At 42.6% G+C, this 122,826-nt stretch overlaps 3 protein-coding genes across 10 annotated transcripts; 2 read left to right on the top strand and 1 right to left on the bottom strand.

Annotated features, from left to right (window-relative positions):
• Window positions 1-3,973: 3,973 nt before the first annotated feature.
• On the top strand, window positions 3,974-46,689 carry NADK2 (NAD kinase 2, mitochondrial). 4 transcript variants are annotated; one of them, XM_037063183.1, is made up of 13 exons: window positions 3,974-4,546; window positions 14,475-14,563; window positions 15,699-15,787; window positions 17,725-17,806; window positions 23,740-23,823; window positions 25,116-25,252; window positions 30,143-30,221; window positions 32,889-32,954; window positions 34,251-34,346; window positions 43,103-43,209; window positions 43,336-43,389; window positions 44,134-44,257; window positions 44,762-46,689. In XM_037063183.1, the coding sequence occupies exons 1-13, from the start codon at window positions 4,247-4,249 to the stop codon at window positions 44,898-44,900; spliced, it is 1,446 nt and encodes a 481-aa protein (XP_036919078.1). In that variant the 5' UTR covers window positions 3,974-4,246; the 3' UTR covers window positions 44,901-46,689. The 4 variants fall into 4 exon arrangements, with proteins under 4 accessions (XP_036919078.1, XP_036919081.1, XP_036919079.1 ...); XM_037063184.1 differs by having other exon boundaries at window positions 3,976-4,546; window positions 43,154-43,209; XM_037063186.1 differs by lacking the exon at window positions 32,889-32,954 and having other exon boundaries at window positions 3,975-4,546.
• Window positions 46,690-50,985: 4,296 nt separating this feature from the next.
• SKP2 (S-phase kinase associated protein 2) lies at window positions 50,986-80,102 on the bottom strand. 2 transcript variants are annotated; one of them, XM_037063181.1, is made up of 10 exons: window positions 79,886-80,102; window positions 79,115-79,389; window positions 68,823-68,934; window positions 66,792-66,938; window positions 65,444-65,578; window positions 63,796-63,894; window positions 62,260-62,390; window positions 56,807-56,858; window positions 56,507-56,614; window positions 50,986-51,797 (listed from the first exon to the last, which is right to left on the bottom strand). In XM_037063181.1, exons 1-10 carry the CDS (start codon window positions 79,927-79,929, stop codon window positions 51,584-51,586), a joined length of 1,317 nt encoding a protein of 438 aa, XP_036919076.1. In that variant the 5' UTR covers window positions 79,930-80,102; the 3' UTR covers window positions 50,986-51,583. The 2 variants fall into 2 exon arrangements, with proteins under 2 accessions (XP_036919076.1, XP_036919077.1); XM_037063182.1 differs by lacking the exons at window positions 68,823-68,934; window positions 79,115-79,389; window positions 79,886-80,102 and adding an exon at window positions 67,059-68,361.
• Window positions 80,103-80,264: 162 nt separating this feature from the next.
• LMBRD2 (LMBR1 domain containing 2) lies at window positions 80,265-116,306 on the top strand. 4 transcript variants are annotated; one of them, XM_037063179.1, is made up of 18 exons: window positions 80,265-80,442; window positions 89,738-89,967; window positions 90,224-90,321; window positions 91,669-91,764; window positions 93,962-94,129; window positions 94,544-94,754; window positions 99,665-99,739; window positions 100,809-100,922; window positions 101,238-101,421; window positions 104,950-105,131; window positions 105,919-106,052; window positions 106,590-106,695; window positions 107,515-107,612; window positions 109,869-109,972; window positions 111,139-111,185; window positions 112,749-112,854; window positions 114,490-114,616; window positions 115,533-116,306. In XM_037063179.1, the coding sequence occupies exons 2-18, from the start codon at window positions 89,794-89,796 to the stop codon at window positions 115,591-115,593; spliced, it is 2,085 nt and encodes a 694-aa protein (XP_036919074.1). In that variant the 5' UTR covers window positions 80,265-80,442; window positions 89,738-89,793; the 3' UTR covers window positions 115,594-116,306. The 4 variants fall into 4 exon arrangements, with proteins under 4 accessions (XP_036919074.1, XP_036919073.1, XP_036919072.1 ...); XM_037063178.1 differs by having other exon boundaries at window positions 80,266-80,442; window positions 114,487-114,616; XM_037063177.1 differs by having other exon boundaries at window positions 80,266-80,442; window positions 114,484-114,616.
• Window positions 116,307-122,826: the final 6,520 nt, after the last annotated feature.

Below are 122,826 nucleotides of genomic sequence, written 5' to 3'. Positions count from 1 at the left end.
TGATTGGTTACTTCTTGTAGGTGCTCCTCCCAGGGAGGAACCTGCAACCCAGGTATGTGCCCCAACTGGAAGTCAAACCGGTGACCTTTCTCTTTGAGGAACACAAGGCCCAACCAACTGAGCCACAGAGGTCAGGGTGGCTTCAAAATGACTTCTGATTGTGACCCCTGAACAATTTCCCTGTTAGAGGCATCTTAGTCTGCTAGGGCCACCGAACAAAATATCACAGACTGGGTGGCTTAAAGAACAGAACTTTATTTCTCACAGTCTGAAGGCTGGCAAGGTAGGTTTTTTCCTGAGGCCTATGACAGAGAGAGAGAAAGAGAGAGAGAGTGAGAGCAAGCGCGCGAGCGAGAGCAAGAGTGCTCTCTGGTGTCCCTCCCTATTATCCTGTCAGATCAGGCTGCCCCCTCAGACCCTCATCTCACCCTAATTGGTGAACTCCCAAAGCCCCATCTCCCAGTACCATCATGTCATGAAGAGTAAAGCTTCAACATATACATGCTGCAAGAACATAAACATTCAGTCTATCACAAGGGGTAAGATTCACAATTCCAAAGTGACTTCTAAACGTTTTGATATTTGAAAACCATGGCATGGGAGGAATTATTGAAATAACTAGCACATATTTAGCCTGAAAAATACTTGATATATAATAATTTTCAAAAATTAGAGGTTAGCAGAGCTTCTTAATTTCTGCTAATCTAGTGGACATAAAAGGCTATTTCACTATTACCTCGATTTGTTTTTTTTCTGATTTCTAATAAGGTTCAGTATGTTTCAGATATTTATTCCCTGCTTGTGTTTCTTCCAAGAAATTCCTGTTCATGATCTTTGCAAAGCTATGCATGTCATTTTCTCCTTTTAGTGGCTTTCCAGCATAGATGGGATAAAAGCCACGTTCCTAAGCATGGATATAATACTTTCCATGTCCTTTTCCCTGTCTACCTCTCTAGCCTCACCTCTCACTGCTGCTCTTCCTACCTCTGAATTCTTTAGGGACCCAGGAGTGCTATTTCATACCTTTGTGGAATTCCTTTCTCATCTTGCTAATTCTAGCTAGTATCTACTCATTCTTTAAGGCTTGGCTTATCACATTTCCCAAAAGCTCTCCCTAAAGGTGAGTTAAGATCTGTTCCTCCAGATTCCTGAAGCATTCTGTGTATAAACTTTATGCGTCTTAAGGAAGGAAACAACTTTTTATTTATCATTTAATCTCCAGCACTTAGCATGGTCCCTGGCCCATAGCAGGCAATCAAATATAAGTTTGATCTCCATTGACAAGTGTTGTATGTATAAAGCTCAACAGAAAGATAGAAATAAGGATTTGAAGCTCAGAAGACAGTCTAGGCCAGGGGAGTCAAACTCATTTTCATTGGGGGCCACATCAGCCTGGCGGTTGCTTTCAAAGGGCTGAATGTAATTTTAGGACTGTATAAATGTAACTACTCCTTATCTAGGGGCAAGGAGCTCAGCGCTGCTGCTGGGTAGAAACAGGGTGCCAGGCTGGATAAAACAAGGTGGAGGGCCAGATCCAGCCCGTGGGCCTTGTGTTTGTCACCTGTGGTCTAGGCTAAAGATACTGGCAGTAGCTAAAGTCATGGAAGGGAAAGGGGGCTAATATTTGCCAAGTGTATACTTTGTGATGGGCACATGTTGAGGCTTTTGTACATATATTTACAACTTCATAAGGTAGCTATTACATTGTATAAACAAAGAAGTAAGAAAGGTCAAGGAACCAGTCCTAGGTTGACAATGATAATAAATGATGAAGCAAGGGTTTGAACCAAGGTCTTTTAAAGTTGCAAGTCCAAGCTCTTTCCATTACACAATACTGGATGAACTCATGCAGAAGAGTGGAGAGAGAAAAGGACAGGGAAAGGAAGGGGAGGGAAAAGAAGGGAAGGCTAGATCCTGAAGATGGGCTTAGGAAGAACCGAAAACGGGGACAGAGAGATGGGAGGAACACCATCAGAGACCAGTTTGTTGAAAGCCAAAGTAAAAAATTCCAAGATAAATTAACCATTTTAAATGTTGCATAAAGATCGAGTCATTTAAGAGATGAAAATTTTTTTTAATATGTCAGAGATATGAGCATGTTTAAATATGAAGAGGAAAATCCAGTAGAGAGAATTAAAATTCCATTAAAGGGGATAACTTGCTGGAACAGCCTATCTGAGGACATGGAAAGGAGGGGATCCAAAAATAACAATGGACAAAGGGATATCCAAATGAGAAGATGTCAAAGTCGGGAAGTTTGTAGCTGGAAATGGGGGAGAACCACAATTTGAGTTCTTATCTGTGAAATGGGAAGACAGGAGGTCTGAAATTTGACCCCATACAAGGTCAAACCCATAGACTTTGATCCCAAGCCAGTTTTCTAGATTCATTTTTTTTTCTGTGGAATGGATCATTGATGGAACACTGTACAGTTAAGCTTCAAACCTCCTGCGTCATCTGTGACTTCTTCCTTTTCTTCCTTCCCAATACCTAATGAATTACAAAGTGGTAGAACAGTAACAAAATAGAAGGAACCTTGAGAATGTTCAAGTTATGACACTGCACAGAAATTAAGAGGTATGGTTAAGTTTCCATTATAAGTCACTATTAGCAGCTGCATTAAGGCAAAGTTCCTGGTCAGAAGGGCTCAGTGACCTACTAAAAGGAGGTATCTACCAGCGTCTATGGTGTATTTGCCAATTTAATATACTACTCGGAACACAGCAGGGAATCAGTAACTATTCAGTGAATCCATGAATGAGTGTTGGTGGTAGGAACCAAGAGTCACAGATTCATAATCAATTTAGGCTTGACGGCACCCTGGTATCCCGTAGTTCAGCTCCCCCATTTACAGACAAGGAATCTGAGGCCCAGACAGATGAAGTAAAGCCAAGACCAAAGTCCAAAGCTAGTTACTCTCGGAGAAGCGCAAAGTGTGCCAGAGTGAGTGGATCTAAGGGGCACAGGGTATAAACACGAGGGTGTGCCCTGCCATTGGAATCAACTCTTACAATGGAAGCATCTTCTTCTGTTTCCATTACTACCTCCCTAGCTCAGGTCCATGAGTAACTTCCAACAGCACCCCAGTCTCCCTTCTCTTGCCTCCAATGTGCTCAACATCCCAAAGCCACATCAATAACTGTCAAACATTGCTTTCAGGACTCACTTCTTTCCAGTTAAAAGTTTTCAAAAGCTAACTATTACTTATATACAGGATAAAGTACAAATCACTGACATTCTTAACCCTTAAACTTCCCAAGTATTGGCAGAGATGCTGCACTTGGCCAGACTCTATCCATTAACCTCCAACTTCCTCAAGGGTTACCCCTGTCTTTCTTCCTCCAGGCTCTTTTTTTTGGGCGGTCAGCAGAGGCTGCATCCAGTGCATTCCCACAAGGCCCCATGCCTGGATGGGCTCAGTACTCAGCTTACTTGCTCTCTTGCAGTTTCTAATCATTTCTGAACAAGGGGCTTCACATTTTCATTTTGCCCTCAAATTGAGCAGCTGGTCCTGGGAAGGTCTGCTCAGCCCCTAGCCCAGCTTTGTAAATATCAGCCATCCAACATGCATTGGTTGAACGAACGAACAAAGGGTTTAGACTCATGTGGACCAGGATTAAGTGCAACTATGAGAAAGGTCGGAACCTTGGCTTGGAGGTGCGTGGCTCAACTCTTCCCGCCCAACTCTCAAAATCCCATCCGCTGCCCCCTCGTGGCCTCAGACCGGTTCCAGCTGGATTCCTTAGGGCAGCTCGACCGCCAAATAGAATCCTAGTCCTTCCCCCGGCTGCAGCCAATCGCCGCAGCTGCTCCGGCTCCGAAATCGCAGCGAGTTCCGATTGGCTGAAGAGTTAGAAGGGGGCTGATTGGCTGACAGAGTTGGCTCGCTGGCAGGAAAGGGGGTGGAGCGGGAAGTTGGCTTTCTAGTGGCGAGGCAGCCTCTGCGCAGGCGTGGATGGAAATGCACGTACAAACAAACAAAACCCACCATCCTGAGGCCTCGGGCTCTTCCCCGCCTACCTTTACCTCCCGTCGGCTCTCTCTCCTTCCAATCGGCCGCCTTTCTCCTCCCCCCGTCTACGTCTGGGCATGTGCCCCTCGCAGCGCTGGCTACGCAGGGGCCTGCATTTAACCTTTGGCCGCCCGGCGCGAAGTTAGAGGCTGGGTTGGCGCGGGCAGCTCGCACACCTGGGGCGGGAGCAGAGGCGGGAGCCCGGGTCTGCCAGTAACCTCCGCTGGGCGCACGATGACTTGCTACCGAGGCTTCTTGCTGGGCGGCTGTCGTCGCGTAGCGGGCGGCAGGGCGGCGGCGCTGAGAGCCCCGGGCGCGGGAGGCCCCGCCGCGAGACCGCGGCTCGGCGGTGACGGGGACGGCTGGCGGCACCTGGGGCACGGGCAGCCACGCGAGCTGGCGGGCTGTGGCAGTCGTCCCGACGGGGGCTTCCGCCCGTCCCGGGTGGTGGTGGTGGCCAAAACGACCCGGTACGAGTTCGAGCAGCAGCGCTACCGTTACGCAGAGCTCTCAGAGGAGGACCTGAAGCAGCTGGTAGGTCCCGGCAGCCCTCGCCCTGTGTCTGGGCCAAAACCTTTTCCCCGAGGCGCTCTAGATGCTTTACCAGCCCTGCTCGCGGCCCCACTCTGGGCTTTGCTCGTGGATCTCTCCCATCTGTCGCGCGCGCGCGCGCGCGCGTGTGTGTGTGTGTGAGAGAGAGCGAGAGAGCGCGCGCTAGAGAAAAGAGGGTCACTGTTCGTGCAGACACCCTTAAAGTGGGGGCTTTTGGAGGAAGCCGTGGTAGGGGTACTAGGAGCTCCCACATTTGGAGGGGTTCGGATTCATTTATACTCTGGCTACCCCACCCCCTTATCGGGAAGAGCAACAACAGCCCCAAGAAAGGTTGGCCCGTGACTGACGTGTGGACGCTCTGGAAGGAGCTCCCCAGGCCGCCCGGAGAAAGCCGGACCCCGGGCGCCGTTGCCTGGGCGGAGGTACCGCGGACACACCCCCTTTTACTTGGCCGCACTGCTCTGGGACACTCCGTAAAGCCGGTCGGGGCGAGCCTTTTCCGTGCTGGAACGTAGTGGTCGGACAAGGGTGCGGCAGTGGGTTTTAAAAGCGCACGTGTCTTTGGTGTTGGGAAGAAGCAAGGGAAAAAATTTGACTTTGAATGTTATTAAGTAGAAGGGTTATTAAGTAGAAGGGTCAAGACAAAGGGTAGCCAAACCTTGTAATTATGAAATAAAGAGCCGACGTCTATAATGTAGCAGTACCTCCACAAAAGAATATATTTTATGTAGACACTTACTAATATTTTTTACAAGTTACATAAATCCACCCAAAGAAGAAACTCTGAATATTCCCTTTTTCTCTTTTTTTTGAAACTGTTGATCCCATGTCCTCATCCACCAGCCTTAGGGAAAGGAGAATGAGGATGCTTCCATGAACACTATGTCTACACAGATCTCTATTGGAAATTTCTAATTGTTGACACTGCAACAAAAGGCTTTGGAATTAATCGCCTATATCCTAATCTTGGTAGAATTCTGTAGAAGAGTAGACGGCCTGTTTGAAACTGCTGGTTTGTAATCTTCAGCATATTTTTGGTAATATTTTGTAGCGGAATCCAAAAAAATTTAACTCATCTTTGCTTAATTACTTTTAGGCATTAAACTTCTTAATTTTTTAATGGGTTAATTGAAGAGGGACCCTGCATTCATCTGATGAAGTGCTGGGTGCAAAATTGTTTCCTCTTCTTAAGTGTTTGGATGTAGCAGTTGATAGAAAATAGTCTCCTCCTTTAAAAGAGGCAACCAGCAAACGGGTTGAACAGGAGGTTGGAGTAGCTGAGTTTGTGTTGTGTGGAAGTGGGGGAGAGGTGGAGAGTGACAATATCAGAAGCAGGTGTTTCTGTTTTGGGGGGAAAAAGGTACACCCCTGGGACTGTCCTCCTAATTTTACAAGATCTACTTTTTAGAAGTTGTCAAATGCTGTATTCCCATAGATGTGTTCTTCATACACCTTTATGGAAGCCACCCACTGCAGTGGGTACGCTTGATTGGGGTGTTAAAGAGGTAGGGTTGGGGGTTAGGAGGTTGTAGTATGAGGCCCAGATTCTGTGTGGTTAATTTCCTGAGTATTTTTAATTTATCTGGGACTCATGGGTGAGAAAATTTTTTTTGTGTGTGTAGTATTGCCGGTGCTCAACTCACTTTTACCTACCTAGTTCAGTATGCGAAGTACCAGGGTCAAACTAGATAATCCTCCAAGGCCCTGGAAAGGCTAGTATTTTGAACTTGGTGAACTTTTTCAAGGCCTCAGGAAAAGGGGTGGCATCCGAATTAGATTAAGTCTTGGACCTGTGAAATGGATTGCCACTAATCAAAGCTTTTACAATTCCTTAAAAATCGAACTGCTTACTCAGTATCTGAAGAGACATCTCTAATGGGTAAATATTTGTCTGTTGCTAGGTAATGCTGTTCAGGATAAGAGAAGTTTGAGGTAAAACTTCTGGACTCTAGAACACACTGTTTTGAAATAGTTCTTACTTCAATTAAGTTTTACTGGGTCAGTTTTGTCATTTATATTAAGGTTTTTATTCAGAATGGAAGAGCATTAGGTGGATTCCCAGACCAGGGATCAGGAACAGGTGAAAGAGTACTACCAGGCTGTGTGAAGTTGTTCTAAAATGGGATTCTGTGTTAGGCGTGGAAAGGTGATGAATATCATTTGCTGCTTTGTTGAGGGTAAAAGACACTAAAGGATAGGAGTCGCATGAATTGGGTATAAAAGAAATCGGCCCAGTGCTCATTTGAGTTTTTGGGCCTGGTGGTTTCTTTGTCTGTAGCGTCATGGTAACCTGAAGTTTGTAGCAAGGGTTCTCTTTTTTTGGGTAGTGACTGTGGTTGTTTTGTTGCTAATACATCTCAGTTAAGTTACTCACATTAGGTGTTAAAATGCAAAGGGAAGATGAGGGATGGAATGCCAGTATCATTTTCTATCCTGGAGCCTTATTTTTTTTTCACATTGTAGAAGTGCAGCCAATTAAAGGAAGTACTTTTTGGTTGATAAACAATGTACGAAAGGTTTACATCCTTTGAATTTCATCAGAGTTTGAATTTCCGTTTTCCTTTCATATTTGTTACATTGCTTAATTTTTAAGTGTTGGCTTTTGCCTTCCCCTAATGGATCAATGACTTTTCTTATGGATTGAGGATTTCTAGTCAAGAATTTTATCTCTACTGGCTCATGACCTTGCAAGGATTTATTAAACCATCCTACGAGATGTAGCTGTTGGCAAATGTGGAACTGTCATTAACAGTCTAAGAGACTCACAAATTAGACCTTTAGATGAATCGAAGCTGACTGGGGAGGGTTTTGAGATCATAAACATGCCTTATTGGCCAAAAAGTTTTAATAAAAATATTTTGATATATACTAAATAAAAAATGAGCAGTGTCCACCCTCTACTCCTCCAGCTGCAAAGTCCTTTTAATGGTTCTCATTTATAGTGTTTTAAAAATTATTTTCAAAAAAGGATAGAATAATTTCATCTAGCAGCCCCTCTATTACAGGATTAAACTATTCCTAGCTATTGCCTTGTTAACAGGTGTGGGAGATGTAGCGCCTTGGATTTAGTTTCCCTTACTCTGTTTTCTGCAAACAGTAGTGTAGCTTAGGTTATATAGTTCTCGGGCAGAGAATACTTTTGCCCTGTGGTGTGCAGTGGATGTAGTGTGTGCAGCTTGAGTGTTTATCAAGTTAAAGAACGTGATCTGGGATACTGCCAGAGCCCTCTAACGGAAACCTCACTTCTCAAATCTTGGAGACACAGGCACCGGTGTGGTGTATCTGCAGTGAACATCTGGCCACTTGACTCTCCTGAGAACTCCTCAAAAGCTCCCCATAACCTGTAGAGTCTCCTAGGAAACTTGTTAAAGTGAGGATGCCTGAACCTAAGTGTACCAACTCCCCCCCCCCAAGATTGTGATCCCCTTTGTGGAGAACTCTCAGATTCCGCCTTTCTGAACCATGCCCTTAAAGGTTGCTGGCTCGGCATTTTAAAAATAGGCTCTCCAGGTTTGCAACTGGTCCCTAGGTCACACTTTGAGAACATGTTCCTGTAGGTGAACCTACGTGATCTTTAGCTGCCAAACCAGTCCCTTTGTGAACTGGCTCCTGTCTATCGATTGAACTTCATTTCTGGTCAATTCTTTCTTTCCAGAAATAATCTGCACATACAAATCAACACAGTGAAATATGTCCTTTGTCTCATCCTGTTTTGCTCAATAATACTTACTTAAACTATTCTATACCTTTTTTTTAGTATGTGTGGTATTTCATTGTGTGCAGATGCCTTAATTTATAAAAATATATCCTATAATGTATAACGTGTGTTAATTCCTACACGTGTTAATTCCTATCAGTTCCTAAGATAGAGACCTAAACGTGGAATTGCTGAATCAAAAGTCATGTGCATTTGAAAAAATGTTTAAATTCATTAATTAATTTTATCCACACCTGAGGACATGCTCACTGATTTTAGAGAGAGGGGAAGAGTAGGAGCGTGAGGTAGAAGGAACCATTGATGCTTGCCTCTCGAACCTGTAACCTAGGCATGTGCCCTGATTGGGAATCGAACCTGCATCCTTTTGGTTTACGGGTCGAAGCTTCAACCAACTGAGCCACATTGGCCAGGGTTGAAATTTTAATAAGTATGGCCAAATTGCTTCCCCAAGAGGCTGTACCAGTGTACACCTTCACCAGCAGTGAAGGTGCTTGTTAATCTAAGCCGTTTATTGTATTTTGGGGTCTTTGCCAACCTGGTAGGTGAAAATGGTATTTCGGGGTGGTTGTATTGACATCACTCAGCGTCTTTACTTTTGCAGGCCCCTTTACTTTCAGCAGCCATACTTAGTAATTTTGCTGTGCCTTTCTGGTCACTAAGGTTGCGTTAGGTGTTCTTTACTGGGTCTTCATAATGCTTATGGTTTTGTGCTTTCCACTTTAGAGTGTAATCTGTAATTCTCTCTTTAGACTTGAGGGCAGGGACTGCATCTTATCAAATCGTATTATAACTGTAGGTGGTCCATGGGACTACAGAGAAGGGAGAGAATAATTCGGGGAAGGGCAGGAATGAAGGGGAGCCTAAAAGAAGACCTTTGAATTTTAACTTTTAAGTAAACTTTTTAGTGATCTTTTGAAAGTTTAGATTTTCAGTTATGAGATATTTCTACCATATAGAAAACTTCCAAAAATAACTAGACATCTGTGTATAGAACTGTGCAGACTTAAAAGATATATATTTTGCCATACTGAAGTCAGCTGTTTTTAAAGGGTATATTGGAGTTACAGCTAACGCCCTATCCTTCCCATTTTTTGCTTCTTGTCTCCTAGAGGTTCCCACTAACCTAAAGTTGTTACATGTACTTTTCACATGCATAGGTTATATATTTACGAGTATGACTGTGTCTGTAAAAAGTATAATATTGCTTTGTTTTTAAAAAGTTACATCGATAATATCATTCGTTAGAGTATGTGCCTATTTAGAAATTTGCTTTTCTTAAGTATTGGTTTTGAAGCTTGTCTGTGTTGATATATACTAGTTTATTTTAACTGTTTATAGTATTCCACGGATTGGATAATTAAGTTTCACGTTTTTCTACTATTTAAAAAATGCTTCAATCAGAAGTACAAATACATTTTCCATAAGCATTGAACGCCTCTGATTCCCTGCACTGTTATCAGCACTTCGTAGACTTATATTTTTGGCAATGTGATGAAAGTGAAATGAAATCTTTTCATTTTAGGATATTTGAATTAAATATTGAAGAATAAGGAAGAATGCATATGTGATGGGGAGAGAACAATACTAGCAAGATAGTGGGGAAATTCATTTTTTATGCCAGCGAAAAAAACTCAAATGTTTTTTACTGTAATCCACAGCCAAGAAAATTTACATCACGACTTAGATGTATTTCATTTAGTCATATTTAAAATAAAAGATAACATACAATTTAGTCTTGTTACATGCAGGGCAGTTTATCTTCTCTTTGATAATGCTGGCTGTGATCATTAGGTGGCCCTGGCGACCACTGTAAGGGTGATTTGGCAGTCGTTGTTGGAGAGGAAGTGTACTAAGGCTCAGCAGGCAGGCCGGCCCTTGTAGAGGTGTTCTGTGTCCTGTGAAGGGGCTGGGTTCACCTTGCAGTGGTTTTCCACTTTATAGTGATGGAATACAGCCCCTGCTCTCCCCTACTCTCTCTTCCCACGGGAGGGGAGTAATGAGGGTCAGTGTTTCTGAGAGAGTGTTCTGGGACTGGTTGGAAAGCAGGTTTCTGGTGGTGGTAGTTAGGTTGAGATAATGGGAAATAACACTTTGAAAGACGGAACTAGTTGAGAAACTCTAGAAGCAGGCTGTTGCATGAGACTAGATAAGAGCTGATGTCCAGAACTCAAGCAGTGGCTTCATCAATGTAAAGGACAGATTGGAGAAACAGTTTTAACAGTTTTCACACATCTTAATTATTGGCCTTCCGTGACTGGCTGTGTAGATTGAGTGTAACGGGAGAATTAAAGGGGCTAAATGGATTTATTCTGTTGGCTAGGTCAAGGGAGGTATTACGAACTGATATGGGCTCAGAAGAGCAAATTTGAAGGAGGGATGTGTGATCAGATTTAGATGGTTTGGGGGAGACATATTTGATTTGTCTCTGGGCAAGAGAAAGCCTTAAACAAAGTATAGATTTCATAGTTACTGGTGTGTGCTTGGTAGATCAAGTCTCTGGAGTGGGGAGATAAGGGAAGTGGAGCAGGAGCAGATAAGAAAGCCAAGGAACCCAGGTATGAAGGACCCACGGACAAAGACGACAGTGAGGGAAGGAGGATCGAGTGTGGGAGGTGGGGGGTGGGTAGGGAGAGGAGAGCACTAGGGGAGATGGGGACAACTGTAATTGAACAACTGTAAAAGAATTTTTAAAAAGGAAAGCCAAAGACAGAAACTCGAACAATACCAACATATCGGGAAATAGGGAGATAGAATTCAGAAGGTGAATGTGGAGGTAGGAGGATAACGATGGGAAAAGTAGAAGTGGAGCCTGGGAGAAAGAGTAAGTGGAATAGAAGTCATCCAAGAGGAATGCCAAGTGTGTCTGAAGAAACACTTTGGGTTCCTTGCACTGGGCCTGATCGTGCCAGGTGAGCATAGTTCACTTTCTAGCTGCTAATTTCCATGTCATTGATCCTTTTAAGGCTGTTTGGAGTAACAATCCACCACTTAGTTAAGTGCGTCAGGTATTAAGAGTAATGAAGTTATGACCAGTGAGTTTATATGTCAAACTCTTTGTCTCAAAAGCTTGTGCATTTCTCGTATGTTTCCTTCCCTTGCCAAGCTTTTGTCGAAGTTACATGGCCTATGTAGTAATGCTCAACTGAGGTAAAACAAGTTTTTGAAGTTTGTATTTGCAATAAATTCAGTTTTGGTCAAGTATAATTAAAGTAAGTGTTTGGGTCACTTAGAAAATAGCATAACTATCACATCTGACCTTAGGGTGGGGTAACTTTCTTTGCATTCTGAATCCTTTTATCCGCTCATGTTGCTGTGCTTCTACGTCTGAGCCGTGTGGGGAGAGATGATGTTGGCTTTTGGAGGTTTCGTAGGAGACACTATTGCTTATTCCAAAGTGTGTCTGTAGATCTTTCAGATTCATACTGCTTTTTCTGGTATCCTGGTGAATCATTTAAAAATGTTTTTAAATGCAGATAAGTACTAAAATAAGTTTTTGGAAAAAATAGACTTTGTTACAGATACCTAAGGTACAGTAGTACAGAACCGAGACTGTTACAAATTTTGGTAATTTGTCTAACCTCTTAATTATAACACATTTTGCAAAGAATTCAATTCTTTTTTTTTGTCTGATTAAAGTATGTTTTTAAGTCTTTGACTTAAAAGTCTCTCTTTTTTAGAAGACTTTTTAGGAGTCTTTTTTTCTGTAGTTAGAAGTTCTTACCTGACTTTGAAACATTTTTAAAAATATGAGAGCAAGTTGAATAGATTTAAGACTTTCCAATGGATGCTTAAGTGATTTTTAAAAATGCCTTACTTCTTACCTGCCTAGTTTAGCCAGGCAATGTGAATGAAGTATACTACTCAGATCAGTTAGAGCTTTAAAGAAAACAATATAATAACTTGTATTCTCTAAATTAATTGACACATAAGTTATTAGAGAGTTAGTTTACAAGAAGAAATTTGAGTGGAAACAAGAACTTATGAAATGAGATTTGTGCTCCAATATTAGATATTCTGATGCTAAATGAACTTTGTATTTAGATTTGGGATTTTAGCATTGCTTGGAAAACTTATTAAAATCATGGAAAAGCTTGAAGTTTTTTGTTAGTTTTCCAAAATTATTTTCCCCACAAATTCAGTCCCCCTTCCCAGTCGAAAATCTAAGTTTTCAACATTCAGCTGCTGAATAACCTTGATTTTCTGGATTTTTTCTGAGAGCCTGGAAGTAAGCACTAAAGCTTCTGAACCACCAGAGTAGGATTTGTATCCTTTCTTCCTGGGTGCATGTTCTATCCGGTCCAAGCCCAAAATTGGAACAAAAGAGAGAAATCCAGACCTGGAATTGAAGTCCGCAGGCAGCTACCCTTAATTTTATTTATAGTGGATCAGAAGCAGTAAATTTGACTTACTGTACATTTGAATTAGTCCTCATTATCCTTAGTTTTTAGTGCTCCATTTAATACATTCGATTGAGCTCAATTAATGTTCAAGTGAACACTCAAATATCTAAATGAATAAATTTAATTTTTAGAGCTCAGTTTCTAGCTGTATAAAGTGTTCTCTCTGGAGATGGGCTTATGAAAGACAATTATTGTGACATAATAGCATGGTAACTAATCTGCTAGAAAGTCATGGATTGACCATGGTAGGTTGAGATGCCTGTTAGATATGCAGAGAAAGATGTTACCACATTGTTGGGTGCATTCCTATGGAGTCCTAAAGGTAGGCCAGCAAGTTAGATAGCAATTGGGAGTCGTCAGCATCTGCATGCAGCTTGTATTAAAGAAAGCCTTAACTGAGAGAGTCCCCAGGGAGAGAGTAGAGAAGACGCAGCGTTGTGATCCGTATTCACTGAGAGGGAGGTAGTGTAGTTTTAGTTAATCTGTAGTTAGTGATGATAATCTGAATGTTAATGCAATATGCCTTCATATTCGGCAGTCCTACTCTTAGAGTTGTTTTCCACACCTGGTTCATGTTGATTTGTTAATTAAATGAGCAAATGAAAGCTTATGTAATTATTACCTTGGTCACTGCTTTTCTGTAAAGAAAAATTTGTTACTGGTTTGCCCTGTCTAAATATGAGATTCAGGTCTAGGCATTAAGGTGTTGCACAGGCTGTTGGGTCGAGTGTATCTTTGTGACTTCAGCACACATATCCAAATGGGTCCTGTGCTCCTTTTTCGAAACGCTTAACTCAGTACTTATAAACAAAAAATTGGGAAGGTATGTGTCAAATATAATTAATACAGAGTATCTTGGGGTAACAAGATTCTATTGAATGAAAATTTTCTTTATATGTGCATTTTTCATGTGTTATTTTATAACCACTTTAAAAAGTAAAATACATATTACTAAAAATTCTATCTAAAATTGGTTTTACTTTGTAATCATGAGTAATGATTTAAAACAAAATATATTTAAGATTGCATTTTAGACAGGTACTTAAAAAGGAATCTGTGTCTTTATGACACAGGCAAGGTATAAGGGAATTTGGAGACGAAAAGAAGGTAACATGGTTTTAATTCTGGCATGTATTCTAGTGGATAAATTTCCTATTTGATGATTTAAGTGGGCATTCATTGAGGATATTTCTAAATTTTTCTCCTAACATTTTACTTTATGGATTACTTAGAAGATATACTTTAAAAAGGAGGGTATTAAAAGTAAGATAGTAACATTATAAAATGTCATTCCAATAGACTGGGAGAGATAATTCTTGAAAGATAACATGTCTTTATATCTAAAAGTTACCCATTCAGGGAGCTAACCCGCCCTTTATTTGGCTTGAGTAGTGTAAACAAACAGAGTTCATGAATCTAAACACAAGAGGGCTGCACATCCAAGTGGAGCAAAAGTCACCTGCCTTCTAAAATATTAGTTTATCTTTGATCTTCAAGTAGCCATATGCGATATGTTAAAAATCCACTTAAACTGGAGTGTTAACACTCCAGTTTTAAAACATGCAGATTATGAGAGCCTGTTGACTATATGATTCAGAAAACTTAATGTATTTGGCATTGTGATTTTTCCGAAATCAGACTTTGTAGTGCAGTTTAAACTTCAGTTTCACAGTCATTAAAATGTGCTTTCAAAACCTCATTCTGTTTCATGCAGGACTTTTTAAGGAGATAAGTTATAATATATGTACTATATATCATCTAATAAGACAAAACTTTTTTTATTTTGATGTAGCTTGCATTGAAAGGCTCTAGCTACAGTGGACTGCTTGAACGACATCGTATTCACACCAAAAATGTTGAGCATATTCTAGATAGTTTACGGTAAGTCTGTCGGCTTGGGTTTTGGGTGGGTTTGTATTCAGGAATTCCAGTTTTTCCCTAAGTAGAAGCTAATCATTTTTTTTCCAGTTTTTTAAATGTTTTATTTTTTAGAGAGAGGGAAGGGAGGGAGAAAGAGAGGGAGAGAGGCATCCATGTGAGAGAGACGTGATTGATTGTTTTCTGTGTGTGCCTCCACATCCTCCTCTAAACCAGCGTCCCCCCCAAACCAGGGGCAGGTGGGAGGTGGGAGGTGGCAGGAGTGGAAGCACTGAACCTGCAGCCTGGTACGGGCTCTGATCGGGAATCGAACTGAACCCTGACCGTTAACTTTGGGACGATGCCCAGCCAACTGAGCCGGACCGGCCAGGCAATCATTAGGATTTCAGGAGAGATTGCCATTATTTAATCACTTTCAGAAAATGATATTGTGGTAAATGGGCCTGATAGAGTGTTTCTAAGGAAATTTTTGTTGTGCTCTGAAAATTTCACAGATTTTCAGTTATTTGACCTGCCCCAGAAGTGGTTTTTCTACAAAGGGCTATTTTTGTACAGAGCAGGCTTCAACTCTATGTGTAATGTTTTATTTATTAAACCATACTGAATTATAGGGGTGTTCTTTATAGTATTATTTGAATGTCTAAAAATTATCATTATAGAAACTTTGGTTAATTTGGGGCTCAGTGTGGTTAGTGAATATATTTATGTGTATGCAGGAGAATCAGTGTGAGAACATGCAAATTAGAAATTATTTTAGTTACTGTTTCAGTGTCTGGCACTCAGTGAATATTTATTGGATTTAAAATAATGGCTATTCAGTTTTGTAACTTAAAAATTATGTCTCAAGGTGTTAGTCTTCTGGGTCGTTTTTGTATTAAGAATTTTAACATCAGTAGAGAAAATAGAGAAAGTAGAAAAAGCATAAACTTTCAGTTCATATGCTTCCTGACTTATAGTTAATCAGCTGCTGCAATTAAAATAAAATGAAGCTTACTTTACAAAGCCAAACATAAATTTGTTTATAAAACAAAATTGTTCATTTTATATTTCCATTGTAATGATCTGCCTCTCTGAAAACATACTCCTTTATGTTATTAGTGGAACTTCTGTATGACCTATACTTCGTGTTTTATCTCAGGAATGAGGGAATCGAGGTTCGTCTAGTGAAGAGGAGAGAATATGATGAAGAAACGGTTCGATGGGCAGATGCTGTCATAGCTGCTGGAGGTAATAGTTGTACTGAGATAAAGAAGCGGGACTACAGGCCCTGGCTGGTGTAGCTCAGTGGATTGAGCGCGGGCCTGCGACTCAGACGATCGCGGTTCGATTCCCAGTCAGGGCACATGCCTGGATTGCAGGCCAGTTCCCTGCAGGCCAGTTCCCAGCAGGGGACGCACAAAAGGCAACCACACATTGTTGTTTCTCTCCCTCTCTCCTTCTCTTCCCCTCTAAAGATAAATAAATAAAATCTTTAAAAAAAAAAAAAAGAAGCGGGACTACAGAAATGCGCCTTAATATCACACTCTGGGCACCCCGTGGTGTAGCCGTGGAGTTTTGGATTTCTAGAATCAAGTTTAAAAAGGGCTGTTATATGTAACATTTCCCTTTTTAAGTGAATGATGTTACCGTGAGGTTCCGTGTGTCTATTTCCGTGTGTCTATTCAAGCTGTGCATTTAACTTCAAGTATGATTCAAAGGGTTGGGTTTTAAAAAATATTTATTTTATTGATTATGCTATTACAGTTGTCCCATTTCCCCCCTTTATTCCCCTCCACCCTGCACACCCCCTCCCACCCGCATTCCCCCCCTTTAGTTCATGTCCATGGGTCATATGTATAAGCTCCTTGGCTTCTATATTTCCTGCACTATTCTTAACCTCCCCTTGTCTATCTTCTACCTACCATTTATTGACTTCTTATTCTCTGTCCCTTTTTCCCTGCTCTCCCTACCCACCCCACCACTGATAACCCTCCTTGTGATCTCCATTTCTGTTATTCTGTTCCTGTTCTAGTTGTTTGCTTAGTTTGTTTTAAAGATTTTATTTATTTATCTTTAGAGGGGAAGGGAAGGAGAGAAGGAGAGAAATATCAATGTATAGTTGCCTCTTGTGTGTCCCCTGCTGGAAACTGGCCTGCGACCCAGGCATGTGCCCTGACTGGGAATCGAACCTCGATTGTGTGGTTCGCAGGCCTGAGCTCAATCCACTGAGCTATACTATTCATATTATTTTTTATCTTCTTTTTCTTAGATAAGTCCATTTAACATTTAATATAATAAGGGCTTGGTGATGAGGAACTCCTTGAATTTGATCTTATCTGAGAAGCACTTTATCTGCCCTTCCATTCTAAGTGATAGCTTTGCTGGATAGAGCAATCTTGGATGTAATTGTGGATGCCTTTCATGACTTTGAACACTTCTTTCCAGCCCCTTCTTGCCTGCAAGATCTCTTTTGAGAAATCAGCTGACAGTCTCATGAGCATTCCTTTGTAGCTAAATGTCTCCTTTTCTCTTGCTGCTTCTAAGATTCTCTCCTTATCTTTGATCTTGGCTAATGTAATTATGATATACCTTGGTGTGTTCCTCCTTGGGTCCAACTTCTTTCGGACTCTCTGAGCTTCCTGGAAGTCTATTTCCTTTGCCAGATTGGGGAAGTTCTCCTTCCCCAATCACAACTTGTTCAAAGAAGTTTTCAGTTTGTTGCTCTTCCTATTCTCCTTTTGGTATCCCTATAATTTGGGTGTTGGAACATTTAAAGATGTCCTGGAGGTTCCTAAGTCTCTCCTCGTTTTTTTTGAATTCTTGTTTCTTTATTCTGTTCTTGTTGATTGTTTCTTTCTTCCTCTGGTCCACAAGGTTGGTTTGAGTCCCTGTTTCTTTCCTGTCACTGTTGGTTCCCTGTACATTTTCCTTTATTTCACTTAGTATAGCTTTCATTTTTTCATCTAATTTATGACCAAATTTAACCAGTTCTGTGAGCATCCTGATAACCAGTGTTTTGAACTGTGCATCTGATAGGTTGGCTATCTCTTCTTCCAAATGTTGTATTTTTCCTGGAGCTTTGATGTGTTCTTTCATTTGGGCCATTTTTTTTTGTTCAAACAGAAGTGTTAGTGTTCAAATGATGTAGTTTTATAATAAGTCTGGTTGTGTTGTCTGTCCTTCAGGTGATGGCACAATGCTTCTGGCAGCAAGTAAAGTGTTGGACAGACTTAAACCAGTTATTGGAGTGAACACTGATCCGGAACGGTAAGGAAAAGCATGTTTTGTTGTGTTTTCACTCGTTTGTTTGGCTTTTTTTTTAGTGTGATACATACAGACATTTATGATTTGCTCTTCATAGTATCTGTTTATGGTAAATCTTAATATTCTCAATTGTCTGTGCAGTGGTCGTTGCTGGGTTCGTTGCTCCAAGGAGTTGACTGTGGTGCATGATGTTTGACTGGAAGCATTGTTGCTCTCCTGGCTATTGTGAACATGAGAACCATGTTCCAAAAACATTTAGTGACAAAATTTAGGCATATAAAATCGGTCTCTTCCTCTAATGGAATTTTCTTCTATGTAGTTGTTTTCAGGAACGTAGCTCTTGTTTTTAGCTCAGGCGTGAGAAAGGTGTGTTTAACCGGCCTTGCTGGTGGAAAATTTTGATGTGGGACAGATGCGTGCCACATCTGAATTCCCAGGTAGGTCAGGAGTGTACTACCTGAGACAGAGTAGACCTGACCCCTCACCCGGGTGAGTGTTCGTGACCTTTGGTGTTGCTGGAGGGGGATGAGTTAATAGTGTGTTCCATCTTCTGTTCTTTCTTACAACTCTCATCTGCATTCCTGGTTATGCCTCCACTGATTTCTGGTGACTGCACTGACTTAATGAAGAGGCCAGATTTTATCATCGTTTTTTCCTTCTTTCCTTAGCTTCACTGACATTTACTTTAATTCTGTTCCGCGGCTGTGTTGTGGCCATGACTGTCCCTGGGCGTGATGGTCATCTGGGGTTTTCCCATCTCTCCAGTCTTGATTCCACTCTGACCACAGCCTCCTGCCGTAACAGCACCCGTACTCCCTCAACCCTACTAAATCTACTCCGCGATTTCTACCAAGTTCATCCCCTCTATTTTCTTCACTCAATTCTTCCTTACTTTCTTGATAGATTTCTTAAATATTTTGTATTGTTATCATTCTGCCTAATCCTAGATCAGTTGATCGTCCTTTCCATTCCTACCTCAGCACTGCTGAGACCATGTGGGGAGAAAAAAACCATAAACACTGGGGCTTGGTGGCCCAGTTTGGTGGCGCAAATTTACTTGCCATATTTAGTTTCTAACACTTAGGACTGCACTCCCAGACTTGCTCAGAAAACTTCCCTCTTGGCCCGAGTCATTTCTCTTTCCCGTTTCCTGTGACAGCTCCTTCGGGGGTTGTTCTTCCGCCTGTGTTTCTTCCTCGCTTTTCTTACCCTTCTTCCTTCAACCCACCCTTCTCCCACAAAGGAAGTGAAAGTCGCTGGATTAGAACTGCAGCTTTTCTCACACTTAGAAACAACCTTATTCTGTCATTTGTTTCCTTTCCTCCTCTCTCCCTTCACACGTGATTTCCTGTAGGCTAAAAACTTAAGACTTACATCTTTCAAGAAAATTCAGTAAGTCCTTTATCCTGTGTCACTGTCTTGGTTATTTTCTTTTCCTTCCCTTTCCTCCCAAAGGTTGGTATCTCCACTTTGTTACTTGACAGGTTTTTCTGTACGTCTGCAGTCTTCTCTGGACCTGCCCCCAGCCAGCTCGTTGACTCTGCCTGTGCCTGCCACACTGGTGTCGCTCTGGTTACTGAGCCCACTGGACATTTTAGGCCTCGTCCTACTTGATTTCTGGGAAGTTTCTGGTGCTAACTGCCCCCTTGTCGCATCTGCACCTCTGTGGCATTTAGAATGCTCCTTTCTTCTACCTGTATGGCTACTTCTTTGTGGCTGTCTCTTTCAGAGGATCTTATTTTCTCGCCACTGCTTACCTGATGGTGTTTTCACATATTATCTCCTGGGTCTTTTCTCCCCTTTGTACTGTCTTTAGAACAACTGATTAATATCTGTGGTTTTAACTTAGATCCTGGTGAGTCCAAAATCTTTGTATCCATCATTGATTCTGCTTCCTTCCTTATTTATAGTCTCTCCTCCCCACTGTAGCCGAAGTGATCATTTTATGAAAGTTTGATACTGTTGTGTGACTTCTCTGCTCAGTATCTTAGGGTGGTTCTTCATCTAAACTCAGAAGGAAATCTAATGCTTTACTATGGCTGAGATGACCATCTCATCTTGTTTTGTCAGGGACTTTCCTGGTTTTCACTAAAACTCCTACGTCCGTGGCAAAGTGTGACAGTTGGTTACCTCAGCTGTGACATATATAAGACTATATTACCTGGTCCTTGACTATTCTGTGTCCTTACCTCCTTTTTTTCTTTTTCCTTAGCTATTTTAGCTATGTTGTTCCTACTTAAATATATCCAGTGGCATTACCCATGTAATACATCTACGAAGGAACCCATCTCCTTCCCCTCCCCTCTACACTGGATGAACGGAGCCATGACCTGTGCTGAAGCTGTGGTTGCCCAACCCTCACCTCTCATCAAATTGGTCTAAGGAGCTGAGACTGAGTTCTCGGGACCCTGCCTTTGAACCTGCCTCTTGCCATCCTCCCTGTTCTCACTGCTCCTAATCATAGCTCAGGCGTTTGTAGTTAGCTTTTATTGTAATAGCTTCCAGCCTCACCCTTTTCAACTCATCCTTTACACTGTGCCTTCCTGTTCTTTCCAAAGTATAGGGCTGATTGTGTCCACTCCTCAAGTAAAACCTTTTTTTAAAAAATATTTTATTTCTTTTTAGAGAGAGGGGAAGGGAGGGAGACAGATGGGGAGAGGACCATCACTATGTGGTTGGTTGCCTCTCATGTGCCCCCTGCTGGGGACCCAGCCTGCACCCCAGGCATGTGCCTTGACCAGGAACTGAACCAGTGACCCTTTAGTTCACAGACTGGTGCTCAGTCTACTGAGCCACACCAGCCAGGGCTCAGGTAAAATCTTATAACAAATCCACGACCTTCTGGGTACATGGCAGATTTCTTAGTGTAGTACATATGCTCTTTCTCCATCTGCTTTTACCTTTATGCTTTGTAGTTTCAGCTAACCTCATTTCCTCATACTGTACCGTCTTCAGTTAAAAGAGAGCACTGACGCTCCTGTGGGAACAGCCTGCAGTCCTTTCTAAAGGCTGTTCTTTCTTTTGAATTGTATTTTTCCCAGTTTTATTGAGCTATGATCAACATACATCACTGTATATGTTTAAGGTATACAGCATAATGGCTTAACTTATGTTGTGAAATGGATACCACAATAAGTTTAGTTAGAATCTGTCATCTCTTAGATATAGAAAAAAAAGTAAAAAAAGTTTTTTTCCTCTCATTAGAAGAACTCTTAGGATTTGCTCTCCTGGTAGCTTTCAGATATAGCACCAGCAGTGTGAACTGTAGTCATGATGTCGTACATTGTGTCCCCAGTGCTTAGCACTGGGAGTTTGTACTTTGGACCACCTTCGTCTCCTTCCCCCACCCTCTGCCCCAAAGGCCGCTCTTAAGTGCAAATGTAGTGTGTGAGCGTGTGCTGACGCCACGGCTGGAGGCCCACGTGTGGAGGGTTTTGCTGGTGAGGAGCTTTGCTGGTTCTGAAGATAGCAGGACTGGAAAGAGTAAGTCCTCCACGGGCCATGATCTTTTCATGCCTTTGCATGTGCTTTTGCCCGAGTGCCCTAATACCACTTCTCACTTCAGTAGTTATTACTCATTCCAGACTGGCGCCTCGGCTGGGCTCTGACTGTAAGTCCCTGTGCAGAGAGTTCTTGTCCCCTCATGTTGTACCCTGCTTGATTTCTTTCCTCCATGTGACTGAATTTCGTGAGTCAGGACTTTATGTTTTAAGTTCTCTGTCACCGTTGCAGTATCCTGTATAGTCAGTAGGAAACAAGAATTTGAAGTGATTAATTAAATGATGTTAGGGAGCAGGGTACGCACCCCCAACCAGCTGCGTTAAGCTTCCCTAAGCATAAGAAATTGAGATAATCGGTTCAGGTATTACTTTTTGAGTGCCCTCATTGTTGATGCATATGCATTTTGGAACTCCTTAATGGCATATTTTTATATCTTTAAGAGATTCTAGAGATTTCACGTGGTTTACTAAAATATTTTTTCCTTTAAAAAGGTGACTTAATACTCATAAGCTGTGGGGATTTTGAAATGCCAAATTGACTGTGTTGCCTCTCTAATTTTTTCCAAGAATAATAGCTTTCACAAGTCCTTCGGTTTCTGTTCTTGCATTCAGGTAGAAATGAGTTAAGCCTGCTAACTTGTTGAGTAACTCAGCTTGCCTGATTTCTTTTCTTAAGCACTGTGGTCTTTCACAATCCTTAAATAAGCCCGGAAGTTAATGCTCAACTTAGATTTCTTCTCTTGTGTATTATAAAGTATCAAATGCTGCATAACAAATCACACCGAAACTTAGAGGCTTAGAACAGTAATCATCACCGATTACCTCTCACAGTTTCTCTGTGTCAGGAATTCAGGAGCAGCTCGGCTGGGCGGCGTTGGTTTGGCGTCTCCCATGAGTGTAGTCAGATGCCATCTTGGACTTCATGCATCTGGAGGCTTGACTTGGGCTGGAGGGTCTGCTTCTTAGTAGATCCTTATGTGGGCTCATCTAAATTAAGTGTGTAATTTTCTGTTTGTCTCGTCTGCAATCTGCACTCATCCTACTGAGCCTGGTAAATGTGACATTCGAATGCTTAATAATCAGAATGAGAGAGAGCATGTGGTAGGCAGCCTGCAAGGTAGGCGCTTCCTAGTATTTGCACCTATTTGGGTGGTTCCCCTTCTATATTCAACAGGGCTGGTCTGTGTGACCAATAGAATATGGGGTGTCAGTGTGTGGATTCCAAGGCTAGGTGTTAAATGATATTGCAGCTTCATATGGCAGTTTCTTGGATTACTCAGTGTGGGCTAAGTCAGCCACCATGGTGTGAGATACCGAAGCAGCCCCGTGGAGAGGCTCACTGGAGAGGAATGGGGGCCTCTTGCCAACAGCGCGCACTGGTTTGCCAGCCCTGTGAGTGAGTCACGCTGAAAGTGCACCCTCCAGGCCAGGTCAGGCTTTCAGATGCTGATAGCCCTAACTGTCCACTCTCCGGGGGGCTTTAGACCTGCGGTTGACCTCAGGGCCCGTCTGTCCAGTGACTAAGATACCTTTTATTTGCTTAGCACTAGGTAAGGCATCGCAGAGGAGACGCCATAAAGTTTTAGGCCTCAGTGGTGACCCTCTCAGGTGAAGATACTGGCTAGTCACAGCTTTGTGAAGACCCCTTTTCCCGCTCTTCACACTTACAAGTTAACTTATGGGCATGACCAAGAGTGTTTTTGCGAAGGGTATTCTCAGCCTTTCCTTCAAGACTGATGCTCCTTGAGCTTCCCGGACACCTTTCCTTAAGCTAGGTGCCACATTCTCTCATCTTCCTGTAGCAATTGCCCATAGGCAATCCTGGCACTTTGTAATTTGCAATGAAAAAAAAAATCTGTCTTCTATCTACATCATGCTGTTAACTCCTTGAAGAAGTTTATCCTGGTAAGTTTTGAGTAAATGAAGCATTACATTGGGCTAAACTTCCTGAGTTTTCTTTGGATGACTTGTAATATTTTACATGACATTTAAAAGAGATTTATAGTTCAAAACACTTTCACATAAAAATAGCTTGATTCCTCAGAGTAACCCTTTGAGGTTGGTGGACTTTTTTATGGCGTGGAGTTGGAGCAGCCGATGTTGAAGTGGCTGCCCAAAGTTGGTCGTTCGGTAATTTAAAGGTGAGATGCACACAGCACTGTACTGTTAGATGGCTTTGCAGGGCAGTCAGTCAATGCCACGTTACGTTCCTTTCAGTCCACTGTGATGTGGAAACTAAGTAGTACTGTGTGTTATGGTGGTAAACTGGATTTAAACTGTGTATTTGCTCTTTTCCTGTCCTTGTTGAAAATAAGAACACTTTTGTGGCAAAAAATTAAGTATAGAGTAGAAGTTTTGAGAAATTTCATGTGATTTTTGAATTATTTCTTCTTCTTCTTCCCTTTACACCACCCCAAATCCTCCTTTAAAATAAAGGTCCGAGGGTCATTTATGTCTTCCTGTTCGATACACGCATTCCTTCCCAGAGGCCTTACAGAAGTTCTATCGCGGTGAGTTCAGGTAGGAATTACTGTTGTTAATAAATGTGTGCCATTAAAATGCGGTGAAACTGAATTAGATAAGATTTGGTTCAGTCCATAGTTACAACAGTAGTCATGAAAAGCAGTACGTTAGCTGGGCCACAACCACACCTAACTTACCTTCTTCCAGTCCAGTTGAACTGTGTTGAGAAACCCTGACAAATGCCACCTGGCCTATGAAGTAGTTGCAAGTAGACGTTTTTCTCCTTCAGGGAGATAGAGGCCGTGTCTCCACTTTCTTAACCTTGTTACGTGTTCCTGGCAATTTGGTAGAAAGATAGTTAAAACTGTTGACTAAAACTGAGTGTTCAGATTTGCTAAGATTTTCTATTTCTTACCCTTGTCTTCTCCCATCCAGAATGACGGAGGGTTAGATTTACTGCAGCCTGGCTGAGATTCTTGGTAGATCACTGTCTTGCATGTTAAGTGTTTCTTAGGCAGTTGGGATGGATGTTTCCTGTGTTGCTTTCACAGAATCTGTTCAGTGGTCAGACTGCCCCGAGAAGAGAGGGGCGAGGGAGGGGTGAAGGTGGGGTGGCCGATGGTATTAGAGAGAGCCCAGTGGCACCACTTTTGACTCCCTGGCTTGGACTAGAATTTATAGCACGAGAAAGCTTTTTCTCTGGGTATTTGGATAATTGTAGTATATGTTTTTGACTTCTGGAACCATTAATAATGGTTCTCTCTTCTAGTCATTTCAGAAGTTTGGCATCTCTACAAATGACGGTAGCTACCAAGTGGGAGTGTATTTTTATATAAGCACCTGGTAGGCTCTGTCCCATCGGCTTTTTGATACATCAGTTTTTGGTTTTGAAATCAATTAAACCTGATTCTTTTCTTCTTTACTTATACCAGAAATGCCATTTAAGTTTAAGGTGAAGGATTTTTATCTAATCTGACCACCATAACACAATATTATTTCAATTTCAGAATCCCTTTTTTTTTTGGTGTATCTTACACTTTCTGATGAGCACCACACAATTATATCTAGCTCAGCATCTTGGATTTACTGGATCCTTGATGAAGAATATGACTTGAATTCAGATTATCGGGAGATTTTGTAGACTTACATTAAGTATTTCTGTTCTAATTGAACAGAGAAATAAACTTCTAAATCTGTCTCTAAGCAGGAACTTGTGCTTTTTAGGTTTCTGGAATAATTTGTTCTAGAATAACTAGGTTTTTGTAAGTGTAGAGAGGGTAAAGTTATAATGTCCAATTTTTAATTTATTCTATCCTAACATAACTTAACTTTTCATTCATTCTCCCAAGGTGGTTATGGAGGCAGAGGATCAGGCTGTACCTCGAAGGGACTGGCATAAACCCCATTCCTGTCGACCTTCACGAACAGCAGCTGAGTTTGAATCAGCATAGCAGAGCCTTCAATATTGAAAGAGTTCATGATGAAAGTAGGTGGATTGGGAGTTAGACGTGTTTGGGGCAATATTGAACTTCATAGTTCTTTTGATGTCTCATTTCTAAAAATAATACTTTGTAATTAACTTACATGGGGACTTTAGTGCCATGGACAGCACTTAAGAAAGGACAGTGACCTACCGCAGGTGTGGAACTTATTATTAGACACTGAAGTAGGAAATGCAGCACATTTCTAGAAGAAATGTTTTCTAGGATGGATTTGAAAGCTAGATGATGAGGGAAGGCTAATAAAATGTCCTAGGGGATAGGTGATATTTAAGAAAAAACTTTTGGCCTTAATCTTTGAAATGTCATAAGGGAAAAAAGAAAGCAGTAGGAGTAAAATTAGTAAGTGGAAGATTTCATAATAATTATAGATTCATTTTCTTCTCCTGTGTTTCATTTCTTGGCTAAACTTATCAGGAAAAACTCCCTTTATATATCTGCTCTCTGTCTCTGAGTCAGAGTTTTCCACGGTGATTTATAGCCTCGGAGGTCAACATGTTCCCGACCTGTGTGTGTGTTCATGGCGTGCTTGGAAGGTGTTCTTTCTCTCCCTGCTGAAAAATTATTAGATTTTAGAAATAGTTTAAGTAATTACATGTATATGAATTCCTGTTACTGATTTTGAAAGACTGCAGTAACTATTCAGTAAGATTTAAAAGTCTTAGAGATTTTATTTTATCCTGCACCAAAAGAAATTCAGCAGGTGTTCAGAATTTGGCCCCTTTTCCAACAGTCATACAGGGAAGATGTGGATTGGCATTCAGAGATTCATTGTTCAGACTTTTATCTTGGATTCACTGTTTTTAGGTTATAAACTAAGTTAATCAAGGGTATATATAGAAACAGAATTACATGTAAATTGAGTAGATACCCAGGTGGTGTTTACACTTGATTTATGGTAGTTTTAGAAAATGAACAGAGAAAATGCTCAACATTAAAAGAAAAATCATACAAGAGCATTTCTGAAAACTTAGGTACCAGTCTTTGAATTGAGGTAACAGGTCTGACACGAGGCACGTTGGAGGGAATGCGAGGGACGAGACACTTGCCTGCAAGTGTCTGGGAGGAATTGAGAGTCGGGGTCGGGTGGCTGTGATCGCAGTAGGGTTTTTAGTGGATAAAGAATCTAGCATCGGGAGAGTTCCCACTTTTGAATATTAATACTGGAAATTGCTGTACTTACTGTTAACAATTATATTTACCATGTCTAGGGACTAGTTTTGACTTTTGTTTTATACCTTTATTTTCTGAGACAAAACTGAGGAAGATTTCAAGGTATATCTCCTACTTCCTATTTAAATTCTTTTCGGGTTGGGAGGGAACATTGCCTACAAAGCTGCCATTGGGATTTTTGAATATACCAGTAGGTTTGAAATTATAAATATATCACCGTGTTTGATCCCCCTTTTTAAAAAAGATTTCATGTATTTATTTTTGTAGAGAGGGGAAGGGGAGGAGAAAGAGCAAGAGAAGCATCAGTGTGTGGTTGCCTCTCATGCGTCCCCAACGGGGGACCTGGCCTGCAACCCAGGCATGTGCCTGACTGGGAATCAAACCACTGACCCTTTGGTTCACAGGCCTGTGCTCAGTCCACTTAGCTACTCCAGTCAGGACTGATCTCTTACTTAGGTTTCTAAATTAGAACAAGACTACAGAGAGAAACTTTTTTTTTTTTCACTTTTCAGTTAAAAAACAGATGATGTAACTTTAAACAAATAAAAATTTGCATTGTATGTAGTGTAATCGATGCTTAGCTAGGTAGTATTTGCATGCAAGTTAACGAAGAATTCATTTTTATTACCTGTGTACTGTCAAAGGAATGTAGGGTTAGTTTATTATTTAAAACAATTTTCTAATCACTTAAACTAGTAACTTTCTTATTTTCAAGGTTGGTTGTATTGATTTGGGTAAGGGAATGGTTTTGATAAACATTCCCCGAATTTTAGTGGCTTAACATAATGGAAGTTCATTTCAGCTTGTCTCACTGTCTAAGAGGTGTCCCAGACGGCGGCTCCTGGTCTTCTAAGGCCTCGCCGTCTTCTGTTGGGTCTTCTCTATCCTGTGGGTGGAGGAGCTCGGTGAAGACGTGGAGAGAACCTTAAGGGAAGTTTAGGAGCCAGGCCTTTTCACTACATTTGCTCCTTTAAAAATGCAAATTTTAGTTAATTTTGTAACCTATTATTTTGCATAGAAAAGTGTTAACTGGTATCAAGTCTGTTTTTTAAATAAAGTTCTTGGGGTGACAGTGGTTAATAAAGTTATGTAGATTTCAAGTGTACATTGTTGTGATACATAATCTGTATATTGGGTTGTGTGCCCACAACCCCAAATCAGATCATCTTCTATCACCCGTATTTGACCCCAAAAGCAGTCAGACAGAGAAAGTTAAGCGTGTGATGTCACTCATACGTGGGTTATAAAACTGAAAGCAGCAAATGAATAATGAAGAAGAACTAACAGAAATGCAGGGACAGACAACACTGCGGGGGTAACCAGAGGGAAGGGGCTTGGGGGCAGCAAAGGGAAACTGAGTCCCTTTTTTTAACGTCCTGTTGAAGCAAGTTACACAGGAACAGTTTTGTGAGTAGGTAATGTTTGGTGCTCAGCAGGAAAGAACATCCGAGCAGAATTAAGATGATTAATGAGACTTGAGATGATTTTACTTATTCTCCTCCTTTGATAGAGGATTTCAGGTGAAAATCAGTGAGTATAGATAAAAATGCAATATGGAAAGGAAAATTAGGATAAGGAAAAATGGTTGTAGAGGGAAGTGATCACCATATAAAAGAAAAACATGGTTACAGTTTGATGGTGAAAACTCAGATTTTTTGGTTAGTAGTTATCTGGTATCTACTGTTAGTTGGACATTTGTAGAAAATCTGTATGGAGATGTAAAACAAATTAGTAATTACCTTATGTAGAAAATAAACAATAAATTTTAGCTTTTTATGTTTATATTTGTCAGGTATGAGAATGTATGTATAACTAGTACCAAACTAAATTTCAAAAGTTAGCAGATTTTGCCATCTTAAGGGCAATCAAATTGGGTTAAACACATCAAACTTCATATACCTCTTTGTGTCAAGTTCTTTCTACTATATTACAAGACTGAGCTGGTACTATTAACTCATTATACTTGTATAATTCATTCACATAACAAGTTCTCAAAGGGAACTTGACATTGTAATAACAAATTGTCATTCAAGTACATTTGAAGAATAGGGATGTTGGGTCCCCCTTAGGCAATTATAAGTCAGAGGAAATAAGATACATGTACTTAGTGTTCAGTAGACGTATAAACAGAAGAAGGTAATGATCAGGCCAGCAGGTCAGGTGAGACCAGCGGTTATATTGGTGCAGTGCTGGCAGGTTTTACTCGTGTATAATATTAAGTGTCTAATGTGTATCAGATATCTATTACCCCCAAGTATAGCTTGTTAGCAATAGTTTAGGGTCTCTCAGGAGGTGACAGGCAAGCTGTGAGCTGGGACAGCAGTATCAGAGAATGACTGGGACTTGAGATCTGTGTCCCAGATCATCACAGGGCTATTAGCAGGAAGTTTCTGTTCCTCACCATGTCGGCCTCTGTCCATTGGACTGCTTGTGAAACATCTTCCCCAGACCAAGTGATCTGAGAGAGCCACTAAGGCAGAAGCCAGGTGTCTTCTCTAAGTGAGTCTCTGAAGCGACATACCATTTTTGCCATCCATTAGTCACACAGACCAGTCCTAGCACGATTAAGTACTGTGAGTACTGGGAGGCGGAGTCCCTGGGCACCGTCTCAGAGGCTGCCTACCACAACTGGGTGGGCTTCAAGCTTTGACTTCGGAGGTGTGGAGGAGACAGAAAAGGGAACTTGTGCCATGGTATTTGCCCAGTGGGAGATTCTTAGGTGCAGTGAGCCTGCTGTTGGTGACATTCAGGAGATGGGGTTGGCATTTCTAGTTGGAGACTGATAAAAGATAAAAAGTAAAAAATCATTTGTGGTGACAATCACAGGTTTGATCCAGAAAGCAGTAAGAATCCTTTGGAGGGTTTTGTGGCACAGAGCAATTTTTTTAAAAAGATTTAATTATTTATTTTTAGAGAGGGGAAGGGAAGGAGAGAGGCAGAGAAACATCAATGTGTGGTTGCCTCTTGAGTGGCCCCACTGGGGACCTGGCCTGCAATTCAGGCATGTGTCCTGACTGGGAATCGAACTGGCAACCTTTTGGTGTGCACGCTGGCGCTCAATCCACTGAGTCGCACCAGCCAGGGCCAGAATGATGTTTAAGTAGTGGCGAAGGAAGATTCATTAACCTGTACATCCAGCTTATAGAGTGAAAGAAAAGGGGACATCTTTTAAGAGTCATGAAAGGAGATGTGGCTGAGTTCCTCCAGCACTGCTGCTGGCCGCTCTTGAGGTTTTCTCCCTAAGAAAACAGATCTGACCTTCAACATAACGGGTGTGGTTTCCCACATGAGCCGTGCAGGCAGTTTGCTGCTGAAATCCAAAATGGCTCGCCTTGGAGGCCCTTCACCATTTCTATCTGAAGCTTCTACAGTAAACCCAAGTTAGGTGTGACAAGAATCTTATGAGATGGATAAGTATTTTTATCACTCTTGAAAAATTGTTTCAAGAAGAATTAAGGATCATTTTGGAGAGTCAGCAGCTTCATGACAGCTATAATGGTAGGTTTATATTATAAATTATATAAGAATATGAATATATTTGAGGTTTATATTATGAATTCTGTAAGAACTACTTACACGTTAATGATAAAGTTTAGATTCTATCACAACAAAAATGTGAATATTTTAATGTTTTGCAAAAATATATCTCATAACACTGCTAAAATTTAAAAGCTGTCTTGGTTTTTTTCCTTTATTACCCACAGGGCCCGAGGTTTCAGGACCCCAGCTTTTGCCAGTGAGAGCACTAAACGAAGTCTTCATTGGGGAGAGTTTGTCATCCAGGTACACTTAAACCTGTGATCCTCAGTTTGGAGTTGAATGTCCTAGTGTTTTTTAGATACTTACTGAATTTTTGCAACCTAAGATTTGTGAATAATCAACACTGTATAACTAATAGAAGTGAAATTTTTAATGAAATGTTTCTGACACCTTCATTCATGTTAGTTCATGTTAAGAGGAAAGAAAGTTCTGTGACCCAAAGAGTGTGTGAGAACCCAGGCTAAATGAAGCTGTCCTGTCTTCACTGCAGTGGTTCCCAGGACTTGTAACCTGTCGCTCAGGTGCATTTCCGTTGATCACATCCTTGTCGAAGGGAGTGATACACTTGGTGTTACAAGTGGTACACTTGCAGTTGTCACACAACCCTCATAGACATTAGAACTTACCTGATTGACTTGACGGTCCTTGAAAGCTGATTTCTTTGTCTGCTCGTTTTGATCCAGGATCCAGTTAGGGATCGTGCATTGTACTTGGCCATTACAGCTCTTCAGAATTCAGAAAGGTCCTTAGCTGCCACCCCGTTTTGTCATTTGTGATAATACTGTTTTCAATGGCCTAAGCCCATTTGCTGAAAAATCCATCCTTTAATTTAGATTTGTGTGATTTTTTTCTATGCATGATTAGATTCAGACTAAACTCTTTTGACAATAATACACCTAACTGATGATTGCATCCTTCTTAGTGTGACATAATAAGGCAAGTGTATTGACAGTTTAAGATTTGCAACCAAGAGTAAAAAGTTAAGGTTAATAAAGTTCTTCATCAAGAATATAAATATACAAGGGACACATGGACAATAACAAGGGGGTGGAAATGGGAGGGAGGTGGCGAGGGCTGGTATGGGGGTAAAAGGCAGAAAACTATTTGAACAACAATTAAAATTAAATTTTAAAAATACATAAATTTATAGCATGTGTTTTATTATGGATGAAATCTGTTTTGTGGGCGTTGACTATAACTTAGGCTTAAATTGCCAGCAGATTTTTTTTTGCAAAGCTTTTTTTGTGTTTGTTACCAGTTATCACATGGTGGCTATAATGTAAGGGTAACTGACAATGGCACTTTGTAACTTGCCTGCTCCGTTTTGTGAGTGTAGGTAAATTTCGGGTTGGAGATTAGAAGTGAGTCGTGTCCCAGTTTCTGCTCCCAGCGACCTGAAGGCCTTGTAGTTGATTTCCTAGTTTACTGGGGACAGTTCTACATATTCTAAAATTCTGTTTGTTGTAAGTCATACCTTTTTCATAAGAACTTTAATGATGGTGAGAAAAATTTGTCTTCATTTCAAAAGATGTCCATATTTTAGCCAATGACTTGACTTAGGTAGTACTGAGAAGAAAAAAGCATGGTTCAATGGGATGACTTGAACTTTTTTTCTGAGTAATTGTAATTATTTTGATTAATGTAATTTAAACTTATTCAATAAAAATATATTATGCAGTGCCATGTGTAATATGGGAGTCACTAGGAATATAAAGATGAATAAGATAAAGGTTGTGTTCCTTTTATTTTTTGGAGGGTAGTGGTAATATGTATAACTTAAAAATTATTAAAAATAAAATTACTCTTCAAAGAAATAAATATATTCTTTAAAGAACTTAATAAAGTATAAATATATTAGTAAGACATGTTGTAACAAAGTTTTTTCTTTTGCTGTATCTCAAGTTTGAAGCAGTATAGAAATGAATAATGGATACATTTATGTGATAGAAGAGAGAGGAAGAAAATGTAACTAATTAGTAATATAATCTAGATTTTATTGCTAAAGACATAAGACAGAGAAGAGAGTAACAACTTTAAATGAGATTGGAGAAAGTCTATTAAAATAAATAGGTACTGTCATCTAAATAGATGACAAAGGTAGAAATGTTTTATGAGTTTATGCTTTTACTCTAGGAGAGCCATTTGATGGCTTATATTATTTTGTTTGTATATTTTAAAGGTTGTAACTTCTGAGAGCTTCTGCTACCATTGCTTTATAATTCGTACTCACCAAGAAATTAAATAACATATAAAAGGAGGGAAAACTGGGATAAATTGATACACTTTGGGCATTCGGTGAAGTCCCAGTAGGAGTTTTTAGATTGAATGCTTTTATTCTCTGTGGCGTAGATACTTGGTTGGTTCATCTCCTGAATAATACCTGACGCTGCTGCTGCTTGCATTCTTGGATGCCTCACCTCACATCTTCACTAAGGAAGGACGGCAGTGGGTTGTCTTCGGTGCTGTGGGAAGAGGTTTCACTGTTGAAGATGCTAGAACTTTTACTTAAAGAGATCCCGCGACACAGACCCGTAGGCAGAAAGGACATGGGGACACTGCTAGATGCCTGCTGCGTGTCGGGCACTGTGCAGAGTGCATGGTCATGGCCATGCTCACAGCAGCTCCGGGAAGGGTAGTTGTGTCAGCTGGCGAAAAAATCGAGGTTGAGACCTGGAGAGTTCAGATAACTTGGCCGAGGTCATAGAATTAGCATCAGAACTGTCACATAAAGCTAGTATTCCTGGTTCCAGATCCTGTGTTAGGTTTCACTAGACCCTGAAAACTTAGGTGCTTTGATTGGAAAATAGCAAGTGCAGCAATATCATTCCTGCCTCATTTATAATGTTCTTAGATTTAAGAACATGTTAAAAGCCCAATTTTTTTCCCTTTCTCCTATTTGTTCTAACCTAGAATGTCTTATTCTTGGGCTGTGGCAGTGGACAATTTAAGAAGAAGTATACCCACTCTAAAGGGACTGTGAGTTTTATTGCTGCCTTAAAAATAATTCCCCAGAAACAAAAATTCTGAGCTGACTAATCTTGATAAACCTGCATGAGACAATGCACTAAATTTGCTCACTGTTTCCGGCTCAGCATCTCTCACCTGACGGTCACCTCTCCTCCTCTCCACCTCTCCTACTTTATCACCACTAACCGCTAATCTCTGTTTTTTTGTGATTCTGGTACAGTAGCAGCCATTCTATTCATTTAACAGGCTCCTAATGTGACTAAAATTCCTAATTTTCTAAGTAGACATGATAAAGCTATGAAATAGATAAAATGTGAATATTAAGCCTGCTACTTTTTGCTTTTATGAAGAATGCTGAGTTTAGAGAAAAAAGGAAAAGAAGTTGTATTGTGTAAAACCTTCACAGAGTCAGAGCTTGGAGAAGAAATTGAAAGGGTTAGAGTAAGAGTTAAATTGTCCATTGAGTGTTAATGTTTGCAAATATGTCTCAACTCATTGTTTTGAAAAGCCATATTTTATTAAGGGCTTATTTTAGCTTTTTTATTTACTAGAGAAAAATAACCCAATATTGAAGAGTGACACCATTATTCTAAGATACAACTTACAAAATTGGCTCTTACAGGTTTAAAACGTTCTTTGAGTAGTTGCAAATCATTTATTCTTTCATGCAATGAAAGTAGTATTATTTTTGCTGGTGTTAGAAAACCCATTTGATTTCATTTTATGAAATACTCTAAGAAACATAAATCCTTAAAGAAATTACCATTTTAGTTTCATCTCTAGTTTTGCCCACTAGTTCAGTACTGGTTGAGATTTTTCTTTAGAACTTATTAGCTTACTACAATTCAAAAGGCACAATAATATGTAACTCACTGAAAATTTAGCAGAAACTCTTGGTAACTTGAAGGATCATATGTAGACTTAAATATATCAAGGACTGGCTACCAAGAAGCTCACTGAAGAATGGTGTTCTCTTTTTGAATTCTGTAAATAAGGCTCTATATATGTTGGAGGCCGTAAAAGCAGCCGCGGCAGTGCTAGGTAAAAATTTAGAAGAAGCCCCGGTTTGAAATGTTAAAGTATTGATAGAAAGGAACATATAGATGAGAGAGGGATGCAGACATGTAGAATTTTTTGTAACTTTTCCACTTAATACTAGAATTAGCATCATATGTGTGCCTACTAAGGTATGTCTAAGTCAGGCTGGCCTACTTGGATTTCATCAGTTCTGAAAAGGACTGTGTTTGTCTTGTTTACTGTGAGCCTTAAGTTCAGCAAATCCAGTTTTATATTCTCAATTCATAGGGCTTCGTACTATGAGATTTCAGTTGATGATGGTCCGTGGGAAAAACAGAAGAGCTCAGGGCTCAATTTGTGTACTGGAACAGGATCAAAGGCCTGGTGAGTAACTTGGGGTGTTGCTTATCAACCTCTGTGAAACATTTTAAGCAACTTGACTTCCTCGTTACCGAATACTGGCCCGTGGAAGGCCACTGGTGCACTGGAGGGAGCTGGGTGTGTGGTGGTTGGCCGAGTTTCTGCTGCACTCTTGCGTTGGGTCCGGAAGCCTTGCCTTGACTTCTTAGACGGAAGCTGCAGCCTAGCTGTGGTCCTCGTTTGGTCATGATTTAGCCTACCTCACTCGATTTGTAAACAGAAAAAAGAAAATGAGAAATGTTTTTTGGTACTACATATTTTCAAAATGGAGGGTATTTTAAATAATAATAAATGAAAACAATGTACAATACAAAACCACCTGATAGAGGTTTGTCTGTTGTTAAAGGTCTAACCAGAGTTAACCCTGTAACCTCTTTCTGGGTATTGCTTCCCAGCACACGTGGGGATGCCTCCCAGGCTTCTGTCTGTAGCAGTCTTCTCTCCTGGATACAAAACATATTCTCAAATTACCTAGTAGTAAAATAGTCATAGCTTTTCAAATTTAGTGCATTTAAAACTGTATGCCCTTGCTGGTGTGGCTCAATGGATTGAGGGTCGGCCTGTGAACCAAAGGGCTGCTGGTTCGATTCCCAGTGTAGGGCACATGCCTGGGTTGCAGACCAAGTCCCTAGTAGGGGGCATGCTAGAGGCAACCACGCATTTATGATTCTCTCCCTCTCTCCCTCCCTTCCTCTCTCTAAAAATAAATAAATAAAATCTTAAAAAAAACAATGTATTGACTTTGGTTTTTCTGCCTGTGTTCCTTGAATTGCTTAATAGTTTCACTGTTTATGCCGAGTTCGTGCTCTAGAGAAAAACATTTTTCTTTCAAACCTTGCTGGTACATTTGAGTCTCCCTGTTCTCCCCTCTCCATGCTCCAGGCTCTAAATCCAGTCAGTGGCATTTCTGAAGTGCTTGCCCCCCCCTTTCAGTTCTTCCTGCTGTTTCTTTGGCCCAGGCCCCTATCTTTTTAGTGAATATTTTTTGTTCTGTGGGCTGTCATCCATACCAGAACAGACTAATATTTCTACAAGGTAGATAAAATATGATTCCACCCCTTCTGTGCTTTAAAACTTTCACTGACTCCTAACTCTGTTCAGATGACTTAGGTCCTTTCACTAGGACCAAGGTACTTTCCAGCCTGTTCTTGCTCCGCCCCTACCCACCAGTCAGCGCTCTGGACACACTGCGGGCTACTTGCAATTCTCAGCACAAGTCATGTTCTCTCTGGGCTTTTTGTTTTTACTCAATGCATCTTCTTTCTGCATTGGGTACTTGGACACACTCCATTTTCTGTCCACTGGCTGAAAAGTCCAGTCTTCCGATGTCCTTCTCTGTAGAAGAACTTTAAAAAAGACCTGGTTCCTTTCATAAGCATAATTAATTCCAGCGCTTTTTCCATGGCACGTCATTACTAGTTATCTAAAAAGCTAATATACAAGTTTGAGCAACTTGAGGCATTTAGGATAGTGACTAGTGGTTGTCTTTTTTTCCTGCTTAAATTTTTGCTTGCATAGCATAATACCATATTCATGCAGATATTCTTTGAATAAACAACTTCACAAATAGAGCTTATCAAATTGTGATCTTAAGTTTGAATAGTTTGAAATGGAATTTTATTTCACACTTTTAGCATTACTTTTTAAAAGTTTTTAGTGTGCAAAATTTTAAATATATACAAGAAGCCTGTGTACTCATTAGCCAGATTCAGTAGTTATCAATGCATGTCCAGTCTTGTTTTTTGTGTTTCCCTATAGCTCCTTTCATCCCATATTACTTTGAAGTAGTTTTCAGACATACCGCTTCATGCATAAGTATTTAGTAACTTAACATCTTTAAAAAACAGTCCTAGCCTTAGCCAAGTAAATGAACCTTTGCAAGAAAATGAGAAGTATCCTTTAAAAAGATTGGTTAATATCTTATTTTCCTGAGGGCCAGTGAGGAGAACTACATTTCTAAAGTGATTTTTCTAATAATTATTTGAAATGATAAATTTAATCATATAGGCTGCTATAAAAGTTTTTTATAACCATCTTATAAATTGAACACATTAAAATTAGCAGCTTTAATTTATCATAACATTGTACTTTCTGCTCAGCATGATGTGTTACTTGTTGGAAACGGGATTGAGAATTAGAAACGGTTGTCCGCACCCTTCCCCTTTTCATCTCCTGGTATTCTCATCCTTCGGAAATGGGCAGAATGGTATCATTGAAAAGAACTGGCCTGGGAGTTAAGGGGCCTGGCTAAAACACTGACTAATCTGTCACCTCGTACAGGTTTTCTTCGGAACAAGGGAAACGGAAGGGATAAGTAAGATTACTTGAGCCTCTGAACTAATGTGGTTCTGTTGTGTTTTGTAGTAATAATGCAAACGCTCAGTTATTTGCCCCTGCCACTTTGAGTACACTGTGCTGGGTACTTTTCATACGTGGACGGTAGTCCTTACAGAAATTCTGCAAGAAAGTGGCAGTACCCCTGTTTTGTAAAGGGAGAAACTGAGGCTTAGGACAAATAATTAGGCTGAGGTCACGCAAGCGTCGTAATCTGGACACAGGCATGGGTGTGCGAGACTGTAAAACCAATGCCTTTTCATTGCCAGCTTTAAACGGAGGTCGCACAGTTGAAAGGTGAGTCACTAGCTTGTGCTGAAGAACTGTGCAGGTAAATCAACCAGTCTTGGAGAAATATGCTTATGTGTGCAGAGGCAGGGGGCTTTGACTTCTGCTTTGTGTGTGTGTATGATTTTGACAGTTTTCGTTTTCAGCCTTTGAGCAGTGAGATGAGCATGAAGAATAAGAGCCATTAAGTTGTAAAGTGCCCCCCACCCTGCCCCCACAAAACCCCGCCCCCGCACACCTGAAAGTCAAGTCCTCTGTTGATGGTGCCTTTGGAGAAGTGTGGCTCAGCTTAGAAGTTTGGTCTTTTCCGTGTGGCTTAGTGAAGTCTCCTGTTGTTTCCTGTGCTCTGGTATAGAACTTCTCTAACGGGAATCTCTCCCTGCCACCTTGGTTACTCAGTGTCTTCACTTCCTCAGCCCTGTGCGTCTAGCTTATTACTTCCACTGTGTTCCACCCTCGCCCTCCCACTGCTGACTGCACTTGGCATTCATCTTTGGTCCTTTTTCTCTTCAGAAAATGGAGGGAGAGAAAAGAATCCTAAGGGCTAAGAGAAAGCTGTACATTTCTATATGCTAATCATTTTATTGCCTCACTCCACCATTTCTGAGCATTTTCTTTGTCCTGAGCTAAGTATATTATTTAAACTCCCAAATACTCTGGAACTAGGAGACTAGATTAGTAAAGAGTCTCAGAAGTTAACTGACTGCCCCACGTCATGTGGCTGATAAACGGTGAAGGCAGGATTTAAATTCTAGGTTTAACTAAACTGGATACCACTGAGAAATCACTGGGAAAAAATAATAGGATAGCCTGTTTCCTTTACTGTTCTTCTTTTCATTCTTGATGCAGATAGATAAAAGTTTGTTTTGCTGTGTGACCTTCTCAGCCCTTGCTTTGAATATTAAATGTGGAAATGTATAATAACTTACGGTAAGCTAGTTGTGACCTCCACTCTCAGTGGCTTAACACAGCAGAAGTTTATTACTTGTAAAGTCTGAGTGGGCGTTCCTAATGGGCAGGTGGCTGTCCTCCAAGTCGTGAGTCGGGGAGCCAGACTCCTTCCATCCTGCAGCTCTGCCATCTTTTAACTGTAGCTCCTGAGGTCGCTGTGCTCATTCACATCAAGTCACAGGGGCCGGGGAGGCAGGCAGGTCATGGCGGGAGGTGTGGGAGCAGGCTGAGGAGTGCTGTCCACGTCTCCCATCTGTGCATTTCCAAAACTTCTTCCCCAGGACACAGGGTTAGGGGTGGTGGTGTAGAGCAGCTGTCTCTGAATCGCCGTGGCGTCATCTCGGTCCCCTTGCCACTGTGGACCCTGATTTGCTGCGTACACTGGGAGGTCACAGATGTTTCCGTGTCTGTTTCTGTTCTCAAGACTGTCCCCAGTCCTCCTCTGTACATCTTTTTTCTTTTCAATTTTAATTGTTGTTCAAGTACAGTTTTCTGCCTTTTACTCTTATCCCAGCCCACCCCCCAAGACCTCCTTCATACATTCTCTCCTGGCAGACTTAAATAAGGGTGAGGAGGTGTTTTTAAGTGAACAAAGTTTTACCAGCTGATGATGGTGTGGACTCAGTTTGTTTTTCACTTTGGTTGTCTTTAGCACAAGGTACATATGATTTCACATGGGAACTCCTAGAATGGTGAAGGTTATGGAAAAAAATGTTCTATGTTACTCACACAGTCTGTCCTTGATGTGAAGTGGCTGAGACCCAAGTTCTAACCACAGGACATTCGTCTTGATTTAATTACCATTCAGAGGACTTGGTTTGGGTCGGTTTGTGATATTCCTAATAAATGTAGGAATGTTACAGCAAGTCTCCTCAGCCCTTTGTTTTCTTAAGTTAAATCTTGACCACATTAATAGTTCCTAAAATCTTTTGTCCTTTATGTATTTTAATTGTAGTGAACATACTTCATGCTTATGTGACTTTTAGATTTAAAATAGAATTTTAAAACAGTATCTTCCAATAAGGTAGATATTCACAGGAATTAGAATATGACCTACACATTTCCCTCACATTTGACATTTTCATTTTGTGTTGCATTTTTGCCATGAGCCGGGTAGTGACCAAAGTGCTTTATGTCTCATAGTGTGTGACATTGAAAACTTTATACTAAACAATAAGAAACTCAGGACACTTAAACTATTTGGCTTTCTTACCAAATAGTAAGAGAAAAGGTACGTAGGCCAGAATGAGCTTGGCGTGATCAGAATGTGAAATTAGGGGGCAGAATGGTGAACAATACGAGTAAGAAGGGCCAGATTTTAGATTTTTGTAGCGGAGAGATTTGGTTTGTGAATAACTCCACGTTCTTAATGTAAAAATTTGGTAATGTAAAAAAATCTGCATTTTTCTGAAGAGAATGTTCACAGTATTTTCACATTTCTCCAAATGTGAAGAACATAGGGTTGTAAAGGTATATGAAGTGTTTATTACCCACCCCGCTTCCTAGAAAGAGGCAAGAGTCACTGAATGAGGGTCGAGCTGTGGGACTCAGCGGGTTGCTCCTTTTCATCAGCACTGACTGCGGATGCCGGGTGAGAGGGGCGTGGGGCAGCAGAATAGTTCTGTTTCCTAGAAGATTAACAAAACCCCACCTTTCCTTAAGCATCTTCATAGACTCTGGGATGGAGCAACTGTTAAAAGTTATTCATGTTTGTGTTAACGTATTTTTTAAGTGGCTAAGTAAGGCATTATACTGGCAAAGTATTTCTCACCTTTAAGAAAGCTATTTTATGATTTAAAGAAATACACATGTTAAAATATGTTAAATAGTACAAAAGGTTATACAGTGAAAAGCTAGTCTCTCTTTAATCTCATATCTCTGGTACTGATTTCCAGACATAGTCACTATATATATGTATAATTGTTTTTTTTGTATAAATAAAACAAGTAACATATACACCATATAATATCTTTGTTTTTTTAATCTAAGATCTTGGTTGTCTCTGTAAATCAGTACATGTAGTTAGTTCTATTTTATTTTCTTTAATATATATGTAGTACTCTGCTGAGTTGCCATAATCTACTTAACCAGCTTCCTGTTGCTACATATATTTGAGTTTTGCTATTATAAACAATACTTCAGTAAATATCCTTGTGTATATCTTTGTGTATTATATATGCAAGTATATTTTAGGATAAATTACTAGATTGAAGAATATGTTCATTTTTGAAATTATATTTTATTGATTATGCTCTTACAGTTGTCCTGATTTTTCCCCCTTTACTCCACCTCTGCCCATTCCTCCCCACTCCCCTAGGCAATCCCCACACCATTGTTCATGTCCATGGGTCATACTTAGAAGTCTTTGGCTACTCCATTTCCTATACTGTACTTTATATCCCATTGCTGTTCTGTAACTACCTATTCGTATGTCTTTGTCCCCTCACCTTTTCAGCCATTCCTCCACACCCCTCCTATCTCAGTGCTCTCTGTAGCCATGATTCTGTCTCTGTTCTTGTTTGGTTAGTTTTTTATATTCAGTTGATGATATATAAGGATTTATTGCCATTTTATTGTTCATAGTTTTGATCTCCTTTTTCTTAAATAAGTCCCTTTAAAATTTCATATAATAATGGTTTGGTGATCATGAACTCCTTTAGTAGTTTTTTCTTACGTAGGAAGCTCTTTCTCTGCCCTTCGGTTCTAAATGAAAGCTTTGCTGGTAGAGCAGTCTTGGCTATAGGTCCCTGCTTTTCATGACTTTGAATATTTCTTGCCAATCCCTTCTACCTTGCAAAGTTTCTTTTGAGAAATCAGCTGATGGCCTTATGGGAATTCTCCTGTAAGTAACTTGCTGCTTTTCTCTGCTGCTTTTAAGATTGTCTATCTTTAACCTTTGGCATTTTGATTATGTGTTTGGAGTGGGCCTCTTTGCAAATCCATCTGGTTTGAGCCTCCCTGTGCTTCCTGGGTTTGCATGTCTATTTCCTTCACCAAATTAGGGAGGTTCTCTTTCATTATTTTTTCAAATAGATTTCCAATTCATTGCTCTTTCTCTTCTTTTGGTACCCCTATGATGTGAATGTTGGAATCCTTAAAGTTGTCCCACAGGCTGCTTACACTGTCTTCATTTCTTTGGATTCTTTTTTCTTCTTCTTGTTCTGATTGGTTGATTTTTGCTTCACTGTGTTTCAAATAATTGATTCCATTCTCAGCTTTATTCACTCTACTGTTGTTTCCCTGTAAATGGTACTTTATTTTAATTAATGTATCCTTTGTTTCTGCCTAGATCTTTTTTATGCTATTGAGGTCCTCAGTAAGTTCCTTGAGCATCCTTATAACTAGTGTTTTGAACTCTGCATCTGATAGATTGCTTATCTCCATTTCATTTAGCTCTTTTTCTGGAGTTTGTTCTCTGTTCTATCATTTGGGCTATGTTTCTTTGTTCCTTGTTTTGGCAACTTCTCTGTGTTTGTTTCTATGTATTAGGTAGAGCTGCTTTGACTCCATTATCTTGGTAGTGTGGCCTAATGTAGTAGGTGTCCTGTACGGTCAAGTGGCACAGCCTCCCCTATCACCCAAGCTGGGTACTTGAGGTGCACCCTTCATGTGGGCTGAGTACACCCTCCTCTTGTAGTTGAGCTTTGGTTTCTGGTTTCTGTTGGCAGATCAATGGGAGGGATTTACCCAGGTGGGTCAGCTGCAAGGACTGGCTGTGACCACTCACCACCAACCTCTGCCCTCTGTGGAGGATCAGCTGTGCAGGGGCAGGGTGGTGGTGGTGCTCCGATGTGGTTTGTAGCTCTCCCCTGGGGGCACAGGCATTGGGATTTCCTAGGTGGTGCAGACGGCCACCCTGCCTGAGCTATAAGGCAATCTGAGATGGCTGCTACGTGTGGTAGGCTTGGAGATTCCCCTGTGAAGCCAAGCTGTGAATCTAGGCTTGCTGTTCCTAGTGCTTGCCCTGGGGCCACTTAACAAGGGGTATAGGGGCTAAGGGCTCACTGAGGCTGGCTGTTGCTTGTTTGAGAGGATTGGGGAAGTTGTGAAGCATGACCCAAGACTGTCCATTTGTATGGAAAAGTCACTGTCAGCAGCTTGGGTGGGCCTGTAAGTTTGGGTGGGTTGGAGTCTTGGGATCTTAAGGGTGGGGCAAACAGTGTTAGCTGTGTTGATGGGGTCTCAGGTATAGCAACTGCTTGCTGGCTCTGTGGGTCTGTGGGGAGAGGGCTCTGAAAAGGGACAGTGGCCTCTGCCTGCCTTTCTGTCTGGGGGAAAGCTGTCCCGCAGCTCCTGCCTTGCTGCCAGGCAGGAACTGAAGTTCCTCCCCGTACGCCACTGAGTGCTGCCCTGGTGCTGGAGCTCAGAGGGAGTGCTTCTGAGCACGTCCACGTGTGGGTTTCTAAGGGGCGCCCTGCTTGGGGCTCCATGAGTTTCCTCCACCTCCTCAGTCCCTGTTGGTTTTTGCAGCCAGAAGTTTTGGGGACTTACGTTCCTGGCACTGGAACCCTGGGCTGGGGGGCCTGGTGTGGGTCTGGGGATCCTCACTCCCAAGTTCTCTCTCCTGAATTTTTATCCACCACACATGGATGTGAGACCGGCCTGTTCTGTGTCTCTGCCCCTCCTACCAGTCTGCATGGATGTGGTTTCTTTAATTTTATAGTTGTTAGACTTCTATTCAACTTGATTTCTAATGGTTCTGAGTAATGGTTATGTTCTAGCTTAGTTGTAATTTTGATGTGGTTGTGTGAGGAGGCGAGCCGTGTGTACACATTCAGAAAACAGGGTTTCTGGACTCAGAAATCCCGTTTTCTGAATATGTACACTTTATATCTTAATAGTGCAGAAATTAGAATTACTTGTTGCGACTTTATAATCCCATCAGCGTATGAAAATACTTCTCTCCCCACACCTGTGTCAGTACACTATTTATCAGTTTATAATCCTTGTACATCTGAGAAAGCTCGTTTTAGTTTGTATTGCTTTAAAGTGTAAGACTGAACCTTTTTTCATCAAGGCCCATGAACTGTCCACATACTTTGCCTACTTTTTAAACTGGGTGAGGTGGCTGTTGTCTTTTGGTTGTTTTTCTTGTTAGTTTCTGAGTTCTTTGTATGATAATTAGATTACTCCTTTTTCATTTTTAGTATGTTTTTAGAATTAAAACAAGAAAGAATTTATGTGGTGTTTGTTTCTAGGTCATTCAATATTAACAGGGTTGCCACTCAGGCTGTGGAAGATGTTTTAAATATTGGTGAGTACCAAAATAGCTATTATAATTATAATTATAAAATGCTATATAGTGTATATGCTTTGTGATATTAGCTACTATACGATACGAAACATTTTAACCAAAATATTTTCCCCCTTTTTTCAATAGCAAAACGACAAGGGAACTTAAGTCTTCCACTGAACAGAGAACTGGTGGAGAAAGGTCAGTGGCCAACCATCCAAATTGCTGACGGTTTCATTTAAGTTCTGTATCGATTTTAGGATGTTACTGTGACATGTTCTTGTCTGAGGAGCAAAGCACAGTGCCTTTTTTTGACTCAAACACGCTTTTAATATCGCTTTAAATATATTTAAGCAATAAAAACTTTACGACTGGACGTTCATGTTAATGACCCTTGAACCAGTTTGTGCCTCGCCTGCCAAGTCTCATGTGCCTCTGGGTTAGGGAGATGGCAGGTGCCAGTGATTGCGAAAAGTGCCTCGAATCACGGCCTTTACACGGTGAAAGCACGTTGCCTGCCATTGTTTGAGATCGCGCGTTACACAAGACTGCTAAGTTATAATTACACTTAGGAACTCTTCGACGTGGCTTTTTGGAAAAGCACTTGGCAGGAGGCCATGGCAACTCAGATTCCATTTTCAAGTGCCATAAACTAATTCCTCTGTTCTCGTTTAATTATTAGCTTAGACGTTTTTCTTTTTTCCCAAAACACACCTATTCCTTCTATATTGTGAGTGATGTAGGCTTCTGTGGATTAATCTTGGAACCTAATCCTGATTTATACGTTTGTTTTTTTTTTAAATGGAGGTGAATGCCAAGGTACTTGATGCCCAGTGGACCTTCGGAACAGACTGCTGTTGAGTTGGGGACAGCATCCACTTTTCACTTCGCACTTGTCAAGGGCTGTTATTAAATGTGCTGACATTTGTTTTCCTTTCCTCACAGTAACAAATGAATATAATGAATCGTTGCTCTACAGTCCAGAGGAACCAAAAATACTTTTCAGTATTCGAGAACCAATAGCAAACAGAGTTTTCTCCAGCAGCCGGCAACGTTGTTTCACCTCAAAGTAAGCTTCCCAGGCCCAACGGGACTGTCCGCGTCCCTCGTGATTACATAGCCCACTTGGTTTTAAATGATTCCGTTTCACTGACACTGAATCTGGTGGGAGAAGTAGACCCTGTGGGACTACTGAGGTGTCGTGCTGACCTGGCTAACGATGTTTTCTTTCAAACCTAAGGTGCCATTTTTAGAAGCTAAAATTTAAATAAATAGAAGGGGCATAGTTCCTTAATAGGGTGGTGTGGAGTTTTTCTGTAATGCATTTAGACTGCAGTAAGATGGAGTTGCCATTTTAAAAGAAACTGCCTGAAAAGCAACTTCGTTCACATGCCTGCGGAATAAAAGGATAAACATTCCTGCTACCCTAAATTGGGGAGCAGAAAACCTTTTAGAGTAGGATTCACCTCTTTTCCCTTCCACATCTGACACTTTAGGTAAAAACTAGGGGTTTTAAAGAAATTGTTATTTCAGGTTACAAAATCTCACTTTATGAGCTGTTTTTTCTGCTCAGGGTTTGTGTTCGTTCTCGCTGTTGGGACGCCTGTATGGTTGTGGACGGAGGGACTTCTTTTGAGTTTAATGATGGAGCAATTGCTTCGATGATGATCAATAAAGAAGATGAGCTTCGAACTGTGCTTCTAGAACAGTGAAGGATAGCAAATTTGATTATCAGAAAAAGACTTTAACTGCAGAAACAGACTACCGGTCATAAAGCTGCCTTTTTTGGTTACTGTCGAGACTGGTTGGCCCTGGGCTCAAAGGTGACTAAGAAACTGAGATTCGTATTCTTCTCTTGGATTCTGATGGAAGAGATGTTCACTGGGCAAGAAAGTGGACGGACTACGCCTTTAGGATCGATACCAGTGAAATTCCTGTATTGTTACTGGTATCCAAGAGTGCTGATACCTTTTTAGATTAAGAGAGAGAAGTTCAAATAAAGGGTTAAATGTTTAGGATTTATAATTTAACTATACAACCTTTCCTTCCCTTTCCTCCTAACTTTGTGGAATTGGCCAGAACAAACACAGCTCATTTGACTAGTGTATATTTTTTATAGCACCTAAAAATCAAGATTTAAAAAAATTGGATGGAGAATTTTGATTAAATCCTGACATTGACCTCACTGAAGTAGGTAAATGGGTTTTTATATGTGCTATGAATTTTCTAGTTTCAGAACACACTGATACTGGTATGACTGTCGATTTAAGAAGTTCAAGCGATCGTTTTTGAAAGTTACAGTTTTATCTGACTGGCAGGTTAATTTTGACAATGCTGAGTTAATTGAAGCATGTATAGCTGGGCAAAACGGGGTGCTTTCACAAATGCGATGCTGTCCAACATGGATTCGAAGACAAAGGATGGACTGATGAGACATACTCCACTAGTTTGGTCAGACCTTCCGAAAGTATTTTCGTCTACTTGTAACATCATGGTAGTCTTCAGCTAGCCTGTATTCCAGTTTCACACATTAGCTTTAGAAGACACATGTTACGTACGGCTTTTCTCTGCCTGCCTGCGAGAGTTTCTTTATTTTTGGAAGACATTATTCTTGTCTAATTCTTGATCTACTTAAATCCTAGAATTTTCACAGAAGGCACCTGTCGGCCCATCATGAGACCGTTGGTAGTCTTGTGCCATTTATTCAAAGTTATGTCTTTTCACTTGCTGTTAAAAATTTTTACCCAGTCATTGAGATATTTATTAAGTATCCATTCTGTGCTGTGCACTGAATCGATTGCCGGATATACACTGATGAGTAAAACAGACTCTATCCTGGCGGCCCTTGAGCTGAGTGAGCGCAGGAGTACATTCTGTAGATGGACGCTAGGACGTGTCATCAGATTGGGTGCTCTCGGTGCTGCCAACACTCAGCAGGTTCCTGTCACTACGATGTCACTACACAGAAGCAAGCTGGGGGTTGTTGTATATCCGGGACAAGAACGTTTGTCTTCAGTTCAGCGTGTCTGTGTAGACACTCATTAACAAAGAGTTCGCATGATGCACACAGGAAAAATCAGTGTTTTTCCGGAGCTGGTTCTAGTTTCTGGTTTGGTTTAAAAATAATATACTTAAGGTCTACTTTATAACGTAAAATTCCACACCATAGAACTACCTTAGTAGGTTTAAGATGCCTTCTTGACAAAAATGCCAACTTCATTTTCAATATCAAGGAAATCAGATTGTCCATATGGTATTGTAGATCTGTTAATATGTAACATATTAATAGGTAACTTCTGTGTAAAATTGTTCATAAGCCATATTTTAAAGGTTTAAAAATGCTTAGTGTGTTCCATTTGCAATATAACTTCTAATATTTCTGCTATGTGGTGAGGATTTGTCGGAGATGTGAGAGGCAAAGAATGTTGGAATAGCAAAAATGTTTTTATGAAGTAACCTTTAATGGCATCGACATGTGAATAAAATTAAACTGGTACTGTCTCTTCTTTGTTGTCATTTATTAACTCTTACGGGGTCATTACTTGAAAACCTGGTTTTCCCAACGTGTTAGGTTTCCAGAGTTCTGTTCCCTACTGCGGGGTATCACTCTTTCCCTGTTGACTTCACTCACTGCTCATCTCCAACACAGAACCGTGGTGTGTTACCTGGTCAGAGGATGAAGTGCTTCGCTTGTAGCTGTAGAGACTCTTTAGATAGTTTTGACTTAATATTTTTGATGCCCTGTATGTATTTATAGTTCTGGTCCCAGTAAATCAAATCGTGGGAGAGCAGTGGTAATAAACGAGGGGGCTGCCTTCTGCTTGTTCAGGATTAGGGCATCCAGTGGAAAGGGGTTCTAGCTCCCACGTGCCCCGAACTGGTACCGGTCCTTAAGTGCACTGTACCTTCCCCCGTGCGACTGTTCGAAGACAGCATCCTCCACACTGTGGCTCTTCAGTAAATGTGGGACTGAGACTGGGTTCACCGGTGTAGAAGGTGCTGTCACTTTATGCAGAAATAAAAACTCTGCACTTGGCCCGAGTGTCCCTCAAACCCCTGCAACTTGTGGCTAGGGTTTAGCAGAGGGAGGGATCAAGGGCCAGAGACAGATGTTCTGTCTCCTGATGGACGAACATAATACGACCCATCAAGTATCTCCTCCTTAAAAAACAAACAGGCTTGATGACATAAGCCTTGTAGATCAGGGTCTGTCAGTGCCGCACTGTTCACCTTTTGGATCAGATACTTCTTCATGGTAGGAAAGTTTCCTGTTTATTGGAGGGCGGTTACCAGCATCCTTATTAGCCCCTACCTTCTAGGTGTCAATAACACCTCTCCACTTTTGACAACCAAAAGTGTCTTTAGATACTACCAAGTGTCTCCTGGGGTACAAAGTCACCCTTGATGTAGACCTGTTTGCTGCTAGCCCTAATTAACCAATTTATGGAAATAGGATACAGATTAACCGGTTAAGTGTCACTTAAGGAATTACGTCAGCAAAATCCAGGACCTAGAACACAGAACAAAGAACCTAGTTTCTTTAAATAATAAATTGCAAGAAAAAAAGAAAGGGAGGGGAACCCAAAAATTAAGAGTGGAGAATGTCAATCAATCCTAGTTAGAGCAATTAGGCAAGAAAAAGAAAAGGCATTTAAATTGGAAAGGACGAAGTAAAACTCACTATTTGCAGATGACATTGAGAAAGACCCAAAGACCTCACTAAAAAAATTGTTAGAATAAATGAGTTTAGTAAAATTGCAGGAAACAAAATCAGTACATAGAAATCTTGCATTTCTGAGCTATCAGGAATTAAAAACAATCCCATTTGTTTTTAAAAGTGTATAAAAGAAAAATAAAATACCTAAAAATAAATAGGGGGGTAAAAGTCCTATACACTGTAAACGATACAAGACATTGTCGAGAGAAATTAAAGACGACGAATGGATTTTTCTTTTGTGTTCATGGACTGGAGGAATTAATACTGTTAATGTCCACACCACCCAAAGCAATCTATAGGTTCCATGCAATCCTACCAAAACGTCAGTGGCATTTTTTTCACAAAAATGGAAGTCAATTCTATAATCTCCATGGAACCACAAAAGACCCTGAACGGCCAAAGCAATCCTGAGAAAGAACAGAGCTGGAGACAACATGCTCCCTGATTTTAAACTATATTGCAGTCACCTCTGATAGGAGTTCATATGCACGATATGTGAAGAACTCATACAATTCATAGCAAAAATACCTGATTAAAAGGATGTTTTCTACCGGATGGGTAGAAGATACTAATAGATACCACCTTTGGTTTATCCATCTGTCCATCAATGGACATTTACCGTAAGCTGTTGCCATATCTTGGCTACTGTAAATGATGCTACAGTGAACACTGTGTGTGTATCTTCGAGTCAGTGTTTCTGCTTGAGCATACACACACACACACACGGGAATATTGTTCTGCCATAAAAAAATAAAATCTTACCATTGCAACAACATGGATGGACCTTGAGGGCATTATGCTAGTGAAATAGTCAAAGAAAAGCCCAATGTGACGTCATGATGCCACTTACACAGTATACAACAGGTGGGTGGTTGACAGAGGCTTGGGGGTGGGTGGGTGGACAAAATGGATAAAGTGAGTCAAAAGCTACAAACTTCCAGTCCAGATGTCACGTACAATAGAGCTACTATGGTTCGTAACACTACTGCATACTTGAAAGTTGCTAAGAGCAGATTTTAAAAGTTCTCATCAAAAAATTCTGTAAGGGATGACAATGTTAACTGGACTCACCACGATCATTTTGCAATACTTAAAAGTCCTGAATCATGATGCTGTACAGCTGAAACTAATGTAATTCATTGGCTGGCCAGTTGAACCTTCCCCCAACAAAAGAATGTCAATCAACGCAGTATGTAGACCATGTCTGCAACCTGCTCAAAACAAACCTATGGAAGAAAACACCTGAAATGACTTGGTATTTAATGTTTCAGGATTAACCCAGGAGAATCTTTATTTTTGGAGGTATGTTCCTAAATACTTAGGAAGTCGTATCTGGGTTTTGTTTCAAAATAATCGGTTGTCTGGGCGCTTGAGGGAGATTGATTCACCCCGAGTTAACGATGGTTGAACATGGATGCTCAGGTTCACCATATTCTCTGCTTTTTGCATTCGTTTAATGTTTTCATAATTAAAAACAGAAAAGGAAGCATAGTAGTGACAATGAGAACGACAAAAAACTCGGTAAAATTCAAGAGCCCCCCTCCACTATTTGAAGGAGTAGGCGCCAAAGAAACTGAATTCCTGGAAGACTTCTGGGAGTAGGGCGAACAATTCAAAGTTTCCTACTGAGAATAAAATACACCGCAGAAGCTGTTCGGGTCCAGTCTGTGATTTAAAAAGTGCTAGCAGCTGACTTCTGGATAGCACTTCACTAATCTCAATCATTTAAATTTCCAAAGTTTTATAAATGCTATTTTTAAAGCACTTTAAAGATAAATACGCCTGTATTTAGCACCTTGGTAGGAAGTATTACAAACTATCATTTCAATTTGACAAGAAGCATATGACACGGGTGGGGCAGAGAGGACCACTCTGGCGCTCACTTTGCAGAGCCTTCCTTACTAGGGGCCAGGGCACGCAGCACCCCCCCAAATGCCCTGTACCTTGCCCACAGTGCTTAAGGGAAAGAGAGAAAAAAGAAATACAATTTAGCAGAAGCACTCATTTTCCTACAAATGTGTTTTATTTTAAAACAAGTTTATAAAAGTAGAAACCACATACAAAAATACAGATTACTCTGAAATGTTAGCAAAATAGCTTTTGGCTGGACTTGAGTTTGGAAGTACATGTTTGAGGACACCCGGAGCCAGAGTCCAACTGGATCCTGTCCCCAGCCCTGGTCACTAATCTGTAAACAATAATCTCAAGTAGTATTTAGCACCTTTGAACTACTACAAAATCGAAACATAATCATTTCCGGGATAACTACTTTAAAATGTTCCTCCTTAGGTTTAGGCAGATGCCATTGTTTCTAACATTTGAAAAATCTGATTTAAAAATCCAATGTTAATAGAAATGATGGGTTTTGGCTCTTCTGTTCCATTTTGAACATGCGGGGAGATCATCAATTTAAATAAGAAAAACATGTTTTGGTAAGTAGAATTTAATCCGTTTGCTTCTATGGGTCATTAAAAAAAGCACCGATGCTATCGAAAGGTTCAGCACCTGAGTTCACTTTCCCGCAGGTGCACACTGGTCTGGGACCACGGGACACACCTGCGTCTAGTGGGCGTGTCCCTGGCTGAGAGGGGCAGGCGGTTCTTCTCGGGGAACGTCAGGTCCAGAAACCTGACAAGGTGGGTAGTGTAAAACAGCGATTGTGGGAAACGCTAAAGAAATAAAAAAGGGAAAAAGACAGTTTAAAAAGACTTGATTCCAGAGTGATAGAAAAAATAACTTCAAGAACCTCAGCGATAAAGACAAATGGCAGGCAACTTCAGTTCAGCATTCCCTCCAACACTGCAAACGAACTGGCGACTACCACCTTATAAAACAAATCCAGGTATTTTAAAAGCTAAAGAGCTCACGCTAACGTCATGCAGTTACACAGTTAGAAGAACACAGTCATTATCTCCTCAGTTACTTAATTCTGGGAGCACGGCACATCAGAGGGCACTTCATTAATGTGCATTAGAGCACACATCAGCTTACCCTGTCATAAAAAACAGCCTCCTGGCCCTTCAAATTCTGTATCTCCCGTGGGTGGTTTTTAAAATTTAGGTTTTAGGGTGAATTACCCAGGACTATTTGTTTTCTTGAACCTAATGGCAAAAATCCAAAGGCAAGGCTGAAATGTGTATTTCTCTTTTTCTATCCCCAGAATGACTGCCTCAAATAGACTATCCTATGATTCTTTCTGTTCATCTCCCAATATGAATAGCTTATCATTTTTCCAGCCTATGTCTTATAAAGCGACACTGAAGAATTAAATAGAGGAAAGTTAAGGTATCATAGAGATCAAGAAAATGACTTGCTTACTGGTGATTTTTAAGCTTGTTTCAAAACAGACTTGATAAGAAGGGCACTTGGAAGAGATGACTCAGATCTGGCTCTTGAAGGATTTTGAAATTGCAGGCTCATCCTGAAATTTCCTAAGGCCCACGACTAGACCCTTAGGAGCATGGCAGTGATGGAAGTTTTTATAGTCATTAAAAAAAAACAAACAAACAAACCAAAAAACCACTTAGTTTTCTCTATCAAATGCTTCTCTAATATACTTGTAGGATGAAGGCAAAGGGAAAACCAAGAATAAAAAGAGCTGAGTGCTCCCCCAATCGGGCTTCTACCTATTTTCCCTGATCCAAAGACAAAAGGAGACAGCATCTCGCAACGCGTACTTCATAGACAGCTGGGCTTTTGCAGGGTCAGTCGGCATCGGATGCCCCATATCTCCGGGTGGCTTTTGGTGCCCATAGTAGGCCTGGCAATGGTGGTAAAATGGGAGCAATTAATCTGGAGATGGGGAAGGGCTTCTTTTAACAGCTGAAGGGTGTTGTCTGGCACGATTCCAAATACTTGCAGTGTTTTTAGCGTGGGAATTTCTCCAAGTTCACTGGAAAGGAAGAGAGAGACTTTCAGAGTAGCGTTATCTACGGAAACCGTTCCACTAGAGTCATGTGACCCAATGTTGATAATGTGTATCATACTCTATACAATACAAACTGAAAACTTAAATTGCAATAGATGATTTAAGAAGATACAACAGCAAAGCATGAGCTACACCTGGGGCAACATGGCCTTAGGAAATGAGGCTCAATTTTGCTCAGGTTCTCGGTTTTGCTCAATTTCTAACAGCCAAAGAACTCCAGGGTTTATCTGAAATCCAAGCCTATTGCTTCCTTTCCTCATTCTTGATTTGTGCTGGACGGTGTTACTGTGTTGTGAGGACAAGCTAGCAAGCTGGCGATTGTGGAAGTGAAGTGTTTTACCGTGGCGTCAACTGGAAATCACCAAAGGTTAGGTGCAATTTAAGGATACAGACTCGATCCTAGGCTTCTCGTCTCAAAAGATGTCAGCGAGGTCGGCAACTTCTTACTAATGGCTAACAGTCCGTCACACACCCTTTACATGTGATGGAACTTACGAGTGACTTCACCAAGACGGTGATTCTCAGACAGGGTCATGTGGTTGGGTACACAGGTGAAGAAACAGGGTGATCAGGCCCCCCTTCCAGGGACCTGCAGCTACCCTACCTCTCCCAGGCGAGCTGGTCCTCTTTGGTGTTTCGCTGACACAGAACTCTGTCAACAGTGAAATTCTGGCTCATAAAAAAAGGGGAGCGCTTTTATGCAAAGTAAATACTTTTTGGTAATGATTCTTTCTTCTTAATCCAGATCTGCGTGCTTAGAAATCTCATTTCTCTGATCTGTATTTGCTCCAGGTTGGGACACACAGTACAAAGTCTCCAAGAGGGAATGTTTGGTTTGGAATTTCAACAAAGTCCCGCTGCAACTCCATGGACACATCAGTGACCTCGAGTTGGAAGCACCTGTTATGTGTTCACATTGCTGGTAGTTACTTCCACAGCAAACTCGTCTCATAACAACTGTCACCTTGCCTCCGATTTTCCTTCCTTCCAGCCCAGTCTAGACATCGAAGTCCAAGGCATCTTCCGAGAGCCCAGCTCAGACTAGTTACCCCCTGCTCCAGAACCTTTGGTACTTCCCTCGCAGTTAGGAACTCAAACTTTCCGGCTTGTCCGAAGACCCTCTCTGCCAAACCTGCTTGTCCGGTCCTCCTGCCACTCCTCTGAGGGCAATTATTCTACGTTCAACAAAGGGTCTTAGACACCAAAGATACACAATACGTGTTAGCTAATGTAACAGGAAAGGTGAGTTAGAAACCAGAAGTGCTATCCAAATAGAATAAATATGCCTGGTGTTCCCGAGGGGACAATAAGACATGGAGGTCACAATAGGCCTAAACGAAAAGGAACAAATCACTGTTCCTAAACTCTCTGGAGCACAGAAACGGGACTACGAAGAAAGGCCATCATGCCCCGACGGGTATGATTGTCACTTGAGAACGTGGCAATCCTGCCCCATGCCTGGCACGTGAAATTTGAGTGTGTAAGGACTTTGTGATACCCACGAGAAGTGTGGTTCTGGGATATCCAGGTCAGCCAACTGTGAGTCATTCTGCAGTGGACAGTGTGGAAAAGAAGAAACTGTGGGCGGGATGAGAGGAGATGTAGCAGATGGCAGAAGAGGAAGTGTGCTCGGGGCCGCATCGACAAGGAGCCCTGGTGAGGGAGGAAACTGACCAGGCTCTTAGAAGACACCAGGTGTCCTGGGTGAGGGGGAGCGAGCTGGGTGAGATGAGATCGAGGACGAAGGGCCATTCCCAACCGAAAAACCAGAAAGTCTTTCAACCAGGGGTGTCCAACTTTTACTCGTCTCTGGGCTGCACTGGAAGAAGCAGCGTTTTCTTGGGCCACACATTACATGCACAAACACTAATGAAAACTGATGAGTACAAAAAGGTTTTAAGTAAACGTATGATTTTGTGTTGGGCCGAATTCCTAGCCATCCTGGGCCACATGCAGCCTGTGGGCAGGACACTTAATGAGACAAAAAAAAAAAAGCGCCTCAGTATGTATATCACTCACATTTATAAGCATCTCTTTAAAAATATAGTAGAAGAGACTGAAAAGCAAACTAAGGAATAGTAAATAGAAATGAATAGTATAAGAGCCATTATGTCTAATTTAAGTAGAAAATGACATTAAGAACGTCTCAGGAATCTTTGGTTAGTTTTAGTAAACAGAAGGTACTTGTAAACCTTTCACAAGTCCTTACTTCGGCTACACGACCCTGTTTACCTTATAAAACCTGAAATTCCTCAACCCCAAATTCTCCCACCGCAGGAATTCTTATTTAGCCCCGTGTAATGTGTAATGCCAGACCAGTTCACTGCTTCCAGCTAGTTTCTCACTTGAGTGAGAAATACAGGATGATTAGAAGAAAGTTTAGACATAGGAAATAAGACCAATTAAAGAGTAAGGGAATAAATACAGAAAAAACACATCCTGAGAAAAAAATCTACAGTTTTCCAAGTATTTTAATGCATTATCATCGTAGAAGAAAAACACTCAAAGTTTACCTCCCATCTTCTGTGATCAGAAATAAAAATCCTTCAGCATACAATAGCTCTCTGGGAATTATTGCTGAGGGTACTTGAATTCTCCCTACGCATTCAAACCCTGCAGCTGCCAGAAAGACAGGCTGGAGGCAAAGACTTTTTCTCTTGAGAAACTTGAGGGCGTAGAGCACTGGCAAACCCTTCTTACTGGACTCACAAGGTAAGCCTGTGTGCCTGAAGAAACATACTCTCCACCTTCGAGATCAAGGACAGCATCTTTCTTTCTTCTTTCTTTTCTCACTGTGTCTGGGTGGTCTGACTTAAAACTAAACTGATGCCTCCATTTCTCTTATTTCCATGTAAGATTTAGATAAATAAGTCCTAACAATGCAGTGGGGGTTCATGCCCAGGTGTGACTTCAGACCCCCGCCCTTGACCACCCATCACGTGGCCAGCAGGTATCGCCAAGCAAGTGTCAGCATCCCACTGGATAAAACAGTGAAATGGGAGGGCTCACAGCCTCCCTTAGCCTCTGCCCCAGAAGCAGCATTTGGGGATTACCTGCTTAGCTTCTTTCTCTCTGCAGAGAAGGAACAAAAGTAATACTCGTGGATGGATTATCTCGAGAAAAGCAACCAAAAAAACCCCACAAACAACCAACCAACCAAACAAACAAAAAAACCGACCTCTGCACTCCCTAGGGGGCTGTGCAGGCGATGACGCTGGGGCCGGGGTGGTGGCAAGCACTGGAGAGAACTGAGGACCACGAAACCTGGGGAGATGCAAGACGCTCCAGGGTTTCTGAGTGCTAGAAGGGGCAGGGGATTCTAGGAAGAGCCCCAGCGTACATGAATTGAGACCCTAACATCTAAGAGCTGTGGAAGCAAACACCAGCTTCCCGAACAGGCAGTGCTTTTCCAAATGAGATGCCAGCTCAGACCCTGAGCCCCTAGACTGATTGAATAAGCAGTTAAAAATATGATCCCTGGACTCCCCAATTCTACTAGTTAACCCTGGATAGATGAAGTATCTGATTTATTCATTGACTCTTGAAATTAACCTACAAGGTCCAAACCAGTAATTTGAGGACCATACAAATTCTTGGTTCAAATTCACCACCGTCTTCGGTAGAGACCAGGAGCTCGAATTACCTTCCTTTGGACAGTGAGCTACACCAGGTCGGCAGCCTCAGGCACCCTGGCTGCAGTGAGAGGGCACCCGGCCAAGTCCAAGATACTGGCTTCTTGGGGTTTTTCACTAAATCTGCTGTGTGTTTACATTTGATATGAGAAAGAATTTTCCAGCCCTTTGGGATGAAAGGATATCTTTTTAAAAACCAATGTCATCCGGTGAGGATAAAAAAGAGCAATACAAGAAAAAGCCAGAGATATTATTCCCAGCATGATTTGGGTACAGCACTTCCAAAACCAAAGCTGGACCAGGTTCCTTTTTCCTCTGTACTCCCTGACTCTGTGGAAGGGGCTGAGCCGGCACAGAATAAGCCCTTGTAAAGCCACCAGACTGGACGGTCTACTTGGCCTCTGCCCTGGAGACCTGGGCTGTAGACCCAGCTTAGCCATTCACTCATCACACAGCTTTGGGTTCAGTTACTTCCCTCTTTAGGACCTCAACCTCCCCTGTTTGCAAAGAGAGCATCAGACTCTTACAATATTAACCACTTAGACATTTCTCTTCTTCCCACTCTTGGACCATCCAGGACAGACATCACTAGAGGATTATGGAATTTTTCCTCTAGCTCAGATGAAGGCTTTGGAAATCAGGAGTGGATTCGAAAACTTTGGGGGGAAAAAAAGAACAAAAGCCACCCCACTTGGTCTGCTCTCCAGTCACACCCTGAGCACCCTGGACATGAAATCCACCCTCCTCTGTGGCAAGCCCACCAGACGCTAGCACAGCATGCTAATTCTTCAATCCGCTCACAGCGAAATGAAAAATGGGAGCTAATTTATTTCAGTGAACTCGCCGTCACCAGGCATCTTAAGTGAAACATGTTGCCTTGGTTCTTCTATTTTGCTGGTCTTTCCTAACCAGTCTGGGGCACACTGATACCGATGTCTACGTTTTAAACATCTGCCATTTGTAACAATGGATTTAACCCTTGGTGGCATCTCTTGTGACCCCTGCGTCCCGCTACTAGCTTTGACAGTCACAGATACTTACAGTAGAGTTTCAGGGATGATGTCATAGCAGCGGCTGAGCGACAGGTGCTGGAGGTAGTTGAGCTGGTGAAACTCAGGAAAGCAGTCGTGGTTCAGCATGATGCTGTCACTGCAACAGAGCGAGGAGAGGGTCAGCGCCCGCGCGCCCGCCAGCCCGCGCGCCCGCCCTCCCGGGCCAGAGGGGGCAGGGAGCAGCCTGCTGCCGAGGTCCTTCACTGCAACACATGCGATTCCTCTCCCCGCTCAAGGAGTTACCACAATTTTTCACTTTTTTTTCTAAAATAAATGAATGAGAACATACCTTAAGTCTAGGTGGACAAGATTGGGGCATCTTCTAATTAAGGTAGAGAGATCTAGAAAAAAAAATGGCGGTCACTCTACAGGAACAAGACAAGGGCATCCGCTATCAACGCCAGCATTTACCGCTGTGCCAGAAATTCCGACAGTGCAGTCAATCACACACCGTCAGGAAGAAACAAAATTGTCATCTTGGCATGTAAGATTTTTCTCCCCTAAACACCCAAGCGAGCTACTCGAAAGCCACTGGAAACAGTAAGCGAACTGTGGGAAACGAATGGCTAACAACAAGCCATAGCTATGGATCTGCGTATCAGCAAAGCCTGGAAGAAGGCCATTCGGAACAGCAAAGGCAAACCCAAACACCGCCATACCCAGTCCCGTGCCGCACAATGTTTCAAAGGCGGACCATGTCCACAATGAAGGTCCCACGGAGTATAAGGGAGGTGACAATGTCCCAGCAGTGACACAGTCATCGTGATCGCGGACGCGAAAGGCCCTGCTCCCGAGTCTGTGGCGGTGCTGGCGCAAACAGACCGGCGCGCCACCAACCGAGGGGAAGTACAGCGCGCGCACTTACGCACAGTACGCAATACTGATGATGACGTGGCTCACGTAGTCACGATTCTACACTTTGTATTATTTCACACTGTGCTGTTTCTACTTTGAAGACGAAGTCTGCAATAGAACAGCACGTCGTGTGACGCAGGCGTCAGCCTTATACACTGCGTGTTTGCTGTGCCTTGGGACTGCGTCACTTCTCTCGTTCCTGCTTTAGTCTCAAGTTGTTTTGTGCAGTGACTGCCGCGCTGGCTTGCAGCCCAGGAGCAACGAATAGGCTGCACCAGGCAGCCCAGGCACGCAGCGGGCTGCACCACCCACCACTGGGATGCTCGCCCGAGGGTGAATCACCTAACGGTGCCTAACTGTGTGGCTGAACACCACACTGTGAAGGCAGTAGGCCAGTCCAATGAGGGAGGTTCATAGATTTTTAAAAAAATGCTGCTACCACAACCAGAAAAAAATTCATTTCTGCAACTTAATATAACCAAATAAATTCCACACATTAAAAAGTTTTAAATGCAAAAATTTGGGTAATTACCCATTGGATTTTAGAATAGATAAGGAGTTTCTAAACATTAAAAACACACACACACCGATAAAAAGGAATATTGCTAATTTACTACAGAAAAATTTTAAAACCATACCATCTTAAAGCAAAATAAAAACAGGATTAATGAAGTGTCAGAAAACTGGAAATACATGTTTGCAACATACATGAAACAAAACGGAAACAGACTCATAGACACAGCAAGAGACCTGGGAGCTGCCAGAGGAGAGGGGCTGGGGGCCGGGGCGAAAGAGCTGGAGACTAAGAAGCACAAATTGGCAGGTACAGAACAGTCACAGGGATGTGAAGTACAGCACAGGAGACACAGCCAATATAGTACTATAACTATGTATGGCTTGGGGAACTGGAAATATCGAGGGGGACACTATGCAAGGTGTATAACTATCTAACCACTAAGCTGTGCACCCCAAACCAATACAGAGTAAAACAAAACAAACAAAAAACTTCATTAATGTTTGAGGGTTTTTCTCTTTTCACAGCTCTCTCTTCAGCCCCCTCACCTCCCCTAAACCCTAGGCTTGAATTGTTAACAACCTCCTAAATACACCCCAGCATACCCACTGGGACAGGTAATAGGCACCTTAAATCTATGCCCCAAACCAAATACCTGACTTCTCGATCTGCTCCTTCCTAAAGTTTTTCCCATCTCAGTAAGTGGTAACTGCACTGATCCAGTTCCTCAGTTCAAAACCCTGGGAGTCATACGACCGTTTTTCTCACATCAAGTATCAAATCTATTCCTAAATCTTGTTTTGTTCGCTTTCAAAATGTGCCCCAAATCTGATTTCTTTGTTTTAAAAATCCTTACCTAATGACGTTTTTCCATTGGTTTTAGAGAGAGAGAAACCTGCATGCAAGAGAGAAGCATGGATTGGCTGTGTTGGTACAGGCCCTGACCAAGGATCATAAATGCCCAGATAGGGGACAGGGAATTGAACCTATGACGTTCTGGTTACTGGATGACACTCCAACTCAGTGTGGCCAACTGAGCCACACTGAGCCACACTGACCTGGGCCAAAATACTATTCATTTCCTTTTTTTAAAAAAAAGGTTTATTTATTTTTTTAAAAAGGTTTATTTATTTATTTTTAGAGAAAGAGGAAGGGACAAAGAGAGGGAGAGAAACTTTGATGTGAGAAACATTAATCAGTTGTCTCTTGTGGGAGCCTCGATTGAGGACTGAACCCACAGCCCAGGCCTGTGCCCCGACTAGATATCAAACCAGCGATCTTTCAGTTTCCAGAATGAAACCCGACTAATTGGGCCACACGGGTCAGGGTTCTGAGCATTTCTTAGCACCCTGAATGTTACCACTCTATTGATCACAGCAGCAGAACATGACATTTAGAATGTGAGTCAGATCACATTCCCTGCTCAACATACTCCACTGGTTTCCTACTTCACTCAGAAAAAAATCCGAACAAAGCTTTTCCTTGGTTTGTACAGCCCTCGGTTTCCTCATCTCCTATCACTGCCTTCCTTCCTCCTCATTACACACTGGCTCCCACAGCAAGGGCCTACACTTGCTGGTCCTTAGTTCTAGAATGTTCTTCCCTCACTCCCTCACACCCCTATGCAGCTCATTCCTTCAGGTCTCTGCTCTCGAGGGTCGCCAACAGAGCGCTCCTCACGTTGATTGTCCCATCTAAAAAGAGCCCCTTCCCCTGTATCTGCCTGGTTACTCAGCTGCATTTCCCGCCTTAATTTTCACCTTCTTTCACAGTGTTCAGTTCTTTGTCGATCGTCTGGCTCTCCCACTAGAAGGTACTCTTGCAAGAATGACTTCATTTGTTGAGTTCAAGGCCACATCTCCCAAGCCTGGAAGAGGCTCTGTATGTGCTCAATAAACACTAGTTTAATGAATGACTAAAAAATGAAGAAACTGCACAATACAGTTTTGAGTGACTCATCACTGAGCTGGTCAACCAGCCACCAATAAAACCCCAAATCAGATGCTATCTTATTTTGGCACCACCTAGGAAAGAAGGAAACCTTGGGCGATGGAACCGGTTAGTCTCCAACTCCAGCCCTGATTGAAGCCCCATCCTCCCTTGGTGGTGGCGGTGGTGGCGGCGGGGAGGGGGGTGGTTACTAAACCGCAGTCACTGCTGAGACCCCTCCCTCACTGCACCACAAACTGGACATCCACCTGAGGGGAAGGGACCTGAGAAGCCACCGAATCTGATCTGTCATTTTACAGAAAGACAATTTCAGTCAAGGTCAAGTACAAGACCCAAAGCCAGGTCCACCCAAGCCTCCTCCAGCACTTTCGTATTGTCCCCAAAAGGGTTGGGGGGGCAGGGATAAAAAAAATTTTTTCAGAAAAAAATCCAGGGTGGGGGTGGCGATGATTACTGAGTGCCCACTGTGTACCAGGGACAGTTCAGTACACCTCACGTGACTCCAAGAGGGGGATTCCGCTGTTACCTCCGTTTTACCGATCACGAAACAGAGGTCAACTGAGTACCCTGTTATCGAGCCAACACAAATGACCCCACGTCTGTCGGGTGGAATATCACGCAGCCACTGAAAATGATGTGGTCCAGCCCCTGAAAAGAGGGTTATCTGGAAAAAGAACGTATGACCAAGTATCCAATACACTGCGTCCCATTCTAAAAAAATACTCTCGTCCCAACTGATGCAGCTCAGGTGGTTGGGTGTCCTCCTGCAAAGCGAAATGTCACCGGTTCGACTCCTGGTCAGGGCACATGCCTGGGTTGCGGGTTTGGTCCCCGGTTGGGGTGCAACTGATAGTCGTTTGTCTCTCACATCGATGTCTCTTCCCCTCTCTTCCCCCCCTTCCTGCCCCTCTCTAAAAATAAATAAATAAACAACTCTTCTATGGAAAAATATGTTGGTGGGATTCCTGATGGTTTGTTTTTGTGTTTATCCACATTTTAAGAATGACTATATACATACTGTAATCGGATTGAAAACAGTGTTTAAAGTAGAACAGAAGCACGGTTTGTGCAGGGGAGCAGTGAGAAAGATGTCCCTGCTGCTGCCACAAATCTCTAAGGACAACGTTCTGCTGTCTGAAAACGCAGGCACCTACAAAGGGACTCACATCCGGGCCACTCAGGGGAACCCACCTCTGACTGTCTGCGCCCTGATGTATCTTACCGGAACACATATCACGTCCTGGGATGAGAGTTTTCAAATACTGATCTGTCATTTTACAGAAAGACAATTTCATGCTTAATCTCTAGACAAACTTATTCTGCAAATCGGGGACTCACATCTTTAAAGTATAATGAGAACTGTAAGAACAGAATGCTTAGATGAGCAGACAGCAACATCAGCACCATGACAGGGTTGAAGCAAGGTAGCTCCACTGGGTTCTGTGTGGCTCACAGCCTGAGGTCGCCAGGTGAAGCTGTTAAAGAAAATCTTGCCATCTGCAAACACTTACCTTTGCAAATCAAGATTTTCTCTGTATTTAGACAAGCAAACCGTGGCTGGAAGTTGAGGCTCATGAAGACTGTAACCGTCATGCAATGGCCCTGATTTCAAATGCCTGTGTCCATCCAAACGACCTCCCGTATGTACTTAGACTGAACTCACAAGTGAAAGTTCTAAGTGTGGACTTATGAACAACTTGTAACAGTGTTTTCCAACCCTGGCGCCATCTGGACCAGATTATTCCTTGTGCGTCGTTCTGCTGCTCTGTACACACCTGACTTCTGTTCACTGGCTTTCAGGAGCACCCCCACGGCCATGACCAACGAAAATGTCTCCAGACCTGGCCAGAGGTCCCCTGGCAGGATAAATGATCCCTGGTCGAAACCACTGCTTAATACTAATCAAAGACTGCATTTATCTATTTTTATGTTGGAGTCTGACCTAAAAAATCTAGTCAATTAAAAGAATTCTTCTGTTTAAAAAGTAAATTGTTCGGCCCTGGCCAGGTGGCTCAGTTGGTTGGAGCATGGTCCTGCCCACCAAAGAGGTGGTGGGTTCCACCACTGGTCAGGGCGTGTTTGGGAGGCAAGAAATCGGTATTTCTCTCTCACATCAATGTTTCTCTCCCCCTCTCTCAAGTCAATAAACACATCTTCGGGTGAGAATTAAAATAGTAAATTAATAAATAAGTAAGTAAGTAAATAGTGTGAAAGTATAAAAGATTTCTGCCTCTAGACTCTGGATTTAAGTCTCGATGCTAGCTGTCTGCCTTTGCCGAACCCTTCTGATCCGCTGCTGCCTCCTCGGAAAATGGGAACAAATGCAGGCACCGGATGGAGAGATGGCTTAGGCAGGGCTGTCCCTAGGGGAGGCCCCCTGAAGCAAGCCCACTGCTGTCCGGGGCCCAGCGGCTGCGTCTTACCTGCTCTCTGGAGGTTCTTCCGGTAGCCGCTGAGGTTCAGCTGGGTGACAGTCTCCGACACATGCGCGACAGCCACTTGCACGTGCTTTTCAGTGAAGTCAAAGCACCAGGAGAGGTTGAGCTCATCCAGTCTGAGCACCAGAGGGGCAACAACAAGAAAAGCACGAGACCGTCACACAGGATTGAGTCTCCAGGCAGCCCTGCCTCTGGCTGCAAAGCTCGTACAGAGCCAGGTACTCCTTACCATTTCATGCACAGAACTTCTGCTCCTCTCAGAAGCCACCTTTGCTCACCAGCAAGGGTGCCCCTCTTTCCAGCTTCCCCTTGACATCCTCCCCTGCTCCAGCTGGCTTCAGAAAGTGGCCAGGGGATCTGAGCCAAGGCCTGAGTGAATGCTGCCCCCTTGTGGAAACAAAGGGGAGCACTCTCCTCCCTTCCTGCCAGCTCAAACCTTATTCCAGACCTGGAAGTATAGAAATTCCAGCCTGTTTTCTTTCTCAACCAACAGGTTGTTAAAAAAAACGACTACACGGATTGAACAACCACCTGAGATGTTTTCCACAGGTGGCAAACACAAGGCCCAGGGGCTCAATCCTGCCCTTCACCTTGTTTTATCTGTCCAATACCACCTTGTTTCTCCCTGGCAGCAGCGCCAAGCTCCCTGCCCCTAGTTAAAAAGTAGTTACATGTACACAGCCCTAAAATTACATCCAGCCCTTTGAAGGCCCCCGCAGGCTGATGTGGCCTCCAGTGAAAATGAGTTTGACCCCCCGTTCCCTGATCACGAGACAACTGCCTTGTCCTATTTGGACTCTTAGCAACTGAGGCATTCAGAGAAAAGATCCCACCATGCAACCACACACCCCATTCCTGGCATTCCTGAGGAAATGCAGGGCTGATAGTTTATCTCATCGATAGCATTCCTACCCAAGGCAATAGACTTTCAACAGGTCTTAAGGAGACAGAGGTGCAACGCGGTGGGACATATGCAGAGGCCCAGGGATCACACACACACGCACACACACGCACACGCACGCACACAGCACTGTGTGTTCTGTGACCCATTTCCCCCCTCAGCAATCTCTGCACCCTCTGTTCACACCCTGACATTAACACAATGTAAATGATGTTTTTAATGGAAGCACCCAACTTCCTGTTGTAGATTTCAAGTGTACAACATTTATCAAAAACTGTTAAGTAATGTCTACAGATATTAAAGGGGAAAAAACCCTGACTGTCTGGTCAGGTAAAAACAGATTCCTTTCAACCATACTGTGGATAAACATACTACATCTTCCCTTTTGAAACAGAAACAAGAAAAAAGGGCTTATTACACAATCATCCTCTGCAAGCTCTTTGGATTTGGCTCCTGAGGGCTGACTGACAGTTTAGGGGGCAAAGGGTATACACTGCATTATCCAAATCAAGAGCCTGGAGCTAGGAATAGCTCAGAAAGTTTCCCAGTTCTATTCGGACATGAGTTCAACTGTACCATTGAAAAGACAGTTCTGTAATCAAGTCTCAAACCTTTCCCACCTGGAACAGCTACTCAGCAAAGTCTTCAGGGCCGATTCGGAGAAGCCAGAACACCCAGAAAGGTTTAGTCGGACTAAATTTGAGTTCTGTGCAAGATTACTGGGAAAAGAGAAAAATGCCAAAAGAGTATCAGTAAGAGACTTGTATTTGATCCACAAGCATTATGAGGAAAGCAGGCTAGTGAGGCAGGTGAGCAACAACAGGCCTCCGGGTCAGAAGTGAGTTCAGGTTCACATCTCAGAGGAGATCTGACTCTGGGCGGTGAATGCACAATGCAATACACAGACACTGTATTCATGTCACCCCAATAATTTTAATTGAAGACTTAAAATAAAACAAATAAATTCACATCTCACTGTGTGCACGACACCAAGCAGGATGCTCTCTCTGCCTTAGTTTACTCATCTGTGAAATGGCAGGATCAGTGCCTTCTTGGTATGGTTGTTAAAATTAAATGATATAATGTAATAAAGGGTTTCACACAGCGCCTGCACAGAGTAAATGCACAAGAAACACTCTTCAACGTACCTTTTAAATTTTTTTTAAAAGAGCAATAGCATACCCACATTTCCATTTCACACATAATTGGAATTAACGTGTAGGCAAACTTCTACTTATAGTTAGAGTGTTCTCCCGGTTAAATGTTTCTCCACTCGCCCTCTGCTCCACATTCTCAAATGCCTCACAATAGTGAAACTTAGTGATTAAGTGCAAGAGTTCTGGAATCATCCTTGCCAAGTTCAAACCTTGGTTCTGCCACCTGCACACTGTGTGACCTTGGACAAGATGTTCAGCCCGTGCCTCAGATTCCACATCTGTAAAATGGTAACCATAAGAACCTATTCTGTCCGACTGCTGTGCGAATTAAATGAGACGGCCTTTAAAGAACTTAGTATTTGGCATGGAGTAAGTGCTCAATGAACGTCAGCTGCTATCTTTGTTATTATTACTCTCCTACTTTTTACGTCGGGCGGGTCTCCTCATTTCCCACCTGCATGGACACAACCAAGTCCCACCATGTCTCTCCTCCCGCGTCTGGTTGACTCCCTGAGGTGCTCAGTGAGTTGACTTTCTAATCTCAACTTCCTTGTGTTCTCAGCAGCTCACCCTTCACCACACTTGCCCTACAGCCTGTGGTGGGGCCCACTGTGATCGGATCCCTGAGGTCCACACCTGCTGCCTGCCCCTCCCACCTGCCGGCCGCCCCCCAGCCCTGTGCTCCTGCAATTCCCACTTCCTTACCAGTTTAGGGCCACAGGGAGCTTTACCTAGATCGCGAGCCCGAGTCACTCCCTCCAGGAAGGTGACCCTCCCTACATTTGATTAGGTTTGCTGTGTGCTGCCACACAGTCACCGATGAAATGGACAAGCACGCTGCACTGTAACCACCCGTTTCTCCCAGCACCGGGCAGGGACCATGCTTTTATTCAGCGAGCGGCTCTAGCACCTAGCATCAGGCCGCACACAGCTCGCGCGCACGCTCGGGTTGCCTAGACGAGTCCCGGAAAGTTTCGGAAGCTGATGCACTGCCCTGGCTATTTTCTGAGTCCACCTGGACAGGGGCAGCAGGGAACCCCAGTTATGCTCAGGAAGTGAAATGAACACACATCCGGCCTCCACCACTCGCTCCTGGTTGCCACTCACTCACTTGACAATGGGATCCGAAAGCTGTAGGCCTTCCAGGCTTAGGTTCTGCAGCTTGGAGCACGGGGACAGGATGCTGTGCAGGGTGAACACACCGATGACGGAGTTCGACAGGTCCAGGTGCTGCACACGGAAAGGGCTGGACCCAGGAGAGAAGAGAGGCTCTGCAAGGCGGCCTGTCCATCAAGGTCAAGCCCGCCCCGCCTCCTCCCCAGACAAGCAGCCAATCACCAGCTAGACACTCAATGCACATTTCAGGAAGTCCCGATAGTTTCTATAGCCACAAATCAAACTGCTCCTAGCTAATTCCCATCCTCATTCACTTTAAAACCCCAGAGTATTTTTGCCAAGTCAAACAGCCAACAGAGTCCCCCTTAGAAATGAATCAGTGGGCACGGCGAGAAGGAGCCGGATGTGCATGAGGAGCTCATGCCGGTGACCACTGCTGTTGAGGGCGGAGGTCGCTGGCCGTGGCACTTTACTCAAACAGGGAAGATGACGATGAGCAAGTTGTAAGGAGGGATGAGTTCGTGTCAGATATGCTGACCTCGAGGGGCCTGGAGGAAATCCAGGTGTCGCAGTCTCTGGGTCACTGGCAATGGGGTCTGTTTGAAGGAGAGAGCGGAGCTGCTGATGAGGACCGGAGGGTCCCAGCACAGTGTGGGCGCCCAGGACACAGCTCGTCCGGGCCACTGTGTGGATCGAGAGAAGGCAGCTAGGGACAGACCCTGGAGTGACCAAAGGAAACGTGAAGGAGGCGAGAAGCAGCCACAGCAGAAGGACAGAAACCAGCCCCCGACCACGGAGAAAGGCGGGAAAGTGCTAGAATCAGGACACACGCTTCATCCTTCCTTCTTCTGTCTGCAGCTTATTCCTCTGTTCAGTGTCTAGGGAGTCTAGTCAAGTACTGCACGAGAAAGCACTAAGCCCCATTACAGCTCCCAGCAACAGGGGAACGGTTTCTCCAACTATTCACAAAGCAAACAAAAAGAGGACACGTCTTCAGGTGGCACATTTGTCACCTGAAGAAGTGTCAGGTGACGGGACCAGAAAGCCAGAGGTCCCCAAGCGGAGACTCCTCACACGCTCTTTTCCTCCTCTGACACGGGCGCTGGGAGGGAGTGGGGTGCACCTCTGGGCCGGGCGGGAGCCCACTGGCCACCCTAAGTTAGATGAATGGGGATCTCTGAGACCCTGGGACCACAGAGCAAAGATGCAGTTCCCACCCCTACTGCACAGACGCCCTGTCTGTCACAGGCTGTGTCAGGCTGGGCAAAAGGGGAAAACAGTTTGGATCTGTTTCCACTGCAAGATTTAGAAACAGTTTTTTTCCCAGAATTTTTCTTTTTTACCTGAAATGTTCAACTACCGGTTGTTGGTCCACAAATGACCGTGGGCAGCAGAAGGCGACCACCCCTCGAGACAGCAGCCGCCCAATCACATCTGGGTGCAGGTTTTTCCCTGTGAGGTCCAAGGTCTGCCAGAGGGACTCGTCAAACCTGGAAAAGAGGGGGGCTCCACTCGGTAAGCCGGGGGGACCGGACACTGGAGGCCCTCAACACCGTCACTGACAAGGCGGACGTGGCCCCCGAATCCCCGGAAGCACGTTCTGAAGACACCTTTGTTTCTCAGGTGACGGTGAATCAGCTGTGACAGCTTGAAGGCACCACGGAACATTCCCTGGCTCTATCATGCAGAAGCTTCCGGGTTCCTCTCTCACAGATCTCTAATGTAGGTGGTTCAAGGCCGTCATCAGCAAGGCCAGCATGTGGACTCGGAGACTAAAATCCCAGTGCTCAATTCCATTTGGCAACTTTAAAAATGATTGCTCTAATCACTCAATGGATTCCTGACGAGGTGGGTAGGTTCAAATGGCCCCAGTGACCCCACTCGCCATTTCTGTTGAGCATAAGCAGGTTACCATGATTACCCTAAATAACCTGCAAATATAACTAAAAGTAGGAAAGTTGGCACTGCTTTATTATAAGATATGCCTCCTGGAGATCTTCTAGGAAAAAGAAGTTACAGTTCCACTCTGTTTGGTAACACCCTTCAAGCTTGAACACACCCACCCACACATGCATAGAAATACATGTACACATATGAACCACCGTGAAAGGACAAGGGGAAAATATCACTTAGGTTTTGGACAGTGTTTCTAAAGCCAAAAGGAGCAACCAGTACTGAAGACGCAACGAGGAAGCTTTAACCACCAGATTAATTCAATTCAAGGAATTGAGGAAGGAAGGAGACAGAGGCCTAGAAAGAAAACACAGGCCTAGCACATGAGGGAACAGCTTGAATGCCTACCAGAATTTTATTCTTTGAACACGGCTTTAAGGAAGCAGACCCCTGGTGCGGGCTGTGAAGTAATTCTGCATAGATAAACTGCCAGCGTGCTCCTTGGCCTCTGTTGCCAGAAGGCAGGACTGCGGTGCCGGGCACTTAATCTGAACACCCGTCCGCTATTACTTTATGACAACCGAGATAAAGAGCAATGGACTCTGCACGGCGACGGCAGCTGGTGGAAGAAGAAAACTGAGACGGGGTCACTGGGGTGGGATGAGCGAAACCGTAGATACCAAGGGCGTCTCACTTCCGGCACGCCCCTGAATGAAAAGGAAGGGGTCCCCCTGTCTCCCAGCGAGAGTCCCTGAAATGTGGAAGGAGAGGGTGGATGGCCAGGGCCTGGGTGGGGATGAGAAGGGAAGGAGATGGAAAAAATGTTCCAACTGAAAAAACAGTCCTTTCACGGCTTCTGGCCTGATACTGCCTTTCTATACACAGGCTGCCCACACCTGGAAGGTGTTGTTGTCCCCCAAACCAATGACACACCAACAGCGGTTGGCTGCCACGGGCCGAACACCCGCAGAGCCAGGCACTGCACAGGTGGCGTCCCCGTCGTGCACCCTCACAACCGTCCTGCCCGGAGGTGCCATTACTGCCATTCTGTCGACTGGAGGTGGGGGGGGGGGAAGGGCAGGGCCAAGGCTCGGAAGTGTCCAGGACCTCCCTAGGGTCACACAGAGCTGCAGTGGCAGGGGCTGGGTCCGCACTCCTTCCAACGCCAGGGCCCCAGGGCCCCAGGTCCTCGCCCCCTGCACAGAGGACCAGCTGGGCCTCCCGTGTGACTCCCTTCACAGACCTGGGCCTGGTAAAGCGTGTGCTGAACCAAACCAGAAAAAAGAGCTTCTCAGAGGCAGGTGACTTTTCACCCCCCTGGAGACTTCTCTGGTGGAATAAGATGCTAAGAGAAATACGAAGATTCTTACTTTGCTTTCTGCTACTGTATTTTTCTTGGTTTTTAGTTTCATCAGACCCAAATGAATAAATAAATGACCCTCCCTCCCCCCCCATATGCCAAAGGGGTGAGGAATACTTACGCCAGGTGATACCACCTCTTAGACACGCTGGAGACTTTGAGGAGGTCGGGGAGGCAGAGACAGGAGAAGATGCCTAAGAGAAGCTCGTCTGGAAGGGAGTCCCAGGAAACACCTTTGAGGACAGAAAGAAGTGTTTCCCAGTCACCGTTCTTGTGCCGTCAGGTCTACTGACTCTTCATGCCTGCAGGGGACCCTCATATTTGGCTGCAAACAGAAACTGAACGCTGACCAAATGACTCACCCTCACAGTTGCTTTTCTGTCCCCCACTGCGCAGNCAGGAGAAGATGCCTAAGAGAAGCTCGTCTGGAAGGGAGTCCCAGGAAACACCTTTGAGGACAGAAAGAAGTGTTTCCCAGTCACCGTTTTTGTGCCGTCAGGTCTACTGACTCTTCATGCCTGCAGGGGACCCTCATATTTGGCTGCAAACAGAAACTGAACGCTGACCAAATGACTCACCCTCACAGTTGCTTTTCTGTCCCCCACTGCGCAGGTGCCCTGGAGCACGGCCCACATGTCAGCAAAGAAGAGGGAAAACCACAAACACTCTTCGCTGCACGTCCTTCGGCGTGGCCATGGCTACACCAATGACGCTGGGTCCACACGCCTAGGCGACGTCACACACACGGGCCCTGGCGACACGCTGCCCCTGGTTGCAGAGGGCGCTAAGGACTCAGTGGAGCGTTGACCCAGTAGCGACCTCATGTAAAAGGCAAATAACTTTCCTCCCTCTTCTTTTAAGTCAACAGAAAGCACTCAGAAGTCAATTTTACCTGGAAGTGTAACATCAAAGGGTGCTCTCTGCTATTAACCAACAAGTATATACTGGGCTGGGGTCGTTTTAGGGGGAAAGCAGCAGACAAGCTACCTTACCCCACGGGGCGTGCCTTACTGTGGGAGGAAATGGACAGTCACACATAAAAAAAAGGAAATGACAGGACCTGTGAAAATTGATGAGTGCTATGCAGAAGAATTAGGCAGGGCACAGGAGAGGACGGGCAGCCCGGGCTGGGTGCTGAAAGTCCGTACACAGTGGTCAGGGAGGGCCCTACAGGGAAGGCGACCCCTGGGCAGAGACTGGAACGAAGTAGGGAGTCGCCCCTTGAGGGTCTGGGTGTGTCCTGGGTATCAGGGACAGCACATCTGTTGTGAGGACAGCAAGGCTGTACAGCGCAGAAAATCAGTGTGAGGAAGGGAGTAAAAGATGAGGTCACCCAGGGCTTCCTAAGTCACAACGAGGTCTTTGGCTTTGACTCTGAACGTGCTGAGGAGTCCGGCAGGGTTCTGACCGTAGGAGTAACAAAGTCTCAACTTAAGTTTATAAAAATTCCTCTAACTGCTGTGTTCAGATAAAAATGGAGGGAGAAGGTAGCTACAGGAAGACCAGTTTTCTTAGTCTCGTGAAGGCAATCTCCAACAGCTGTCCAGCAAGCAGTCGACGCTAACACGTGAGCATACTGATGGAGTGATGTGACAATGGCCGAGGAGAAGTACTAAGAGGGGTCAGCACTGTCCAGTCACTGGCCTCCCCAGTCTCTTCCCACCTTCCGCTGATCCACTCCAGTTCTACAGCTATGCTCTCCTCTCTGTGGTGGGTCATTTTGTGTCAACTAGGCTGGGTCCAGGGAGGTCCAGACAGCGGGGGGAAGCACTAGTCTGGGTGTTCTGGGTGTGTATGTGAGGGTGTTTCAGGATTAGATTAACATCTGAGTCGCAGACTTGAGGAAAGACTGCCTTCCCCAGTGTGGGCAGGTCACACCCAATCCAGGGCCTGATTAGAAAAGGCTAATTGAGGGAGAACTGGCTGTCTCACCGGGGCCTGGGTCTCCTCCTGCCTGCAGACCTGGGACTGGAACCTTCGCCTTGGGCTGCCCTGGTTCTCAGGCCCCTGGACTGCAGAGCTCAGGAGGACTTTTGGGCCTCCTACCTCCTGTGTGAGACAGTGCCTTATGCTAGATCCCCGTCCGTCTCCTGCTTGTTCTGTGTCTCTGGAGAAGCCTAATGTAACCCCAGCCCCAATGAAGAGGTGAGAGTATTTCTAAACAAGTACAGCGATGGCCTCAGGCTCTGCAAGGGCAGAGGGAGAGGGGGACCTGCAGGGCAGGTGCTGCCTTCCAGGTGCTGCTGGGCAGTCTTCTGGATCTTTTCCTCAATTAGAACCCTTCACTGGTAGCCCCTAACATTTAGCCTAAAGTCTATACCGAATAGCACGAAGTTCAAAGCTTTCGTGTCAGGGCCCAGTGCATTTTTCTAGGTTCATTATCTAGAAGGATGTGCCAGCCATTTAGAGTCCTTCTGTGGTTCTCAGAAGGGGTCATCCCATGTTACATCTCATGTCTCTACAGGTGGTGCCCACCCCGGGCTGCCACTGACTTAAAACTGAGTTGCTGTGAAAGCTCCACTCTTAGGGAGGGCCTCCACGGCAGCACCAAAAACAGGCCACTTTTCCACAACTGAGTATTTCTTTACTCATCTCTCTAGTCCCTCACTAGACCACAGGTTCTTGAGAATAAGAAGTCATTAAAAAAAAAAAAGACCTCCGTATTCCTAAGAACAAGCACAATGTCTGAAACATTCATCCATTCACACATTTATTAAACATATACATTTTGGGATCTGTTCTGGGATAGAAAGATGAACAAGGCCCGGCCTGCTCCGAGTCTGAGACACATAGACGAGGGAGGAAATTTCCGGGAAGCATCATGACAGGCTGCAGTGGGTAGGGTTCAGTGCTGTGCAGCATATGAGCTGCAGCAGTGGTCAGGGAAGCCTTCCTGGAGGAAGGGGCTTTTATTGAAGAATGAGCAGGAGGTGTGCAGTTGCTCAGTTAATGCCTGCTCCTCTCTCTCTAGAGCACAAAATTAAAGGCTCTAAGTCCTCGGGGGCGAGGGATGAAGGCAGATCACCAATGCTGACCCTTGACCGTGATCCAGGGAGGCAGCTGGAGGCAGCTGGAGACCGCACTGTACGGCAGCCACCCTCGTCAGTTCCTCGTCAGTTCCTCCAAGGACAAACCAGGTTTCTGCTCTGTTCCCCTAACTGGAAAAAAGTTGATGGACTGGTTTTTCCTAAGTTTTTCTTCCATTAATGCTGTCAAACTTCCTGACCTTGCTGTCTCTTATACCCGTATATCAGATGCTAGCATTTGATTCGACCAAAAATTACATACTTAGTTGTTTCTAACCTAATGTCGAGATCTTACTGTGATCTGCAAAGACCCTCCTGGCACCAGGTGCCTGACCCCTGCCCAGCAGCTGGCGTGAGAGCTACTGCACGGAGGAAGAAGCCTGGATAGGGATTAGGCTGCGCTGCCGCCAGACTGTGAACTCTGGGCAGGTTACTTAATCCCTCTGGGCTCCATTTCTTCAGCTGTAGGAACGGGGGTGGAGAGATGATCTCACCAAGTCGTTCACTGTGAAGACTAAGATACGGGGGCACTGGGCAGCAGTCTAACTCCTGTCTCTCTCCTGTCTCCATGGCTTTCCTTTCCCCATCCCACCCGCACACTTCTTTTCAGTGCTGCTTGGAATTTTCACTCTGAGGTGAGAAGGGAGGCATGAGGTGGTTTACCAAGACCCCCAAACCACCCTCTATCTAAGTTTGGGGTCCCCAGAAGCAGGTCCCGAGGATCTGAATTCAAGTAGTTTATTTGGGAAGTGACCTCGGGAAGCCCTGGAAGGAGTGGAGGGAGGTACGGAAGGGAAGGAGGTCAATTTGGGGTGTGTGAATAAGGAGGTTACTGCGATGGGCACCTGGGGCTCAAATCTGCTGGGGCCCACAGGAGACCACCCCAGAGCTGGCCCGGCTGAGGGCAGGTTAGTCACTGACTGGGGGCTTCTAGGAGCGAGGCAGGAATGTGAAGCCCCCCAGCATGTTGTACAGGGCAAGGCCTCAGAGTCACACGTGTGCATGTGAAAAAGAGCTTCGGGAACGGCCAGCTCCCAGGGGCTGTGGGTGGGGCACTGAGGCCTCCACTGAAGATGGGGGTGGGGGGAAAATGAGAGCAGCTCACCGTGAAGTTCAGGGAAGGAGAAACGAACAAACTCGGTGCTTCCTATTTTGTTGGGAAGACATAAGAAGTCAGGAACAGTATAAAGAGAGTTCATTAAAATGCCAGGAGGAAAATGGGGCCTAGCAACGAATGCAGAGGTTTGCAGGAAAGAGCAAAGCTGGGCCATGAAGCCAGGCAGGTAAGAGCAGTCTAGAAGTAGGTGGGGGACAGGGCCTCAAAGGAAGGTGCCACGTGCCCACTTCTGTCTTCACTGCCCAGTTCCCTCTCCTTCCAGCCCCCCTTAAGGCGCTTCCTCAGAGCAGCACTCCCAGCTCACCCCCATCACAGCCCCCGTGCCCAGATTTGCACACCCAGCACCTAGCACAATGCTTGGCACGTTACAGGCATTCACTAAACCTTTGCTAAATGCATTATTCCTTCTACTCCGCCTTCATGCAAACTGCTAAGGATCTAAATCCGTACCCTCTGCTGACCAGTTCACTGCTACAGACCAGTGCCTAGGACAGAGCCTGGCAATGGAGGCTGGAACACCCTCCACTGCTATTTCCCAAAGGAATGACTAAGAGCCAAGAGAAGACAACTGGCTGCATTTTATACGCCGACAACACTGTTGGCCTATTAAAACCGGTTTCCTCATTTGTAGAAGGACAAGGCTGGCCTATGGCTCCACTTCGAGAAACATTCCCAGGCGCCTAATTAACGCTCTAGTGCTGGGAGCTGGGTGTAAGGCACCGTCCCCACCCGATGGCCTCATTGGGAGATGAACAAATTGTAAACAAACACGTCGCCTACCATTTAAAGCTGCCACTTCCGGAAAGCCCTAAAAGTCAGCCTCCCATCAGTCAGCCTGCGCTATTAAAGTGCAGACTCTAGCCTTCGCGGCAACCCCGTGAGCCTCGTGGCATTGACACGCTCGATAGAGGAGGAAACCTGTCTCAGCGAGGCTAATGAACCCCACCAGCACCCATTAGGTGGCAGAGCCAGAGCTGGAATGTGCTTCTGTCTGTACCAAACCCCAAGCCGCAAAGAGGAGGCGTAGAGCCCAAAGGAGGTGGGTGTGGGAAGGCCAGCCGGGTGGCGCGGGACACTGCAGGTGGGGACACAGTGCCTGTAGAGGACCCGTGTGGCACTGTCGGCGGCGTTTGGAGGGATGAGGCCAAAGACAACTCGGGGCACAAAGGAGATGTCCTCCGTGAGAACACGAGCAGCTTTTGAGGTGGGGGACAGGGCCTCAAAGGAAGGTGCCAAGATGACAAGAAGGATGAAGTCGCACAGCTGGCTGGGGCACAGTGGGAATTCCAACCCGGTGTGGTTCCAGCTCACGCCCTTTCTATGCTAGGATGAGCTCCGATCCGTGGTCTCCCTGTTCTCAGCACTTGTTGTTCCACAAGCGTAGGAGAGGAGGGAATTAAACCTGACTTTCTATGGAGAAAAAAAGACACCAACCAGGGCTGGGAGGGAGAGGCGGAGGGGAGAGGACATAAAACAAAGATGCTGAAAGCTATCAAGGGCATGGCTACCAGATGGAGGAACCGCGGGGAAAATGCACCAGTAGCCAAGCACCCAGGGCCCCACGGGGTTGACCACAGGATGACGGTGACTCTCAGGCCCGGAGGCGGTGTGTGTGTGTGGGGGGGGAGGGGGCGGCGGTCTCCCAACCTGAACCTGGCTGCTGTCCAAGCAGATGGGGCAGCGTCTGTCTTCATAGAGCTGCTCTAGCGGCTGGTATCCAGGCCTATGATATGCTTAACCTAATTTTACTTGCCATATTTAGTTCTCAAAACATCAGCCATCTGTTTCCTGGATTCCTGACTACGCGGAGGCCTGGTCTGTTTGCCCAGAGCGGATGAGAAAGCCCAGAACAGGTCTTTCCTTCGCTGGCCCCCTCTACCCGCCAGGGCTGCACAGCAGCCTTGCACAGAAAGGGAAGTAATTATTCAGCCCAAGGCCCGAAATCTTCAATGACATGGAAGCAGTAGACCAGGTTTATGAACCTGCTAGTCATCACCCACGGTCACCACCATTTCCATCTATTCCTGAGGGGCAAACCCAGCTGCCCACACCTGTGGCCTCATCGCTGCCCACGCCTCTCAAACTCCTCTGGACAGAGCGACTCCCTGAAGAGTTTTCTATGTGTGAGATCTTGGCAGGATAAGAAGCTCCTCTCACTTGGCACATTTCTTTCTTGGAACATCACCTATGCCCAAAGTCAACTTAAAGCACTGAAGTCATCTCAGTCACAAACAAAACTGTGCCTCTGAAAACTGTGCCTCTTTCAGCAGAGGTAAGTTTTACCTTCAGGAGAAGCAGGCCCCACTGTTCGGATCTACTGTGTGTGTGTGTGTGTGTGTGTGTGTGTGTGCATTTTTAAGGTGGGGGCTCACCTCATGTTTGCTTTTGCTTGCTCATTATAAGTAACTAGTAATACCCCATGCTTCCTTTTGGGGGCGCTACAGACAGAGATTCTGCCCTCTGTGATGAGTTTTCCTTCCTCTTCCCACAAAGAGAATACACTAGACTGCGCTAGCTCTATTTTTTGTCTTTAGGGGAGTAGTTAGGCAACACTGAAAAAAAGCAACACAAAACCGGGGTCTTCAATGATCCCCTCTGCCCCACAATCCTAGATTTCTGTGGGGCTTGCTCACCTCTGGAGTAGAAGAAGACCAACAAACCATGGAGACCGGGACTGGAGAATAAGGCACACAGTACACAGGCCCTGTGAGAGCCAGGTCTTCGGCCTGCTCTGTTCACTGCTATATTCTTAATCTCCAGAGTGATACTCAATAAGTTTTTGCTGAATGAATGAACGGAAGCTACAGAGCAAGGAAAGTACATGGGAGGGTCCCATCAAGGCTCTACCAGAGCTGAGTTTTGAGAGCTGCAGGCCGAGTGAGATTCATTGGTGAGTTACAAAATCAGCCTGGTTGACCAGCGCTGTTTCTGAAAGAATGGAACAGACCAGGATGGGACACGCCTCAGTAAGGAGGATACATACAGTTCCGTGAAATTTCTGTTTCAGATACCCACCCAGGATTGCAATGTAAAATATATTTCTTACTAGGAAAAAAAAAGAAACAAAGAAAGAACTATGTTTGCCTGGGGCTATTAAAGCAGATTCCCAAATTCAAGGCGGGACTTCTTGGGTCGGTATCTCAGGAATTTTGCACTTTGAACAAGTTCCCTGGGGGATATCAGTGTACTCTAAACTTCGGAGTCTCCAGTCTGGGAACCAGCGTAGGGTCTGGAATTTCAAGCAGTTTAATAGCCATGAAAGAGCTGATGAACGAATCACTTCGACCCTGTTCCCATGGCTATCCTCTGTTGAGAAGGGGAAGTGGGGACGATGGGACCAGGACAGGCACTCGGCGCCCACAAATACAATGCAGCCGTCCCCTGTCTGCCTATTAATGACCTCCCAACTGGCCATTTCTCCCAAACGCCTTCCACACACTCACCCCGAGGGCCAATCAGACCTGTCTCGGCTCAGGGTGGTCATATAGTTTCTACCTTCCAAGGTAGACAGATAGAAGATTCAGTTACCAGATGTGAGCCTGGCCCACAGGGAGAGACTGAGGAGGGAAGACCCAAGAAAAATCCACAGTCCGGGGCCGCTGTCATCAGATCTCTACACAAAGCAGGTGCGGCCTGGGCTGCCCTGGCCCTGGCAGAGCTGCTGGCCACCTGTCCTGACAACAGCACTGAAAACTCCCTGGAATGCGGATCCAGTACCCTGGCGGCCCAGGCCCCCAGAGGCCCACTGGGGATCCTCGGCACCAGCTGCCCTCCTCCTCCATCACTGGCTTCCCTCTCCGCCCAGCCCCCGCACCAACGAACCAGTCTATCCTGTGTGCCAGTCCACACATGCACAACGCGTCCTCTTCCTTCCTTCCCTGCCTCTCCCTTCTCACTTCAGACCTATACCCGAGGTCAGATTTAACGACCCAGTCCTTCTCCAGCCTCCTACACATTGGGCTGCCATCTTCTGCTGTGAGCTCCTCTTACTGTGTCTTGTCTTTGCTCCTCAGCTTGACTTTTAACTGCCTGGAAGCCAGCAGCAACTGTCCCTTAATCTTGTTCAGTTTCCAGAGGGCCTTGCTTCAAAAATGTCTTTAATTTACACCTGTGAGTGAATGTGGAAGCACACGCCACAGCCACTCTGCATGAAAAGTCATCGTCACTGCTCCTGGAGCACAAAGTGTCTCTCACTGATTCCTGTGGCTGGGCACCAGTCAGTGCTGCATTCCACACACTAAACGGAGCAGTGCCATCCAACTCTGAAGCAAAAAATCTCCGACACTAACAGGGTCAGATTAACAGTATTAAGGACAAAAGAAAAAGGGAAGTAGCCTCCCAAATGGATGTCAGAAATGTCACTGAACAAGGTAATTGGGTTTACCTACTACTGAGTGTTATGTGCAGGGTGCACGCTTATAGTTTCATGGGCATTCTTAAATGTAATCTCTTTTTTTAGAAGATTTACTTATTTTTACGGAGAGGGGAAGGAAGGCAGAACAAGAGAGAGAGAAACATCAATCAGCTGCCTCTCACACTGGGGACCTGGCCCACAACCCAGGCATGTGCCCTGACTGGGAATCGAACCAGCGACCTTTCAGTTCACTGGATGATGCCCAACCCACTGAACCACACCTCTCAGGGCTCATTTAGTCTTCACAGCAACCTATGAAGTAGATACTATTAGTCCATCTCACAAAGACATGAAGGCACAGAGAGCCAAACAACTAGTAAACAGCAAGACAGAGATTCAAGCCCAGATTTGTCTGACTCCACCACACTCCTTCACTGCCTTTCATTCAACTCCTGATGTAGATTCCAGACCATCACTTAAAGATTCTCCTTCCTAAAAACAGGTCCAAAATCCAAAACTCCCCAGATTTTTTAAGAAAGAAAAACAAGCAAGCAAGCAAGCACCTCTAGCCTGACCTACTCTCCCTGCTGCTCATTCTACTCTTACGACATGGCTTTCTGGTTGTTCCTTCAACAAACAAGACTCGCTTCTGCCCCAGGGTCTTTGCACTGGTTGCTCCCTCTCCTTAAGGCTCTCTTCTTCAGGATGTTTGCATGGTGCATTCCTTTCCCTCTTCTATGCCTTTCCTTAAAGCTCACTGTCCAAGTGAGGCTTTCCATCAGTACCCTGTTTAAAATTTTCATCCATCTTCCCAGTCCAGGATTTCCAATCCCTCTTGGCTTGTACAAAGTTTGTTGTTAGCTGTAGCACTTAGCACATTTTCACATACTGCATACTATATTTATTATGTTTATTGTGTCCTCTCTCTAGCGGAAATGTTTCTGTTTTGCTCACTGCTGTTTCCCCAGCACCTAGAGCAATGTCAAGCACATAGTATGTGCTTAGCAAATACTTGCTGAATTAATATCTCAGATCTCACTAGCAAGAAAAACTGACGAACCCAGGTCAACGCCCTATGTTTACCCTATGGCTTCGAGTTCTCTTGTGGTTCTGACCCTCTCTGGGAGGCGTCTATTCACCTGCCTGAGAACAGGAATGGAAAGCTATTCAAAAGGTAATGATACAGTGAGTTCTACATTTCAATCGGTCCCTTCTAGCTCAGGGGAATGGGTCTGGGGAGGATAAGGCTGGAATGATGAGTCCATTCCAGCATCCAGGTAAGAGATGATGAGAGCCTGAAAAATATTTAGGAGACAGAAAGGAACAACTCAGTCATTGGTTGGATGTTAGGGAATGGTGAGACTATGACTGACCTTCAGGTTTTTGGGTCGGGCAACCAAACAGATAATCCTAGCAGTAATGGAGACTGAGCATAACAGAAGAACCCCATTTGGGAGTGGACCTGGTTAACTCTCCTACACTTAAAGCTGATCATCCACTTTAGCAGTCCTTTGACAAGTAACTAACAAGATCACGGCAAAAAGCTCAACCAGGGGTGTAAAACAGCAGAATATAAATAGAGTCCTATGAGATGATCCCTTGTGTTCCCATTCATCAAAGGCACTGAGCTGGCCTTTGCGCAGGCAGATTCATTTCCTACGCCAAAAGTCAGGAATGCCTTCTCGTGGGTTGAAATTTCACATGGGTTACAAATCAATTGTGCACTAGGAGATATATACCTACCAAGATGCTGATAGACTTCATTGACAATGAGTTGTTCCGTTTCTTTAGAAAACAACTTCAGGATTTGGCGTTTTTTAAGGGGCCCCACCCCTAAAGATCCACAAACAAAGGTTTACCAACAAAATAGTTCAACTCAGCTCTTGGTGACTGACAGTGTTACCCTCATACCTTACCTGGAAAGCTCTCTCGATTTAACTTGGGTCTGCGGATGATCACGAAGTCCTTGTCATTCCCTTTGCTCTTCAGCCGTTTTCGTGGGGGGCTGCTCTGCGGAAGGCCCAGGTTTGAGAGCAGTTCCTGGGGAATGTTCTCACTGTCCACCTCCTCCTTCTCAAGGGCAGAGACCCCCATTCCTGAGAGCAGTTCAGAAGTCTTGCTAGAATCCCATCCCCAAGTGAAGCTGGTGGTAACGTTGCTAGTCTGGTCCGGTATCTCCTGGAGGTGTTTCCTGCAAAAATGCACAATAGCCCCTTTCCTTTGAGGAACACACCCATAGATAATTGGTAGGCCTAAAGGAAACTGCAAGTTATGCAATGTAGAAAACTTTCACAGCAGCTAACAGAACTGCATTTTTTACATGCCTGCTGCGAGTTCCCAAGAATGAAAGGGAAAATATCCGAACAAATCCAAAAGGCTTATTGATTTACGGTCCTGATTATGCAGAAGGCCTCAAGGATTTCTTAAGGTGGAGGGAACAGGCAAGGAAAGACTGAGAGAAAGCACACAGCGATTCCCAACAGTAGCAGGAAAGCCCACTACAGAAAGATAAAACCACACTCTGATTACCGAACTAAAGCATCCATCCATCCACGCTTTCCCAAAAAGGGGCTAAGAAACCATTCACATTACAGCATTAGCAATAATTTCAGCAAGTAGCAATATTCGTGGCCTAAATGAATTAAGACGGTTCATTCATCTTCTGCCCCTTTTTGTAATAGGTTTACCGGTGCATGGCGTCCAGTGATTCTGGAATTTTAAATGCGTGCATTAATTGCAGGATTGCCCGCCAGCCAGATTCCCGCTTTGGCGCGCGGCGGTCCAAGGGTTTGAGGCTCAGGCCCCCAGCAACCAGCCCCGCCAACTCCAGCAACGTTCCATCCCCACCGCGCGCGCGGGGCTCTCCTACTTGATCTCCGCGGCTGCCGCCTGAGGCCCCGCTACCTGCTGGGAAATGTAGTTCCCGCCCTGCCTCGTAGTTCGCTTGGCGCTCCACTACTTCCTTTCCTGGCAGCTCAGCCAGCCTTCGAGATACCCACAACCCTCAGCGGGTGCGGGCCTGGCCCGCCCACCGGTAGGCGGGGAAGCGGAAGCAGGCGGTGCTTCAGCTGACTTGGACATGTCAGCGGTAGGACGGGAGTAGGGCTTTCCTTTCCCAGGAGCCCGAAGGCCTTCTGGTGACCGTCACCATCGTCACCTCGGAGCGTGGATCCCAGACCCTGGACCACCGTGGTGGAGGCGGAGTTTCCCGGTCCATCCAGACGGTGTCTGGCGAGATCGGAAGGTGAGCTTGTGGGGAGGCGCGTGAAACACTTTAGGGTCTGGGGTCCGGGGCCCATCGCCGGTGGCAAAAAAGAGGACCCCGAGAACCTCCAGCGGCTGCTGCCCCCGCCGCAAAGCCCAAGTCCTCAACCCCCGAGTGGAGGCAGTGATCCGGCTCGCCCTCCAGGTGAAAGGCTGCGAGCCGCGGGCGTCGCACCTGTTCTTCCCCGTGCCCGGAAGCTGCGGCCCTTGTAGGACCGAGTCTGTGGACTAGATTGTTTCGTCGCCTGTGAAAGAGGCACTACGCTCATCTCACAGGCTTGGAGGGAGGGTCGAATCATGTGACGCGAGCGATAGCGTTTTGTAAATTAAAGCGGAGTTTGAACGGGAGGCGGTGGTTTAATTGCGGGGGGGGGGGCAGGAAACCGCAGTGGTTCCTGCTGGGTGTAGTGGGAAAGCGGCGCATCCCCTTGCAGCCTAGTCAAGCCTCATAAATGCCAGCGCCGGTACAGATAAGGTGACTGTGCTTGCAAAGGGCTTTACAGCGTGCAACGCTAGGGCCACCAGCGCAGCCATTCTGTTGCTTTCGTTCTACCCGCTGCGTCTGGTTGCCTCGCCTCTTGTAAGGGGGCTGCTTTTAGTCTGTCTACCCGGAGAGGAGTTTGGAGGCGGTTAGAGTGCGAGGGTGCCGTATTCCAGATAGGATGACCACGCGAAATCCACTGCGCGAACTACACTATAACCGTGACCCGGCAAAACCGTGGAAGAGAGGGGGAATAAATTGCAACCCTGTTAAAAATGGAGAGGATTTATTAACAAGTAAGCAGACCAGTGTCATCACAACAATTGCATCAGTACACTGTATGACACACCTTATTTTAATGATTCACTTTATACAGAAACAAAAACTCCCTTGCCCAAGTATGAGATATTTTTCATGCTTGGTGCTTAGCTTGAAAAGTAAATGCCACCTCTTGACAGAGAAGTGTGTTCACGCACCTGTAGTTTGTTCTTAAAAGTAGGTGAAGTTGGCTTAAAGGGATCGGTTCACAAGTTGATTTGGATTGAAATGAGGCTGAGAATAACTAGGTGGAATGCCAATGCTCAATTTATTAAACTGATGTTTATGGAAAATATTTTAGATGCAATATTTTGATTTTCCTACATAAACTTACCTTTATGTTACTTTGATTAAGAGGAAAGTAATTGCCTTAGTTTGAAATTACATCCTCTCCCTTAACATTGCAAGTCATTAAAGAGAATATTTTTAACAGAAAAAAGTTGTGGTCTCCTTGAAGAAAGTGAGCAAGATGGAACTCACAAGCTCATGGAGGCGAAAGTGTGCAGCTGAAAAACTTTAAAATACTGTGGCGAGGATACCGTTTTGACCTATAAAGTAATTAGGAGAGGCCACTTAGATATAGGTCTTAAAGGTAGGAAGGTGTAAATTAAAAGATGAGATATTTTTTTTGGTAGAGTTTAGCTGTGTGTGCCTGAGAGCTAGGGAGCATTTCCAGTTCTCAGAGAACTCACAAATTGGTGAATGTGAGGTCCTGACAAGGACTTCAGAGAGAGCCTGTGGCTTGGAAAATCAGTCTTCAAAATTCTGGAATAGATATTTCACTAATGATTTGCCCTGGTAGCAGAATACATTTACTTGCTAAAATGGGAATATGTTTTTTCTGCATTCCTTCTAATCATGGCTTTTCTCGCTTGCTCTCTCTATATATAGTAAACAAAAGTTTAAATTAGTACATGTGATTTTGTTTGATACAGGGAATTCTATCCAATGAAGACTTGAAATTACTAGCTACTTGGAGATGGATGTCTCATGTTTCTAAGAACTGCATTGCGATTGCAACTGATGTGGATTATTTTATTTTCCTGATTAATTTTATTTTATTTATTATTTTAAAATTTTATTTATTTTTAGACAGAGGGAAAGGGAGGGGGAGAGAGATACATCAATGTCTGGTTGCCTCTCAAGCACCCCTTATGGGGGACCTGGCTTGAAACCCAGGTCTGTGCCCTGACTGGGAATTGAACTGGCAACCCTTTGGTTCACAGGCTGGTGCTCATTCCGCTGAGCCATACCAGCCAGGGCTGATTAATTTTATTCATTTAATCTTACTCAGCACACTTGATGACCCATTTCAGTTAGAAGGGTATACCATATTTCTACAAGTAGAATTACTAGCTCGTTATCTAGGATAGGTGATCTCTCTTTCTCTCTCTCTCTCTCTCTCTCTCTCTCTCTCTCTATATATATATATATATATATATATACATATATATTTTAAATTTATCTTTAGAGGGGAAGGAAGGAAGAGAGGGAGAGAAAAATCAATGTATGGTTGCCTCTTGTGCGTCCCCTGCTGGGAACTGGACTGCAACCCAGGCATGTGCCCTGACTGGGAATCGAACCATGATCCTTTAGTTCGCAGGCCTGTGCACAATCCACTGAGCTACACCAGCCAGGGCTTGAACTACATATATATTTTTATATCTACAAAAGACATTAGTAATTTCTGGTACTCTTTGGAAGCTTCAGGTGGAATACAAAATGACTTTGTAAATTGGGAAGTGTTTATCATACAAGGGGGAAGAACATAGTTACGAGATCGGTGCACAAGAGGGACCAAAAAGGACCGGAAATTACATTTGACTATAAGCTATATCTATATTCAGTAGCATGTTAGTGTGCTTGAATATTAAATATGAAAAACGATTCTATTGAAATAAAAGGGGGGTGTGTTTTTCCTTAGCTCCATCACAGCATGGTAAATCTTAAGATTCCTGTAGTGTTTTAAATGTTATTTAGCTTAAGGGAACAAAAAACTAAGAAGGGTTCTTTTCCAATTCTAATTTTCTCTATGTTTTCTTTTCTACTTTTCCCATGTAGGCTAGAGTCATATATTATCTAAGTAATGGCAGTCTTACCTGCAAGGTAAAAAGGCTTATTTAAATTCTGTATTAAGCATGACTTTCTTAGCATTCTACCTGAGGGAATAATCAATAGCAGAATGTTTGTCATTTGTTCACTATGAAAACGGGACAAAAGAAATTACTTAAACATTTGAATTCCATTAAGAAGATGTGTCTGGACCGGAGACTGTGCAGGATCCTAACTGTGAGCCGGGCTCAGGAGTCAGGGTGTCCGGGTTTCAATCTCTGCTCTGAACCTCTGCGGTTTTCCCCCTTATTAAACAAGGATACTAGCGTCCTTTCTTGCTGGGCTATGAAGTTTGATTCAGTAAAGCATGCTTGGAATCTAGTAAACCCCCACAAACTGTTAGCTCCTCCTTTGTTTAAAAAAAGATTTTGTTATTAGGGAGGATTCTAAGGATCATTCTCTAATTATCAAAATAAGTCTTACATTCTCTTTACCTAAAGTCTTTAAGAATCCATTACAGTTCCACTTGTTTTCTTCCTACATGGTTACATGTTTGCTACCTGTCCCTCTTTTGCCTTGCCAAAGGTGAAACAGGTTTTTTTTTAAGATTTTATTTATTTATCTTTAGAGGGGAAGGGAAGGAGAGAGGGAGAGAAATATCAATGTATGGTTGCCTCTTGTGTGTCCCCTGCTGGGAACTGGCCTGCAACCCAGGCATGTGCCGTGACTGGGAATCGAACCGTGATCCTCTGGTTCAGAGGCCCTCGCTCAACCCACTGAGCTACACCAGCCAGGGCTAAGGTGAAACAGTTTTTATGTGTCCATCTTTCTTCAGAATGCCTTGTCATACCTTAGAATTCAGTTCACCTGGTTGGTTTGCCAACTCCGTTAGTACTGTAGCATTTTGAAGTGGGGATGACATTCTCTTGTGGTAGTCTTACCTGTATTCTAAGGTGAATTCTTCCTGTACCTGAAATCTTTAAACATGAGAATAACAATTATCTTTGGAAATGTAAATTTTGATTGGGGGGTAGAGAATTGTTGATTTTTATCACTACATCTAATTTTGATTCTTTTTCATTATTAGAATTTTGAGATGGCTCCTACTTATTATTTCACACAGCTGAGTAGAGAGAGAGACATATTTAAGTTAACACCGTCTGATTCTAATGAATCATTGGGTTCTATTTAGAAACTTCATTCAATTTCAGTATCTTCGGTAACAGAACACAAAAGTTTTTGTGTTCTACCACCCCTCTCTCCCTCAGTCCCTCCTTTCCTTCTTCCCTCTTTTATTTTCTTCCTTCCTTCTTTTCCTTATCTCTTCCTCTGTCTTTGAACATATTTGGAGTGCCTCAAATTTTAAAATGGCCTTAACCTCTACATTTTCCACTTAAAGTGTGTTTAGCCTGGAAAATCATTATCAACCATAAAGTACTTAGGAAACAGTACTCCAAGTCAGTAACATTAACATGTAATTATGAAAGAGATTTGAAAGTAATATTGTATGATATCTTGATGATTGGTAAAAGATGAGTTGGATTTTAAATGTTTAAGACTTCGGAATCGGTATTTTGAGAGTAGACTGTGCATAACAGGCACTCGAATCCCATCGAATGAGTGAATTAGCATTTTGGTGTTGAGTAGAGTCTCCTTTTACTGCCGTGGCGTTAATGCCCACTTGTGGTAGCTTTACATCTCTTTTTCCTTTCTGATCACAGGACAGTTTCAATTTGCCTCCAAATTTTGTCATTTAGCCTAAGCACGTTTATATTTGAAGAATATTATTAGAAGGACCATTGTCGTGGTCAGAGGCCTATTTCGTCTTTTGCCTTTGAATAGATTTTTGCACAGCTGACCATGTGTCCAGTTCAGCAGATGTTCCATTTTGGTCCACCTCTGTTTTGTGCATATTCCTGGGAGAATGGCATTGTCTTTCTGTATGTCAAGTGCGCCTCCTTGACATGGCTCTGAGAGGTGTTGTGTCTCTTCACAAGGGTCTGGGGGAAAGGAGGGTTGTTGGGCTGCCTTGCAGACCTTGGGACATAATCCCAATTTGTCAAGTGAGACAAGGGGAGCAATATCTGTGACTGGACATCAGTTTTTGTTTTATATGCATGAGAGTGGACCCAGGATGTGGAAACCACAGAATATGTGAAGCAGAAAGCCTGTCTTATGTGGTGGAGAGGAGAGAAAGCACATAAGGTAAAGGGGAACATAAGGGTCGCTATGCTTCGAGACCACTGAGGCAACTAGTTCTTTTCTAGAAGCACAACATGTGAAGGAGATGGCGATTAGCAACAAGGGTTTGCTGAAGACCTGCTTTGTGTCCAGAGCTCCCACTTGGTATTTTACTTTTATGTCTCGATTGATCTTCATAGCAACCTGTCAGATAATTATCCTCATTTAAGTTTCAATTGCATAAAGTCACACAGTTATTAATTAGAGAGTTGGGATTTGGAACCAGTGTTTACCATGGTAAAATAAAACATTTGTATTTCATTTTATTTAAGATTTTATTTACTTATTTTTAGAGAAAGGGGAAGGGAGGGAGAGAGTTAGAGAAATGTCAGTGTGTGGTTGCTTCTCACGTAGCCCTTACTGGGAACGTGGCCCACAACCCAGGCATGTGCCCTGACTGGGAATTGAACTGGTGACGCTTTGGTACGTAGCCTGCGCTCAATCCACTGAGCTACACCAGCCAGGATTGTATTTTAATTTTAGACACTTAATAATACCATAGCAAAAATTTTCATTTTCTAGTTGCTATGTATTCTATCTTCATATTACTATGTTGATTTTTAAATAATTTCATAATGAAAAAATAAGGTATGTTCATTGTTTAAAAACAACATAAGAAAGCGCAAAGAATAAAGTAGAAGTCATCTCTTTACTACTGTGTGACAAGCATTTTAGCATTTTGTGTGTGTTTCTTATACATCCTCCCTCAGAGCCCACCGTGCCCCTTTGACTCCTCTGAAGCCTTCTCCTGGATCTCACTTTCCCCTGGAAGGGTGGGGTCAGTGGGCTCCTCCGACCACTCTCTGCAATGGGGGGTTTCTGTGAGGCAGTCTTGGCTGGGGCACAGATCCCAGCTCCCCCGTCAACCTTGGCCAGGTCCGCAGGAGTCGTGATTCAAGAGGCAATGGACCCCGATGAGACTAGTGGATAGTTTTGACTTCCTGGTCCATTTAGTGCAGACATTTAAGTTGTCTCTATGTTTTCATGCTTAAATAACAGTGCTGTAAAAAGTGACATTGTAGATAAATTTTTGTTCCCTTTTTGGTTTTTCTTTTAATCGGGTGTCAGACTCATTTTGATCAGGGGCACATCAGCCTCGCCGTTGTAAATTCAACTGAATGTAAATTCAACTCCTTAACAGTTCGGGAGTAGTTCCATTTATACAGTCCTAAAATGATTTCAAATGGCTGAAATCATTTTAGGACTGTATGAATGGAACTACTCCCGAACTGTTAAGGAGTTGAATTTACATTTAGCTTTTTGAAGGCAACCACGAGGCTGATGTGGCCCCTGGTGAAAATGACTTGGACACCCCCACTTTAAGTTACTTTCAGAGGAATTGCTAGGACCAAAGTTACAGTACGTGCCCTTTTAAAGGTCTTCATGTCACCAAATTGCTGCCAACTCTGGCAATGAGTTCTTTTTTTTTTAATAAGCCAAATGAGTTGATCGATCTTTGTTTATTTTATTAGATTTTAATTGGCAGTTGTTTTATGAATTTAATATACAAATAACTAAATCAGATGGAGAATAAGGTATCCCTAGCTTTGAGCAGAAAGTTATTCAGCTGAAATAACAAAAACAGGCTCTAGAAGTTCATAAGGAACCTTGGAATGTGTTACTCTTCTAGACTGTAAAAAAAAAAAAAAAACAAAACAATTCCTCACTTGAATTTAGATGCAAAGTCAAGATATGGATTTTGAAACTATTATTATTCTCATCTCAGGATAGAGAAACCCCAATTTTCATCTCAATTCCGTGGGACCACGAGACCTAACCTTGTGTCATAACAAGGCAACAGGAGTTCAACCTGAACAGAAACAGGTACTCTGGTAAACAGAATTATAGACCCCTAAGGGTATCTCGATACCTAAATCCTTGGAACCAGTAAATATGATTCAGTCATCTAGGTGGGCCCAGGGAGACCATGAGCCCTTAAAAGCAGAGCTTCCTCTCAGCTGAGGGCGGAAGAGGAAGTCAGACTTCTGGAACGAGAAAGATTTGGCAAGCATTTGTTGCTGGCTCAGAGAAAAAGAGGGCCACTTGCGAACACCAGAGAAAGGCCTCTAGGGTTAAGGGCAAAGGCCAGCTGACAGCCCACAAGGATCTCAGTCCTGTAACCGTAACAAACTGAATTTTGCCAGCAGCCTGAATGAATTTAGATTCTTTCCCAGAGTCTCCAGAAAGGGATACAAGCCTGCTGATGCCTGAATTTCAATGTTGAGAACTCAGTTCAGCCATATTGGACCTGGCTATCTGACTCACATAAACTATGAAATACGGGTGTTATTTTAAGCCACTACGTTGCAGTAGCTGCTTACGACAGCAGTAGGAGACTAATGAGTATGGGAGGAGATGGAACGATTTGTGTCTTTATCACCAGAATAAAGGATCCCTAGTTCTGTTCACTCATCTATAGCATTTTAAAGTACTGGTAATGAAACAGATGAAACATTGTAAAAGAACCCGTGTATTATTAGCTAGTTGCAAGTTTATGACTGTGATTTTGTTGTTTGCTTATCCCATAATCTTACCACCTATTATTGATATCTTGATATGTGTGATTATTGTCTTATTCATTTTAGATATGTTATATAAAAATGTGTGAATCTATTTTTCAGTTAGTGTTGTGGTAATATAGTAATGTTATTAAATATTCTTAATAAACACCATTTCTTGTACTTCAGTAATATTCTATCACTCGATTCTGCCCTACTTCATTTAGCATCTCCTTGGCACTCTCTGATAGTCTTTTTTTAGTGATCGTCACCTTCCTTGCACGGGACAATTTCAGACAAATTCCTAAAGTACCTTTCAAGTATTAATCATGTTAATTCATATTGAGTAACAGTTTCCTAAGAGCTAGATCTCGAAGGTGGTTATGGTTTTCCTCCGCGTCCTGCATCAAGCTACTTCCTCACCGCTTAATCTGGTCTTCAGAATAAGATCTGACTCGTTCTTTTTGTGGTAATAGAAGTGTTTTCATAGATTATGAAATTTGAAATTTTGAGTAGTAGTAAGGAACATGTTTTTAAGCCTTTTGAGTTGTAGTAAGTATTTATAAAATTAGTTTTGGAGATTATAGCAAGTTTTATGCTACCTTTGAAGCCAGCAGTAATTAAAAATATTATACAAGTATACAGTAATATTTTCTATTCATTCATTTATTCAACACATATTTTTAATATCTACTCTATGCCAGACACTATATTAGAGACTTGAGATACAGTACTGAATAAAATCGACTAGTTGATGTTTCACTCTCATGCTGATGCTTCTCTCCCACTTTCTCCTCCCTTCCCCTCTCTATAAATAAATAAATAAATAAGTAAATAACGTTTTTAAAAAATATCCAACATTGATTTTTACAAAGGTGAAAATTGCATATTGTCTTCAGTTAGCAAAGGCCAATTATTTTATGAGTAGAGATATAGAAGATAAAGCATTTGCTTATGTCTGTATTACCGGCATTTATAATAAAAATATTTTCAATGTATAACTTTACTCAATAATCATTGATACGTTTTTATACGTATAAAATAGGTAAGGTAACTTTGTTTAAAGAAAATAAGATTTATACAGACAAATGGAAAGTGCTAAGTGTATGTTGTGAAGCAGTAACGAATTAGGGGTTTCAGGTTCTGAAAGCTGTTAGACAAGATTAGCAGTGAAGAAAAGTGCTGTCTCACAGTGGTCTCTCCCCATCTCTCTTGCCATCATCTCTGCCCCCATCTGTCGTAGAGAATTTTAAGTAATGGGTCGTGGGTGACTTAGAGACTTTATTTTATGAAATCTCTGTTTTCCTAGGGTCTAGTCAGCAGCCTGTTTGGGTAAAATGCTTAGTTGCGACGTATAACGTTAAGGGTCAAGCTCCAAATGACTCTGTACTGAAACTGTTCATATCTAGTGTTCTTATTTTGTACTGTTTTTAAAAGTGATGTAACTTTTGTTAAAATACCTTTTTTCATGGAGATACAATTTATGTAAAATTTCAAGATATGCTTTAAAAGTAAGATATTAAGAACTTGAGGGTAGGAATTAATCCTTTTCATCTTATTTGTAGTTCATTGTAAAGCCTGACAGTTTTCCAAAGAATTTATTCACACATTAGTAAACAATATTTAGTACATTTCCAAGTGGTCCTTTTCTGTATTAACACTGCATTATTTGTTTCACTCTGCAGATATGGTCCAGCCCTGTACGTGAATTACTTTGGTTAGTCAGAGTGAACACTCAATAATGAGTGGTGCAGCTTTGGGACTCGAGATTGTGTTTGTTTTTTTTCTGGCATTATTTCTACTTCATCGATATGGAGACTTTAAGAAACAGCATAGACTTGTAATCGTTGGAACCCTGCTAGCTTGGTATCTCTGCTTCCTTATCGTCTTCATACTGCCATTGGATGTTAGTACGGTAAGAGGTGAAACTGATTTTCACAATTTAAAAGACAATTGTAATCAGCATGCTTGAGATATGTTAGGTCCCAAGACAGCTAAATTATGTAAGGTTATACTTATATTGTGAATTTAAATGTTACTACGTTAATTTGGTCACTAGAAAGCTTAACCAGGAAGGTGATTTGGGATAGATAGGTTGATACCCTCCAGTCTCCCTTAAGTACTTGGTGACCTTTCGATTTTCATTGTAAACCGCGTGTTCATTGCTTTAGACGATATACAACCGGTGCAAACATGCTGCTGCCAACTCAAGCCCTCCGGAGAGCAGCAACGGCTCAGGACTGTACGCAACCGCCACCCCAGCTCCAAGGTATCCTTTCTCTCTCGGTTTTCCTCCCTCCCTCCCTCCCTCCCTGCTTCCTTCCTTCCTCCCTCCCTCCCTCCCTTCTACCCTCCTCCCCTCCCCTCCCCTCCCCTCCCCTCCCTTCCCCTTCCATATTGTAGAAGCCAAATTGTTTAAAAAGGGTCAGTTTTTAGCCATCTGGATTTTATATTTATAAAAGTTTACGTTCATTCTTTACTCACCCCTCCATCCTTTGCTAGTAGACTTTTAGTTACATTTAGTCTGTTTAAATTTAAATCTTAAATCAGTTTGAAATATTTATTGGTGCACAAGGCCTTCAGTAGATGCCAATGAGAAGCTTGGAGAAGGCCTGATTCTTTAGTCCTGGTTCTACCCCTTGCAAAGAATGTGACTTCCAAAAACTGTTTTTCCTCTCAGCCATTCTCTGAGCTATAATACGGGGCATGCGTTTTCTCTTTTGCCTAATATGCAAGGCTATGTATTAAAGCACAGGAGGTTATTCTGTATCTGGGAATATTCCTTTCATATTGCACATCCTTTGAAGTTGTTACAGTTTTACAAAGAGAATGAGTAAAATTCAAATGATCAAAAGGTTGTATTGAATTCATATCAAACTTCCAAGTGAAAAAAATACCTAAGAAATGTTTTTTGTGTGTGTGTGTGTGTGTGTTTGTTCACCTTCAATTCAAAAATGAACTTTTTATTTCAAAAAATGTTAAACATGGTTTTATAAGTGGGTCTTAGAAGGAAACAATGTGGGAGGTAGGAGAGAAGTATACATTTATTATTGGAAGCCCTAGGACAGAAGGATGCCCCCACAGTCTGGGAAGGCAATGTTAGTGGAAGAGTCTATGGTCAGACACACGAATCCTCAGGAAATTCAAACAGAACACAATTACATGTAGGTGCTGGCATGTATCTCCAGAGAAGCTGGGCTATGGTGACTGTTAGTTAGCTCTCTGATTTCCAGGAACTAATTACCTAATGTCTTTCTCCCCCCTGCTCCCCTTACCCCGAATAACCCACCCCACCAATGGGGTGAGTGTGTGTTTTAAAGGCAGTCGTCAGTGTTAAGGGTAATAATGTCAGAGGTGTAATTCCCAGCATGTTTGTTTTCAGGTGCAGTCTCGTTATTAGTCTTATGAGGTGAGCATTGCGTCCCCAAACTGCCTTTCTCCCCTGGTGTGTGTTTGACAGTCAGCTTTGGATTTTAAGTTTTACGTGAAATTTTGTGGGTTGGGGTCAGTAATTTAAAATCTGAATATAAATAAACTGCCAGATACCAACCGATTGTGTAATTAATTTAATTCGTCATCACTTATGTTTACCTTTCTTTAAATTGTTATTTGACAGCCAACATCCATGTTTCAAGCCGTGGAGCTACATTCCTGATGGAATCATGCCAGTTTTCTGGAGGGTAGTATATTGGACCTCCCAATTTCTAACATGGTAAGTGGTAGTGGAGAATAAAACTTTTCAAATTCTGGCTGAAGTAAAAGGAGAAGTGATTTTTTTCAGTGAACCTTTGTATTTTAGAATTTACTCATGTCACTTATTGTTTCTCTTTAAGTTTTTATCCTTTGCCTTTCTGCTTCTTCAAGTCTCTACCATCTTAACAGCAATGAAAAGAAAAAACCAAACAAGAAAAAGAAAATAGAATAAATAGTTTTCCCCATCACCGTTCCCTTCCAGTTACTGCTCTCTTTCTCAACCTTCAATCTAACAGTCTTCTTCCAGTCCCGTGAGTGTGGGCAACTGCTCTTGCAAGGGGCATCATTGTTCCTGGGTCCTGGCTTCGTTAGCCCAGCCTTCTGCATTCCTTCTTGGGCTCCGTTTCAGGGGTCCATTTCCTCAGCCTTAACGTTCCCTGGGGTCCCGCGTCTGGTCATCCTGGTACCCGGCTCTCCCTGCGCAGCCTTCCTTATAGCCGTGCTCTCGTCCACCCGTGATGCATTGCAGATGTTTTTTTCTGCCCACTACAGCTTTGTGTTTCTGCTCTGCTCCAGACTCACCCTTGACTGTTGACGGAGCATTTTAGACGCTCTGCAGGCCACTGAGCTCTAAAACTAGAGGTCTTCAACTTTGCGAGAGAAAAGTCACGCAGCAGAGTGGTGCCCCTGTGAACTGGTGTTCGTTGAACTCACCCGGGCCCCTGACGCTGCCAGACCTCGCTCCTTTGTTTCTCTGGTCTGTGTGCTCTTCGTTCTGCACAGCAAGTCTTTCCACGCGCTTCAGACGGCAGTGGTTCCCTTCGTGACTCTCGTGCCCTAGAAACCCTGCCCTCTCTGCTTGAACATCTTTACTTTCCACCTCACAGTAAAAACAGAAGTCATCAGATAGCTTCTCACCAACAAATCTGCCTTCCTGCCTACCCATCGTTCCTTCCTTCCCTGCCAAACGTGGAAGCGTCACTATTAAAATTAATCCCTCTTCCTGAAATAGGCTGCCAGTCATTACCTTCCCCAAAGGTAACCGTGATTCTCAACTTCATCACGTAGATGAATTTGCCTGTTTTTGACCTTTAGAAACATGAAGTTATACAGTATGTACTTTTGCCTCTCTTTTTTGCTTATATACTTGGAAGACTCTTTTGTGTTGTGTTATAGGTATTGGTATTCTTTCATTTCTGTAAAATAATTCCATCTTTTTGATATATCATAGCGTATGCTACCCAGCCAAAGTTCTTAAATAATCGTCTGTGTTTAGTGTGTTCATTTCCTCAACTCACTGAACTCTCTCCTGCCCCCACTTTCCCACTCACACTCCCAGGTTCGTAATTTACTTAGCCTCTTGGCAGCATTTGGTTCTGATTGTGCTCTGTCTCCACTTTAAAACACACGCCTCTCCTGGGTTCTGCCCCATACATCCTGCTGAGTTTTCTTCCAGGCCTCCTTCCTGTTCCGTCAGAGTCTCCTCTGCTGACCTCCCTCCCTCCTGTTTTTCTGCTCTCCTTTAAGAGTAGGTATTTCTCAGGGATCAGCCACAGTTCTTTGCTTCTCATTCTACACATTCGCCCTTCCAGATCGCATGCTGATGTTGTTTCAGTATCATTGATGTGGTCATGACTCTGAGTCTGTGTGGCTTTCTAACCCTGCCTTCTGAACCCTGACCCCGATAGCCAGCGACTTCCTGAGCAGCTCCTTTGGGATGTGCCCCAGGGGCTTCAGAGTCAGCATATTGACCACCACTCTCCTCCCCTCCTGCTCTTTACCACACAGATAGTTCCAGTTTTGTTCCCTTTAAGGCCATGCTTCATGCTGAAGCTTTATCAGTCTTTAGAAAACTAAAATTTGATCATGTCTCCTATCTGTTAAAGAAAATGGTTCCTCTTTATTCTTTGGATATAGTCTGAACTCTTCATAAAGTTTGTAAAACCTTTTTTTAAAGACTTAGAATAAATCACTCACTGTCGTATTCCCAGCTGCTCATTGTGATCTCCTTTGCTCTCATGAATATGCTTTGTTCTACCCCAAATTTAATATTACAAAAATATTCAATTCCTTATTTCAGTTTTTTGGTACTAAAATTACTCAAAATCATTTGTGAAAAGAGCGATACATTATAGTTGAGATTCACATATTTCTGGTATTTTGAGATTAAAAAGACATATCAAGTGTTTTTAATCATATTTTCCCTACCTGTCTAGGATCCTGTTGCCTTTCATGCAGTCCTATGCGAGATCAGGTGGCTTTTCCATCACCGGGAAGATCAAAACTGCACTGATAGAGAATGCAATCTACTATGGTACCTATTTGCTGATTTTTGGAGCATTTTTAATTTATGTAGCTGTAAACCCACATTTGCACTTAGAATGGTAAGAAAATAATTTTCATAACATTGCTTCTTTGTATATTTTCATTTTATAAAATTAATTTTTATCTCACATATGTAGGTAAACACACATTTCATCAAGAAACATAATAAGTTATGTGTTTTATAGATGCCTCAAAAATATATTGGAGTAATTCGTTTTCCTAAGATGGAAAATAGAGAAATATCTGAGTAATCCATATTACTAAGGTGGAAAATGGGGAACAACATCTGCCTAAGAGGGTAGCTGAGGATGTCTAATTTTTTATATTAAAAAAAGTCTAATTTTTTTATATAAAATGTTAGCCATCCTTTAGGGTGGTGGTTTTCTGAAAAACCATTTAACACTCGTTAGTTTGATTTTACCTTTTTGCGGGAGAACTTTTTCTGTCACAGCTGTCTACTTCTGCTCTCTTAGGAACCAGCTCCAGACCATTGGGATAGCTGCTGCGAATACCTGGGGCCTGTTTCTCCTTGTGCTGTTGCTGGGGTACGGCTTGGTGGAAATCCCTCGGTCATACTGGAACGGAGCGAAACGAGGGTACCTCCTTATGAAAACTTACTTCAAGGCAGCCAAGTTGATGACGGAGAAAGCGGATGCGGAGGAGACTTTAGAAGACGTCATGGAGGTGGGCAAGCTTGCCCCTTAGAGTCACCAGCAGGTTGTGTGTATCTGCTTGTGGGTACGTGGGGGTTCATCCTCCTGGCTAACACAGTGAAGGACTTCAGACTGAGTTTCTCGGCGTGTTGCAGTTCTTAAGGTCTCACCCATTAGGATGGCTTCTTATTGGCAGTTGAACTTCACAGAGGTCATCTGCATCTTCTAACCGACAAAGATTCAGGGAAAGCCAGGGCGGGGCCATGCTTGTTGCCTATGGGTAAATTCTAGAGCGCCCTCTTTCACTCTGGAAAGTTTCTCAGGTCAGAGGGTGGTATATGGTTACCCTGACACAGTGGGAGTGAAAATTAGGAATCACAAGATGCCTCCTACCAAAAGTTTAACCCAAAGTGACCCTACCGCATCTGGAAACCTCTTTAGAGAACAGTTTGCATGGGAATTTGTGTCAGTAACTCGTTTCCTCTTAATTACTCTAAGTACTCTTAATAAGGCACTTCTCTTTACTCATTATTACTGTATCATGACATACATAGATTTTCCCAGTATTTCTACAAACTCAATCAGGAGTTCCCCAGATGCATTTATTTTGTAATAAATGCAGATGACTTGAACTAACTTCATCAAGTTGATGAAAGTATACATTTCAATAATATACATGAAAACATATAACAAAGTATGAAACCTTGCTGTTATGCAATTTGATTATTGATTTTAAAAGGGACCGTTGTGCTTTGCTGGGAAACGTGCCGTACCGATGACGCCACCCTCCACCTCGGCCTCGGGCTGGCGGCCTCGCGTTCCCATTGGAGCGAACTCCGGAGCATTTCGCTGTGCCAGCTGAGAAGCCGTGGCCCATGCTTAGCTCTCTGCCCTTAGCTTGAGCCTCTGGCTTCCTCACACTGGTCAAGTGTGGTTCCTCAGACTTAATAATGGTGATGATAATAGCCAGCAACTGGATCGATGTACTTACTAATGACCTTCTGAGAACTTTATATATGCTAATACTTGTAATTCTCACAATGTTGTGAAGGAGAGTTTTTTTAAATTCCCATTTTGTAAGTGAAGAGAGTGAGCTACACTGAGGTTAAGGTTCCCACACTCACAGAGCCAGTGAGTGAGAGAGCCAGGCAGCCTGCCTTCAGCTGATGCCTTGACGGGGACTGGCAGTGGGGAGCCACCGAGACCGTGCAGGTGGGGAAGGGCCGCGATTCTGTGGTGCAGAACCGCCTGTCTGGGAGGCGTGCAGGAGGCGGGGAGCCAGAACATGAGTGATCCGCTTGGAAGGAAACCCACAGTGCGCTGGCTGTGAGTGCCTCTTTTAACGGACCGCAAAGTTCAGTCATCTTTTTTTTTGTGATAGTGATTATATTTTTAGCCGCCTAAATCTTCCAAATGCAGTTTTATGAAAACCACTTTAGTGTTTTTCAGTTTCTCTCTGAAGTGAATGGGTGCTACATCTGTGTGATTATCTGTTACTTTTCTTTGAAGCGTTAATAAAACTCTTAAGTCATATCAAGCGATCCACAGGGCATTTGCCACATGGCCAAAGACGTCGCTTCTACTTTTTGTCATTTTTGTTGTTGTTGTAACATCATCAATAATTTAATCAGATACAATTAACTAGTGTATTGAAGTTTGAAACGTGTGAGGGGAAGGTTCAGTAAACTTATGTCTATGAGATGTGCTCTGTCTCAACACTAAAGACCACGTTCTTTTTTTTTTTTAAAGATTTTATTTATTTATCTTTAGAGAGGAAGGGAAGGAGAGAGGGAGAGAAATATCAGTGTATGGTTGCCTCTCATGAGTCCCCTGCTGGGAACTGGCCTGCAACCCAGGCATGTGCCCTGACTGGGAATCGAACCGCAATCGTGTGGTTCGCAGGCCTGCACTCAATCCACTGAGCTACACCAGCCAGGGCAAGACCACGTTCTTAACACAAGTTAGTTATTTCAGAAAAGCATACCAACTGACTGTAAATCAAGTCAATGTCCTATTAATAATGTCTTGATTACTTTATCATGACATACATAGATGTTGCCAATATTTCTATAAACTCAATCAGGAGTTCCCCAGATGTATTTATTTTATAACTACTGGTGTTAATCATCATTCATTCATTTCCTTCCATTACCTCTCCTGTGCCCTGGATTTTTCTCTTCTCTCCCAATCCTTTCTGTTGAAAGACCCAGTTTAGTTAGATGACTGCCAATTTCCTACAGGTAAACCATAGGATAGGAGCACACAAATATATTAGGAAAATCTCGGGGGACTTCAAGAAAGATGTGGACAGCAACACACTCAAAGTAGGGCTTCCTAGCACCCCACTGTCAACAATGGACAGATCTGCCAAACGAAATAGGAACAAGGACGCTGTGGCATAGAATGACGCACTAGATAACGTGGACGTAACTGATGTGTCTACATAGAACCCTTTGTCATTTTTTAAGGTAGAGGGTTTTGGAGAGAGGGAAATAGCTACTTATTTATGCTGGAATCGCCTGTTCGCCTGACTGCATGGGTGCTGTCTGACCTGCCTAGCGCCTTGACAGGAGCAATGTCTCTTAACACACATTATTCACAGGGTCTGCATATTTGAAGTTTTGATGGATATTGCTAAGTTGGTTTGGCACAGCAATGGCAGACCTCCAGGTTACGTTGTTTTGTAAGATGAAGACAGGCTGATGTTTTAAATACTTTCCCCACTTTATAACAGTTATGAACTTCTGAAAGAAACTTACAATCAATATAGCAAATGTAAATAGTTAACTGTTTCAGTACTGATTTTAATGTGGTTAAAGAATGTAAAGGGAATTCATATGTCATACATAAGTATATAACCAGACCGTGTGGTTTACATTCAAAGTTTTGCTAACAAAAAATAAAAATATTTGAAACTTTAGAACAGCTTTAAGTCAGTGAAACTTTAGGACAGCTTAGTCATGGAGAAGTGTTACATCCTGATGCTTCACGCACCTTCTAAAAACCCACGGCTTGTCGTGTTGCTCCCGTGTTCAGGCCGCACTCGTTGACCTCAGATGCACAGGACGCCTGCCGTGAAGGCAGAAGCCGTTCTTCAGCCTGATCCGGGGCTCTGCAGGCCCTGCCTCTGCCTATTGCCCTGGACTTGCTTCCTTGAGACTCTTGGTTCCTTTCTGCCGAGAGGCCTTCCTACATGCCATCCCTCTCCCCTCTCTCTCGGGAGTGTTCTTGTGCCTTTGAGGGGCTGGCTCCTCGTGCTTTTCACTGCAGTTTAAATTACCAGTTCATCCCAGACTTCCACACTAAATTATAGAGCCGTTCCCTCACCGTTTCTCGTTGAAGAAGGTGTTTTCAAACTCATGAAGCTAAGCGCCTTGACAGGAGCAATGTCTCTTAACACACATTATTCACAGGGTCTGCATATTTGAAGTTTTGATAGATATTGCTAAGTTACCTTCCACATTTCACAGGGTATAGGAGGACCTGTTTCCCCACAATCTTACCTCATTACCTGATATCTTTTTAAAAATAATTTTGTAAGGAAATTGTTCTCACTTTTAAATTTGTAATTGTTTTTAGTGAGCTTGAATATGTTTTCAGACATTTATTGTCCAGTTGTATTTCTTTTGCATCTTTCCATTTTTTTGTTGATTTGCCAGAGTTCTCCGTATGTTAAGGAGGGTGATTTTTTGCCACATAAGTTACAAGTATTTTTTTCATAACTTTGTCAATATGCCAAATGGTTTCCCTGCCTCCAGTTTTGTGTACCTAAGGCCGTTCTCTGCCCTACAATCAGAATGTTCTTTTTAATATTCTAGTCAGTTCTCTTTTGTCTCCTAGCCTTTGAATATGCTATTTATTCTATCTAGTACAGTGGTTTTAAATTCTTTTTTTTTAAAGATTTCATTTATTTCTTTTTAGAGAGACGGGAAGAGATGGAGAAAGGGAGAGAAACATCTGTATGTGGTTGCCTCTCGTGTGCCCCCTGCTGGGGACCTGGCCTGCAACCCAGACTTGTGCCCTGACTGGGAATTGAACCACCGACCCTTGGTTTGCAGGCTGATGCTCAATCCACTGAGCCACACCAGCCAGGGCTGGTTTCAAGTTTTTAAACATTTTATTATTGTTATAGAGTCTTATGATTCTTTTAGAACTATTGGTTCTAAAGATCCCTCCCTGTAACCCGTTTATGCCTTTCATACTCATTAAATTGCTCATTTCATTATTTCATCACTAGACTGTAATCTTAGTCAAACATCTGTGACAACATGTCTTCCCACCCCGCCCTCTACTGGGGGTGGTGGTGACCTTACACGTAGCGCAGTGCTGGCCTGTAGTGTGCTCTTAATAAACACGGCATGAGTCGTTATCGGGGACGTGTGGAGCTGTCTCCCCTTGCGAAGGAGCAGGTGCTCTGTGACGTTGCTGACCTCTGTGAGGGAATCCAGTCTGATGAGCCAGGTGAAGGGGCACAGTCCTATTCTTTCAGGATTGCAAAATTTGATCCTTTGTGACGTTTTTATGTGTATTCATCTTTGTGTACCAAGTAAACAAATGATAAGGGAGTGAATCTACAAAGTGATACAAAGGGTAAGGAGACAGAGTTAGCTGTTCTACAGGGTGAGGCCAGAGTAGGTGTACAGTTGTGAGTATGCAAAAGTACTTCGGTATTGGTACTTATTGCTGTGTTATTTTCTGCACAAACAACTGTAAACCTACTTTTGCTCTACCCTGCACAACTTTGTATAGGAGGTATGTATTTTTCTTGTGTTCTTGAGAACTTTTATTCAGCTAAGGGAACTTCATGTAAATGCTGAGTAATTTGGGTTGAAATCAAACTTGTGAGAATATATATGTTTACACAGTACCTAGAGCAGTCTCATTTGAAATGTTCCAATCTACAGAAATGGAAATATTTTAATTTTTCTTACTGTCATATAGGAGGTTCGTAAAGTGAATGAAAGCATCAAGTATAACCACCCATTGAGAAAATGTGTTGACACAATACTTAAAAAGGTAATTAAATCATATTTACATCTGTTTGAGAAATAAAGTTTCTGTGTCATAAGTATGAAAACAGCCTGTGACTGAAATCTTCCCAACTCCTCTTCATTTTCTGGAAAACGTCGACCGTATCGACCAGTAGTAATGTGTACATAGGATTTGTCTCTTTGTTATTACAAGTCAAACATTGATTATTGGCAGTATTCCACGACACAGCGATGGAGATGGACCCTTACAGCTTATAAAAGTGTCATTGAATGTGGTCACTATAGGCATATTTCACATATTGTAAATGAATGGCACTTTGAGATATTCCACACATATTTAATGAGAAGATACTTGAGATATTTAACATATACCATTAAGATTTGCTGGATTATTATTGAATTAGGAGTATCCATATATTTCCAAAAATTATTCACAACATGAGGTCCCCAGTTATCTTCTCTGCAACCGTGGAACCACTGAGCTCTCTCTCTGCCTGTATTTTAAATTTACTGTACTGGTGATTAGCTGGTGTTCCTTGTGGCTAAGATGATAGTCATGAAAGTCAGTTCTCTAATCCTTTCTCTTATATTTGCTACCTTTTGAGACCTATTCAGGGAATTTAACTAATTTGCCTAAATTCATTAGATAATAAGTGACTAATAACAGGACAGATAACTTCAAATCAAGTATTTGTTTCTCTGTACTGTTCTTTTCAAAAATCCAACATCTTCAGTTTGTTGTGATTCATTAGTTAGCTAGGAAAAGAGCTGACAGCCTCCTTAGGTGCTTACCTAGACTAACCATCTCAGGTCCTGGTTGCTGCATGTGGGTGAGCAGCCCTGCCCCGCACATGCCCAGTTGGTGCAGCTGAGCACAAAGGTTCATGTGAGTACAGGTAAGGAGAAACTCAATGCAGCTGTTAAAACATTTTCAAGAAAGTGTCATCAACTGAAATTCCAACTATTTAGAGATGACAATAAGAAAGATATTTTGGGGAAAATTAGAAATGCCCAAGAATGAAAGACTTTTAATAAAAATAAAATTTTCGTCTTTTTGCAAATAAGGTTTTTCCCAATCTACCTGTTCCTTCTAGTGCCCCACAGAGTATCAAGAGAAAATGGGTAGGAACATGGATGATTATGAAGATTTTGATGAAAAGCATAACACTTATCCTAGTGAAAAGAGTCTGGTGAAGCTACATAAACAGGTAACTTTATTACTGAGAACTGTGTTACTTACCAATATTTTAGATTTATAATTACTGCCCACGAAAAAGGAATTTTGAATGAAATGCTTCCAACTTTGTGTTTCTTGACAGGGGTACTACTGGCCGTTGGGGGAGGGGACTAATCACTGAACACATAGCACTTATATTACAGAATGATAGGGTCCTTGGCCCCACCCAGGAAACGCCCCTGATACTTCCGAGTGTTGGGACAGTGAAAACAGGCTCCTTAGTGGGGCGTTGAACCGCCGTTGGCTCAGAGCACTGGACAGATGTATGCCCTGTTCTCTTTTTTAGGTTATTTATTCAGTTCAGAGGCACCGTCGAACTCAGGTACAATGGCAGATTCTTCTGGAACAAGCATTTTATCTAGAAGATGTAGCAAAAAATGAAACTAGTGCCACTCATCAGTTTGTTCACACCTTTCAATCACCAGAGCCAGAAAATAGATTTACCCAATATTTTTATACTCCTACAGTTGGTATGTAATTTGATATAAATTTCAAAGTTTAATGATGATAATTTTTCTTGAGAAAAGTGTATATATTTTAATCAGTGTGGAGCTGAATTATATTTATATTATTTGACTTATACTGTGTGGTAATACTATGTATCTAATAAACCCCCCCCAAAAAAAACCTCTGTTACTTGTCATATAACATATAATCTATCATTTTGCAGTTACTTCACAGATAACCAAAATTTTACACAGAAATGTATGCAATATATCAAGCATAGTTTGTATATATAATACATACTTAAATAATTAGAATTCTAAGCAATTTTACATCACAAGCTTGGGTTTGTCCTTCCTTCTTTTTTTAAAATGTTTAAAATTTTTTTTTAGTTGTCCCAATTTTGTTATTCCCTTTATCCCCCTCCTCCCTGCACCCCCCACCCACCAGCATCCCCCCACCACTTAGTTCATGTCCATGGGTCCTATATATAAGTTCTTTGGCCTCTCTCCATTTCCTGTACTATTCTTAATCTCCCCCTGTCTGTCTCGTGCTTACCTATGATGTTTCTTACTCCCGGTACCTTTTCCCCCATTTCTCTCCTCCTCCCCACTGATAATCCTCCAGGTGATCTCCATTTCTGTGATTCTGTTCCTGTTCTAGTGTTTGTTTAGTGTTTGTTTTTGTTTCTTAGGTTCAGTTGCTGATAGTTGTGATCCTTCATTCTTGACATACTACTAAAATGTTCCCCTAAGAAGTACTCCTTGATTATTTACACTTATTAGTCTATTTATAAAGCCTACACTCAAGAGTCATAATTATTGCCTTCTCCTTTGTGATTGCATATGACACTTTCTTCACTGTTAATCAAATTTCGTATGAAGGATTTAATGAAAATACCAGTGTTATAGTATGAGAACTTGTGTGTACTTTAGATAGTCAGACAGAGGCTTAGGTTCACTGGATTCTGTTCTGCGTGTTTGGGCTTCAGTGTGAAGACATAATGGTGGTCACTGTAAATGTCTCAGAAATCCTCGGTGGAGAACCTTCCTAATTAAACGAGGAAGTGAAGGGACACTTGCTTTTATTCATTCAACAGATATCTGTGCTCTTGCATGCTGTGTATTGTTGGGTGCTTGGAATATATCAATAAATAGAAAAGACAAACATTTCTGCCCTTGTGCAATGAGAAAAACAATATACAATGCACATAAATATATAAATAAGATGCTCAGTTGGTAGTTGGCTATAGACATGGGAGCTCAGAGGAGAAGTCCAATCTGCAAGTGTAAACTAGGATGTTGTTAAAGGGTAGGTGAGCCATGGGTCTGGACAAAATCAGCAAAGAAGTGATTGGGGTGGAGCAGGAATAATCTGAGGGCTATGCGTGAGATACCCCAGAATTCAGACATCAGGGTGATGAGGAGAAGCCAGCAGAGCAGATGAGAAAAGGACTGGCCAACGAGATAGGGTGACTGGGACAGGGAAGTCTTTTGAGGAAAAGGGTGTGTAAAGTGCCTTTTCAAATACTACAAGTCAGTTGATTGTCGCAAGACTTGCCCACTGGATTTCAGAGAGGTGAGGTGGGGTAAGAGTAAAAGAAAAGCCTGACTGGAATTTGAAAGAAAAAGGAGAGCAGGTGGAAACAGTAGGAACAGAACTCTCAAGATGTTCTTTATAAAAGAGAATAGAAACATGAGGTAGTAGCTGAAGGAGGATGGCGGGGTCGAGAGAATTCGCAGCGTGTCATTTGAGAAGGGTGTCTCAGAGGAGAGTGGATGCAATAGAGAATGGCTGGGACAGTGCTCATGTCCGTGGGAGCTGAAATGGGAACCAGGGAACAATGAAGAGAGAAGCCTCCGCTTAGGAGGTGAAGCGCAGATGAGCCTGAGCGGGTGACAAGCTGTGGTAGCGGAGACGTGGGGAGGTTCTCTTCTGCCGGCTTTTATTGCTCATCAAAATGCTGGGAGTGTCTGTAAGGAAGGATGTTTTGGAGGATTGAGGGAAGAAGAAAAGGTGCCAGATAGTTGCTTAGGAGATGGTACATGGGCGAAAATTGGTGAATTATTGCAGGCTAGCCAGGCACTGCTAAGGGTCCACTTGAAGCCAGTGATTAAGAATTAAAAGTGAGGCGAGTCAGCAGAGTTGTGTCTTATTCGTGCAATGTGCAGCTCCGTGGGTGCACGCTCAGGGTAGCCAAGGAGTTGGCAGCCAGGGTTTGGTTTAGTTTAGCCCGTATAGGGAAGGAAGAGGAAGCAAAAAAATTGGGATTTTGGAGAGTGGTTACCCTCAAAGACGGTGGAATCTGAGCTGAGTGAAGAAAGCAGTGAAGGACAGAAGGGTGTTAGGTGGCAATGGAAAGGTGAAGTAAATGGATAGTTGTTCCGGACTGAGGCAGTCAGTGGCGTTAATATACAGACGAAGGTGCTGTTTGGACACAGGAAACTGCAATGAGATTACAAGGAAGGGCTGGAGTCGGGCAATGAATAGCTGAGATAGAGTGGAGGACAGCGTCGCTGGGGGAGAGGAGTCAGAGGAGTGAAAGACCCGGTTTTCAAAGGCGCATCCCCTGTGCGGACACTCACATCACCAGGGATGGTGCCGAGAGGGGGTTGTGGAGTGGGCGGGAGGCTTAAACTGCAAAAACTGAGGACCCCCCAGCTGGGGTGGCTCAGTGGGCCGAGTGCCCGCCTGCCGGCCAACTCTCCATTGAATGAAGTGAAATACAGCCTTTTCAATTTTGTGAGCTTTCTTCTTTTTTACCTTTTATTTTTACCTAAAATCAGATTTAACAAAAAGTTGCCAAAATAATAACAAAGACTTTCCATATATCCTTCACCCAGACTCTCCTAATGTTAACATGTTACCATACTCATTTTCTTTCTCTCTGTGTATCTGTTTTCCTTTAATCTTTTCAAAATTGAATCCAGACATAATACTTTTAACCCCTAAATGTTTCAGTGTATATTTTCTAAAAATAAAGGCATTTTCTTACATACCCAAGTATTGAATACAGTGGTCAAAAAATTAACATCGAAACAATACTATTACCCACAGACATTATTCAGATTTTGCTAGCTGTCTCAACAATGTGTCTGAAACTTCCCAGGTCATACACTGCATTCACTTGTCATGTCTCCTTAGTCCCCTTTGATCTGGACCAACTGCTAAGTCTGTGGTGTCTTATGACATTGATGTTTTTGGAGACTACAGACCAGTTTGTTTTTTTAGCATCCCTGAATTTGAGTTTGACATTTTCTCATGATTAGGCGCAGGTTCTGTATTTCGGGTAGGAATACCCCAGTAGCGATGCTGTGTTGTCATCGTACGTCACAGCAGAGGGCACGCGAGCTGTTTGCCCCGACGCCGGCGGTCATTTGGTTGGGGTGGTGTCTGCCTGCTGCCTGCACTGGAAGACTGCTGTAATTGTAATTCAGTGGGATTATAACTCCCTTTGTAATTATGCATTTTAGAGGGAGATATTTTGAAACAGTGTCAACACCCTGTTACTCCTTCTTGGTTTTCTTAATCATTTTTTTTCTTTTGTCTTCCAGAATGGTACTGGGAATGTCTCTTGCGACCATGGTTTTACAGAATACTTGCTGTGGTCTTGTCCATCTTCTCTGTGGTTGTCGTGTGGTCAGAGTGCACATTCTTCAGCACAAACCCTGTCTTGTCCCTCTTTGCAGTCTTCATTCAGTTGGCCGAAAAAACATACAATTATATTTATATTGAGGTCAGTTTTTTTTAAACCTGTTATCAGTAAATGTCAGTTCATAGTGCAATCCTTAACATCAGTAGCTTGTCTCCATATATTTCTTCTAGCAATAATGAAAGCAGTGAAGTTTCCCATTGTGTTGTTATTCAGACTTCCAAAAATGACCTTCATTAATTTACCCAGACTATAAAAACCAAGGACTACCCTGGCTGGTGTGGCTCAGTGGATTGAGAGCCGCCTGCCTGCGAGCCAAAAGGTCGTCGCCGGTTCAGTTCCCAGTCAGGGCCCATGCCTGGGCCGTGTCCCCAGTGAGGGCGTGTAAGAGGCAGCTGGCTGATGTGTCCTCACACATCAATGTTTCTCTTCCTCTCTTTCTCCCTCCCTTCTCCTCTCTCTAAAAATAAATAAAATATTTTTTTAAAAAACAAGGACCATATTTGAGGAGAAATGAAAAGATACAGAATAGTGCAAAATACTCTTGAGGATATGTGAATTCTCCTTACGCCAGTGAAGTGACCTAACTTGCAGTCTTCATGTGAACAGTTGCCCAGGGAATGGGAGAGCAGGCTTCCTTCCGGAGGAAGATTCGACACTTAGGGATAGGATGTGAGGTGGTTGAGTTGTGGTTTTTTTCATAATTTCGTTTTCTTCAGTGGTTAAAACATCCATTACTGATATATCTCAATTTTAGAATGCCAGCACCTGTTAGCTGGAAATAAAGGCTAATACTATGACAGTTTGTAAAGTACTGAAGCCCATTAGCCTCAATCTGGGCTTTTTCGTCTGTTTGTTTTTGTTTTTTCAGATTGCTTGCTTCCTTTCCATCTTCTTCCTAAGTATCTGTGTGTATTCTACTGTGTTCAGGATCCGTGTGTTCAACTACTATTACTTGGCTTCACACCACCAGACTGACGCGTACAGCCTCCTTTTCAGTGGCATGTGAGTAGACTGCGTTTGGAAACGGGGAGTACCTCCGCTGCATGTGCCCTTATGGGTCTCTCTCTTACTTCTTCCTGCTTTGGGGTCTTCCACTAACCCCTGCATTTCTCGGAACTAACCGATTAGGTTTAAATATTAATTCCACTAACACTTGTATTTCTCTGAACTAACTGATTAGATTTAAATATTAATTAGTTAGTTGATTGCTAGCTAAATAACACGAAGTTCAAAGTTAAAGTAGGTATGTGAGATTAGGATGGAAAAGAAAGACATAGTGAACCTGGATATACCAATTAGAGATTTGGTAAATGAGTTAGTAAAAAAAATGGAAACATTTGAGAGGGGTGTCTAACCCTCGGCCAGAATGTCTCCCAAGTAAGTATGGGAGAGTCACATTAATAATTCAAAATATATAAAATACAGATAGATGAAAATAACAGTTACAATGATCTGAAATGTTGTTACTACAGTTTAATGTAATATAAAATAATTTTGCTGCTTTATTTTTATACGTGCTGTTCATAAATGCTATTGCAGGTTATTTTGCCGCTTGACTCCTCCCTTATGTCTTAATTTCTTGGGTTTGACGCATATGGACTCCTCCATCTCTCACCAGAACACGCAGCCAACAGCTTACACATCTGTACGTACGGTCGGGAAGTAGCGTTCTTTGGGTTCGCTGTCCACATGGGGTGTTATTGTTCTGGGGTTTTTGGTGCAGAAGGTTCTGTAGCACAACCTGGACCTTTTTTAAATAACTGAAACTTTCTTTTAAAGGTTGCGTATATAATTACTAAAGACTGGATAAAAGTGATTTTGCTTTTTTAATTTTATTTTTATTTCTTAAGACTTTTTTCATTGTTATTCTGTTACAGTTCTCCCAGTGTCCCCCCTTTCCTCCTCTGCCTAGCCCATCCCCCACTCCCACATCAGTCCCCACACTGCTGTCCATGTCCGTGGGTCACTCACGCATGTTCTCACTCACGCATGTTCTTTAACTAGTCCCTTCCCCTTTCTGTTACAAAAAAGGTTTTTTGGTTCATGTAACTCATCCAGCTGAGTAGTAACAATAGGCCCGCCCTGTAATAATGGTAACTTTTCTATTTATAGTATAATGTAGAGGATAATTTTCAGTGCTGTTTGTAAAATATTAATTTTCTTTAGGAGAAAGCCTTAATCAAATTAAGATATAATCAGCATGTAACATTGTATTAGGTTAAGTTATACAACATAATGATTTGATATATACATATATTGTGAAATGATTACCACAGTAAATTTAGTCAACATTCATCACTTCCTAACAATTTGTTTTCTTATGAGAAGAAGTTAAATATCAGTGCTTTATTTATACTTTTTAAAAAGTCCAAATTAATATATGTGGTTTTGTGTGAGTTTTCTAATGATAGAAAAAATAAAAGATATAGAACTGTACTGATTTAACTTTTTTCTTGTTCCTCAGATTATGGGTTCCATGAAAGTTTTATCCTTTATTGCAGATGGATTCTATATATATTACCCTATGCTGGTAGTAATTCTCTGCATTGCTACTTATTTTAGGTAAGCAACCTAACATCATTTATTTTTTCACACGCTCTTAGCCTGATCTGGGTACCTTTTCCTCTTAAAGCTCTGTTAAATATTTACTGGTCGGGTTCTGGTTATTTTTTGTTTTATTGTGGCTTCAGGGATGCTGGGAGTAGCTTAAAAGGATTGCTTGAGTGATAAGGTAGGGCTCTTTCTCTGAAGATATTTTCAGGAAAAGAGAGGTCAAGTTATTCGTTATAAACACTTAGGCTACAAAATGATAGGCCGAATTACAGAATGCTAACTCGAAGTCCTGGCCGTCAACACTGACAGCCAGTGTCACTTATAAAACAGCCCATGCCCAGCTTCTACCCAGTGACATAAGTTAGTCTTCAGGCTGTCCCCCATTCAGTGCCAGCCTTCTTGAGACTTCAGGTTGTAGCCAGCACAGAAGGTTAGGCAGCGCCTGGAAGGTTGGGAAGTACGTGGGCTGCTCTTTTGTGCGGGATTGGGAAAAGTGGTGGGGTCTTGGAGGCAGGACTCAGAAGGAGGAAAGGACAGAGATGCTTGGCGTGCAGCACCCGTCCTCCCTACCCGCACCTGTCAGGCGCCCTCACCCCGCACCCTGCCGCCCCTCTGCCGCGTGAAGGCTGCTGGACGTACCAAAGGTGCCGCTTTCTAAGAAACGGTGTTTTGATGTTAGTTTGCTTTCCTAACAAATTTAAGTTTTATCCAACCACTTTTTATTTAAATCTTATAATACCATTATATGGTTATTACAAATAATATGTGTGTACTCGCTTTAGGCTATTGAGTAAATACATAAGTATTGTTTGAAATAAATTCTCTATTGAATTTTTTAAAGCACCTATATTTTGCCTTCTCATAGGTAAAGGAACTAACTATTATAATTTAAAATAAAACTGTTAATGTGAACTGATAATAAATCTATTGGTTTGAGATTTTCTGTAAGGTAGAAAAGACTTAGCTTTACACTGTGAAGAGAACAGTCATCTTTCTGGTGTCCGAAGCTGTTTTGATTATATGCTTATTCCCTTGAGAAGTTTATTAAACTACTAATGGAACACTAAGAGCTTGTGATGTATAAATTGTGTCATGTTAGTAGTTATTTGGGTTAGATTAGCATCTCTTCTTATTAGATCATTGCATGGACCAAAGAATGGATGGGGCAGTGCTTTGTCAATTATAATATCTTAAATATAAAGAATAATTAGTCTAAAGGGAAAATTGTTAAACTTAAAAATAACTCCTTAAAAGTGTTATTTTAGATTTCATTACAATAGACCTGAGGATCAATTTGTCTTTAAGGAAAAAAAGGTTATATTTCTCCATTTTCAAATTACCTCTCAAAGCAGTTACTCTATTTCAGGGATATATGAAGCAATGTCCTGCTGACATTTCATTGGTAACTTGACTCCATTTATTCATTTAGTTAGTTGTGTAACTTGACTGTATAGGTCCATTTTTTCTTGAGAAATGCTGCTTTAATTGGTATAAATAATACCCGTATTACTAGCAACACAGCCATGCCCAGAGCTGATTTTCAGATTTAACTGTCTGGAGTGTGTAAGGCTGCTCACTGACACTTTACACGAAGCTAAGACTTTTCCACAGACAGTTACGTAGTTCAGGGCTTCTCACCCTGAACCAGGGTGTCCAACTCACTCTCACCAGGGGCCACATCAGCCTCTCAGTTGCCTTAAAAGGGCTGAATGTAATTTTAACTCCTTAACAGTTAAGGAGTAGTTCCATTTACACAGTCCTAAAATTATTCCGGCCCTTTGAAGGCAACCGCGAGGCTGATGTGGCCCCCGGTGAAAATGAGGTTGACACCGCTTCCCTAAGGAATGTGGTATTGCCACAGGATGTGAAGGTGGCAGGGGAGTGTTTAAAATCAGTTTAAAATCACAGAACTAGCAGTATTAGCTGTGTGGATGTGAGTAAAGACCAAATTGCTTTTGTATTATAGCTATGGTTTAGCATCCTGGTATAATAATTTTCTAAAGGTATGGAAATGGCCTAACTTAGTTTGTTTCGTTAAGAAATCTGCATGCGCTCCATACCCTAGTCCATGCGGTCCTGGGCATGTAAGCTTCTTAGAAATGGAAGTAGGTACTTCCTAGAGACAAATGAAACTCTGTTAACTTGCTCTGATAGCTAAAAAGAAAGCACAGGCTTCTTTGGGGGTGACGGCACTAAAGACGGTTTGTCTGCATGTTTACAATGGGAAATAATGCTCTTTTCTCTTTTGGAAATCTACTTTACTAGTTTGGGGACTCGTTGTTTGAATCTCCTTGGTTTCCAGCAGTTCATGGGAGATAATGATATGACCTCGGACTTAGTCGATGAAGGAAAAGAATTAATCAGGCGAGGTAAGATTTATCTTTTAAAATAAATGAAGGGAAAGTGCAAAGACTCAAAATACAAAATTAATATTTGTATAATTTATAATATCTAATTTATCTTAAGAAATCAATATTTAACTAAAAACCTGCATAAGGCCTTTATAGCAAAAATAATTTGAAAACATAAATGATTGTTTCGTCTAAGAAATTCTGCAGCAGAAATTTTTTAGTGTGTCTGTAGGTAAATAATGCCCTTGTATTACGTTGGAGTCATTTGTATGTTTACTTTGAGGCAGATACGCCAGGTTCTTCTGTACAGCTATAAAACTCATTAATTTAGAAAAGATGGGTTCAATACTGCACAGGAAATCCATTCAAGCCAAGGCCGGTTTTTAGAAATTGATGAATGATCATTAACAACCTGTTAGAATACATGGCACTCTACTAGAATCTAGTTCCAAAACTGAATGTATCAAATTCCTGATGTTCAAGTGACGGTAGGACAGGGTAAAAAACACAAAACTTGAGTTTGGGGACATTGATTCTTGGCTGCTCTCCCTGCTTGGGTCTGGGGCTTTTGTACGATCATTGGTCAAATGAAAGCCAGAATTTGTTGCCGCTCTAAAATACATTGGTGTAGCCTTCACATGCTCTCATAGGACGGTGGTGTCTAGTGAATATGACAGTTCTGTTGCTTTCTGCATTAATTAGAGCTCATCTGGAGTATCGTCCAGGCCTTGGTAAGGTTTTCAAGAATAAGAACGATAGGTCAGAAGCTACTTAGAGGCCAGAATTGTGAGTCTGTAAAGCACATCCTGGGGGGAAAACCACTGGGTATCCAGCCCGAAGAGAGTAGGGGAAAGACACTTATGCCGAAAGAAGCATGACCTTCACTTAGAAGATGGAACATAAAGAAAAGGGAAGCTACAGAGAAGCAAGTTGCACGTCACCCTGAAGAAGAACCGTTTCCTCACGGGGACTGGACAGAGCCTCAGGGCCATGGCCAGCGAGAGTGCAGGAGGTGTTCACTGAGCAGCTAGGTGGGGTCCAAGGTCCTTTGCAACAGTGACCGATCACCTTTGACTTTGTAGTAATTTAAAGGAAATTGGTCATAGCCTGGTGCTTTACTGCAGTTACTCGACATCTAACTAAACCCTGTTACACCAAGTCTGAGACCACTTTTCTGTCTCTAGAGAAGAGAAAAAGGCAAAGGCAAGAAGAAGGTGAAAACCGAAGAAGGGTAAGTACAGTACTTATTAAATTGCTGTATCCTAAAGATTAATGTGAAATATCGTAAAATTTTCGCTGATTTAGAATAATTGGCTAGAGACCAGAGAATGGCTGGGAAAGACATGATCTATTTGTGAAGACAGGTAACTTGACTAGTTTTGTACCTATGAGCTGGGTGTCTCATCAGACATGGCTAGAAAGTCACGGGTAATAAATGCCCGTCCAGCAGTGTCTGGAGGGAGGTGGGTGCTCAGTAAGTAATACTAAGTGAGTGACTAAATTCGTCAGTCTTACTTATATTAAAGTAATTTTGATTGCTTTAAAATTATACTTTTTTATGATATGACATTACTGTTACTAGTGTTTTTCACTCTTCATTTGCCAAGATAAAACTAACCTCCTCCTAGAGAGTGAAAAGGTAAAAAGTGGGAAAAACTGGTCACAGCTACCACACACTTGCAGCCCCGAGGTGGATCTGTGCTGCAGCAGTGGAGGCTGAGGAGACGTGAGACTCGTCTCCCCGTGTTGTCGAGTGGGTCTCGTAAAAGGAGACTTGTCCTTCACTCAGAGCCATAACGAGAACCAGAGGGCGGAAGTTCCTGGAGATGGAGTTCACCTCCCTGTGAAAACGCCCTTGGTTTACCACGATTGCAGGGGCGATTGTGCATGGGAGCTTCGGTGTCATCTAGTAAGAGAGCCAAGACACATCTGACGGGGCTGCTTTAGAATGCAGCCCGGCTCCGCGTGGGCGGTTGAATGAGATGACCTCATCTTCTCCTTTCAGTGATCAACTGTCAGAATTTAGTGAGTAGGATCCGCTTAATACGGGTCTAATGAAACGAAGGCTGCACTCAGTGCCGTGTGGGTTGTTACCTAACCATCTCTGTAGACAGCTTTAATTTTGCTCTCAGAAATGACTTTAGGGGTCTCTAAATTTGTGTTCACTTGGGTAGAAGGAAATTTTGTCAACATCTCATTAATTGTGTGTTCTCATAACTTCTACATGGTCAAGTTAAGTTTATTGTAATTGTGATATTGTTTTGACATTTTAGATAAAAGAATGGAATGACAAAATAATCATAGCTAGCAAGTATGTCTATAAATGTCATTATTTGTGAAAGTTAAGTTTGGAAACTATTAAAATCATATAAAGATAAAAATTATTGACCTATGATTTTGCTTTAATATCAGAATCTCTGATATTCTTTTTTAAAGATTTTATTTTTATCTATTTTTAGAGAGAAGGGAAGGAAGGGAGAAAGGGAAGGAGAAAAACATTGATTGTCTCTGGAACATCCCCAACTGGGGCCCTGGCCTGCAGGCATGTGCCCTGACTGGGAATTGAACTAGTGACCTTTAAGTTCACAGGCTGGCATTCAATCCACTGAACCACACCAGTCAGGGTGACCTGTGATTTTTAAAGGCACTGTGCTAGTTACACTGATTATCTAATGAATTTCTGATGAGAAAGAATTAAATTATATTACTCTATACATATATAATCTATGACACTGATGAATTATTTTCTGTCTGAGTTCTTTGGTTATATACTCATCTGTATTTTTTTTTCTAGGAATGGAAAGAACGTTATGGGCATAATAGAGAAGATTCTACTAGAAACAGAAATGTTCATGTTGATTCAAAAGAGTCAAATTTTTCAGATATCAGTATGAACCGATGTGAGTAGTTCATTGTCTGAGTAATTTTTCCTTATGTGTGCTTGTGTAGAGACTGAGGACTCGGGTGCCCATTCAGAGATGGGGTTCTGCAGTGACTTTCCTTTTTCGTGTCTCTGTATCAGGGGGAGGGAAACTCAAATATACATTCTGGCAGCAAAGGAGACATCAGGGATGTAGGTGAACAGTTGTAATTGTGCCACCCTAAGTAATAGCACTGATCCCAGGCATGTTCTAGGCAGGTTCTGATTATTTCTGTTATTTACCTAGGTGTTTTTCTTTATTTGTGTATTAGTGGATTTAAGTGTACATTCATTTTTATACAGTTTACTGACTGGCCCATATGTGCCGTGGACTTTCCCAGGTATACAGGGATATAGAGAACATAAATTTCTACCCTTGAGGTGCTCATAATCAGTGAGGAAGTGATACCAGACAGGAGACCTTTGCCACTGGGTAGAGAAACCTCCCCACGACCTTAACCGTGTCCTCTGCCCTGGAAAGGCGGCAGGAAGCCTGTCTGTGCAGAAGTGGCACTGAGTCAGGGGCAGAGCTCGTCTGCCTTTGGAGTCATACGCAGCGGTGCGCACCTGGTGCGGAGGGAGCTCGGCGCAGGGCTGGACCGAGTTCTTTACTGGGAAGGGATTTTTGTGATGGAGGATGTAACTCTCCAGGCGAACGTGTTTCAGGCAGAAGCAATAGTGAGTGACAGGAGAGAACTTTTGGGGAAATGCAAGTTTTTCTCTGATTAGAGCCTAAAGCAGGAGTGTCTGGCCCATGGCCTGTGGGCTGGATTCGGCCCAGGATGGCTGTGAATGTGGCCCGACACAAAATTGTAAACTCATCTGGTGCCCAGGACACCAGAAGGCTGGACCCCTGGGAGGATCCTGGAGAGCGGGGAGGCTGCAGAGATAGCTTGGACACAGATATTACTGTGCTCAGACGTTTGTAATTTGTCCCAAAGATAAGATTTCAGCCTGGAAGGCTGAAAGCATACTCAGAATTTTGATCCAGAAGGATTTCGACAGCAGTGTAAAGCATGATTTTCAGGGAAGCGAGCCCCAGAAACCAGTTTGCTGTCTGTTTTGGTAATGCTGCCAAGAAATGAAGAGGGCCTGGAATGAGCAGTGACCCTAGAGATGAAGAGGAAAGGGTGGACTCGAATGACACTGAGAGCGGAAGAAAGAGGGGGGAGCTAACGTTTAGATAAAGCTAGGAAACAAGGGGGGGGGTTCACAGAAAGATCTGGAAGCTTGTTTACCATGGAATAGCAGTTCACAGAGTAGGAGGATCTGAGAGCAGGAGAGCAGGTAAGAGAAACACGAAGCCTCAGGATGGAGAGTTAGAGGGCGCCTGGCATGCGGCGGACAGCCGGCGCTTGCCGTGGGAGTAAGAGACAAGACGAAGGGGAGAGTCCAAGGTGTGATAGAATGGCTTTGCCCTACGTTTTCTAAAAGCACCCTATCATACTATTTATCATTTCAATCTGATTGTAAGGAACCCTGTAGTTATCTTTTCTCAATATTGTCACAGTCAAAATTCAGATCCTTTAAACCTGACTTTCCTTTGGTTTCATAGACTGTGACCCATAAAGACAATAGAAAAGTAAACATTTTTCTTCCTTTTTTGCAGCAGCAGCATCCAAATATACCAGGGCTAATAATAGGACTGAAAGGGACCGAATAGAACTCCTACAAGACGCAGAACCCTTGGATTTTAATGCAGAAGCATTTACCGATGATCCTCTTGACCCTGAATCAGGAAGGCAAGTCCAGCTCTGTCATTGTGTGCCCAGCATTCCTCTGACATTTGAATAACGCTGCCTGGACAAGCTAAGTAATATAAGGAACATGTCCATCTTCACTACTCATAAAAAGCTTGTTAAGCAGCCTTTGGTACCTTTTTATACCTTCTAATGTGTTTCTGGTTTTTAAATTGTAGTGTCCGGGGTGGTCATTGAAATCTTAACTGAAGACTCTAGTGGCATTATAAGTAAGCAGCACTGACTATGAAGTAAGAGTCTTAGATTCACAATGCCTATTTCTGACAATCTCATTTATAGAATTTACCATGTTTAGCAATAGCCACCTAGCTATGACTGGGCGTCAGATACTATTCTAAGCGCTTTTACAATGATGCTGTATTTTGTGGTTGTAACTGCAGTTGGATTTGAATCCAGAGAGGCTCAGTATCTTATCCAGAGTCACACAGCTTGTAAATGGCAAAGTCAGGTATTCAAACCCCAGGACTCTGGCTAGAGTCTGTGCTTTTAGCAGTGATGCTATGTGGAAATTATTAAACAAAAGCAAATGTAACATGCATGAAAATTTTGCTATACTATTGCCTATAAATAGCAAAAAAATATTCTATTTATATTCAACAGTCAAGAGTGTTGTTGAATCTCCTAAGTTCCCTTCTGTGTTTTACACCTCCCCACCCATTTTCTCTCACAGCTTTCACCTGGTCATACAGGCGCTCCAAGCTCTAAATAGTTAGTGGTTGGCTGACTTATGACCATGTAAATCTCTTTGGGATAATGGCCTTGGAAAAGAGATTGTTACTTCCAGCTGCTGGAGAGATGTTACAGTGCTGATGAATTATGTAGCCACTTCCTTTTAATGCGTCCTTCTTTTCCTTTATTATTTTTGATGCCTCAGATCATTTCTTTATCTGTCTTTCAGGTATCAGCCTGGTGGACGATACCTCTCGATGTCTCGCAGCAGAATATTTGATGATGTTTAAAGTCTGAAAGAATCTATGGAATAACTAACCGAAATCAACACATCAGTTCAATCTTTATGAACATCCGTATACCCCAGAATTTACGCAGTATTCTCAGTGAAATGTTAGGATAAGAAGGACACTGAAAATTAATCACATCTTAGTAATGATAGTTCATTTTGCACTGACTAGAGTAGCATCTTGCCCAGTAGAACTTACCCCATCCATTTCTGCAGCGTCTGCCTTCGCAGTGCAGTTATGGTTGGAGGGATCGAATTCATGATAAAGATCACGGTATGTTGGGATCAAGTAATCCAGTTTGTCTCAGATTTTCTTTTCCAGAAGAGTTGATTCAAAGCTCTAAGGAAGCCCTTAGTCAAACTTAATAACATTATACAGCTCTTGATTTACATTTTTCTGTTTTTAAAGAATATGTTAATCGTCTATTTCCCACGGAATTGAAGACCTCCAATAATAACCCTATTTACAAAACCCATGTCTTAACACAAGGCTTACTTACCAACACAACTGAATGTAACAAGCTCCTTTTCAACTCTGTGTCTGGCAGTGAGGGTGTCGCACGTACAGTTAAGGTTAAACTTCAGCCGGTGGTGTACGTGTCTTGAGCATGTGCACTCCGATGGGGCGGCGCATGGTTCCTTCCTTTTGGGTAGTGACTGGAAATTGCTGTATGCCTTTGGTATTGCTTTGCAAGGATTTTCAGTCCATCTTTATCATTAGCGTGTTGATTTGTTTTGATTATTCCATCTAGGGAGAACCCTACATATTAATTGTAAATAGTAGGATTTTTTTTTAATAACCAAAGATTCTCCCAGAATTCTCTAATTTTGAAGGTGCCTGTTTAGGCTTTTTGAAAAATAGCATTTAGTTACTCAAAGGTAAAAAGCAAATCCATTTTCCGTTAATACCAACACTTTAATTGTGGTTTGTAGAAAACAGAAAACTACAGGCAGACCTTAGGGATATCATGCATTCGGTCCCGAACCACAGCAGTGAAGTGAGTCTTACAGTAAAGTGAGCTCTCATCTCTTTGCTGATGGAGGGTATTGCCTTCGATTTCTGAAAACAGTAACATCTATGGGGGCAGATAAAGCGAAGCACAGTGAAGTGAGGTGTGCCTCTGTATTGGAACGTAAGTGTGTAATACCTTGTTGGTTAAACGTGCTTATTATTTTGAATTGATTTTTTTAACCTCTGTGTTTCAGTCAGAGCTGTTAGGAATTATATTTTAAATCAGCACATTATACAGTGAACATAGTCAGGCAAAACCCACTGGCAGAGTTTTTGTGTCCCTGATGTGGTGTCAAGTCTCAGCGGCCCCACGCTGTGGGCTCACCCGAGGTGGCTGTGCCCGGGACGGTCTCTGCTGCAGCCCTGCCGCCCCGGTAACCTTCATGTGCTCACCGTCACTCCCGAGTGGTCTGGCCTGAAACGAATTACATAGTCACTCTCACAGTACGATTACATGTTTCTTAAAAATAGTCTTTCCCTGAGTCATACTTTTTCATTTTTATTTTTATCCTTAGTGTTATCATATAAATGTTTAAAGACGCAGACAGATACTAAAGGAATGGTGTATTCTAGTTATCTAATTTTCTTCAAATTTTTTAAAATTAGCTCCCTTTTAAAATAATTATCAGTGGATAGGTTTTACTGTCAATCAAAGGCCACATAAAGTCTCCATTTGCGGTCACACACACACACAGCCTTACATCGTGATGGGTGGGTAGAGGGCAGCCCACCAGGAGCAGAGAGAATTCAGTGCTGTCTGTAATTTCGTGACTGATCTCTGAATACCTTGGGCAAATCACGTAACCTATCAGTGCCTCGATTTCTTCATTTGCAAAATGAAGATGGAACTCGCTATTTACCTCCTGATCTACCTCACAGGCCTATTGTGAGGGCATTGAGCTGAGGTTTATGTGGTGGAGCTGAAAACGAAAACAAACTCAGTCGTTAGCAGTCCCATTTGCCCACTGGTACTCGAAGGTGTGGAATGGGGAAATGGTCGCCCACGGAGGGATCCGGATTCTTGTCATTGTAGGGAATCTGACGAGTCCCCAAAGCAAAAACTCTTCTGGGACAATTCACCAAAAGTCCTGTGAAAGTAGTATTTTATTATTTAGTCTTTGGAATATTTCCCTCAAGTAAAATGTTTCTCATCAGGTTTTGTCATAAAAATCAGATGCTATTGTAGAAGCTGAAGTAGAAAAAGAGAAGAAATGATTCAGTTGCTTTTATAACTTACAATGCTCTAAGACAAACTGATAGGAAAGTGTTAGGAAATGTACTACTTTCTTTTAGTATTACATTTTTATGATTATAATAATTGAAGTATTATACTCCATGAACAGAAGATCACTTTATGACTTCTGAGTTACTTCCCAAATGATTTTGGTTAAATGACCCAGAGTAGTCAACTTTATTAGCAGAATTTATCTTGCTGGATCTTATATACGATCATTTTGGAAAGTAACCTGGCTAGATAAATTTGAGTTCAGAAGGCAGCAATTTAATCACTGAAAACCAAGAGTTTATTGCTAGGGAACTAAGTTAATATTTATTAAGCCACTGGTGTAAAAAACAGTAAACAAAAGATTTCTTCCTGAAGAGCTTATTAAAATGTAATAAAATCTACTGCAAAACATCACTACTAAAATAACACACTGTACATGCAACGTACATCCCTTGAAGTATTACTTTTGGCAATTACCTTTTTATGTCTTTCTTACATAATAATAATCTGATTAAATTTTGTATATTATTTTTCTATAATTGTTACATAAGGATATTCAGGAAGCCAGTAATTCAAAATAATCATTGCTGAAAGTAATGATTCATAATGTATGTCATAAATCACTGGTAAGTTGCAAATTGTTTTTGTTACTCCCTCAATAATCCTTTATTGCCCTGGTTGGTGTAGCTCAGTGGATGGAGTGCCAGCCTGCAAACCAAAGGGTTGCTGGTTCTGTCCCCAGTCAGGGCACAGCCTGAGTTGTGGATCAGGTCCCCAGTAGGGGGCATGTGAGAGGCAACCACACACTGATGTTTCCCTCCCTCTCTCTCTCTCTCCCTTCCCTTCTCTAAAACTAACTAAATAAAATCTTTAAAAAAATCTATTATTATCAATACAGCAGTTTTGTAAAAATCATTATTAAAATGAGAAATAAGGTATAAACCTAATTATTAGAATTTATTCTCTTACCAAATGAATATAAGGGTGTCAGAATAATTTCATCACACAAGAGGCCCTCATTTCACACGAGCTAAAGTGAAACACCCAGTGGTTCTGTATTTATGAAAAACAGGTCAGACAACTTGACACTCCAAACCTTCAAAAAGAAATGCTGCCAGTTGATTTTTTGGGGGCTCTACTGTTTGATTAGATGATCAGTTCTTAAATTTATGCCATTTATGTACCCAAATGAAATTCATTGTGAATGGGAAAGGCAATGTGTGTTTTCTTTTTTTGTAAAGATTTTATTTATTTATCTGTAGAGGGGAAGGGAAGGAGAGAGGGAGAGAAATGTCAATGTACGGTTGCCTCTTGTGGGTCCCCTGCTGGGAACTGGCTTGCAACCCAGGCATGTGCCCTGACTGGGAATCGAACTGCGATCCTTTGGTTTGCAGGCCCGCGCTCAATCCACTGAGCTACACCAGCCAGGGCAATGTGCGTTTTATTAAGTGTATTTTAGCATATTAATGGAGGAATTTCATTTATGTACAATAGCAAACCTCACTTTTTTATAACTTTAATAGGCTTAGGGAATGTTCTTGATGGTATGTTGGTTGCCATTTTAAATGAAAAAATACACGCTCTGTAATTAATACATACCATTCAGTTGTGTTTTATATTTGAGATTTGAATGGACTAAGCCTGAAAATCACAAGGATAAATATATTGACACTAAGAGGCAAACCTTGTTCTTGAAAACTCTTAACATACTTGAATCTCCAAAGTGTATTGGATTGGACTGGATTAAATTCTAAATGTAAGAAAATAGGCTTAAAGGTGTATCTTTCTTTTCTTCCCTTTCTCATTCTGCTTATACTTCCCTTTCTTTACAAAGCCTCTCTTTAGAGCATGACTTTTCAGGTCTTGGCAGATTTGTTTTCTATTGTTTATTTTTTATTTAATCTTTATTGTATTTTCCCGTTATTCTGTTGTTTTGTGTAACAGTTGTTTTTGATAGTCATCAGTACACTCAAAGCAACTAATTTTGACTCCAGATCCCACTGCTGAAATGGCAGTTTCGCACCTGAAGTAGTGGAACAGGTTTAGTTAGTCAGCGTGGTCTGTGCACCCGTGTGTAGTCTTGTCAATTGCTAAGGAGGGCACTTCAGTGAAACAAATGATTCTCAGTGTAATTCTAGCCTAAAAATGGATTTCCAAAAGCAGTGATTGTTAAAAAAACAAAACAACAAAAAATGTTTAAAATATTGAGACTGCTCTGGCTTGAGTGGCCCAGCTGGTTGGAGCATTATCCTATAACCCAAAAGGTTGCAGGTTCGCTTCCTGGTCAGGGTACATACGTTGCAGGTTCAATCCCTGGTTCAGGCACTTATGGGAGGCAACAAATTGGTCTTTCCATCTCCTGTCGACATTTCTCTCTCTCCCTTCCTTTCTAAAAGGAATGGAAAAAAAAAATGTCCTCAGGTGAGGATTAAAAAAAAAAAGCCCTTGACATTTTTTTAAGGAGGGGGTTCATAAATATAACATTGTTGTTAAAATTTTTATTAGGAGAGGTTGAAACAGTGTGAGAGGGTTGGAGGAGGCCTTCTAAAATAGGAGTTCCTCTGTAGTGGGTCCTTCTGTCCAAGGCTGACTTTTTCCTGCTTTACAGGGGGACCGGCCCTGTGCGTCACCTCCCCCACCTCCCCCATCGGAGCCTACGCTAGCCCTGCTCTGTCCCTGACCCCACCCACTGCAGTGGGGACTTGCTCTCACCGATAAAGTCTTTCCCGCTCAGCCTGATTTTCCTAAAATTTTATTCTCATTTTTGAAAGACCTGTCCATTGAGGTTGATGGAAGCCTTATTGTAATTTTAAGCTTGTTAATAATGCAAGAATAATGACACACTCCTTTTCTCATTGATATCCCGAGAGACATTTGTTTTTAATATACTCTTAGGGGAAAATTTGCTCTTTTCCTCTGAAAATCTCTTATGTGGTTATTTTGATCTCAGATTATTTTTGCAAAAAGAAATCTTACTATACTTAGTACAAAAAAATAGAAAGAGTGGCTTACTGTGGCAGACATATAGGGTAAAGTCAAAATGTATTCATCTGACTATACACCATTTCGAGTTGATACTGCTCATGTCAGTCTTATCAACCTAGCTGCTTAGTGCTGTATTCCTCAAAAGAAAGTTGGCTAGCATCTTCCCTTCTTAGTATGCAGAGTTGTGGGGGAGAGACTGTGTATTTATTTTTTAAAAGTAATCCAATGGATTTGTTTTTGTCCATATTTTGAAAACAAGATTGAAGAATTTTTCTCATTTTAGAAGGTAGAGAACATGTGGATCTGTCTTTTAAATTACTGTAATCTAATATATATTTATAAATTATAGCATTGAAAGAGTTCTGATATTGATATTGTTACTTCGTAGTATTTAATTTTTATAAAATGTTTTATAAGTAACTAATTATAGTATTGCTTTTAGGTAGTCTGAAAAAAATCTTTCTCAAATAAATTCTGCCCAGAACCTATTTCCTTAGGGCAATATTCTAAAGTTCAGTAGTCCGGTATGAATTTGAAATACTCCTGTATCTGTTCAGTATCTTTTTATATATATCAGTACCCAAGCAAAGTATAATAAACGCCTAATTTCTGTGTTGCATTAATAAAGTATGTGCAACTTATCTAATTCAGTGGATTAGTTGAAATAAAAGATAAGTCTTTTTCAATGTGTATCTGATCATAATTTTCCAAAATGTTTATTATGTTTGTGGTGCATGATGCCAAATTTATCTTCAGTCAGCCATTGCTACCTGATATGTATATCTGATCAGTGGTTGTGGATTTAACTATTTTTCTCTGCAGATTTTCACTACATTTTCAAATACTGAAAAGAGCTGCAAAGTGCTATCTATAAGTAAATTAGCATCTTTGGCCTTATCTGTGCATAATGTTCTCTCAGTTTGGTTTTGACAAACTCATGGACTTGCAATTGCTCTGTAGTATTTTAACTTATTGTGATGTAATACATTTTTTGAAATGTTTGATTTGCTGTTAAAATATAGAAAATTATGTAGCTTTGCATGAAATAAAGTACATTTCTACAAATTACTAATAATTTTTCTCATTATTTATGTGTTTTGCATCATACTTTCTTTAAGATCAAATTCTGTTAAACAGACTAAATCATTCTTTGTTCCTTACAAATTTATTAACAGATATTATAAAAATAAATGTTTTAAGATGTACTTTCGATTCCATATTACTTTATCTGTTTGTCACTAAAATAAGGAATTGTAATAAAAACTAGAGCAGAAATCACTGAAATTGAAAACAAGAAAAATCAGCAAAAACAAAAGGTAGTTGTTTGAAACTATAAAATTGATGGAACCCCAGTCAGGCGAGCAAGAAAACAGAGCTGTTTTTCTATATATCAAAAAGAACAACTGAAATTTGAAGTAAAAAACACCACCATTAACATTAGCTACTGCAGTAAGACAAGAAAAGGACTGTCTGCTTGCAGATGACATAACTGTCTATGTAGAAAATCCAAAAGAAATTACAAGAAAAATACTAGAACCAGTAAGTGATTATAGCAAGTTTGTGGGATTCAAGGTTAATATGCAAAAATCCGTCCCTTTTCCCATATACTGGCAATGGGCAAGTGGAATTTGAAATTAAAAACAATACCATTTACATTAGCACCCCCAAAATGAAAAACTTGAGTCTACATTTAACAAAAAAATATGTCAGCTGTACATGAGGAAAAGAACACCACTGCTGAAAGGAATGGCAGAACTGCGTAAATGGAGAGAGGGTCCATGTTCATGGGTAGGGAGATTCCGTATCATCGAGTCGTCAGTTCTTGGGTTCCGAGTGCACATTTTCACAATCTCTTCAACACCGATTTCTGCTTCAGCTGACGTGAAGTTGCTTCCCAAAGCAGGCCCCACTGCCACCTCCTCATCTAGCCCTGGGCTCCACCCAGGGGTGCCGGAGGTGCCCAGAGGCCCGTCTGATGGGGTCCATCCCCAGGGAAGGGGGCCTCATGCCCG

Source organism: Sturnira hondurensis, unplaced genomic scaffold (assembly GCF_014824575.4).
Source record: "Sturnira hondurensis isolate 20B ecotype Veracruz unplaced genomic scaffold, ASM1482457v3 Scaffold0014384, whole genome shotgun sequence".
Taxonomy (NCBI): Eukaryota; Metazoa; Chordata; class Mammalia; order Chiroptera; family Phyllostomidae; genus Sturnira; species Sturnira hondurensis.
Note: the sequence above shows the minus strand (reverse complement) of the source record. Positions and strands in the feature narration are given on the sequence as shown.

Coding starts and splice junctions, on each gene's coding strand:
- NADK2 (XM_037063183.1), top strand. CDS start 4,247: ATGACTTGCTACCGAGGCTTCTTGCTGGGCGGCTGTCGTCGCGTAGCG. Junction 25,253..30,142: donor TGAAAGAGTTCATGATGAAA/GTAGGTGGATTG, acceptor TATTACCCACAG/GGCCCGAGGTTTCAGGACCC. Junction 43,390..44,133: donor CAGAGAACTGGTGGAGAAAG/GTCAGTGGCCAA, acceptor CTTTCCTCACAG/TAACAAATGAATATAATGAA.
- SKP2 (XM_037063181.1), bottom strand. CDS start 79,929: ATGCACGCATTTAAAATTCCAGAATCACTGGACGCCATGCACCG. Junction 56,859..62,259: donor GAAGAACCTCCAGAGAGCAG/GTAAGACGCAGC, acceptor TTTTTTTTCTAG/ATCTCTCTACCTTAATTAGA. Junction 56,615..56,806: donor CTTGTCCACCTAGACTTAAG/GTATGTTCTCAT, acceptor GCTCTGTTGCAG/TGACAGCATCATGCTGAACC.
- LMBRD2 (XM_037063177.1), top strand. CDS start 89,794: ATGAGTGGTGCAGCTTTGGGACTCGAGATTGTGTTTGTTTTTTTTCTG. Junction 91,765..93,961: donor ACCTCCCAATTTCTAACATG/GTAAGTGGTAGT, acceptor CTACCTGTCTAG/GATCCTGTTGCCTTTCATGC. Junction 112,855..114,483: donor AGATATCAGTATGAACCGAT/GTGAGTAGTTCA, acceptor CCTTTTTTGCAG/CAGCAGCATCCAAATATACC.